This window comes from Bos mutus, chromosome 6 (assembly GCF_027580195.1).
Source record: "Bos mutus isolate GX-2022 chromosome 6, NWIPB_WYAK_1.1, whole genome shotgun sequence".
NCBI classification, from domain to species: Eukaryota; Metazoa; Chordata; class Mammalia; order Artiodactyla; family Bovidae; genus Bos; species Bos mutus.
Genome location: NC_091622.1, coordinates 108,309,447 through 108,453,625, shown reverse-complemented (window position 1 = coordinate 108,453,625; position 144,179 = coordinate 108,309,447). Strand labels below are relative to the sequence as shown.

General features: G+C 38.5%; 1 protein-coding gene across 2 annotated transcripts; it reads left to right on the top strand.

The window, feature by feature from the left end:
* The first annotated feature begins 40,870 nt into the window (after positions 1 to 40,870).
* On the top strand, positions 40,871 to 132,261 carry RAB28 (RAB28, member RAS oncogene family). 2 transcript variants are annotated; one of them, XM_005890074.3, is made up of 8 exons: positions 40,871 to 41,155; positions 45,638 to 45,734; positions 50,824 to 50,912; positions 64,441 to 64,570; positions 114,635 to 114,738; positions 121,414 to 121,491; positions 129,976 to 130,070; positions 131,325 to 132,261. In XM_005890074.3, exons 1-7 carry the CDS (start codon positions 41,081 to 41,083, stop codon positions 130,063 to 130,065), a joined length of 663 nt encoding a protein of 220 aa, XP_005890136.1. In that variant the 5' UTR covers positions 40,871 to 41,080; the 3' UTR covers positions 130,066 to 130,070; positions 131,325 to 132,261. The 2 variants fall into 2 exon arrangements, with proteins under 2 accessions (XP_005890136.1, XP_005890135.1); XM_005890073.2 differs by lacking the exon at positions 129,976 to 130,070 and having other exon boundaries at positions 40,874 to 41,155.
* Positions 132,262 to 144,179: the final 11,918 nt, after the last annotated feature.

Here is a 144,179-nt window from a genome sequence, read left to right as displayed (position 1 = left end):
ATTTTGAAAGGTCAAGGAGAGGGACGGCTCATGATTGTTGAGCTTTCCTTGTCATCATGACAAGCTATCTACTTCTGGCCGTTAAAACATTTGTCACATCTGTTCTGTGAGGTATGGATGGAACCTCATCATCCCGAATTTACAGTGAAGAGGACTGAGATACAAAGCAATGCATTTCTTTGCGGTGCTACAGGTAACCAAGTAATGGAACTCGGATTTTGAACCTTGACAACTCATGTCCCTAACCACGCCGCCTCTCTACTTTTTCCTGTGTCGCCGGGGGCCAGAATGGTGGCCGACGTCGGTAGGCTTCTCTGAATATTGGTGGGAAAGGAGCCATTGTTATTCTCGCCTAACCGATGATGCAAATAGAATTGCAGAGAAAAACCCGGCCGGGAACAGAGCCCAGGCCACTTTGTCGTGGTCTTCTCCCCTGCTGTCCACGTGGCCTCGGCGATGGTCAGAGGGCCATTAGCCTAATGCATCCTTCAATTACCCGAGTCCTTCCTTCCCCAGAGAAGCATGTGGGTCTGTGAGGCAGGTCTCTCGGCCTGGAGGGAAGAGGACGCTGAGTCAGTAGTATGTTTTGAGAACTCCCATCCAAAGGCTACCCCGGGACTCACCGCGGACTCACAGTTTCTTCAATCCGCGACCCCCAACCCTGGGCCGGTCCGGGGTGCTGGAGGCCAGCGGCGCGCTCAAATCGGGAGATTGGAGCGGGGATGAGATAATCCCATCATTTCCCCGGGCTCCGCGGACAGAAAGAATCAGGCCGAGAATCGGATCCTGGGCGGCTGGCCTGGGTGGCAGGCGTGGGGAGTGGCTGAGGCCGGGCGGGAAAGGAGTGGAACGGGGCTAGGGGCGGAGGCTGGACGCGGGTGGCATGCAATGGGGGCCGGGGCCGCAGGCGCAGCTGTGGTTTGGGAGGAGTTGGGTCGAGAGGTGCCGCCGACCCTTCGCGAGGTCACCTGGCCCAGAGGCGCAGGTACGGGCCAGCCAGTGGCCCCCTCTCCCCCGGGCTACCTCCCCCTTGGCGGGGGTCTCGGCAGGGCGAAGCTGGCTGTAATCTGCCTCTGCCCTGTCTGTGGGGCCCCTCCTTCCCCACCCCTCCTCCCCCACCCCGGCAACAGCAGCCGCGTTCGCAGGACCGCCGGCGGTCCAGGCCCCGGCTGGGGGTGCAGGTGGAGGGGGAAATCGGTTTAGGACTCGGAGCTCGAGGGGTCAGTCTCCCAAATCTCAGCAGCGCAGAGCCGACCCGACGCCGCCCGGATGCGGAGAGAGCCCCCCGCCCCTCCGTGCGGCTTCTTCCTGGGGCCTTGGGTACCAACAGGCCTCTTGGTGCAGCGGGTCCTTCTCTTAAGACAAACCTGGGAATGTCCCCTCGTCGAGAAGCTGGAGAAGGACACAGCTGTAACAAAAAAGCTGCAATCGGTGTCCGAGGCCCAACCTGCCTCCAACTTCAGCAGGCGTAAACATTTAGTGGGGAGTGTGCTTGGTTTTCCTGAGGGCCGGAACTGGCTGAAGGAGGGGGCGAGACAGGATCTGTTTTTACCCCTCGGGTGGTCCCAGTACACGCGGTTCAGGGACCTCACAGGGAGACGCCAGCCTTGCGGGGCGGAGAAGCGAGGGGGGTGAAGTCTGGCCTCGGCTGGATCGGCCTGTCCTCGGACCCTCGACTCCGAGGGCACTGGGGACACAGGGGCGGTCAAAGACCTGCGCTCGAGGAAGGAACAGCGAGCGCAGCAGTGAAGTCAGGCCTGGGACCAGAACTCTGCGTTTAAGCCTATTCCCCCAGCAAGGCCGCCGCGCTGCGGTGCGCGTGTAGCTCCGATGCGCCACGCGCGCCTCTGCCCCGAATCCTCGGTACCTCCAGGCCGCCTTGGTGCGGTTGGGGCTACGGGGCTGGGGACCCCACTGAGGCTTTGCGGGGTGGGGGTACCTCAGAGCACTTAGACGAGCATCTTTGCAGACCCAGTCCAGCGAGCGACGTGGCCTTTGCCAACTGGGAGGGTGATCAAGCGGCTGGGGAGCTTGGAGGGGGTCAAATTTTCCCTACTTTGGGTCTTGGCGCCGGTTTAGGCTCAGAGGGTAAGGCATCTGCCTGCCATGAGGGAGACCCGGGTTCGATCCCTGGGTCAGGAAGATCCCCTGGAGAAGGAAATAGCAACCCACTCCAGTATTCTTGCCTGGAGAATCCCATGGAGGGAGGAGCCTGATGGGCTCCAGTCCACGGGGTCACAAAGGGGCGGACAGGACTGAGCGAGTTCACTTTCTTTCTTTCTAACCTGAGGAACAGGAGCAAACTGGGCCCCGCTGTAGTCAAGTCGATGAGAACAGGAGCGTCGCTTCCTGCCCGCCTCGGCGAGGGTCACGTCAGGCTTTCCAGGCAGTCGGGTTTGCGCCCGGCCTTGCAGCCAAGGCGAGCCACCTGCGGAGGCCGCAGGCGAAGACTTGATCTGAGCCCACACCTGGAACGTCCCCCTCCGCAGTTCCCTCCTCAAAGCCCTTTCCGTGCCCGTCTGAAATGAAGCGAGAGGCTCTGCTCCTCCCTGGGGTTGAAGGCAATGAAGTTGTCACAGATTCGCAAGCAAACAGTGTTTCCTCCCCTTTACCTATCCAGGTGAATTATTTGCGGTGACTTCTAATTTCCTTCCTCCAAAGAAAACCATGTCTTCCACCTTGCCACCTTTTTTTTTTCCCCCCTTTAAGCTTAAATGCTTATGAAAAATTGATGGAAAAACATCTTCAGTGGCCTTTGGGTTCTCCTAGAAAAACAACCCAAACCCAGACCTCACTAGTAATAGTGAAAACTGTAAAATTCAGCTCTTTATCCCAGGCTTCCCCAGTTTCCAAACTGACAACTCAAACATGTTTGGACTTAAAAATGTCAAGCTTGATATCTGGCTCTTTTGCAAAGATGGCTTGGCTGATACATGACTGAAAATATAAAATGGTAATTTCAACAGATTTGGAACCCTTCTTTTTGTCTGGTTAATTCCACTATCAGCGGGCTGAGTGGCCATGCTAGAACTGAAAGTTTTGTCAATATATTGACAGTTTATAGAAAATTTTAAAAGTGTAGGCTATCGAGCTAATGACATTTAGCAAGAATACCATTAGAATTTTCCCTTATTTGCCATTGCCCCCTTGGTTCTTTTACATGGAATTCCGTATAAAATAGAAACTATTTATATGAAAGTTTGCAGAGTGCTACAGTAACCAAAAATACAGGGAACGAAACAATTAAGGAGCACATAGAGGCATATTAATTACCCCACCTCAGCACAGCCAGCTATATGTTCTACATGGAGTTTTTCATTGCTACATGAGCTGTTAAATGCATAAAGTAGGTACATTTGTGGGCACATTAACACACTATGAGAACTTGAACTTGTTCATTTCCTGGCTTTTATGGGCCTGGTTGGGCTGTATGGGCTTGCTTTGCACATGCTCACATGCCCTGAACTCACATTGACTTCTAGAGTCCCACCTTCATGGATAGAGGGAGACAAGAAGAAATGGCATACGTGGCATGGTTAAGTGTAAGCTTTCTTGTCATATGTGCTGTTTTCTATGCCTGTATGACACATTTCATAGTGTGTCTGGCCCAGGACAGAAGGAAGCCCTGGACTCATGAAACTGGGCCTGGGGCCTTTGTTCCACTCATTGTCTTTTCCCAGACCACATGATAAGTCCATCATTATCTTGGAGGTTTTTATGTTTTTGCCATTGGTTCACCTAGGCTGTTCTCCCAAGTTTACCTGTCAAATATGAAACCTGAAATGAAGCTGTCCTGCTCCTTCAGCAGAGTACCTGCCCTCTTTCTTTGTACAAATGAGTTTGAAATAATTCTCACCCCTTCTCTCTGCACAGTGAGCCACCTGTCACTCTCACCTGAGCTTCTGTATGCCTTTATTCTCAATCATAAAATTGAAAATAATGTTAATAGGATAATTGTGCTGCGTACTTACTCTCTCAGTTGTGTCCGACTCTTTACGGCCCCATGGACCATAGCTCACCAGGCTCTTCCGTCCACTGAGGTTCTCCCAGCAAGAATACTGGAGTGCGTTGCCATGCCCTCTTCCAGGGGATCTTCCCAACCCAGGGATCAAAGCCAGGTCTCCTGCATTGCAGGCAGATTCTTTACCATCTGAGTCACCAGGGAAGCCCGTTAGATTCCTAGAGATGGATTATTTAGTAAAGAACAAGTAGATTGGCATAGAAATAAATAGTCTTGGGTGTTGCAATACATGGAATTAATTTACATTATCTCTGTTGAAAAGCACTGCTTACGTATTCAGAACTGTGTAAAAGACTGCGTATCTCTATATTGCATATGTATATATTTAATTTTTATTGGAGAATAGTTGCTTTACAATGTTGCATTAGTTTCTGCTGTACAGCAAAATGAATGTTATACATATACGTAATTTCACTCTTGTTTTTAGAGTCCCTTCCCTCCATATATTTTTTTTCTTAGTTTTTTTAAGAAATAAGAATCTAGCAAAAATGTAGCTTGTTTGAATCTGAAATTAGGATAAAGAACAAGACTTTAGATTCTACTTGACAGTGTCTTATGTAAATAAAATTTAAAGTCAGCTTCAAGATAAGTCTTGAAATAAATATTTAAAATATGATTTGGCTTACATGTAAATGTCACATGAAGGAAAATACCACAATTGTTTTAACAATGGCAAATGGCTTTGAAGAAAAGTGAAAAATGTCATTTATCATTTTTATATCCTATTTACAGGAACAGATAGTCAGATATTTTGACAGGGAAAATATGGTGTTTTTTTGGTGTGTGAGAAAATGTTTTATGAACAGTCCACATTTTCATATTTTATCTGCTGGGTATTGGCAGTTTATAATGGATGATTGGGGTCTGAACTGAATATAGATAGTTTTAAAACACAGGACTTGTCATTTTTGTCTAAAACTATTCCATATAATTTTTTAAAGGGTCAAATCAAACGTGGAGGCAACAGTTATTATTTGAAAGCTTCTCATGTGCTAGACACCATGCTCCATATCTTATAAATATTATTTCATTTCCTCCTTATGAAAATCTATGATACTACCCCCCACTTAAGAGATAAGAAGATTGAGCCTTTGCGAGTGTACGGAACTTCTTTATGGTTAAATAGATAACGGTGGAACTGGGATCAACTAACTGTAAGATTCAAATTTTACTCACTACTCTAAGCTGCATCCCTCCGTTGACATGAATAACCATGTTTCACTGAACAGTCTTGAATTCACAGAACCTTCTATTTTTAAAAAAAAGTGTTTACTAAATTAAATGGTTCAAGTTGAAATGGTAGAATTGGCTATGAACTTAGACTTTGAGAAAAATTACCTGGCTTTCAAGAAGGTGGTCTTATTTGCTAGGCCTAAAATGTTTTACTTTACTGTTCTGTTTTGAAATGTTATGTTTTGGAGCAAAACCAGTGGTAAAGTTCAGAAATGGAGATGCCAATATAAAGGATGAAATGCTGGAGCTTTTTCAGCTGTAAACTGGAGGGAGCTGAATTGGGGGAGTTAATATGTATATCAGTTTTCATATCAGATAGTTTCATATGTCTGATAGATTTCATATAGCCTCTTTCTGCTGAAAACATTTTTATTTAACATTTGTTTGCTGAAAAGTGCAACTCCAAAGGCAAAATTCCCTGGCTTGTGTACTGAAGATATTCAGCGTTTTGAGTGTTAAGAAGAGCTACAAATTAATCCCCGGGAAAAATTCCTTCCATTTCCAAGTCTGCCAATACAGGATTTTCAGAAAGGATAGTTGACCAAGTAAATTAAACTCCCTTTGACTATGCAGATGTCAAGAAAGAGCATACTTTTCAGAGCAAAATTATGAAACAGAAGAATTTTTTTTTCTTCTCTTTGAAACACACTTTCTTCTTGCTCTCGGTATCTATGTAAGTTTGAGTTTCCTATGCAACTTTTAGTTTCTTTATTCTTTGTTTCTGTGTGGTACTGCTTTTTTTTTTAATAGCCTAGGAGCAATATTATATAAGGAAAAATGAAAAGTTCCATTACAATCTCCAACTCTCTAAATTGAAAATAAAGTAAACTGGAATGAACATACATGCCATTGAAGGTTGGAATTTTAAATTTGGTTTTAATAGTCTCAATACTTAGAAACAGCAGAATTATTTTGTGGTTGAAGATTCTTTATTTAATAATATTTATAGAATGTGGTGAACACTGGTTGAGCAGGTTAATATGCTGCCTTTTTAATAAGGAGCTATTGCTACTGGCTTCTCCTCCATGAGGCATGTACTTGGAGTTGTTTTTCAGTGCTGTGAGTGCTAATGAAGGCCAATTTAAAGCAATTTTCTTGAAGATTGCTGCTCAGCCCCGTCTGACTTCTAATTCCAAAACTTATGCCAGGCAGGAGGGTGTAGAGAGGGGTTAGTAAATACAATTATATTAATACTGGTCTTATTTTAGTTACTTAGAGCTCGGTTACCTTGAAGGCAACCAGTCAATGAATACAGACCTGATATATTCAGTGCATTCATTATATTAATAAGTCTCACATTGAAACGGACGTTGAAATTCAGTGTGTGAGAAAGGGTGTGTAAGTATTTACATTCGGCCTGAGCTTGCTCTGAGCTGAGAAGTGACGGCCAAAGCTTCTCTTTTAAAACTCTAAACTGCATTAGATGAGTCACTGGCTGTGTTATCTCAGCTATGTCACTGCTATGCTTGCCACAAATTATTCTATTGTCAGGGCATTTGAGAGGTAAAATTATTTCACTCTGCTGTAGATATTGTTTCTGTCTGTCTTTTCTGAGCAGGATGTGCTCTTTCCGGATGGATTTATTAACTTGAGATCGGCTTGAGTTGAAATGTTGTGAACGTACATCATTCAGACTGAGGCTAGTTCAGTGACCTTTGCACAGTGTAAATTCAGTAGGGTGACTTCATTATAAGGAAAATAAAAGAGAAAAAATGACTTTGACACAGTCTTCTGTCATTCCGTAGCCTCTCAGTCGTTTTCAGGTTTCACTTTTCATTTTAAAAACAAATTTTATAGGCTCCCATCCAAAGTATTTAATTTACTTCTGGCAACTAAAAAGAAATAAGTTGCTTTTGAAAACTTAGAAGGGTACCTCTAGGATTGAACATAATATTGCATGGGACTTAATTGGATATAATATTAATATTTTATACCTTAAATTCCCTTGAGACCAAAAAAAGAAACATCTTCTCTAAAGGACAAAAAATAAAAATGATTTTAAATGCAACTAAAAGGTAATTATATAAATAAGGTACTTATATTCTCTCTTAATTATGTCGCCTTGTCTAAGACAGGATGAAAATTTCCAAGGAGGAAAGTTTAAGGATACCTAATTTGCAATCAAAACTAGTAGGTTGATATTTGTAAATTCTTTTGTAAGTTTTGAGTTGTAAAATGGAAATCATTTGATTTATCAGTGACATTTTGTGGGACTTAAAAAGAAAATGGATGGCGAATGCTACATAAATTTTGGTATTTGAAGAAAATTACTTAACCTCTTTCTCCAAGTCTCTGTTTATATCTATAGGTTACAATGTACCCTTTTATATGAATGCTGCAATTATAGAGATAATGTAAATGAAATTTAAAATGAGGTAATTTAATTTTCAGGGTTAAGTCAGTAATTTGCATTTTGTTCAATAATGTAATATTTCATATTTGACTAATGATGAACTTTCCACATTGGGCCTTTTTTCTTCTAGTTTGTATTTTGACTTGCCTACAAAACAAATGCATTCCAAAAATTAAGACTTTGTGGTTGGCATTCAAAGCTTCTTTGAATATTAAGAAAAATGAGATATTTTATGAGTGTAGTGAGCACTTTTCTGGTGTTCATTTGAAAAGAGTATTGGATTCATATTGATACAAACACTTTAAAGAGATTTTATTAAAATGTCCTCTCTCTCTGAGTTACCCTTTGTCTTTCCATTTACGTGGAGAATAAGGAAGCATATATAATTTATTACTATTAAGGAACTTTATGAATGGCCTTTCTCATATTTCCCCCCTGGAAGCCATTAGATAATCTGTTTTTGTAATACTGAGTCAAACATTTGGTTTAGTATTCTTTTTTTCAGAACAGACCACATAATCATGGGATTATTAGGCATCTCATAATTTTTAGAGGTTGTCTTAAACCCATGCACCTTTATTCCAATGCTGAATTTCCTAAAGTTACAATCTTTAATTCTTGTTCTCAAAAGCAAACAAACAAAAAAATGTTACCCAAGATGCACATAAAACATGCATTAAAGGCGTTTCCTACTCTATGTTTTTTTATTATCCCTCTCCCTTACCACCCACCAGCCTTGTGGATTTAAGAGAGTCGACATAATTGAGTAAGTAAATTACCAAAAACCTAGGCAGCTGCTGCAGACACCTAGCAACTGCCTGTTCCTTGGTTCTAATGTTCTCGTATTAGCACATTAAAACAAGCAGAAAGGGGGCTCTTAATTACGCCTTGCTTTATGGGAGCACAATAAATTCCTTTTGTTGACCTTACTGCACACTCAATGGTGTTTTTGTGCAGTGTTGTATTAAGAGATATCAAAAGTCATAGATTGAAGGATTATTCTGAGTATTTAAGGAACGTGTAAGTAGGTAGTAATGAACCCCCAATACAACCAAATCTGCTCGTCTCAATGCTAAAGTACCAGTTATTCAACATTTCAAACTGACAGCTTGTAAATGTAAATTTTATTAAATGCACAGCAATAAAAATTTGTAGGTTTCTGTCACTTTGAATTTTAGTGGCTCAAAATGAGGCCTCTAGCCTTTTAAATCACAGCAGGTAAAAGCAGAGTTCTCAAGCATTCAGCATTTTGAACCTTTTTTAGGTTTCACTGTGTGCATTTGCTCACATAATATCCTTTGCAGGATTCAAGAATGGATGTGTTATGTCACTAACAGGCCCACATTTTCCATCTCCTTTATATCACAGTTCACAAAATGTTTCTCTTACAACCCAAGAGGAGAGAGAGTGACAGATTTGAAAGAAATAAGTCACAGAGATTTAAAAGAAAACATTAAAGCAATTATCCTCCAATTAAAAAGAAATTAAAAACAAAAATAAGAAAAATAAGAAAGTGTATCAAATAATATGAATGAACTGGTCAAGCTCATTCTCACAGAGATAATGGAAAATATAAACGCTCATGTAAAATAAGCATATAGTGAGACAATATAATGGGGAATAAAATCTTGGTTAAGATTTCCTAAAGATTTCTAAAACCTAGAAAGAAAGTGAAAAAACACACATATTTTAAGGCTCATTTTATTGGACAAAGTGATAACCGGTGTTTCACTTAAGGAAAGCCCGAAGCTAGATTTAAATAACAATTGTTTGCTATGTTCTAAATGTAATGACAGGAGCATTTCATTTCTCTGTTATTGTCCTATGGAGAAGTAGTCTCAATTGATACCTGACCAATATCAGAATTTAAACACAGTAATTGAATATGCAGTTTGTCAAGTAATATTACTTTACCTTAGTGAATATTATTGCTATAAATGACTTTTCTGATGAGACTTAGGAGAAAGCATTTGGCCACCTGTGGTTGTTAAATATCCCCCTGGCACTTTTTGTAAGAGTTGAAGTATTACCTTGTGTTTTGGCCACATTCCAGTTTGAGCTAATGGCATTCGTCCTTTCGAAGTTGCCTTTGCAGTTTTAATTGGGTCTGACTCTTTTCTTCACTCTAAGGAGCCTTCGCCCGTAAACATTCTCCTTCTGGCAGAAAGAGAGGAGACAGTCATCCTTCTTTGTCTAAATTTCTGGAGAGTATCACAATGTTCTCTGCATTATCAAAGTAGTTAAAGATGAATTTCAGCAGTGCCTGTGTACGTATTAGAGGGGTTTGTTGTTGATTACTCTCTCAATCGTGTCTGACTCTGCAACTTCACAGGACTGTAGCCCACCAGGCTCCTCTGTCCATGGGATTCTCCAGGCAAGAATACTAGAGTGGGTTGCCATTTCTTCCTCCTGGGGATCTTCCCAACCCAGGGATCCAGTCTGCGTCTTCTGCATTGGCAGGCGGGTTCTTCACTGCTTAACCCCAGGGGAAGCCCCCGTTAGTGGGCTTTAGCATTTATGGAATATAAATATTATTTGCTGCGTTCATAGAATCTTTCTTCAAAAGATTTTATTACTTTTAGAGTACTTTGACAGATGATGTAAAGCGGTTTTGTTAACTTGAGTTTCAACAGCTTATCTTTGAAATAGTGGAAATCAAGAATGCTTTATCATAGTTCATAATGTATGTAAAGATAGTATGGGGAGGGAGGTGGGAGGGGGGTTCAGGATGGGGAACACGTGTACACCCGTGGCGGCTGCATGTTGATGTATGGCAAAACCAATACAATATTGTAAAGTAAAAAATTAATTAATTTAAAAAATTATAATTACCAGTAATCACATTTTGTGGGGTTAGTTTTTCTTTCTATGTTAAAAGGCAAAGTCCTTTCTCAAAGACCTGTGTGGATCAGCTAACATGTCTTTGAAGCTGTTTCAGTTTTAATGCCTCTTTCCGCTGCTGTATTCACTGAATCACGAGAGCTGAGTATAGAGTACATAGTAGTTGAATGGTTCTTATGGCTTCCTTAGCTAATACGTTTAAATTTGAGAGGTAATCACTCTCAAGAATATTTCTATTTCTGTTTTCTTATCTTCCCCTTCTGCTGTTAAGGTCAACTCCCTCTCTATACACCTATACATTTTGGTGTATAGGTGGCTGTCCGAGGGAGGGAGAGGAAATAAAAATAGAGGTGTGGCCTTAAAATCATGGAATTTCAGAGTTTGGAATGTAGGAGCTCACATGTAGCCTGCTCACATCTTAGTCCACTTCATGGTTTTTTTCTTTTTATTTTACATATGGGATATGTGTCTATTTAAAATATATAGACTGGATAAAGTAAAAGAATTTACTATGTTTTCTCCTCTATCTTGTGTGCTGTGCTTGGTCGCTGAGTGGTTTCCGACTCTTTGTGACCCCATGGACTGTAGCCTGTCAGGCTACTCTGTCCATGGGGATTCTCCAGGCAAGAATACTGGAGTGGATTGGCATGCTGTCCTCAAGGGGATCTTCCCAACTCAGGGATCTAACCCGGTCTCCTTCATTGCAGGTGGATTCTTTACCAGCTGAGCTACCAGGGAAGCCCCACCTCTATTTTGCTTCCCCCAATCCTAGAACCCTCCCAGTGATAATTACTTATATTACTTTGGTATTGTTCCTTCCAAACACAAATGCATTTTCACACGTAATTTTGTTTTGTGTGATGTATTTCAAACATAATTGGAATCACACCACATCACTATACCATATGCTTTTTTTCACCTTGTAATATTATCTAAGGAGCTTTCCACATTTGTACATATAGATATACCTAATTCTTTTAAATTGGGGCTTGTAAATCCATACTATGAAGCACCTCCCAACTGTTGATTATTTCATTTTTATAACCAGGTCCCTTGACCCTTTTTATATAAATGGGGGAATTATTGCTCTAGAGTAAGTACCTGATTGACTGATTCAGAAATATTTGATGCTAAGACTTGACTCCCTTGTTTCAAGTTGAGAAAACTCTGAAGAGCACTTGGTAGGTTGGGCTGAAGCCTCAGTAGGAGCTGCATTCAGGGTCAGCTTCTCACTCCACCCAATCCAGAGTTTCTTACAGAAGTGTTCCACCAGAACACTTGCCAAGAAACCTGCATGCAGTTCTCTGGTTCAAAATCTATTTCCAGGGAACATGCAAATCACGTGTATCTTCCCTAAATGTGAATAATATGGCAACCAACTTTGGCAACTACTAATATGTATCAATGAGATCTGGTTTGTTTCTTTTTTTTTTTTTTTAGATTCCACCTATAAGGGATGTTGGGCTTCCCTTGTGGCTCAGCTGGTAAAGAATCCACCTGCAATGTGGGAGACCTGGGTTCGATCCCTGGGTTCGATCCCTGGGTTAGGAAGATCCTCTGGAGAAGAGAAAGGCTATCCACTCCAGTATTCTGGCCTGGAGAATTCCATGAACCATAGGGCCCATGGGGTCACAAAGAGTCAGACATGACTGAGCGACTTTGACTTCCACTTCCACCATAGGTGATATCATACAGTCTTTGCTCACTCTGTCTGACTTATTTCATTTAGCATAATGCCCTCAAGGTCCTTCCATGTTGTCACAACTGGCAAGATCTCCTTCTTTTTAATGGCTGAGCAATATTCCTTTATGTGCGTACATAGTGGAAGTTCAGAGGCAGAACAGGAAATGATTCAGAACTGAGGATTCAATTCTGAGATGATTCAGTTGTTTAGAACTGGGGATTATGTCAGTGGAATCCATAATTCCTATAGGCTCAAGGACTCAGTCTAAACATTCAGGGCTAAGCCCTGCATGCAGTTAATACAAGAAGAAAAGGCACAGAAAGGATGAAGGGGAAGGTGTAGAGAAGAGGAGAGCTGTTTCAGGTCGTTTGGGGGAAGAAGATAAATGTTGATAAATAAATAGATGAATAAGGATGCAGGAATTTTGTTCATCAGAATTAGTTTCAGGTATATGAGAGGACAATACAAAGATTAGTATGAAGCACTCATTTCCAAACCCCCCTCTTGCCCCACGCTCAATCTCAATATGCAGATGTAGGCTGGCACAAAGAGCATGAAGAGAAAGGAGGAGAAATCTGAAGTCCTAAGGGAAATTTGGAAGAAGGAAAAAGAAGCCAGGGTAGCTGGGGGCTGCCTAGAAGAAAGAGGTTAGAGGAGTGGCCTGGGTAGAAAGAAGGCTGAAACATAACATTTGAAGAACAAGAAGGTCTAAAGGGAGATCTGTTGTTTCCCATAAGGTACACAATTTTACCATCTTCCCCTCACCCTTTCTTAGATGAATGTCCTTCCCTCCCAAAGACCCTGCTGCGACCCTGCCCTCCAGCTCCTGTTGGTTAGACCTGGAATGGACCCCTGAACCGAACCAAAGCAGTCAGATGCTCTCAGTAATTTCGAATTGGGATTCAGAGACAGAGAATTCATCTCTGTGTGTAATTAGAATTACAGTCACGCAAGCCTGAAGGCTGAGGCATGGCTGTCTTCCAGGATGGGGCAAGAATGCAGAGAATACCAGGCTAAATGGAGTGGAATAAATTATATGCCAAGAGAGAAATAAATACAAGAGATAGTCTCTCTCTCTCCTCCTTATGGATTTTTGGTCTTGCTTAAGAGTCCTCCTGTGGAACTTAATTCCATTCTTGTCCTTTGGTTCTATAGGATACTCCTGTATCCCAATAACAAAAATGACTAAGCCTAGTTCAAGTTACTGTCTACTAGTTTAACCAAAAGAGTTTTCCACTTCTGAGAATTTATTCAAAGACAGCAAAAGCACTAACTTGAGAAGAAATGTACATTCCTGTGTTCACTGCAGCATTGTTTAACATAACAAGACATGGAAACCACCTGTGTCTAGTCCAAGGGATGAATAGGTAAAAAAGATGTGAGGTGGATATGTGTGTGTGTGTATATATCCATGTGTGTGTATATATATATATATATATATATGTATATGCACACATAATGGAATATTATTCAACCATACAAAAAAGGAAATTTTGCCACTTCTGACAACATGAATGGAAATTGAAAGCTTTATGATAAGTGAAACAAGTCTGAAAGAGTGAGTAAAGACTGAAGATATCACTTATATGTGGAATCTTAAAAAAATGAATAAATAAAAAAGAACAGAGCTCAAAGGTACAGATTGTTGTTTTTGTTGTTCTGTCGCTAAGTCGTGTCTGATTTTTTGTGACCCCATGGACTACAGCATGCCAAGCTTCCCTGTCCTTCACTATCTCCTGGAGTTTGCTCAAATTCATGTCTGCTTTGGCCCAGCCGCTTCACTTTTTCTGGAGCTATTAGTAATTGCCCTCTGCTCTTCTCCAGTAACATACTGGAGGGACCTGGGGGACTCATTTTTTGGTGTCGTATATTTTTGCCTTTTCATACTGTTCATGGTGTTCTCACAGCAATAATACTGCAGTGGTTTGCCATTCCCTCCTCCACTGGACCACGTTTTGTCAGAACTCTCCACTGTGACCCGTCCATCTTGGGTGGCCCTGCGCAACAATGCTCACAGTTTCATTATATTATGGAAGCTCGTTTGCCACACCAAGGTTGATGATCCATGAAGAAGAGATACAGATTGGCGGTTGCCAAAGTTGACAAGTGGGTGGATGAAATGAGTGAAGGGGGTCCAAAGGAACATATTTCCAGTTATAAACTCAATAAATCCTAGAGATGTAATACACAGTATGGTGACTACAGTTAATAATATTATGTTGTTTACCTGAAAATTGCTAAGATCACTGCAGATGGTGATGGCAGCCATGAACTTAAAAGATGCTTGCTCCTTAGAAGGAAAGCTATGACCAACCTAGACAGGATATTAAAAAGCAGAGACATTACTTTGCTGACAAAGGTCCGTCTAGTCATAGCTATGGTTTTCCCAGTAGTCATGTATGGATGTGAAAATTGAGTGCTAAAGAATCAATGCTTCTGAACTATGGTGTTGGATAAGACTCATGAGAGTCCCTTGAACTGCAAGGAGATCAAATCAGTCAATCTTAAAGGAAATCAGTCCTGAATATTAATTGGAAGAACTGTCGCTGAAGCTGAAGATCCAATACTTTGGCCACCTGATGCAAAAAACTGACTCGATGGAAAAGACCCTGATGCTGGGAAAGATTGAAGGCAGGAGGAGGAGGGGACGACAGAGGATGAGATGGTTGGGTGGCATCACCAACTTGATGGACGTGAGTCTGAGCAAGCTCTGGGAGTTGATGATGGACAGGGAAGCCTGGCTTGCTGCAGTCCATGGGATTGCAAAGAATCGGACACAGCTGAGCAACTGAACTGAACTGAAGAGAGTAGATCTAAAGCTTCTCATCGCAAGAAAAAAAAAATTTAACTGTGATGATGGATGTAAGCTAGACTTACCTGGGTGATCATTTCTTAATATGTACAATATTGAATCACTATGTGGTACACTTGAAATTAATTTGATGTTATATGCCAGTTATATCTCAATTAAAAGAGTTTTAACTAAGAACATTGGTGTCAGAAGTTGGATTGCAAATACTAGCCCTTTGGGGAAGAGAACTGTAGAATTGGCTCAGTTGAAGTGCTATAAAATGGGATGAATATCAAGTTTTCTTCAGAGTGGGACAGGAATATAGCTTGATTTTGTTACTTGCAACCTAATCACAGTTAGAGTGGGAAGATTAAAAATGCCAAGAGAAAACCATTCAACAAAATCCCATAGAGATCACTGGAGAAAAGAACTAGATATGGACAGGAAGATCCAGTGTTTGTCAGGAAAAAGTATTCAGGAGTGAACTGACAACAATTTTTGTCTTCAGATGAAGAAAATCCTAGGTAGAAGTAAAGCAAATTTTACATTCAAATATGATTAAGTATGAGCACTTATAAATGAAAAAAATAAAATGTAGCATGGTGTGTATAATATAAAAAATGGAAGCATTGTGTATTTTTTTCCCAGGGGTGCAATGACAAAGTACCACACACTGAGTGGCTTAAGACAACAGAAATTTATTCTTTCATGGTTCTGAAATTGGAAGTCCAAAATCAAGGTGTCTCCAGGGCCATGCTTCTAGTAAAGGCTCCAAAGGAGAATCTTTCTTTGTCTTTTTCATCTTTTGGTGGCTCTAGGCACTCCTTGGCTTGTGGCAGCATCACTGTAATCTCTGCCTTCTTCTTCACATGGCTTTCTTCTCTCTGTGTTTTCATAAGGTATTCCTCTCTGTGTTTGCTTCCTCTTCTAATAAGGATGGTGGTTTTACTGAATTCAAAGCTCATGAAAAAGACCTTGTCTTAACTCAGTTAAAACTGTAAAGGCTATTTCCAAGTCATATCACATTCATAAATGCTGGGGGATAGGATTTCCTCATATCTTTTTGGAGGGGGACAATTCAACACCAAACAGATTGTATACAAATATATCTTTTTTTTATTATTTGGCCACCTGATGCGAAGAACTGATTCAGCTTCGGTACATATACACAATGGAGTATTACTCAGCCATTAAAAAGAATACATTTGAATCAGTTCTAATGAGGTGGATGAAACTGGAGCCTATTATACAGAGTGAAGTAAGCCAGAAAGAAAAACACCAATACAGTATACTAACGCATATATATGGAATTTAGAAAGATGGTTACAATAACCCTGTGTACGAGACAGCAAAAGAGACACTGATGTATAGAACAGTCTTATGGACTCTGTGGGAGAGGGAGAGGGTGGGAAGATTTGGGAGAATGGCATTGAAACATGTATAATATCATGTATGAAACGAGTCGCCAGTCCAGGTTCGATGCACGATACTGGATGCTTGGGGCTGGTGCTCTGGGACTGACCCAGAGGGATGGTATGGGGAGGGAGGAGGGAGGAGGGTTCAGGATGGGGAACACATGTATACCTGTGGCGGATTCATTTCGATATTTGGCAAAACTAATACAATATTGTAAAGTTAAAAAAAAAAAAAGACCCTCATTCTGGGAAAGATTGAAGGCGGGAAGAGAAGGGGATGACAGAGGATGAGATGGTTGGATGGCATCACTGACTCAATGGACGTGAGTTTGGGTAAGCTCCGGGAGTTGGTGATGGACAGGGAGGCCTGGCGTGCTGCAGTGCATGGGGTCGAAAAGAGTCGAACATGACTGAGTGACTGAACTGAACTGAACTGAATTCAACACAAAACAGATAGTGTATAAATGTATCTTTTATTATTCAGTAGACAGTTTTTTTTCAGTCTGGGGCTATTGTAAATCATATCTTCAAAAAGAGGGCTACAACAATGTTTCCCATCCTAGGTACCCTTCTGCAGTATTCTTTACCACTCTCCCACTGGTAGATGGAGTGTAATTCCCCTCCCATGGAATCCAGCTAGCCTTGGTGAGTTGCAATAACCAAGATAACGAAGCAGAAGTGTCATCACATGACTACTGAGGCTCCATCAGGAAATATTTTTTGCAGCTTCTGCCTCGGACTTGGGAATGCATGTTTCTAGTCACACCTTTTTAGGGTAATCCCACTCGGAACACAGCCACGTCCTGTGGGAAGCCCAAGACATTGAGAGGCCACATATAGATGTTCCTGTTGACAGTCTCACCCAAGCCAAGTCTTCAAGCTGTCCTAGCACAAGATCCAGACATTGAGCGAAGAATGCTTCAGATCACTCCAGACCCAAGGAGTTTATGTCACTCCCAGTCATTTGAGTCTTCCCAGCCGTAGCTCCAGCTATTGTAAAACACAGACAAGACACTCCTGCTATGCCCTGTCCAAATTCCTGATAAACAGAATCCCCGAGCATAATAAAATGGTGATTGTTTTATATCCCTAGTATGTGGTAACTTGTTCTGCTGCAATAGTAATTGGAATAGTGGGTCACAACTCATTAGTGTGTTGTAAAATGAATTTAGTGGGGTACCAAAATTAAACTAAAAGTTAAAAATTTTATATTCTATACCTTGAGATTTTTATTTTAAAATGAAAATATAAAATTTCTGTTAAAAGTGACTGCATTTTGTCTCTGTGGTTTGGAAGGCTGTGTTAGAAAGATTATTGTTGTTTAGTCACCAAGTTGTGTCTGACTCTTTGTGACCCCATGTACTCTAGCCTGCCAGGCTCCTCTCTCTGTGGGATGTTCCAGACTTTTGAAGTGTCATGTTGGAGAAGACTCTTGAGAGTCCCTTGGACTGCAAGGAGATCAAAACTGTCAATCCTAAAGGAAATCGGTCCTGAATATTCATTCAGGAAAGACTGATGGTGAGCTGAAACTCCAATACTTTGGTCACCTGATGTGAAGAACTGACTCTTTGGAAAAGACCCTGATGGTAGGAGGAGAAGGGGATAACAGAGGATGAGATGGTTGGATGGCATTACCAACTTGATGGATATGAGTTTGAACAAGCTCAGGGAGTTGATGGTGGACAGGGAAGCCTGGCATGCTGCAGTCCATGGAATTGCAAAGAATTGGACACAACTGAGTGATTGAACTGAACTGAACTGAACTGAAGCAGGAATACAGGAGTGGGTTGCCATTTCCTTCCTGGGGGAATCTTCCTGACCCAGGGATTGAACCTGCATGTCCTGCATTGCAGGCAGACTCTTTACCACTGAGCCACAGTTATTCAAATGTAATAGCCAGCAGGAAAGATGTGCTGAAAAATCTACGAACTCAGGGATAAATGTGTGAAAGAGAACTTTTGACAATGGAAAAAAAAGAAAGAAAAATAAATGTTAGTTATACAAGCAAACCCATAACTCCAGTTTGCATGGGCAGCTAGAGGATAAGAGGAATGATTTCTTTTTCTTTTTAACTTTTCAAAAATTTTAAAATTTTAGTTTCAGGTGTACAGCACAGTAACATCTGAAACTGTGAAACTATGTATAAACACTTTTCCAGATTTTTTCCCCTTATAAGTTATTACGTAATATTGAGTATAATTCATTCCCTCTGCTAAAAGCATCTACCTGCCAATGCAGGAGATGAGACAGGGGTTCCATCCCTGAGTCTGGAAGATCCCCTGGAGGAAGAAATGGCAACTCATTCTAGTGTTCTTGCCTGGAGAATCCCATGGACAGAGGACCCTGGTGGGCTTTGGTCCATAGGGTTGCAAAGAGTCGGACACAACTGAAGCAACTTAGCATGCCTTCACCACTCTAGACGACTCGTTGGAAAAGACCCTGATGCTGGGAAAGATTGAAAACAAAAGGGGAATAGGGCATAGAGGATGAGGCAATTAGATAGCATCACTGACCCAGTGAACCTGAATTGGAGAAAACTCTGGGAGATAGTAGAGGACAGAGGAGATGGGCATGCTCAGTCCATGGAGTCACGAAGAGTCTGACAAAACCTAGTGACTGAACAATCCTAGGAAAATTATATCATGCATCTGGAATTCAGTCTTCTCATCTGTAAAATGGAGATTATATAATACCTACTTCACAGAGTTGTTAAGAAATTACATAAGTTAATGTGCATCACCTAACAAAGAGTCTAGTCCATAAAATGAGCTCAAATAGATAAATAAGAACCAGAAAATTCAATACTCTGGCTTAGCTCTGAGTAATTGAGGAGTTAGTTGGTATGGCAGACAGAATTCTAGGATGGTCCTCAAGATATCTACCTCCGGATGGATGCAGCTTGTATGTGTCTATGATGGGATAGTCAATCCCATGCCTGATTAGATTATGTGGCACAGGTGACTTCAGTTCAGTTCAGTCACTCAATTGTGTCCGACTCTGCGACCCCATGAACTGCAGCATGCCAGGCCTTCCTGTCCATCGCCAGCTCCCAGAGTTTACTCAAACGCATGTCCATTGAGTCAGTGATGCCATCCAACCGTCTCATCCTCTGCTGTCCCCTTCTCCTCCTGCCTTCAATCTTTCCCAACATCAGGGTCTTTTCAAATTAGTCAGTTCTTCGCATCAGGTGGCCAAAGTATTGGAGTCTCAGCTTCAGCATCAGTCTTTTCAATGAATATTCAGGACTGATTTCCTTTAGGATGGACTGGTTGGATCTCCTTGCAGTCCAAGGGACTCTCAAGAGTCTTCTCCAGGTGACTTAAAGAGCAGATTATCTTTTCTATTAAAGAATAGACAGGTGACTTAAAGAATATATTGTCCTGAGTTGGTCTGACCTAATCAGGTGAACACTCACAAGGGCTCTTCCTATAGCAAGAAATATGAAGCAAGAGATTTGATGCAAGGGAGGTTCCTAGTTGCGGGCTTTGGAGTGGAGGAAACCAAACAAGAGGGAATATAGATGGGCTCTGGGAACTAACAATTTATCTGTGATTCTTTCAGATTTTCGACTGTACGCAGTCGTATCAATGTCAGATAATGACTGTTGTTTCTTCATGTCTGATCACTATAATTACTTCCTAAGTTATGGTGCCAACTAGGATGGCCAGTACATCAGTAAGTAATATCCGTGACAGTGGGACTCCTCTTTCTAGGCTCACATGGAGCTTTGAATTATTTAACACAAAGTGTAGTGTTTCCTACAGCTGCTGGTGGTGAAAGTTGCTCAGTCATGTCTGACCCTTTGCAACCCCATGGACTGTAGCCCGCCAGGCTCCTCTGTCTATGGAATTCTCCAGGGAAGAATACTGGAGTGGGTAACCTTTCCCTTCCCCAGGGGATTTTCCCAACCCAGGGATCAAACCTAGGTCTTCCATGTTACAGGTGGATTCTTTACCATCGGAGCCATATTTCTTTATCAAAATAAGGGAGTTTCTTTCTATTTCCTATTTGTTAAAATAATTTTTTTTAAATCATGAAAGAATGCTGCATTCTACTGAATTATAATCTCTTCCTTTATTTCCTGAGTGGTCATAATTTTTATTCTTTAATCTTTAACTTATATTGTTAAATAAAATATAAATATAAATCTTTAATTTATATTGTTTAATTTTATAGTGTCAAACTATCCTTACATTCTTGGATAAGCCCTACTTCATCTTGACTTTAGACCATTTTGCTCCATTTATTCCTTTGTCTCCCAGATTTATTTGCTATTATTGTAGTGTATTTTAGTTCTACCCTTTTAAACAATATAGAATATTATTATTATTAATAACTTATAAACTCAGTATTCCTTTGTTTACCCACATGTTGATCACTTTCTTTCTTCTTACATGTTAGTCCTTATGAAATAGTTTTTCCTGCCTCATGTGCATCCTTTAAAATTTTCTTTAGAGTGAGTCTAATGGTGGTAAATCATTTTTGTTTGCCTAATTTATCTCTTTGTACTCTTTCTGTGTATAGAAATCTAGCATAACAGTTATTTTCTTGTAGAACATTCAAGGACCCATTTGTTAGTCTTTTGACTTCTATGGCTGTTGAGAAGTCAAGAGTCCATATGCCACTCTTTTAATGATAACCTCATTTTAACACACTTTTGGTCACACTGTTTTCGTGATTGAGAATTTGGGATTGGCATATACGCACTGCCGTATTTAAAATAGACTACCAACAAGAACCTATTGTACAGCATAGACAATTCTGCTCAGTATTCTGTAATAACCTAAAAAAAAAAAAAGACACTTTCTTTGTCTTTGAACTGCACATCCACAGGGTGTATCTGGATATGGATTTGTTTTTATTTAACTTGTTTGTGATTCATTGCAATTCTTGAAGCTGTGGATGAATGTCTTTCATAAATTTTTGGAAAACCTCATCCCTTATCAATAAAAACATTACACCTGCCCTGTGCTCTATTTCATTGTGTTCTGGAGTTCAAGCTGGATGGTTGATAAACCATCACTTTATCCTATGTTTCTCAATGTTTAGTTTATACTTTTCACCTTTTTTTCTTTCTGTTCTGCATTCTGGATACTATCATCGGGACTATTATTCACATTCTTTTTTCATTTGTGTCAAATGTGTTTGTCGTGTTTTTAATCTCAATTATTTTAAATTTCATTTAAGAAATATTACTGGATTTCTGAATGTATGCCTTGTTATTTTTTTAATAAATTCCTTTTACCTGCAAAAATATTCCAGTTTTCAGACTTACCTTTTATGTCTTTAAACATACTGAGCCTGTCTTTTCCTAATTTGTATTAAGAACTCCATTCTGTTAGTTATCTTGGGTCTGTCTATGCTGTCTGTTCTTTCTGGTGATTGTCATTCACAGTGCCTTATTTCCTTCTGTCCTAATTATCTTTGTGAACTGCTCATTTCATGCAAAATCAGTTGTGGTGATGCTTTGTAGCATAGGATAAGGGTGCTTTCTTCCAGGGATGATTCATTTTTGTTTTTTTCCCTGTGCCTAGGAGCACTAGGGCTTGAGACTCATTTTAAGCTAAATTCATGGTTTGAATTTTATCAGTTATATAAATGGTGTATGTTTTTTCTGATAGCTTGCCTTTTAACTTTGTTTACAGTGTTTTTCCTTTTTAAACTAAAGTTTTTTTTTTTATCTTAAGGGGATCATTATACACATTTTTTATAGTTTTGTTTTTATTCCTTAACAGCTCCTTTCCTACCCCAAGTTGTATGTTGTATATTTTTATCTAAAACAATACAAAGTTTTGATTTTCCCAACTATATATTATTTTTAAAATATTTATTTAAATTTACTTATTTGGCTGTGTTGAATCTTGGTTGTGTCATGGGGGATCTTTCACTGTGGCACCTGGACTCCGGAGCATGCAGGTTCAGTAGTCGTGACATCGGAGCTTAGTTGCTCTGTGGCATGTGGAATCTTAGCTCCCTAACCAGGGATTGAACCCATGTCCTCTGCATTGGAAGGCTACTGGACTACCAGGGAAGTCCCTAGATTATTTTTATTTATAGTGTAGGGTGTAAATTTTTTTTTCAAATGAATATCCAGTAGTCGAAGCATGATTTACCTAATAGTTCATCCTTTCTTCTCTGATTTAAAATACTACTTTTCCATTTATGTATAAGTCTGTTTCTGGATTCTCCATTCTATTCTAGTGCGCCTAAAGACACACTATTCTAGTAGTGTCTTTACCTCTACAATGTCTGCATGCCTTGTTCATCTTTTTCAAAAGTACTTGGAAATTCAGGATTATCTTGTCAAGTACCACATTAATACTTGTTTCAAATTTAATTGAAAAGTATTTGGGGGCTTATAGTCCATGGGGTTGCAAAAGAGTTGGATATGACTGAGTGACTAGGCACAGCACGGCACAGTATTTATGTAGACTTGGGGCTATTTTACAGTAATAACTTTAAAAATATTGCCTTTCACCTCTGAATATAGTGTGTGTGTATATATATATCTTCATTTATTTCTTCAATGATGTGTTACAATTTTCTCAACAAAATTTATGAATATTTTCCGTGTCTCATTACCTCATAGTTTTTGTGTTTCTTTGTGAATGGTTTTTTTCTTTATAATTTCTAGTTGATTTAGTTGGCTTAGAAATACCATTATTTTGTGTGTGTGTGTGTTAATGTTCCAGCAACCTTAATGAACTTTTTAGTATTATGAGTTTACTAGAAGATTAACTTTGCTTTTCTATCTAGTTGATCTTGTCATCTGCAAAGACAATTTTGTATTTCCTTTTTAAAATTTATAAAGATACCAAGTGATAAAAATGTTAATCAAAGTGGGTATCAAGGGAACATATATCAACATAATAATGGCCATTTGTGACAAACTCAAAGTAACATCATATTCAATGATGAAAAGCTGAAAGTCTTTCCTCTAAATTCAGGAAAAAGGACAAGGATTCCCACTTATACCACTTCTATGTTAACACAGTATCGGAAGCCTTAACCACAGTAATCAGAAAAGAAAAAGGTCATCCAAATTTGAAGAGAAGTAAAACTGTCACTAATTATGCTACAAAAGCTGCCATAATACTTTGTATTGGAACTCTCAAAGTCTCCACCCCAAAACTACTAGAAGTGAATTCAGCAAAGTTGCAGGATGCAGAATTATACAGAAAGATACAGAAATCTGTTGCTATTCTACACACTATCAGAAATAGAAAGTAAAAAAAAAAAAATTCCATTTAAAATCACATTTAAAAGAATAAAATACCTAGGAATAAACTTAATCAAAGATGTGAAAGACCTATACTCTGAACACCATAAAACACAAAAGACCACTAATTGCCAAAGCAATCTTGAGAAAAAAGAACGAAGCTGGAGGTATTGTGCTCCCAGACCTCAGACTATACTACAAAGTTACAGGAATCAATACAGCATGGTACTGGCACAAAATAGAGACACATGGACTCGTGGGGTCACAAAGAGTCAGACACAAATTAGTGAATGAACAACAACAAGACCAGCGGGACAGAACAGAGAGCCCAGAAATAAACCCACACATCTATAGTCAATTAAGACAAAGGAGGCAAGAACATACAGTGCAGAAAAGACAGTCTCTTTAACAAGTGATACTGGGAAAAATTAGACTGCTTCCTGCAAAACAATGAGGTTAGAACATTTTCTCACACCATATACTCAAAATAAACTTAAAATATACATAAAATAGACTTAAAGTGGATTAAAGACCTAAATTTAAGACTTGAAACTGTAAACTCCTTTAAGAAAACATAGGCAAAACATTCTTTGACATATGCTTCGACATATCATAGCAATATTTTTCTGGATCTGTCCCTTGAGGCAAAAGAAATAACAAAAATAACAAATGTAACATAATTAAAAGCTCTGGCACAGCAAAGGAAATCAATGACAAAATGAAAAGACAACACACGGAGTGGCAGAAAATATTAGCAAAGGATATGATCTATTAGGGGTTAATGTCCAAAATATATAAACAGCTCATACAACCCAACATCAAAAAACAAAGAATCAATCAAAAATGGGTGGAAGACCTGAATAGACATTTTTTCAAAGAAGGCATATGGATGACTAATGAGCACATTAAAAGCTGCTCAATAATGCAATTATCAGAGAAATCAAAACAACAGTGAGATGTCACCTCACACCTGTCAGAATGCTGCTGCTGCGGCTAAGTCACGTCAGTCATGTTTGACTCTATGCGACCCCATAGACAGCAGCCCACCAGGCTCCCCCGTCCCTGGGATTCTCCAGGCAAGAACACTGGAGTGGGTTGCCATTGCCTTTTCCAATGCATGAAAGTGAAAAGTGAAAGTGAAGTCGCTCAGTCATGTCCGACTCTCCGTGACCCCATGGACTGCAGCCTACCAGGCTCCTCCATCCATGAGACTTTCCAGGCAAGAGGACTGGAGTGGGGTGCCATTGCCTTCTCCGCCTGTCAGAATGGCTATCATCAAACATCTACGAGTAAAAAATACTGGAGAAGGTATGGAGAAAAGGGAACCCAAATATACTGTTGATAGGAATGTTGGTAGGACATGGGTTTGAGCAAGCTCCAGGAGTTGGTGATGGACAGGGAAGCCTGGCATACTGCAGTTCATGGGGTCACAAATAGTTGGACACGACTGAGTGACTGAATTGACTGACTGAGGAATGTAAATTGGTAAAGTCATCATGGGAAATGGTATGGAGCTTCCTCATAAAGTTGAAAATAGAACTACCATGTGATCCAGCGATGCCACTCCTGAGTATATATCCAGAAAAAAAAAAAACCCCACTAATTTGAAAAGATACATACACCCTAGTGTTCATGGCAGCATTATTTATAACAGGCAAGATATGGAAACAACCCAAGTGCCCATCAACTGATGAATGAATAAAGAAGATATACACAGTGGAATATTATTCAGCCATTAAAAGAATAAAATCCTGCCATTTGCAGCGTTGTAGATGGACCTAGAGAATAATATGTTTTGTGAAATAAGTCAGAAAAAGACAAATACTATATGATATCACTTATACATGGACTCAAACAGATAATACAAATGAAATACATGCAAAACAGGAACAAACTCACAGAAATAGGAAGCAAACTAGTGGCTACCAAAGAGGAAGACAGAAAGGGGCAGGAACAAATAGGGGCTTGGGATTAAGAGATGAAAACTACTATACTATGTATAAAATAAATTAGCAGCACAGGGAATTACAGCCTTTATGTTGTAATAACTTTTAATGGAGTATAATCTGTGAAAATACTGAATCACAAGGCTATATACCTGAAATTAATATATTATAAATTGACTGTAAATTTTTAATGTTATTGTAATGTTTCAGAGTAATTTTGCCTCAAAGTAAGAAAGTTCCCTTCTATTCCTCATTTTATAAGAGGGTTTATTTTTTTTTTCTAAATCATAAATAAATATGAACTCTTGGATTGTGCTTTTGTTCTCTGTAATCATAAAAGAGTTAACCTCTTTTGTCTTTTCAATACCTGAAGTCATTTATGCCCATATTTTGACTTCTACCTACTGCTTTAACCTTCTGATTCACCATGATTTATGTCTTCAATTCTATTTTATATGCTATCTATTCAGTCTTATATGTACATAGTAGAGGAACTTGCCTCCAATAAAAAGCTTATAGAACTATTTTAACTAGGAGCTTGATTGATAGATGTTGTGGGTTGAATGGTGGCCTCTAAAAAATATGTCTATGTCATAAGCTTAGGCATCTCAAGACAAGATCATCCTAGATTAACTAGAAAACTCTCATTTCAATGACAATAGTCCTTCTAAGAGACATACAGAGGTCTTCTCCTCCTTGTCTGTATCAGATAGTCACAAGTCCAGGAATGCTTAGAGCCACCAGAAGCTAGAAGAGGCAAAGAAGTGTTCTTCACTAGTCTTCAGAAAGAGTATAGCTCTATGGACACTCTGATTTTGGACTTCTGACCTCCAGAACTGTGAACTAATACATTTCTATTGGGCAATTTGTTATAACACCTCTAGAAAACTCATAGTATTCTGGTTATTAATTCTTTTTCTATTTTATTTTTTACAAACCTCTTCTATGAGCGTGTCTCTTGTCCTTTAGTGGAATATGGGTGATCATCATCTTTTTCCACACAGTGAATCTCGTTGTCTTCCAAAATGTCTCTGAGTTGGGTTTTTTTTTTTTTTTTCTGGAAAGATTTGAAAAATTTTTTCTGAAATTAAGGTAAAGGCATCACAGTGGTCACATGGAAAGGTCTGTTTCTTCTTATAGGCACTGACAGCAAGGAAGTTAAGTTGTGTCCTGACAAAAATACAAATCAGTTTCGTAGTTGATAGAACATTATCGACAGTTGTCGTTCAGTTGTTCGGTCATTTCCAACTTCTTGCAACCCGATGGATTGCATGCAGCACACCCTTCGCACTTCCCTTCACTTTCTCCTGGAGTTTGCTCAAACTCACGTCCATTGAGTTGATGAAACCATCCAACCACTTCATCCTCTGCCACCCGTTCATGCCTTCAATCTTTCCCAGCATCAGGGTCTTTTCCAGTGAGTTGGCTCTTCACATTAGGTGGCCAGAGTATTGGAGCTTCAGCTTCAGCATCAGTCCTTCCAATGAATATTCAGCATTGATTTTCTTTAGGATTGATTGGCTTGATCTCCTCGTTGTCCAAGGGACTCTTAAGAGTCTTCTCCAACACCACAGATCAAAAGCATCAATTCTTCAGTGCTCAGCTTTCTTTATGGTCCGACTCTCACGTCTGCACATGACTACTGAAAAAAACCATAGTTTTGACTACATGGGCCTTTGTTGGCAAAGTGATGTCTCTGCTTTTTAGTATGTCATCTAGGTTTCTCCTAGCTTTAATTCCAAGGAGCAATTGTCTTTCAATTTCATGGCTGCAATCACCATCCTCAGTGATTTTGGAGCCCTAGAAAATAAACTCTGTTACTCTTTCCATTTTCTCCCCATTTTTTGTCATGATCTTAGTTTTTTGAATGTTGAGTTTTAAGCCAGCTTTTTCACTCTTCTCTTTCACCTACATCCAGAGGCTCCTTAGTTATTTTTTGCTGTCTACCATTAGGATGGTGTTATCTGCATTTCTGAGGTTATTAATATTTGTCCCAGAAACCAAGACAAAGGACTGTACTTTCACATGGCATATGTGGGCAAAATTTTTATTAACCTAGAAGAATCAGAGAGGGAAAATAAATCTATAAAAGTAGCTGAAGTTTCTACATTGAGCATGGGCTCAGGTGAACAGTTCTGTGTGCGTTCATGTGTGTGTGTGTTTTAAAGTGTGATTGTTTATTCAGGATGTAGCCTTTTGTAATTTCCTGTACATTACCTTTTTAAGTCTGAGATATATCTTTGTTTTTTTTTTTAACGAATATTTCCCTTTAAAATGACTTACATCTGCAAAATCTCGGACAGATAATATGGTACCACTATTAACACGTGACTATTCATCAACTCAGAAATTAAGTACACTATGTGTAAGTAGAAAATTACTTTCAAGATTCCTAGGATGGTATTAAATTGTCATTACTCTCTGAAAGCATGGATCTTCTGCTACCTTAGATCACCAGTAGAGGACCTTCCCATGCATTCCCAACAATAAGTATTCTTCTCATTGACTAAGAAAATTGATATTTTGGGTGAGGGCTTTGGAGAGAAGAAGCTGGAGTCTTGTAGCTTTGCATATTATACAGTAGAGCTCAGAGACAGGTATGGTCCCCTCAAGTACTTCAGCTTGACCTGAACTACTGGAGTTCAGCTTCAACTTAATTGCAGCACAGCAAGGAGTCCCTTCTGGAAACCAGCTGCTTGATCAGGGATTCATTTATCAGGAGGATTATGACTCCAAACATTTTTCTAAACTGTTGTGGCCATTTAAAAAGGGAAAAAAAGAGGAGTCTGGGGAACTAATTAGGAAGGAGTGGCTCCCCTCTGAGTCTTGACCTTAACCCCACTGAGAAAGTGTGGGATTTACTTTACCTAAGTAAGGAAAGAATATAAATAGTTGGCAAAAACGCTTTGTGGTATGAGTTCCAGCAAGTCGTGAATTGGCCTGATACAGAGATGGAGAGAGGTAACAAAACACAAGAAAAACTCCAAAAGCTTTCAAAGTAACAATTAAATGTGTCATTGTAACACAGCATTATTTTGTACTTTCCTGATTACAGGAAAATAAACTAATTTGAGTCTGTGATTAGTATATAAAATATGAAAAAAATTCTTTTGGTTTTTGTCAGATTATGAAGTGTTATCACAATACGTCTAGGTGTCACTTTCTATTATTCCACTTAGTATATTGTGTTTTCCTATCTGCATTTTAAATGTTTTTTTATTAATTTGGAAAATGCTCAGGCTTAACTTTGTAGAATTCTTCCACATCTTCTCTTCTTTCTCTAACTCTGTATTACACCTTTTTTTTTTTTATCTTCTATGTTTCTTAATCCTTCTTTCATTAAAAAAAAATCTCCTGATATATTTGAGTTACATTCTGGGTAATTTCATTATATCTATCTTCCAGTTACTGAGCTGTTTCAACTGGACTTGAGTTTGGACCGCTACTACTAACATAATCCATTCACTAAGATTTTCTTTTTTTTTTTTTTAGTTTAAATTTGTTTATTTTAATTAGAGGCTAATTACTTCACAATATTGTATTGGTTTTGCCATTTCAGTGATTGTAATTTTAATTTCTTAAAGTTCCATTTTAAAGAAAAGCAATGTAATTTTTTGAAAGTTTTAGTTTTATGTTGTGAGGACTTTATGCACTTTGCAAAGCTGTTAGGAGCAAATATTTATGCCTTTTTTCAAGTCTATTTCTGCCATATTAAGTAAACTGTAGGAAAAATGAAGATATAATAGCTAGGAAGCTCAAACGAACAAAAATGAGTACCTCCTGGTATAGTATGAAGTGTTCTTCAGAATATCAGCATTTAATTTAGTCAAAGTACTCTTGTGAGGTGCTTATTCTTATTTCCATTTTATGGGTAACAAAACTGAGACTTACCCAAGGCCTCCAAGCTAGTAATAAGTAGAGCTGAAATTAAACTCATGTTTTATGACTCTCATTTTATTCTATATTTCTTCCAGTATTTATCCTTAAACTATTTTTACATTTATGCCACGGGTTATTAGAGTGTTGAGTAAGTAGGTAAAGGTGCATTATATTTCACTATGACACAATTAAACTTTCTCTGAAAAAAACCTACTTAAGCTCAGCCCAAGGTAACTCAAAATGTTTCCTGAGTAAATGACAATGAGTTTCAGAATAATTTTTTTCCCTTTTTTTTTTAAATTTCCTTACTTCCTACTTTGCTTTTCAATGTTTCTACCCCCTCTCTTAAGGGTCTTATATTCTATAAAGCAATTTATAATTTGCAATTTATAAAAATTTAAAGTGAAAGAAAGTGAAAGTCACTCAGCTATGTCTGACTCTTTGCAACCCCAGAGACTGTAGCCTGCCAGGCTTCTCTGTCCACGGGATTCTCCAGGCAAGAATACTGGAGTTGGTAGCCATCCCCTTCTCCAGGGGATCTTCCTGACCCAGGGATAGAACTGGGTCTCCCTGATTTCAAACAGACTGTTTACCACCTGAGCCACAAGGGGAAGCCCATAATAATTTAAGATCTACTATGTTTTAGCTTGCTAGATCATTATGAGGATGAAATTAGATCATGTATATTCACGTTCCTCATAAGGTATCTGGTTCATAACAGGCACTCAAAAAAAGAGAAATTCTTTTATATGCAAAGGTAGCATAAAGAGTAAACCATAGAGCCTATTATACAGAGTGATGTAAGTCAAAAAGAGAAAGATAAATATTATATACTTTTTAAAAAATATTATATACTAATGCATATATATGGACTCTAGAAAGATGGTTCTGATTAATTTATTTGCAGGGCAGCAATGGAGAAACAGACATAGAGAACACACCTATGGACATTTTGGGCGGGGGGACAAAGGAGAGGGTGAGATGCACGGAGAGAGTAACATGGAAACTTACAATACCATGTGTAAAATAGATAGCCAATGGGAATTTGCTGTATGACTCAGGGAACTCAAACAAGGTCTCTGTAACAACCTCTGGTGTGGGATGGGGAGGGAGATGGGAGGGAGGTTTAAGAGGGAGGGGACGTATGTATACCTATGGCTGATTCATGTTGATATTTGGCAGAAAGCAACAAAATTCTGTAAAGCAGTTATCCTTCAATTAAAAAATAAATTAAAAAATGAGTAATCCAATGAAGTCATAATTCCATCACATGTCAGGGTTTCTGCAGAAAAACAGAACCATTAGAGAGTGTGTATATGTGTATGTGTAAAGAGACAGAGAGACAGAGAGAGATGAACTTTATGGAACTGGTCCACCTGATTGTGTGAGACTGGCATGTCTGAAATTTTTCAGATGGGTTCCTTGAAAGAAAAGTTGTGACAAACCTAGACAGTGTATTAAAAAGCAGAGATATCACTTTGCCAACAAAGGTCTGTAAAGTCAAAGCTGGGGTTTTACAGTAGTCATGTATGGATTTGAGAGTTGGATCATAAAGAAGGCTGTGCATTGAAGAATTGATGCTTTCAAATTGTGGTGGTAGAGAAGATTCTTGAGAGTCCCTTGGACTGCAAGGAGATCAAACCAGTCAATCTGAAAGGAAATCACCCTGAATATTCATTGGAAGGACAGATGCTGAAGCTGAAGCTCCAATACTTTGGCCACCTGATGCGAAGAGCCGACTCATTGGAAAAGACTCTGATGCTGGGAAAGATTGAGGGTAGGAGGAGAAAGCAGTGACAGAGGACAAGATGGTTGGATGGCATCACCGACTCAATAGATAGGAGTCTGAGCAAACTCCGGGAGATGGTGGAGGACAGAGGAGCCAGGCATGCTGCAGTCCATGGGGTCACAAAGAGTCGGACATGATTTAGTGACTGAACAACAGCAACAACAAAGCAGACTGGACACTCAGGCAGGATTTCTACATTTCAAGCTTGAGGTAGAATCTCTTCTCCAGGAAACTAGTTTTTCAAAATTTGACAGTCACACAGCATGTAGTATTAACCCATGGCTTTTCACATATTAGGGACTCTATCACATTTTATTGAATTCATTTGTATTTTTAGAAACATGTTTCTCATGTATCACCCCAAACTTTAATTTATCCATATTTAGTCAGAAAGTTTATCCTCTGTTTACTCAGCTTCCTAAAAGGATATTTTAAAAATATTACCATCACTGGTTTAACCGTATAACTTAACTTTGATTTATCAGCAAAACTCATTTGAATATTTATATTCTAATGTGCTTAAAGTGAAACTGTTAGCTGCTCAGTCGTGTCCAGCTCTTTGCGACCCCAAGGATGGTAGCCTGCCAGGCTCCTGTGTCCATGGAATTCTCCAGGCAAGAAGACTGGAGTGGGTAACCATTCCCTTCTCCAGGGAATCTTCCGGACCCAGGGACTGAACCCAGGTCTCCTGCATTGCAGTCAGGTTCTTTACTGCCTGAGCCACCAGGGAAGCCCAGTAAATAAAAAATATCAAAATAAAAAACTTTAATAATAGGGTCTAACACAGATTTACTAACACAGTTGTACTAAGCATTGTTGTTCAGTCGCTAAGTCGTGTCCAACTCTTTGTGACCCCATGGACTGCAGTACCCCAGGCCTCCCTGTCCCTCACCATCTCCCAGAGTTCGCCCAATTTTAGGTCCATTGTATACATACATATATTGCATTGTATACCTACCTATAATGTATGTATATATAATATTGACAAACCCTGTAAAGAAAGAATATTACTATAATCTCTGTTTTATAGATGAGGAAACCGAAACTCATAGAATTTAAATTACTTGTTTAAGCCCGTAAACTTGACCACAAATGAAAATTAAATTTCTTTGACTCTAGGCAAGTCCTTTAACTACTCTGCTTGAGTAGATCTTCATGTTCTTACGATACGAATTTATCTGAGTTATAATTGCAAAGGCACTGAGAAAACTTTAAATACATTCTGAATCAAGACATTTATCAGTAAATTGAAGTCTTCACATACGTAAGGAGAAATTGAAATCTTTTTCATATGAATTTTGTATAATGGAGATTTAAGTATTGAAAATCACTTGCTTAACTGCTTTTAATATTTCTTTCTCTATTGGAATTTTTTAGTTTTGGATTTTGTTTGATCTGTACAGTTTTAAAAATCTTTATTGAATTCATTACAATATTGCTTCTGTTTTATGTTTTGGATTTTGGCCATGAGGCATGTGGGATCTTAGCTCTTCAACCAGGTATTGCGGAGAAGGCAATGGCAACCCACTCCAGTGCTCTTGCCTGGAAAATCCCATGGACGGAGGAGCCTGGCAGGCTGCAGTCCATGGGGTCGCTAAGAGTCAGACACGACTGAGCAACTTCACTTTCACTTTTCATTTTCATGCACTGGAGAAGGCAATGGCAACCCACTCCAGTGTTCTTGCCTGGAGAATCCCAGGGACGGGGGAGCCTGGTGGGCTGCCGTCTATGGGGTTACACAGAGTTGAACACGACTGAAGCGACTTAGCAGCAGCAGCAGCAGCCAGGTATTGAACCTGCACCACCTGCATTAGAAAGCGAAGTCTTAACCACTGGACCATCAGGGAAGTCCACAGTTGTAGAGTTTCTGAAATAATGTTGTATACAACATTAATTCTATGCCATCTCAGTACAATAGAACTTTGGTCAAATAAGTTTGGGAAATTTGGGTTAAAAAAGTCCAAAAGAGTGCTTTTTGCAATATTCTCAGAGTCTGTTAGGCTCAAGTGCATCATCGTGTTCCAACAGTGGGGTAGCTATAGCTGTTTGCAAACTTTATTTGAAAAGCAATTCATGGGACTAGTGTCCCAAAGAACTTGCCTTTGGAAAATGCTATCCTGAAGGCAAGATGGTGTTTCATAACACCATCTTACTTGTCTGAATGTCTGAAACCTAATTTTAAAAACATAGGTAAACTGGAAATCCAGATGATTCAGCTAAGGGATGATTACAGGTAAAGCAGTTATGCTATATAGAGGAGAGCTGCAGAAAACAAGGTTTCTGAAGGGATCAAAGCAAAGGATATTATGTCTTGGAGAATATCTGTAGTGCTGCCAGTGCATGGAATCTGGAAATTCAGATTTTCATTAATACTCACGGAGTTCTCTATGCTAGTTCTTGATGGCCGGGGAAATGCCCATCCCCAAAGCTCCCACGGACATGTTCCAGGTAGTATTTTGCATTTCTACTGCAACTTTTAATTTTGGGGGGATGTTTTGACACGTATTACCTTATTTAACTGTGTCAGACTCACTGGTAGGTTGTGATAGGTCTGGTTTTCACAGCTGTGGAGGTGATTTGAGAACTCTCCTGCTTTACAAATTTTGGGTTTTGTCTGGAGCTTTGCTTTAGCAATCAGTGAAGCACATCCCCAAGCAATGAGGCAGAACTGTGGACAGCTGGGAATCTGCAGCTCACACACCAGCCTGGGGTTCTCTTACAAACAAGATTTTTTTTTTTTCTTTTCAAACAAAGGCTCTTAGATGATTATGAAACCAACAGGTTTTGTATATTAGTGGAATCTTCTTGCCACACAATAAAGTTCTCATCTGCGCACTGTGAAAAGGGTTGTAGGTAACTAGTCTTTTGTTGTTATTGATGTATTTTTGCATGTTGTTTTTCTGACTGCAACATACATTCATGTTTACTATAAAAAATTCATAAAATACAGAAATATATAACATGGAAAATGATAGTTTTCTATAATCTTGCTACTATTAATGGCTATAAATAACTTGGCTTAGAGTCTTCCAGATTTAGTTTTACTGTGCATATGCTATCAACCATATATGTGTATCTTTATAATTTTTTTTCGCCTGGGCCATGCAGCTTATGAGAGTTTAGTGTCCTGACCAGGGATGGAACCTGGGCCCTAGGCAGTGAGAGTTTGAAGCCCTAACCTCTGGACCACTGGGGAATTCCCCAGTGTCTTTATCATTTTAGTTTCAGAATGACATACAAAAAATTGTAGTAATTTTTAAGAATATACCTAAGTGAAGTATGAGAAAGTGGACAAACCAGTAAGCAACCCACCAGCCAAGTAAAAAAGAAGAGAGTGATACCAGTACTCTAAATGCTTCTTTCATGCCTTGGTCTTCATCATTACCCACTTCTTTCTCCCCAGAGGTAACCATTATTTTGACTTTTAATACCACAGGGGTTTTCTTCAACTTTATGTAAATGGAACCATGGAGGATGTACTCATTTGTGTCTGGATTCTTTCATTCCACATTGTATTGATGAAATTCTTCCATATTGTAATGTAGCAATTTATTCATTTTCATTGCTGCATGATATCTCATTATGTGGATATGTCACAATTCAATGGCTGATGGACATCTGGATATCTTCCAGCTTTGGAGTACTGTGAATAATGAACATTCTTGTGCACGTCTTTAGATGCATTTTGACTGCATAGAGAAGGGGATGACAGAAGATGAGATGGTTGGATGGCATCACTGACTCACTGGACATGAGTCTGAGCAAGCTCCAGGAGTTGGTGATGGACAGGGAAGCCTGGTGTGCTGCAGTCCATGGAGTCACAAAGAATTGGACACAACTGACTGACTGAACTGAACTGATTGGACAGATACTAAGAAATGAAGTTACTGGACTATAAGTGAAGAGGAACTAAAGAGTCTCTTAGTGAGGATGAATGAGGAGAGTGAAAAAGCTGGCTTAAAACTCAACATTTGAAAAACTAAGATCATGGCATCCAGTCTGACCACTTCATGGCAAAAAGAAGGGGAGAAAGTTGAAACAGTGACAGATTTCATTTTCTTGGGCTTCAAAATCACTGCAGATGGTGACTGTAACCATGAAATCAAAAGACACTTACTCTTTGGAAGGAAAGCTATGACAAACCTAATTGTTGTTTGGTTGCTAAGTTGTGTCTGACTCTTTGAGAGCCCATGGACTGTAGCACACCAGGCTTCCTTGTCCTTCACTATCTCCTGGAGTTTGCTCAAACTCGTATCCATTGAGTCAGTGATGCTATCCAACCATCTTATCCTCTGTCACCCCAAACCTAGTCAGTGTATTAAAAAGCAGAGACATCACTTTGCCAACAAAGGTCCGTATAGTCAAAGCTATGGTTTTTCCAGTAGTCCTATATGAATGTGAGAGTTGGACAATAAAGAAGGTTGAGTGCCGAAGAAGTGATGTGTTGAATCATGGTGCTGGAGAAGACTCTTGAGAGTCTCTTGGGCTGCAAGGAGATCAAACCAATCAATCCTAAAGGAAATCAATCCCGAATATTCATCGGAAGGACTGATGCTCAATCTGAAGCTCCAGTACTTTGGCCACCTGATGCAAAGAGCTGACTCATTGGAAAAGACCCTGATGCTGGGAAAGATTTAAGTCAGGAGGAGAATGGGGCAACAGAGGATGAGATGGTTGGATGGCATCATCGACTAAATGGACAGAAGTTTAAGCAAATTCTGGGAGATACTGAAGGATATGAAGGCTGGCATGTTGCAGTCCATGGGGTCACAAAGAGTTGGACATGACTGAATGACTGAACATCAACAACCAGAAGGTCATATATGTCCAACTTTAGTACCTGATGCCTAACAAGTTGCTGAAGGAGTTACAGAAATTTATGCTTAAACCAGCAGTGCATAGAATGCTCCACATTTTCAACACTTGGCAATGTCAGTCTTTGCAATTTTATTCTGGTGAGGGTATAGTGGTAGCTCATTGTGGTTTTCCTTTACATTTATCTGATTATTAATGAAGTTAAGACTTTTTAAATGTTATTGGCTATTTTTTGAAATGTCTATTCAAGCCTCGTGTCTAATATTCTGTTGATTTACTTGTGTCTCTTTCTTTTTTAACTCATTTATTGTTGCTTAGTTCCTAAGTGATGATGTCTGACTCTTTTGTGTAAACATTTTCAATTCTAGATACAATTCCCTTATGAGTTATATGAAATGAAAATATCTTCTTCCACTGTAGGGTTTTAATTTTTCATTTCCTTAAAGATGTTTTTTGATGAGCAGAGTTTTAAAATTTTAGTATAACTCATTTAATCAGCCTTTCCCTTAACAGTTGATTGGTTTCTTTTGGATTTTCTTTAAGAAGTCTTTGCCTACCTCAAGATTATGAAAATAGTTTTTCTAAGTTATCTTTTAAAACCTTTCTTATTTTTAAACTTAGCTTTATAAAATGCCCGAAATTGCTATGTGAATATGGTGTAGAATACAAGCTAGGGTTCATTTTTGTTCTATATAAATATCCAGCTGACCCAAGATAATTCACTGAAAAGAGAGTCCATTTTTCATTGCTCTGGGGTGCCACCTTTGTGATGCAGCAAGGAAAAAAATGATCTCTTGGAACTCCAGTTATATATTTTAAAAATATTCTGTATATCTTCTATGGTCTTTTCTGTAATTTCTTCCCCACTGTGTTTGTGTCCTTCATTTATTTCTTCTGAGTTATCTTTTGCCTTATTATTTCTCTCTTCAACTGTGTCTAGCCTTCCCTGGTGGCTCAGATGGTAAAGCATCTGCCTACAATGCGGGAGACCCAGCTTCGATCCCTGGGTCGGGAAGATCCCCTGGAGAAGGAAATGGCAACCCACTCCAGTATTCTTGCCTGGAAAACCCCATGGACGGAGGAGCTTGGTTGGCTACTGTCCAGGGGGTCGAAAAGAGTCCGACAAGACTGAGCGACTTCACTATCACTATCACTAATCTTCTATTAAATTTACTCACTGGGATTATTTCTGTTATTATATTTTTTATTGCTACTTTCCACTTGGTTCTCCTTTACATTTTCAACTTCCCTGGCTGAATTCCCTATCTTGTTATATAAATCCTTTTACATTTCAGTTATTTAACAACCATTATGTCCATTATCTGGATGTCTGTGGGTTACTTCTGTTGTTCACAGTTTCTCTTGATTTTTGGTTACAAAATTTTGGACTGATTGCTAGATATTGATAGTGAGACATTGTAGAGATAATTTGACCCTCCTACAGAGCGAATGGAGAAGGAAATGGCAACCCACTCCAGTACTCTTGCCTGGAAAATTCCATGGATGGAGGAGCCTGGTAGACTACAGTCCATGGGATCGCAAAGAGTCAGACAAGACTGAGGGACTTCACTTTCTTTCTTTCTATAGTTCCTTTTGGAGAAGGAAATGGCAACTCACTCCAGTGTTCTTGCCTGGTGAATCCCATGGACAGAGGGGCCTGGTGGGGCTGCAGTCTATGGGGTTGCAGACTCAGACACGACTAAGCAACTAACACACACAGAGAGAATAGAGCTTTGTTTCTAATACTCAGCATCTCAGTTCAATGAGGAATTGCTGCTGCTGCTAAGTCACTTCAGTAGTATCTGATTCTATGCAACCCCATAGACAGAAGCCCACCAGGCTCCCCCGTCCCCAGGATTCTCCAGGCAAGAACACTGGAGTGGGTTGCTATTTCCTTCTCCAGTGCATGAAACTGAAAAATGAAAGTGAAGTGGCTCAGTCGTGTCTAACAGGTTGCCATTGCCTTCTCCAAATGAGGAATTGAGGTGACACAAAAATTGGCTTCAGTTTCTGTGGAGGTGATCTATTTCCACTTCATCCACCCTAACTCTTAAGATATAGCTTTTCAGGAACTTCTTAACTTGAAAAATTGGGACTGGTTTACAAATGTTCCTCCTTTTGATATGCCTTGAGCTTCACTGTTTCTATTTTATAATTTTAATTAATTTATTTAGTTTTGGTTGCACGGGGTCTTCATTGCTTTGTGAGGGCTTTCTCTATTTGTTGGTGAGTGGGGTCTACTCTTCTTGTCGTGCAAGGGCTTCTCACTGAGGTGGCTTCTCTTGTGGAGCACAGGCTCTGGGTGCTTGCACTTTAGTAGATGTAGCACTCGGGCTCGATAGTTGCGGCTCACTGACTATACGTGGTGGGCTTCAGTAGCTGTGGTGCACAGGCTTAGCTGCTCTGAGGCATGTGGAGTCTTCTTGCCCCAGGGACTGAACTCATGTCCCCTGCATTGGCAGGTAGATTCTTAATCAGTTTTGCCACGAGGGAAGTCCTCATTGTTTATTTTTTTAAAATTTGGCTGTGCTGAGTCTTCATCGCAGTGTGCTGTCTCTTTGTTACGGGCTTTTCTCTAGTTGTGGCATGCTGGCTTCTCTTGTGGAGCACAGGCTCTAGAGCATGCAGACTCAGTGGTTGTGGTACACTTAGTTGCACTGTGGCATGTGGGATCGTAGTTCCCTGACCAGGGATTGAACCCAGGTCCTCAGTATTGGAAGGTAGATTTTAACTCCTGGACCACCAGGGAAGTCCTGACCTTCATTGTCTGCCCCTTCTCCCAGCTCTATGAGACTGTTAAAGGGCTATTTATTCTCTCTCTTGACTCTAGTCTTGAATCAGCAGGTACCTCCTGGGGAGAGTGGGCCTCAATGCTTGTTTTTAATTTTTGAGCTTCCTTCCTCTGAGCTCCATAATTACCCATGTCATAACTTGGTAATTCTCTGATATTATCAAATAGATTTAAAATATGTATAACTTTTCTAATTTTCCTCATCTACTTTTTTTTGTGGAAGCTTATATGATCCTAATGGTATTTTTTGCCACATGAGTATTTAAAATTTTATGTACACCTAAGTATTTAATTTTTTGACTGAGCTTCATGCCATGCCTATATGGCATGGCACTTAACTTTTTCTCCTAATTTTTATGAACACATCTAGTGATGTAGACAGTTCGTAGTGATGGTGGTGGAGCAGAGAAGGGAAAGGCTTGGGGACTAATAGCAACTGGGTAGTGACTATTGTGGACGGCTCTATCTACAGGTGAAGGGACTGAGACTCTACACTGGAGCCCTGGGTTTCAGGTAACGTGAGTAGAAAGCAGTGACACATCAATACAGACCATATCTAATGATGTCCAGGAGGTGATACCCACTAGTACTGAGTGCTTATTATATGCAAGCCATTGTACTGTTTTACTTTGCAGTGGTTACTTTAATTCTCAACCCTATGAAAAAAGCGGTGCCTCTCTTTTATAGATAAGGAAATTGAGGCTCAAGGTCACACCTCTAGTGAGTGAGGGTCTGTAATTAGAACTTCAGTTCGGCTGCCAGCATGAGTACTTGCTTACTCTTTACTGCTTTCCCATTTGAATTCCCATATTCTTTGAGAACTACTGCCTCTGAGCTAAGCTTTTTGTGACTTAAGCTTCCTAATTTGTAAAATGAGATAATTCTACCCGATTTATAGGGCTCCCATGAGGAGTGAACCTGATAATCCATTAAAAGTAATTAACAAGGAGACATAGTAGGCCGGCATTAATATTGTGTAATTTATCTGACTATGTTGAAAAGTTCAATTATGTTTTTTACCTACCCTACTGGACTGAGATCATCCAGAATAGCAGTTCTCAAAATTTTAGGGTTCAAGGCCTCCCTTTACACTCTTAAGAATTATTGTGGACCCCCAAAGTTTTTATGTTGTTATAATTCTCATTATTCCATTGAAATGGGTACCAAGAAACGTTTGCCCCTTTAGCTCTCAGTGGTGATGCCATACAGATTATGCATCCTCTGGAAAACTTCTAGGTATATTTGTGAGCGCATGAACGTGAAAAAGGAAAGAAAAATGAATTATTAGGAAAGCACTTTCGTCTTTATTGGGACCCTGCAGGGTAACCCGGACCACACTTTGAGAACTGTGGCTCCAGCTTAAGCACTTCGTGAAGGAACCATGGGATTCCGCCGTTTGGCTAAGAAAACGCAGGATCTGAGAGGAGTAAAAAACGAGAAGGCTGCGCCAAGCCAACATTTCACTCTCGCGGCATCGCCCCGCGGCAGTTACACTTTCTTAGCCATCTCTTGCTCCTCGGCGGTACTGCAGTTCTTCCGGGCGCGCGACCCTCAGGACCCATCCAGCCGCGAGGCCCCTCCTCCCCTGCGCGCGCTCCTCCTGGCAACTGGCGTCCCGGGCGCCCAGAGACAGGCCCCGCCCCGCTGCCTCATCTCCGGGTCCGAACTCCCTGGGCAACCGCGGAGTGCAGCCTCGGTGTCACCCCGCCCACCCTCCTAGTCAGGCTAAACCATTCGCTTCAGGGATCTCCACAGGGGGAGATGATGGAAACAGGGGGATTTCACAGAACGTCTACGCGCTACTTTGCTCCTGTTTTTTCTACCTAGTTTAAATTATACTCTTTTTTTTCCCTCTTCATCTCGCTAACGGTCCGTGCGAGGGGTAGTGTCGCGTCTCGCCCGCTCGGTTCAAAGAGCCCCCTCGGCCCAGGCCGGGACTTGGGCCGGCCCGCCAGGGAGGCTCGCGGTCTGCGCGGGTTGGCGCAGAGGCGGGGCCGCGCGCCCGACGTAGCGCGCGGTGGAGGCGGGGCTGTGCGGCCGACTTAGCGCGCGGTGCTGTGGGGGCGGGGCCGGGCTCAAGGGGCGGGGCGGCGGGCAAGATGGCGGCCGGCGAGTGATTCTTCCCGGATACCTCCAGTGGCCTCTGAGACACCGGGGCCGGGGGTGGGGGGAGTCCTGTCCCCGCTGCCGGCGTTCCTCCTCTCCCCCGCCCCCGGAGATCCCCCTCCTTCCCTTCCTTCTTCTATTTCGCGGGGGTGGGGTCGGTGGGAGGGAGGGTAGGCGGGCCTCGTTCCTGGGACACCATGTCGGACTCTGAGGAGGAGAGCCTGGACCGGCAACTGAAAATCGTCGTGCTGGGGGACGGCACCTCCGGGAAGGTCAGTCCTCTGGTGCGCCCGCCGTGCCAGGCCTGCAAGGAATCCCGGCGCGGCCCCGGCGCCCTTCAAACCTCCTCCTCCTCCCCGTCCCCCCGGGCGTCGCCGTATTTCCGCGAGTGCCTGGGCGTCTGGGCTCAGGCCCGCCAGGAGGTGGCTTGGGGCCCGACACAAATTAGACACTTGAAGTCCGACGAGAGCTGTCCAGCTCCCTTAAAAAAAAAAAAAAAAAAAGTCATTTCCTAATCCCTGCCTGGATCGCGAACTCCTGCTTCTCTTCAAGACCTGAGCCAGCATCGCCTCCCTGGGAAGCTTTCCAGCTTCTCGCCTCTGAGGACTAGCAATGATTTGCCAAAACATCTTACCTGTTTTTCCTTTAGTCCAGGTCACACTTTGCGCCTTCCCCCAATTCAGTTTACCGTTTCTGATGCCTCCGCTGCACTGGGAGCTCCCAAGAGCTTGATTCTGGAATCAGGCTCCCTGGGTGAGACAGTTGGTGCTCCCATCACTTTACTGGTCGAGTCACTGGAGGGCAAATTGCTGTCCCTATTTGTGCTTCATCTGCAGGGTGGGTATGTTGATAGGGGTCGTTTCGGAGGGGTAAAGTGTGCGAATCCACAGTAAATGTAAACATCTACATGCAGCTTGCAGGACACCGAGTGGACGGACTAAACGTTAGTTTCTGTGTTAGAGCATCATACCTGTTCATCTCTGTTCCCCAGCACAGCACCTGTCAACGCAAACATTCATTCAATAAATATCTCTCGAGCTCCTCTTATAGCCTGGGTGCTGAGGGCAGGGCTGCCGGCATGACAGATGGCATCCTTGCCTTAAAATCTGTCCTGTGACGACAGTTGATTGAATGAAGCGAGTGCGTGAGAATATCTGGCCGCCAGTCCCCTTTACCTCCGAGGCAAGGGTCTTTAACCCAGGGTTGTGGAGCTCCTGAAATGGAGCAAACATTGCCCGGTCCTGGCTCTTTGAAGACCATTGGTAAGATCTTGAAGGATTCTGGATCCGCCCCGCCCCCCAAACAAGGAGCAGAGCCTCTGCCCAGGGAGCCTTCACACCTGTCGCTTCTGTCAGTGGCGCCAACGCTGTCTGGTCATACTGCTAAAGTTTGTCTCCTTGCTTCTCCCGTCCCTTTTCCCAACCAGAAGCTCCAGAAACGCGGGTTTATTATTGTTACCAGTGTTCTGTTTTCCACTCGATGTTTCCGTGTGCCTGGTGTAGTTTGGATGCTGGTTTCTGTGGTAACCATTGCTCGATACCTCTTCCCTTGGCAGTTGGCACTGCACAGCTGTTCGCTTCTTTCGTGCTGAGATTTCAGTTCCTAGGGAAAGGTGTCATTCATAGGCAGAGTTTGGAGAATTCTGTTCATTTCTTTCTTGCCATCCGTGATATTTTGTTACTGATTTTTACTGTTGAGGAGAAACAATTCAATATTCTCTGATTACTTTTAAACATTTTGAGGAAGAAAAGAACTTGGGATCACTTTTCTTAGTCAAGTATTAATTATATGACTTTTTGTACGTTTATAACAACTTTTTGAGTGGATGAATTATTTTAAATAAGTCAACATTGTTTCTAACACAATAAAAACTTTAAGTTCTATTTTTATAGTTTTTCTCATCATTCGTATTTTCTTTTGAATGCCTTCTGATTTTTCACTTTCTAAATCTTTTTATCCTCCACACATAAAAATTTATTTCCTGTTTAAAATGATAATGACTATAATACTAATACACCTCAAAAAAAAGATGAAAGTTGTCCATTATCCTATATTCTGTCATAATTCTTTAAATTTTTATTTATTTTTTCTCCCAGTACTCATTTGTTATCATGCATGTATTTCTCAGTTGAAATCTGTTCATAACTTTCTACCTAGGTTTTTCTTCTAGCCTGTCATGTATTGTCCTCTTTTTGCTAATTTAGTGTGAATAATTATGACTTTTCATATCTAAAATTCTGTCTAATATGTGACAAAGTGTATTTTTTTCATTCTATATTATGGAATTAGGGATACTATTCTGCTCCAAGGGATACTGGTGTTCTTTAAGTCTTTGTCATGTTGACTCATCTGTTTTAAAATTGTAAAGATGTTTTTTCTCCCAGAAATTTCTGGATGCCAGCATCAGACATCTTATCTTTTTTTCATTGTTCTTATGTCAAGCTGCTATTTTTTTCCGTGCCATATTCAGTTTTCAGATTATTGGCAGCTACTGATTCCCATTCTGTTTCTTTTACCATCATTTTCTTTTATGAATTCAGCCTCTCTTTCATTCTTACTTGTATCCTGATTTAACTCCAGTCCGTTTTTAGGCATCAGTTTTTTTTTTTTTTTTGCCTAGTTCTAATCAGGACATATTTATATATCCTTACAAAAGCAATAGAGTATTGCGATGACCACTAACAGTTTATGCAAGAGAAGTTTAGCACCTCCTTCCATTAACACATTTTTCTATTTCTTTCCTGTTTTGATTCCTTTGATTCATACTTTGAATTTTATTATATATTAAGATTTTTTTTTGAGGCAAAATATCCTTTTATGGTGTCTTTTCAGTATTAGTAAAGGTAGTATGGTTAAAAATTGTTAGCAAAAGTTCACCAAACAAACAAAAAAAAAACTATAAAGAATCAGATTTGATAGATGGTTGCTCACTTCATAATTGTTTAAGAAAGGTATTTCTACAATGACTTCTGAGAAATTATCAAATGAGACAGATAGCATAATATCTAGATAATTGGAGAGAAATTGCCTTTTTCCTGCTGATTCAGATGCTCCTCTTTAATTTTTGTAGTAAGATGTCTGGAGATGATGTAAGAACCCATTTTAATATTCGTTGTTCCTAATGAGCTATACTTTTGACAAGTCATACTTTATTCCAGTTGAAAATTCTAATTTTATATGTCTCAAAAGTGTGAGGGTAGGGCTTTCAAAATCCAGAAGTCCTATTTTTAGGAAAAGAAACACTCTGCTGAAGTTACATGTGCTTTGGATTTCTCTTAGACTTATGAAAGTGTTTCAACCATCCATATATTAAACATTTTGAAATATCTGTAATAGTATAAGTAGTGTTAATTATTTTTCTTTAGAACCCTTAGCCTCTTCATAGATAGTTTTGTGCTCTAAGTTAAATGAGTTCTCTGGCATAAACAAGGCTAAATAAAAAAAGGCTTTAAAAAGGAATGCTTACTTTTTTTTTCTTCTTATCTCTCAGTTTTTATGTTATCAAGGAAGCCAAATGAATTTTCATTTTGGTGTAGTGAGTTTATTTCTCAGAGTGTAGCAGAACATCTTTCTTATGGTGCTCAATATATATTTGACCAAATATTTTAGCAGTTTCTTACAAATGCTGATTATTTAAATATTAGATGAATTGGAATTAGTGTGTGCAAATTGTCATTTATCTGAAAAATATGATTCTTATGTCAAAGGAATTTTAGGGTTTTTTTGAAAGAAAGTTTGGCCCAGTTTTCTTTTGCACTTATGTCATAATTATAATAAGCTATCTTGCAAATTTTAGATTTCATTATTTTAGGAGTTGACATCTAATTTTACTTTTAAAATAAAAAAGTTATTCTTTGAGAATCTGTCTTGAGCAGAAAAGCTTAATGACGCTCCTTTCTCTTCTTTTAGGGGATGTTTATAAATAAATAGTGCATTACAAATGTTTAAGGAGCTTTTGAGTTATTTCACTAGAATGATTAATTATTTGTTTGCATTGGTAAGAAATGGTTCTGTAAAGAAACTAGAGTTTTGAGTGTAACTTTGAATTATTATTTTAAAAATGTAGATATATATTTGTTCTAGTTATAATATTCTTGTGACTGTTAAGCTTTCTACTTCTTGAATGGAATATATTTTTGCCTGCTTAATATTAATCTTAAAAATTTCAATTTCTTAATTTAAAAGATAAATACTATGAGTTCTATAGAATCATTTTCATTTACCATTTTTAATGCAGAGAAAAATTAGACACATTTCTTAGGGGGAAAGAAGAAATTGTATAAACAGGTTCTCCTTTCCTTAATTAGCTTTACTTCTTATTAGCTGAGGATACAAACTACTCAGATGTTTGACCTCAGAAATGAAACATCTGTGAAAGCTGTGTTGAGCTGATATATAGGGGCATATAAAATTCAGATCTGTACTCATGTTGTTTTAGTTTTTTCTGTTGATAAATAGAAATTCTAATTTCTAGCAAGGAATAGGAGGTTGACAGTCAGGAGATATAAGGAGATTTAAAGAGATTTAGCTGATTAGTGTGTTGTTGCCACTGATAGCTGGTTGGCAAGTGAAATGTACCTGGTGGAATGAAAAGTCCCTCTTCCCCTTGTAATTGATTAGAACTGCTTAAAGTTGCTTGTTGGTATAATTGGAGTATAAATATTAAGATTACTTAATAAGATATAGTAGTGATTTTGTTTACATTTCTAAAGCCAAAGACATTAATTTTGATATTCTGTGCATCAATTTTTTAGACCTCCTTAGCTACCTGTTTTGCTCAAGAAACTTTTGGGAAACAGTACAAACAAACTATAGGATTGGATTTCTTTTTGAGAAGAATAACATTGCCAGGTAAGAGACTAAAATGTCTTAACATAGAAAGTTGTTCGTTCACATCTGACGATAAGAGACATAAGCAGAAATGTGTAACATTTGGGTACTGTTTCTGTGTGAAAATATATGTAATCAGTAAATGTGTCTTAGGGAGGTTCTTTCATCAGCATCTATCGTGAAGACATACTGTTCATGTGTGTAAGGAAAAAGTTTATATACTCCCCACTCTACACTGTTTTTGACTGTTGCACGTTTTTTGAGGATAAACAATAGTTGCTTATAAAATTCTAACCTTAAAAACAAAATCAAATGCCATATAATTATCAACAGATATTGTACAAACTAAATGTGAGAAGACTGGAAAGGATTATTTTTTTAAATGTTATTTTGATTAGCCTCTGCTTCAGTTTTTTGTTTGAGAGAAAGTTGGAACAGAAGTATAATGTAGCTATGGAACTTCTGTGCTCTAATATGTGAATGCTGTTTTATGCAAGGCAGCATGAAATTGCTGGCATTTAATAGACCACTAAAATTTAGGGTCCCTAGGCACTCATAAAAATACAGTTTGAGCATTCAAGATGTTTCAGTTCACCATGCAAAGAAACTATTTAGATGCCAGTTGCAGCACATTTTGTGGGAAATACAGGGAAATAATAACAAAAAAGAGTGGTTTCTGTTTTAAGTTAGTTTCTGAACAATTGGGGCTTTAAAATGCTCTGTCCATTCACTTGTGCTTAAATTATGTGTTTAAAGTATTTTATTAAAAGCAGTTTGTCTTGATTGCATTCATAAACCAGTCCATCTCTCTCCTCTCTGAGGAAACACATGTGAATAAAAACAGTTGCAAGTGTAGTGTCAGATTCATATACTGGAACGTGAGTGATATAGTGGGAAGGGGTTTAATAAATTCTAATATTATTGAAATATATTAGTCTCTCAAATACTCCATCCATCAGACAACTCTCTATGAATGTTTTAGAACAGCTAATGAAAACTCTTGGTAATTGAACATATTCTGCATATCTCACTAGTAATATACTCTTGTATTTTGATGGTTGTTACTCGACTACCAATGAAAAATAAATAAGAAGAAGATATAGCTTCAGAAGCAAATTCCAATTATCCATTACTAAGTTATTGTTCAGAAAGGTTTAATGAGAAATGTGTGTATTTTGTTTCATTTGCATTTTTGTATGTATTAAAAACTGAAAATCTCCTTTTTATTATTAGCTTATGGATAGGTTAATGCTGATATAAATAGAATATTTACCCCAATCACTAGCAGAATACATGTAGAAATCAGGTAATATATTTACTGAAAACTTACTTTACAACAGTTTCTTCAGAGATGCCAGCTGTACACAGAGAACCTCAGTATGTATTTAATTACTGTTTTGTTTCAGTGCTAACTAGCAGAAGCAGTAACTTTCTGTATTATGAATATTGTTTAATTTTTCTGATTTTTGAGTTCAAAGACTTAAGTAAAGGAGCAAGCACCTATTCAGACATTAAAAACATTTTAATGCTGATTCTAAACATTTTATATGTGTAATACATGTTGATGATTTCTAGTTCTTTGCACAATACCAGCCATTTTTGAATTTTGATGACTTTGTAAAAAGTATTTGTTATTTTTGAAATCCAAATTTATAATATATTTTAGAGTAGAAAGTACTTACTCTTATTGAATATATGTTTTAATTTTCCTGATTTTAGCTTTTATTTTGATGGGCAGAGTTCCAGAAAAAAAAATTTTTTTATATAAAAGCAGTTGGTTTTATTCTATTTAGTGGATTTAAAATTATTGTATAAATATTAGTAGGAAAAAGTTTGGCTTGATTTGATATTATAGGTATATTAAGAAATAAGATGAATAAAGGTTTATAGTATACCCTTTGTATAGTTTAATTTTAATTCATTGTGCCCAGTGATTAATATTTGTATCATTTACTGAAACATTATAGGCAACATTATTAAATTTATGGTATAGCAGCACAGGAGGCAAATCTAGTATTTGTTAGTATTCTAGTGAGTCTTCTATCCATTCGGTTCGTTAGAGGTATAATGCCTCCTGTCCATCTATTGACATTCTCTTCATGCAAGTTTTCAAGGTCATTACTTTGCAAATACTCATCCGTGTTAGTATATTTCATGATCTGGTATGCTGTATAGTCTGGATGCAACCACTGTGCAGATTTTACTGCTTAAAATAGTGTATCTGTTAGTCAGAGATTCTGCTGATAGAGCTTCTTAAGAGCCTTAGTCAAAATACTTTCAGGAAGCTTGTGGGTACAGTCCAGTAAACAGCGTTCTACTGTGAAAAGGATTTCTAAGTCTTTAGTACAAGAAGTGGGCAGACTTGTGTTTTTAGTTCCATCTTGACTGTGCAGCACTTTAAGTAAGGTTAACCAAGGCACCAAGTGTACTTCTACAAGGTCACTGTTGAATCCTCTTGGTGGCTTTGATTCATACCAAAAGCAACTTACCTGTATTTTGTCACCTCATTTATTTATTTTTTTCCCTAGTTAAATGTCATTTCTTACAGAGGAGCAGGAGTAGCATTTTGCATTTAGGATTAGATTGCTGACAGTTTCCTCCTTAACATTCTTTATTAGTTAGAAATTTATTTTAATGGATTCTTGGTTTTTAAAAATTTTGCAATGCTGATTATTTGCAAATTCTTAAATAGTTTTATAGGCTTGTCACTTTGAAAGTATACTAGAAGACTTAATATGTTTTTGCTTGTTAGAACTAAAGGGAATATTAATTTGAATTCTGTATTATTTTGTTTCCCAAATAGGAGGAACTCTGATTTATTTTTATGTGTTAATAAGCCTAAAATTCAAATGTGGAAGTTGAAAATACATTTCTTGATACATGAAATAACCATGAAGTTAATATCATTTGTTGAAGCTGTAACAAGTAAAGTTGTTTGTTTTTTGGTTAACATTGTATATTAGTGGGTTATTAGTAATACACAGCTATTTTTATCTGAGGCACTAGAATATGTATATTAAAGAAAAACAAGCCAAGAACAACAAATAGTGTTTATTTGGAAAGGTATGGATTTAACAAATATTCCTTCAATACAGGAATATAAACCTCTCAGGTGGGAGAGAGTTGAATAAATGATTTTAAGTCTTGAAATTATGTTGTCAGAATTTTGAGTATGTAGTGAAGATGATACTTCTAAAGTTATAGATAGGATAGGGTCTAAATATCAGAATGTAAAGAAAAAAGCTTCATATTTCTTGATATGAAGTTAAGTTTATTGACCTTGAATAAAATGGTATTAAATGCCCTTTATTAAGTTTGCCTAAAATCTTTAAAAAGTTAACACTGTTTGAGGACTGGTTTTTGAAGTAAACATTTAACTAAAGAGTCTTGTTAGTAAAATGAATAGAGTACTGCCTGTTTATTTAGAGACTCCTGAAACTATATGACATTCTTCTGGTGTCAGCTAGCCCTTTCTCCCCTGCTTAATTTGAGACAGCATTGTAGGACAGTGAATTTTGAATTTAGATTTCTTAATTTTCTAGAATTTAATTTTCTCAATTAAATTTTCTTAAAATTTCTTAAAAATTTAGATTTTTAAGATACTGGCTTTATACAAGTTGTTGGGTGAGTCTTCGTCTGTAACGTTTGGTTTTTGTATTTGTAGAGCTCTAAGAACACTTCAGTCAGTACGCTGTGAGTGTTGGAAGTGTGTATATGTGGGAAGATGACGGGTGATAAACTTCAGTAGCTCTCATTAATGCTAGTGGAAGTTCCTCATGTAAATCCTGCAGGTTGGCAGATGGAACAGAACTACATCCAGATAATGGAAAGATTGTAATACAGACCCTACAAAACTTAGAGTTAGGGATAAAAGTTGACTGGTTAATCTAGTGTTGTACTTTCTTTCCAGTTGCTAAGTTGAATGGTGTGACTAACATTCTCCAATTTTAGTGTTTTGCATTGGTATAAAAATTCATATCTATATAACATTTTTTGGTTTGTTTTTGAAGTGAGACTAGTCTTTTAGTATCTAAGATTTTGAGTTTTCCTGATTGGCAAATCATTCAGAAAGATAGGTTTTTGGTGTGGGAGATGCTGATTAAAATTCTGTCCACCTTTGGAGAAAACAGCGTAATTTTATTAGGAGAAACAGTCTGAAATGTTAAAATACAAAGCATATTGAACTTGGTCTTTAAATTTTGTCTAGTCACTAATTGCATTGATAATAGAGAATAACGTCTTATAAATTTTTTATCCAGTAAATATTTTGCAAAATGGATGAAAGAATTTTAAAGATTGCCTTTTAGTAATTTAGAATGCTTTTATAATGTTTGTATGGGGAAGAGATTTGTGAAATCATCAAATAGATTTACTCTATTTTATGAGGGCTTTGAAGCACATATTATAATTAGTTTCAGTGTAATGCTTTGAACAGATATAAATGCATCATAATAATTTGTGATATCTTGGGTATGTATCCTACATCAGTACTGAATATGGCTGTCAAAATATTTATATTTTATAAGTTAAATTTGAAAACATGTAATTTTAAAATTATGTTCACTATCATATATAGTAACTGACATTCAAATTTAAAACTTCATTCGAATTGAAACCTTGAGACCATTTTTGTAGTGTGTTGGTAATTTGTGAGTTTTATTTAGAACCTGTAGAGTTTAGAAGTTACAGCAAAATTCATTATATGCAATAAGGTAAAGTTCAATTTTAATTTTTAAATTATATATCTTACTCCACACTCAAGTGCTTTATTGTTTTAGTCTCTGTATAAGAAAAAAAATTTAAGGTTTAAGATGTTTGTGAAAAAAGAAAAAAAAAGATGTTTGTGAATTAAAACTTTATTTATTTTCTTTTGTTTTGAAGGTGATTATAAATGTGGTTGCATGGAACTGGGGTAAAGTGTAAACCTAAATTCCCCACTGTTAATCTCTTTTGACAGCATTATTTCACAATCCCACTTATGTGAACATGCGGAATAAACATGCACATTAGGTTCAGAGTTTATCACTGTGACTTAATGTTCTGTGAAACTGTATTGAGTTGTTATATTGTTCCTGTTTTTCTTATTTTTATATTCCATTTTATATTCTAGGAAGCTTGAATGTTACTCTTCAAGTTTGGGACATAGGAGGGCAGACAATAGGAGGCAAGATGTTGGATAAATATATCTATGGAGCACAGGTATGAAATGAATTTTATGATTATTCCAATACTGAATATACTCAGCTTACAAGCGCATAGACAGGTACATACACAGACCACACACACATAGGCTCTTTCTACCTTGATTTTTATATCATATGTAGGGGGCCGGATTTTACATTTGTGCTAATCCTTTTATTTCATCCTCCCTCAAAGTTGTGTTTGGAATTATTTGGGTCAGGGAACTGGGTATATCTTAATAGCTTTCATATGCTACTTGTATTACTAATATTACTGTCAGAAGTTTAATACATGTAGTAATAAATGATATTTTGATACGTAGTAACTGATTTTGGTCACATTCACCACTTACAGAATATATAAATTGAATGAAAATTATTAGGAAAATTTAATTTCATTTTAAATTGTAAGGACAAAAACATATATGTATATATTTTTTATGCTATGAATTAATTTATTAAATATTTATAAGTGCTCAGATTTAATAGATATATCAGGAAACTAAGTATGACTATATATGAAGCACATACAGTTTTTTAACATGATAGTCATGTGTAGTGTGTTTTCAGAAGAAAGTCTATGTAGAGTAAGGAAAACTACTTGAATAATTATATAACAAAAAATCTTTGGCAACATGAGCTTATATAGATATATAGATTTTAAAATTAAATCATGCTAATAGAAATATGCATAGTAATTAATGTACTTAATTATTGGCATTCTGTTTTTCGCTCTTTCTCCACTTTGAGTTGGTGTGTATCTTTCATTTCATCGTGAGGGGTTGGGGGTAATATTCATGATCCTCATTTAGTTCCTTGTTGGAGTTTGATGCTTTACGTGGAGAATCATAACTTGGTTTTGAGGAACTGTGTTGCTCATAAAAAAATGAATCTAGAAAATGAAGGCAGAGTTTTAAGCACTCTTCTGTATGAAGTTGGTCCTTAACAAATACCATTGCCTTAATTTTGGGTGGAAAATAGATTCTGAGTTATTTTCTGAAATATGCAGAGAAGGCTGAGGCTCGCATGGTTCTTGACGATGTCTGAAGGCCCTCGAGCTGTGTGTTTGCGTTGTTGACATATAAATTAGGCTTTTAGGACTCCTCTTCACCTTCTCTTCTACATGTTCTTTGTCTCCTGGAAAAAATTTCGCCTGTGACCATGTGACTTAATATTTTATGCCTGTTCATTTTCCTCTTAAAAAATATGTCTCAAGTTTTTGTGTCTGGCTTTTTTTATTGTTGTTTCTTTCTATTTTAAACTGGTTATATTTAAAGTAGATAGTAAGGTAAAGAAAAATTATTGGGAAGAGGTTTGTGGAAAGCCACAGTCCTTGTTTCATTCACCTAGTTGGTAAACTAGGATTTGAAAAATGACAGTTTCTTTTCTCTTTGATCCATTAAAATCTATCTACATAGATACATATTTGATTTTAAAAAATGAGAACTAGATTAGTTAAGCTTCTAATGATATTTGAATGTAAAATAGAATAACTTTTTATGGTTCATAGATATATCCAGAATTAGTGGAGAATGGGAAGTTTTTATGCATCTCAGAGTAAATAATATAACATTCAATTAATAAATTTTTTTCATTTAAAAATTAGGGAATATAATGTGTGTGGATTAGACTCTCTTAATTTTACCTTACTCCAAATCATTAAAAAATTTGATATATTTAGTGTTGGTTAAAACAAAATTTATCAAATTTGTAATTTGATTTATAGGAATTTAAAGTTTATTAATATTATAAAATTATTATATAAAATCAATATTGGTATGAAATTCACGTAGTATAAAAACAAACATTTTCAAAGTGTATAACCAGTGATATTTAGTACATGTACGATGCTGTGTGACCATCCCCTCAAATCTTTATAGTTCTTTATAGTGTGTGTTTTATGCTATCAGGTAGCTGTTTAAAGTCAGCAGACATTAATGGGCAAATTTGTAGAAATTTTAAAAACTCCATCATCTTCGAGAATAGTTGAGTTTAATAAAATGTCTGTATTCATTTCTAATGTAATTCATATTTTGGGAGAAAAAGAATGTTACATGAGATTTCTATTTTGAAGGTACTTGTTGATTTTCTTTTTTGACAGTGCCTTACATTGTTTATATATTATAATCTCTGTAAAGCATATACCTTGGTTTATTAAAACAATGCAGTAAAGTATTTCTAGGAAGTCCATGAACATTTTCATGAAATCATTCCAGGAAAGTAGGAATTCTGAGATGATAAAATGAATTGTCATAAATTTTTTCTGCTTTCCAGAGATTCTAAGTTAAATGCTATATAAAAATACAATAAAGTACAGTAGTTTCTTTTGTTAAAATATATGTAAACTTTTTTACCCAGACCAGAGAAGCTCTGACTATAGTTCTTTACTATAAATTGGGGGAAATGTTACTTTTAAAAACAATGCTTTCATAAACATTTTAATAGTGTTTAATAATGTTATATAATTATATAACTAGTCTTCAAAGTAGATTTGTGTTTAGAATCATTGTGGATCCTGTATATTGTGCATCTAATGAATATTTCAGATTTTTGTGCACATGCTAAAGGGTAGAAATCTTTGAGAAATGTTTTGACAAGCTATTTTGAGGGCATCAGTATAATGTATTATTTAGGTTTATGTTCTAGGTTCTCTAACTTATGTGTATGAAAAGAATTAAACATAATTGGGTTATTAAGCTATGAATCTGTTTTTTTTAAAGCATTTTTTATCATCCAGGAAGAAGTTTATTTGTAGGCTAGGAACTAACTTAGATTCAAATCAAACCGATTGTTTTACCTTCTTCACTTTTTACCGTCTTCACTTTTTCTCAACCAGTAGCATTGAATTTTAGTGATAGTGTATTGAATAGTGTTGGTTAAAACAAAATCGAATTGACATCCAAGAAAGAACTCGTGAGGTGTTTTGTCAAAACTAGTTCTAAGAATTGTATGTCCCAGTTAAATTCCCTGATTTTAAATTAACTTAAAATTTTCTAGGAGTCTTCAGAAAGATGTTATAGGCTATTTTTCATAGTGGTTGCAAGCAAACACACAGCACATAGTGTTTAGTGCCGTGTAACCTGTGGCTAACAGAGGCTAATAACAAACCTCACAGGAGGACTGGATGTTTCGTTTTTGTAGCTCTTTCCGCCCTGGAATCTAAGTGGTTTGCAAACACTGCTCTACTGAGTATAAACTCAATGAAGTGTAGTCATTTGTGAGGTAGGAGAACATAACTCCTATTGTGTGCCACTGCCCCATGCAGATGAGCCACCTTGTTAACCACCAACAAAAGGATATGGTGCTCGTATGACAGCTGGGGAGACAGCAGATCTCGAACTTGGACTCCCTGAGACTCTGCTGTCTTTTACTTTGAATTTTTTTTCAGTTGGATATTTGCCAACTTGTAACTGATTATATTTACAGCCCTCTTTGCTGTTAGTGTTCCTTCTTAGAGGTTGTACGTTATGACTATTGTATAATCTATATGATTTAATTCATTTCTATATTTAAAATCTAAAGTAGATTATTTGTTGTACAAATAAGCAAGAAAAAAATGCCTGCATTTTGGAAGTGAGCAACCTTTCATTAAGTTGTTTGTATTGTATCTGTTAAATTTTAGAACTAAGTTTGGAAATACCTTATAATATTGTTAAGTGCTGCCACAGTGTTTGTTATTTCAAGATTGCTATTCATTATTCTTTTGAAAATGGTGTCCATTTGATTTACCAACTCATCATACTTATTTGGTATAGTGATAAGTGAAGCCCATGAAAACAAAGTGCTATCTAATATTATTGTAGTTATCTACCAGAAGTCTTAAGGTTTATAAAGGGAAGAGTTTTTTTTTTTTTTTTTTGACAATGGTGAAGTTAAGATGGAAAATAGAGGAAATTTTTATCAAGAGTTTGTTAAGATGTAGAAGGATTGTTTGTTTGTAGAAGGATTTTATCAAGAGTTTGTTAAGATGTAGAATCACTTAAGAGTGTGATTTCCAAAAGTCATGGCAGAAAGATTTGGAAAGAAGAGGAGCATTTGGAGGGTCAATTAGGAAGAGGAAGCACAGGGCAGGATAGAGATGAAGACGTAAATAGCAGAAGGATAAATGGTGGATAGATGTTTGATAGAAGAGGGTATCAGGGACATGAGACATGGTGGTGGGTTTAGATGGCTGCAAGGTTGCCAAGAGACAGTTACTTCCAGCAGTTCCCTGGAGATTCTTCTCAGACTTCAGTTGTTGCCAAAATGTGTTACATTTCTGAGGGAGTTGTGCTTTCTGATAGTTTTCTGGAAGAGGGCTGGATTGATTGATGTGGTGAGAGACTCAGGGCTTTGAGGTGCTTGTATTATAGGCTCCCAAAGAGGTGAGTACTTAGAGGTCTGGCTTTGGTGTGCTGAAGCTGGTGGGTAGAAGCTCTGGGAGTCAGTGGCAGCTTGTATGAGTTTTGGCAGTTTGTGTGTTTCAAAGGATTGGTTCGTTTCATCTGTGTTTTCAAATTTTTGGCTGTGAAGTTGTTCATATTATTCCTTCATTATTCTTTTAATGTCTATGGGAATCAGTAATGATCCCTCATTAATTTGTGTCTCTTTCTCAGTCTCTCTCTTTTTGGTTAGCCTGGCTAGAGGTTATCAGCTTTTGCTTTTGTTAATTTTCTCTATTGTTTTCATCTTTTCAGTTTCACTGATCTTTGCTCTAATTTTTATTATTTTTTCTTCTGTTTGAGCTAAGTTTAAATTCCTCTTTTCCCTTAGTTTCCTAAAGTGGAAGCTTAGATTTTTGATGTTTCTTCTTGTGATTATACATCACAAGAGATATATATGTCACAAGATATATGTATCACATTCAGTGCTCTATACTTTCTTCTAAGCACTGTTTTTGCTGTATCTTCAAGTTTTGATAGATTGTATTTTATGTAAGATGTTTTAAGTGTCTCCTGGGACTTCTTTTTTTGACCCATGTGTTATTTAGAAGTATGCTTAATTTCCAAATATTTTGAGTTTTCCCAGCTATCTTTCTATTATTGATTTCTAGTTTAATTCCATTGTAATCTAAGAACATGCTTGGTATGATTTCTATTCTTATAAATTTTGTTAAGTATGTTTTATGGCCCAGAATGTGAATGTTTGATGAATGTTTCATATAAACTTGAGAAGAGTGTACATTTTAATGCTGTTGGATGGACTGTTTTATAAATGACGCGATTAGATAAAGCTGATTGTTAGTGTTGTTCAGGTCAACTTTCTGCCTTTCTGCTTGCTTGGTGTATCAATTAATGAAAAAGAGGTATTGCTATCTCCAACTGTACTAATGGATCTGTGGGTTTTGAATTCCATACAGTTCTGTCAGTTTTGGCCTCCATATTTTGATATTCTGTTGTTAAGTGTATATACACAAAGGATTATTATGTTTTCTTGGAGAATTAACCCCTTTATCATTATGCTGATCTTTATAAAACCTCATGATTTCCCTTATTCTGAAGTCTGCTTTGTCTGAAGTTTATATAGCTGCTGCAGCTTTCTTTTTGCTTGTGTTACACAATATTTCTTTCTCCCTTAATTTTTAACCTGTATCTTTGTATTTAAAGTGTGCTTCCTATAGGCAACATACAGTTGAGTCTTGGTTTTTTGGAGTTTGTGTCTTGCAGCTCTTTCAAATGTAGCCTTCTACTCATACTGGAGGCCTTTTGGTGTGTGGTGAAGTATGGAGGAGGGGAAACATTCTGTACTCCTATGATTAAGTCACAGCCTTGTGTGACTTAAGCGTTTGTGTCCTTGAAAATGTCTTTTAATTAGTAGATTTAGACTGTTCACAGTTAAAGTGTTGATTGACATAGCTGGGTTCATAGCTTTCATGTTTGTTTTCTGGCCTTGTGCTTATTTCCCTCCCCTCCTTTCTGTCTTTTCTCATTTTAGTTGAACATTTTATCTCTTCTCTTAGCCTGTCAATTATATTTAAGCATTCTTTTTTAAGTAATTGCTCTGGCATTCACAATATACATTTTAAACTAATCTAAGTCCACTTTCATACAATATTACATTGCTTCTTGCACAGTTCATAAAATATTTCATAAAAGAATATTCTCAGTTCATCTCTGCTGTCCCTGACATCAGTGTCTTTCATTTCATATGCTATAATATAATCACTCAATACATTATTACTGTTACTAAATAGTTATATTTTAGATTAATTAAGAATAAGACAAATAAGTGATTTTATTTTACCTTTTCTTGTTGCTTCTCTGATATGCTTCCTTTCTTTATATGGAACTGAGTTTCTGATGTGTATCATTTCCTTCTTCTTGAAGAACCTCTTTTAACATTTCTTCCTAGGCAAGTCTTTTGGCTGTGAATTCTCTCAATTTTTGTCTGAGTAAGTCTTTTTTCTTCCTTACTTATGAAAGATAATCTTACATTTGAAATTTTAGATTGGTCCTTTTCTTCCTTTCTGTGCTTTAAATATTTCACTTCATTCTTCCCTTACTTGTGTGGTTTCAAATGAGAAATTCTGTATAATTCTTATCCTTGTTCTTCTACAGATAGGGTATTCCCTTGCTCCCCTCAGCTTCCGCCTTCTACCTTTTCTCAAGATTTTCCCTCTGTTTTTTGTTTTGTGGAGTCTTAAGTATATGATGTGCCTAGGTGTAGATGTTTTTGTATTTATCCAACTTGGTGTTTTCTGAGATTCTTCAATCTGTGGTTTCGTGTCTAATTAATTTTGGCAGTTTCTTGGCTATTATTACTTCACATATTTCTTAAGTTCCATCTTCTCTTTCTGATATTCTAGTCACACATATGATACACATTCAGAGTTGTCCCACAGTTCTTTGATATTCTATTTTATTCATTCTTTTTTCTCTTTTCATTTCAGTTTTGTAAGTTTCTGTTATGTTCAAATTTGCTGATTCTTTCCTGGGTTGTGTCTCGTCTACTGATGAGCCCATCAGTTGTCTTATTTCTGTTATAGTATTTTTGATATCTGCATTTCCTTTTAATTATTCTTTAGAGTTTCCATCTCTTTGTGTACTTTACTCACCTGTTCTTTCAGTTTTCTATCTTTTCCATTAGAGTCTTTAAAATATTATTCACAATTATTTTAAATTCCTGGTCTGATCATTCCAAAATCTGTCTAATGTTTGACTCTGGTTCTCATGCTTGCTTTTCTCTTCAAACTGCCCTTTAGTTTTCCTCCTAATTTTTTGTTGAAAACTAGACAAGATGTATGGACTATTCAGTTCAGTTCAGTCAATCATTTGTGTCCTACTCTTTGCGAACCCATGGACCGCAGCACGCCAAGCTTCCCTGTGCATCACCAACTCCTGGAGCTTGCTCAAACTCATGTCCATCAAGTCAGTGATGCCATCTAACCATCTCATCCTCTGTCATCCCCTTCTCCTCCTGCCTTCAATCTTTCCCAGCATCAGGGTCTTTTCCAGTGAGTCAGTTCTTTGTATCTGGTGGCCAAAGTATTGTAGTTTCAGCTTCAGCATCAGTCCTTTCAATGAATATTCAGGACCAATTTCTTCTAGGATGGACTGGTTGGATCTCCTTGCAGTCCAATGGACTCTAAAGAGTCTTCTCCAACACCACAGTTCAAAAGCATCAGTTCTTCGGCACTCAGCTTTCTTTATGTTCCAGCACTCACATTCATACATGACTACTGGAAAAACCATAGCTTTGACTAGACAGACCTCTGTTGATATAGTAATGTCTCTGCTTTTTAATATGCTGTCTAGCTTTGTTATACCTTTTCTTCCAAGGAGTAAGCGTCTTTTAATTTCATGGCTGCAGTCACCATCTGCAGTGATTTTGGAGCCCCCCAAAATAAAGTCTGTCACTGTTTCCATTGTCTCCCCATCTATTTGCCATGAAGTGATGGGACCAGATGCCATGATCTTAGTTTTTTTGAATGTTGAGTTTTAAGCCAGCTTTTTCACTCTCCTCTTTCACTTTCATCAAGAGGCTCTTTAGTTCCTCTTCATTTTCTGCCATAAGGGTGGTATCATCTGCATATCTGAGGTTATTGATACTTGACCTGGCAACCTTGATTCTAGCTTGTGCTTCCTCCAGCCCAAGATTTCACATGATGTACTCTGCATACAAGTTAAATAAGCAAGGTGATAATATATAGCCTTGATGTACTCCTTTCCCCATTTGGAACCAGTCTGTTGTTCCATGTTCAGTTCTAATTGTTGCTTCTTGACCTGCATACAGATTTCTGAGGAGGCAGGTAAGGTGGTCTGGTATTCCCATCTCTTTAATAATTTTCCACAGTTTATTGTGATCCACACAGTCAAAGGCTTTGGCATAGTCAATAAAGCAGAAGTAGATGTTTTTCTGGACTTCTCTTGCTTTTTTTGTGATCTGACAGATGTTGGCAATTTGATTTCTGGTTCCTCTGCCTTTTCTAAATCCAGCTTGAACATCTGGAAGTTGTCAATTCACGTACTGTTGAAGCCGATCTTGGAGAATTTTGATCATTTCTTTGCTAGCATGTGAGATGACTATAATTGTGTGGTAGTTTGAAAATTCTTTGGCATTGCCTTTCTTTAGGATAAGAGCAGAAATAAATAGCCTTTTAATTAACTTAAGGTTTTATCTTAATTTGGCCAGGAGTTGGTCTGTGTTTAATGCTTACTGAAGCTTTAAATGCCAGAGACATGCAATTCTTTTAGTGTCCTTGTTTTTTTCCCTCCCCTGTCTTTTTGTGCATCTTGAACTCTTCCTTAGTTGCAGTGTGTGTCTTGCAGCTCTTTCAAATGTAATCTTCCACTCTTATCCTGGAACCCTATTGATGTGTGGTAATGGCACCCCACTCCAGTACTCTTGCCTGGAAAATCCCATGGACGGAGGAGCCTGGTAGGCTGCAGTCCATGGAGTCGCTAAGAGTCAGACATGACTAAGCGACTTCACTTTCACTTTTCACTTTCATGCATTGGAGGAGGAAATGGCAACCCACTCCAGTGTTCTTGCCTGGAGAATCCCAGGGACGGCGGGGCCTGGTGGGCTGCTGTCTGTGTGGTCGCACAAAGTCGGACATGGCTGAAGCGACTTAGCAGCAGCAGCAGCAAAGTATAGAGGGAGGGAAACATTCTGTACTCTTATGATTAAGTCACAGCCTTGTATGACTTCAGGATTTGTGTCCTTGGGCTATGACTTTAATAGGTATCTTTTAGCTTTTCTCATTTATGTGAGATAGGTGGGCTAGAAGGGGCTGAAGTTGGAAAATGCATGTGATAGAAGACTCTGATTAAGGTTTTTTCCTGGAGAGTATGCCTTTTTTTGGACAATGCTCTGGGCATATTTTACAGTGGTTACTTTCTCTTTCCTCCTACCAGAGCTATGAGGGTGTTTTTCTTGATTCTTCACCATAGGTAAAACCCATGAAAGTATGAGGGTATCCCAAAAGTATGAGGGTATCCCCAGGAGTTTCTGATCCTCAGGCTAGACCATGCTCAGCCTTCAGCAGTTTGCCAACATTACCATATAAGTATTTCTACTATTTACTGGTTCTAGTGACTTTTGTTCCAGGTAAGCAGGTTTTTGATGGTGACTTTCTGGATTCACTCCTCTTTCTCCGGATTTCAGGATGTCATTTTGCCCTACAAACTCAGGTCTCTGTTTTGTCTAAAAAAAAGTCTTTGATTTTCCGTTTGTCCAGCTTTTTTCTTAATGTAAGGACAAATGTGATGACTTTCAAACTCTTTACATGTCTGAGCTGAAACCAAAAGTCCTAGAACTTCTTTTGCTTTAATGTCTTTGGCTTTCTCATTTTTCTTTCTCAGTTTTTCACCACATTGATGTAATTCAAAACTGGTGCAAAGTTGTCATGTTAGGAGCAAAGATAAAAATCATAATTTTTCATTGAATGATATTGAAAAAGGAATATATGAACCGATAGATATTTGGGTTGCTAGATTAATGGAAAAGTGTTTACGCTTCTATCTTTCTTTTTTTTTTTTAATTTTTATTTTATTTTTAAACTTTACATAATTGTATTAGTTTTGCCAAATATCAAAATGAATCCATCACAGGTATACATGTGCTCCCCATGCTTCTATCTTTCTTATGAGTCCTGGACCAATTCATAGGTATTGCTGATTGGAAAATATTAGGATACATCAGTTTAGATGAGAAATTGGCAAACTTCCTTAAGGAACTAGATAGAAAATATTTTAGGTTTTACAGATCAGACTCTCTTTGTTGTGGCTACACAACTCTGCCATCATAGTGCGAAAGCAGCCATTGATAAAACTTAAACAAGTGAGTGTGACTATGCTTCAATAAAACTTATTTGCAAATATAGGCTATGAGCTGAATTTGACCTTGGGGCCATAGTTTAGCAATTCCTAGTCTAGATCAGTTATAGTTTTTATTCTTTGACTCTGGTCTAGTACTGATTATCAAAAGATGCTGGCCATGTTTTATTTGCATATATTCTATTATGTTCAGATGTTGACCCATGTTGTGATGACTATTTTAATATGTTACTTCGAAGAGTTCTAAAAATTTTCAGGTTGAAGAGGCACCATAGGTCAAAATTACTGCAGATGGTGACTGCAGCCATGAAATTAAAAGATGCTTGCTCCCGGAAGGAAAGCTGACAAACGTAGACAGTGTGTTAAAAAGCAGAGGCATCACTTTGCTGACAAAGGTCCATACAGTCAAAGCTGTGGTTTTTCCAGTAGTCATGTACACATGTGAGAGTTGGACCGTAAAGAAGGCTGAGCACCAAAGAATTGATGCTTTCGAAATGTGGTGTTGGAGAAGACTCTTGAGAGTCCCTTGGACTGCATGTATATCAAACCAGTCAATTGTAAAGGAAATCAACCCTGAATATTCATTGGAAGGACTGATGCTGAAGCTGAAGCTCCCCACCTAAGGTGAAGAGCATTTCATTGGAAAAGACCCTGACACTGGGAAAGGTTGAGGACAAGAGGAGAAGGGGGCCACAGAGTATGAGATGGTTAGATAGCATCACCTACTCAATACACATGAATTTGAGAAAACTCTGGGAGATAGTGAAGGGCAGGGAAGCCTGGTGTACTTCAGTTCATGGGGTCACAAAGAGTTGGACTTAGTGACTGTACAACAAACAGGTCAAAGCTCAATTTATGAGAGTGAAAGCTAGCTCAGAGTTACCTTGAAAATGATTCATATTCATTCAGAATAATAATAAAAAAGTTCCCAGTGATTGTATAGTATCTTATTTTTAAAATAAGTCTGTTTTTATTACTTCACTTAATCATGACAGGTATTATAAAGGTGGACAACAGAAGCATTCCCCAAGATCAGTAGATGGTAGGGCCAGGACTATAATCCAAAATTGATTTGACTTCCAGGGCAGAGCTCTTTAAGCATAATACATTGTATCACTCCTGTCAGCTGAAGGTGGAGTCAATGGATTGAGTAGTAACTTTGTTCAGAGGCTGTTTGTAGGACGTTATTTTTAGTAAGAAAAGTGGGATTATGCTTATTATTTCAAATAATTCTGTGCTGAGCATTATTTCAAAGCATTTAGGAATATAGAAATAGGTTTGTAAGTTGCTAAAGTAAATCAGACACATGATTTTGCATAAAGATTATAGAGTCATTAAACTGAAAAGGATCATAGAGAGTGTTTAGGCAAATAACCTGAGACCCAGAGAAGCTAAATGACTTGGGGGAGCCAATGTAGTTTAACGAATGACTGTGCAATATATGTAAGTTCAGACTTCATGCTGTACGCCTTCAACTTGTACAGTGATATATGTCAACCATTTCGTGATAAAACTGTGGGGAAAAAGAGTATAGGACCGAAAGGTCATAACAGTAGTGAGCTAGATCTGGATAGGGAGAGTCAATTGTTAAATTTTTAGGAATTTTTTTTCAGCCAATTGTTGAATATATTTGGGATTACAAATATATATGTATGTATAAACTCATAAATTATATTAAAAACAAAGATTTATATGATCAAAATGTATCACTTACTGATTATTTTACTGTATATTTCTGTTGTTTGTGCCCTCAAGGTTTTTTGTATCTAGTGTATCAAGTGTGTCTGTATAGTGGAAATGCTGTGTGGTGATGTCCTACCCAGCTCTGTTTCGTGAAGTGACACTGATAGATTTTAAATGACCACAGGAGAGTATTTACATTACAGAAATTGGCAAATGCTACAAATAACCCTGTCTCATCCTTTCCTCTCCTTACCATGCCTTAAGCTGGTTAATTAATATTTACCAGCATACCGTTGCTGATGAGTTTTGTGTTATATACTTGTCTGTTTGTGTGCCTGTCTTTGTTGCAGGGCTCTGAGTTCCTTGAAGCTGGAATTTATGTCCCTAGTACCCAGCACAGTGCCTGGCATATAGCTGACTGACAAATGTTTATAGAGTAAATGAGTGGACTTTATATTCAGTCCTTGATTCAAATTCTGGGTCCCTGTGACCTTGTGTTTATTAGTGAAGATGAGGATAATACCAGTCTTGCATGATATTTTGTGAGGAGGAATGAAAAGATCCAGATATCTCTCTGGTACATAATAGGTGTAAGAAGTTGTCAACATTTGTGATTATAACTTAAGAAGAAGGAGACATAAATGCCGTTAGGGTCCAGACTTATATATGTAGAGCTTTGTATTAAGTGTTTGACCACAAATTGGATGAGAATCAAGAATGTAGCAGTGTTATTTTTGTGTGTGTACATACTTTTCCTTCCCACACAAAATAATGGGATGTATTAAAAGGAATATGATATATAAGAGACAGGAAGCAATCCCTCTGTTATATTTGGCTTTGTTCAGACTCTTATTACAGTATCATGTCCAGTTTTACATTGCTCATTTTAAAGAGGATGTCAAAAAACTATATGTATCATGCCTTGGGAAGAACCAACAACTGTGATTAGAAGGATAGAAAATAGGTCCTTTGAGGCAAGTTTAAGGAATTGAGTTTGTTTATACTGGAAAGGATACTTAACTATCTTCAAGTGAAAGAGTGACTTAACTATCTGCAAGTACATGAAGGGTTATTATAAGGAGGATACTCTCATGTTGTTCTCCTAATGCACAGAGGACCGAAAGAGGAAATCGACTTATTTCATTTAAAGAAAATTGTGTTAAACGCTGAAATTGACTATCAAGGGATGTCACAGTATCTCCATTTTTGAAAATATTTTAAAAGAGCAGCAGCAGATGGTTATTTATTAAAAGGTTTAAATTTTTGACCTCATGAAAGTGACAGGCAGAATTGTAGACCTTGCAGCTTTTTTCCACCTCTATAATAAGATTTTTCTTACATTTATTGAAACTTATCAAGCATATCCCAGATATCTTATTGGGAACTCACTCACAATTTGATATAATCATTCTTTATCTTGCTTTGTATCTTCACATCTTGAATGAAAACATTCAGTATTATCTGTCTGCTAATAACAGAATTAAAGGCAGATACAAACAGGCCTTGCTTGTATTTTTTATACTCAACGTATCTATTACTTATGAGTATTTAGTATTAATATTTTTTAAAGCAGTATATTACAAATGTTGTGTAACTCTTTTGTGACAGGGAGTCCTCTTGGTATATGATGTTACAAATTATCAAAGCTTTGAGAATTTAGAAGATTGGTATTCCGTGGTGAAGAAAGTGAGTGAGGAGTCAGAAACTCAGCCCCTGGTTGCCTTGGTGGGCAATAAAAGTAAGTTATAAATGTTTATTTATATGTAGTAAATTTATTTGCCTATCTTATAGTTTTTATCCTTAAAAGAAATGATGTTTGGAAACGTAAGTAGCTTTTTTGGAAAAACAGCTTTTCTGGAGTGAGCAAGTTGAGAAAATTCATAAAGATGTGTACAGTCTTTTCAGTAACAATTTTGATGCTTGACCTGTCGTAACTGCTCTGCTGCTTTGGCTGGTTCCTTGTTAAGGTAAGTTGTGTTCTGACAGTGTGTGTGTTTTGGCTTCCTGTGGTCTAAGGATGCAGCGTGGACTATTAAGAATGGCAGCACAGCTGCACATTTTTATGATATTGCACTGCAGCCTTAGCTCTGCCCCAGAGATTTTGAGAGATACATTTCATTAAATGGTACCCTGTTCCGGGGAAGGAAGCAGTGTCTGCATGGAATTCTGTGTGTATTATTCCTTGCCCTCATCGCTCATTGACTTTCTTTTTCTAAATTTTTGAGGTTTGCTTTTACATTATAATTTTTTTTTCTTGAGAAAGTATATTATTGTGGGGAAGGAGTGGTGCTTTGTAGAAATGATGGATAATTTTTCAAATCTGTCTCTTGGGCTATGATACACAGCATGTAAAAATTATAAGATTGATTTCAATACAGGATTGTTACTTGGTTTGTAGTCCTGCAATGCATTTACCCGGAAAAAGGGACCTTAATAAGAGTTTTCAAATAGATATGATATGACCCAATCTTCTACAACTTATTTGAGGTCAGAGAAAGAGAAATGAATTTAAATTATACCATGGAGGATTCAGGTCAGAAACTGTTTCCTAACTATAAGCGTTGTTAAATCAATACCCAAGTTTACTACCAAGAGAATTATCTCTTCCAGAAGTCTTTAAAAATATAGTGAATTTTTGGGGGGGTTTATAATTGTTTAGGAAATAGTACTTCCTGAAGGACCAAACCATGGTTTCTTCATTATGTGGTTTTACACACTTAGATGAACATTTAATAAATCCAAGCCTTGCTTTAAAACCATTACAAAACAGGTGTGAATATAATTTCTCTGAAGAGTTAAAAATATAAATTTTTTTACTACTTTCTAGAAAACAGTATAACGTATCACAGAATGGATGAAAACAATTTCTATTAAGCTTTAATTAAATTTTGCTTATCTGTTTTATAGATGTAACTAAGTGAATCCGATGCTTTTCAACTCATTGAAAACTCATTTTACAAATCATAAGTTTTGATGAGCTTAGGTTCTATTTCTGAGTATAGTTTTTCATTTTAGAAGATCATTTGTTAGTCATTTGTCATGTCACCAAAGCATTGGCATATATTATAGTTAAATTTGTGCTTTATTGGAGGTTTCCCATCACCTTTTGGGAAATTACAGAGTACGGAAGTGATGGGAGTTGGGATTTGTTTTCATTTCTTTCAGGATATAATCTAACTACATCTGGAGTAATGGTGTGGTGGTGCACAATTATATACATTATGTTATGTGTTTATGCTATCCTGTGAGGCCTCCATCATTGGTCACTGTCAGGATGTCAGACTAGATGGGCTATTGGACTGTGCTGGTGATGCCATTCTGAGTTTTAAAAACAAACATTTACATAAGTTATATGAACTTATGCCAAAAATTGTTACAGTGTTTTGTTTGAGATTTAATAGCATGAAAATTGAAAGAATTTTTTTACTTTTGGAGTAATCCTTTTCTTGTATTTATATTACTAATACTCTGTTTCAGAATGAGATCATGTAATAGAGTATGTGATCACACAGAATATTATATCTATGTAAAATTAAGTGATTAGAGATGAACATGTATCTGGATATTGTTTACTATTATCTGTCACTGGCCCAGTTTCATATGATCAATATGTTCATGTAGTGAATGATCTTACAATTTGTTTCTAAGAGAGAGTGGTTCAGTTGCTAAGTCGTGTCCGACTCTTGCGACCCCATGGACTGTAGCCTGTCAGGCTCCTCTGTCCGTGGGATTTTCCAGGCAAGAATGCTGGAGTGGATTGCCATTTCCTTCTCCAGGGGATCTTCCCAACTCAGGAATCGAACCCGGGTCTCCTGCACTGCAGGCAGATTCTTTACCAACTGAGCTATAAAGGAAGCCCTTCTAAGAGATAAGGCATTACATTATAGTAGTATTTTCTTTTTGGGGAGGTATAATTATATTAAAAAGCAAAGATTTTTTTTTTTCTTTTTTTTTGCTCAAACGACTGAGCGACTTCACTTTCACTGTTCACTTTAATGCATTGGAGAAGGAAATGGCAGCCCATTCCAGTGTTCTTGCCTGGAGAATCCCAGGGACGGCAGAGCCTTGTGGGCTGCCGTCTATGGGGTCGCACAGAGTCGGACACAACTGAAGTGACTTAGTAGCAATAGCAGCAGCAAGCTAGTTAAAGAGATTTTATTAAGAGTTTCTATATCAAGGGCCTCATGACATTGGAAAGTCTTCCAAGTCAAGGAAGCAGCTCTCAGATTCAGAGAATGTTCCAGATGGAAAGATGCTCAGAATTGTTCTCTCCCACCTTTTTCATTCATCACGAGTGTCATATTTGTTCAGTCTGTTGCTTCTTTTTTCTCCTCTTTTTCTTCCTTGCTTAATTGATTATTATTCCATTTTATCTCACTTATTAACTTATACATATTATATATTCATGTATTATGTTTTTAGTTGTTTCTTTAGAATTTTGGAGTGGGTGGCCTATCCCTTCTCCAGCGGATCTTCCTGACCCAGGAATCAAACTGGGGTCTCCTGCACTGCAGGCAAATTCTTTACCAACTGAGCTATCAGGGAAGCCCAGAATTTTCAGTATATATCCTTAATTACTCTACCTTCAAATAATAGTATCACTTTTCATGTGTAGTATTTTTTAACACCCCCTCAATTCTTTGTGTTATTATTGTCAGACATATTTTTAAATATTCTGTAAACAACTTTTGCTTTAAATAGTCATTTAGCTTTCAAAACAATTACAGATAAGAAAAAGGTGCACTTTATTTTGGCGTCTCAGGCAGTGCTAGTGGTAAGGAACCCGCCTGGCAATGCAAAAGATGAAAAGAGATACAGGTTCCATCCTTGGGTAGGGAGATCCCCTGGAGAAGGGCAGTGCAACCTGCCACAGTATCCTTGCTTGGAGAATCCCATGGACAGAGGAGCCTGGTAGCACAGAGTCAGACACAACTGACACAGCCTAGCACACATAGCACACACACATTTCATTTTACCTTTACTTATTACGTTGCCGACACTTTTATTCATCTGTATACATCCAAGAGTCTGATAGTAGATTCTTTCTCTTTGAAGAACTTCCTTTAACATTTCTTTTAAAGTAGATCTGTTGACAATGAATTTAGGAAGACATTTGAAGCTGAATTATGATGATTATTATCTAGAGTCATTGTCTGCCTAACTGTGCTTTTAAAAATTCATCATTGTGTCCTATTCTGTGCTATTCTGTGTTTGAATGGAAAACATATGTTGAAAAGAAGCATGTGTAGACTAGGAAAATACTGACAGCAGAGCCAACTTTTAGCCAAAGTTGAGCAAAAAGATGAGATACAGAGAAAATTTCCGTGCACAGAGTGTGTGTGTGAATTTGCTCCATAGTAAGAACTTATATTACTAAGTTATAAAGTCATTTGCTTTTTATTAAAATATGGTAAATTCTCAGAAATTTGGGCTGAGGATTGAGGATAGTCTTAGCTAAAGGTGAATTACAGGTTTATTTTTGTAAAAATTGTGTTTTATTATGGTTAAATATAGAGAGTAACTAGAGTAGGTTGATGATATAGCCAGCAGAGGAAGGGACTTGCTTTAATGAAATAGAGTGTTAATTAGTAAGTTAATTATTTCAGTACATACTAAAAAGTATATAATACATTTGACCCTTGAACAACATCACAGGGTTTATAGACATAGTTCCTTCCTGCAGTCAAAAATTCACGTTTCACTTTTAGCCAGCCCTCTGTAAAAATGGTTCCTCTGTATCTGTGGTTCTGCATCCATGGATTGAACCAATCTCAGATCATGAGGTACTGTAGTATTTACTACCGAGAAAAAAATCTGTGTGTTAGTGGATCTGCACAGTTCAAACCAGTGTTGATCAATGGTCAACTGTACATAAAATAAAATTTTTTATTTTATATTCAATTCTAAAAGGCTATGAAATACTAGTTAATGTTCTTTCTTTGTACTGTTTAAGACAGAAAATGAAGTATTGAGTCATGGTTAAGATCAGATGGTTTTAAATTGAGACAGACTTTCCTTACAAGCCCAGTTTTTTCCCCTACTAGCAGTGTAATATCATACAAGTTACTTTATGTCTTTAATTTCTTCATCTGGAAATAAGGATCATAGTTTCTGTGTGATAAAGTCGATTTAATGATTAAATGGGCTATTACATAAAAATACTTTTCCTATATACGTAAGTGTTGATAACTGTTAATTATTATTATTAATCATGTAGCCTTTTAAAAGCATGGACTATAACTTCAACTTGAAAGACCATAATTACAGATTGAAGTGAAGTGAAGTTGCTCAGTCGTGTCTGACTCTTTGCGATCCCATGGACTGTAGCCTACCAGGGTCCTCTGTCCCTGGGATTCTCCAGGCAGGAATACTGGAGTGGGTTGCCATTTCCTTCTCCAGGAGATCTTCCCAACCCGGGGATCGAATCTGGTTCTCCTGTATTGCAGGCAGACGCTTTACCATCTGAGCCACAAGCTGAAATAGAAATTTTACAAAAGTAGCCTGAAGGAAATGGTTCTTAAAGAATTCTTTTGTCACCATTTTTTCTTGTTTTTTACCGTGATAGTTCTCATACTGTGTATTGGGTAGGGCAGTTCATTCAGCAGACATTCTCGAGTGCCACCTATGTGTATTCAGGTAGCCATTATTATTTTACACAAAAGTAGAACCCAAGAGAATGCTTAAGCAGTGTTTGGGACCTGCTAACCTGGGTCTTAATTTTACTCTTTTTCTATACCATCCTCAAGTTTTCTAGAAATTTGACCTTTTGCTTTGTTTGGTTGTTGGGATTAATAAGTAGTTATGTTCAAATTTCCATGGAAGCCCTTACTTTTCCCTAATGAGATTAAAAAACTTCGTTTGGAAGTAGTAACTTTCAGAATGGGGAAGAGGGTAAGCCATCTACTTATTCTGTGTGTTTTATGTTCGGTTGAAGTTTGATGATGTTTGCAGCTGCAAGTGCAGTGAGATGCCTCATAGGCTACAATGACTATAGCCACATAAGCACCTGGAAGCAATTATATTACCATCTAGGATAGCTTCTACAATTTGGGGAGCCAAATGCACCAGGCCTAGACCCTGGTTTCCTGGCCTTGAAGGTCTTGCTGTCCCAACATCGGGGCATTCTCAGTTGACCAGAGCCTGTACTGCAGAGCCTAGGGATTTTTAGTTTATCTCCACTTACTACAGGCTTGTTACAAGTGGACCTGACCATCTTTCATGTGAACTATGGCACTAGCTTCCTAACTGTTCTTCCTGCTCCTCGCTTTGTTCTCCTACAATTCAGCTCCCAAACGGCAAATCATGTTATATGACTTTTCTGCTTAGAATCCTCTAGTGCCTTCTCATCACACTTAGACTGAAATCCAAACTCCTTATCCAGTTTCTCAAGCACAAGGTAATCTGGCTCCTACTTACCTCTCAGACTCATTTTCTACTAAATGCTCCCTTGTCCACTGTGTGTGTAAGGCACATTTGTCTTTTTTTCTGTTCCTATAACCTTCCAAGTTAATTTGTACTTTAGGGTTTCTTCTGCTTGATAGACTTTTCCTTCTGGCCTCCGCTTGGCTGGCTCCATTTTGTCATTTGTAACTCATCTTAAATGTCATCACTTCAGAGTTGCCTTCCTCGACCAATGAAATCTAAAGAAATCTAAAGTCTGTCAGGATGTTCTGTTTCAGTTATCTGCCTAGTCTCATTGTCATCTGGTATCATTTCTTGTTTGTTTCTTGTCTGCCTAAACTCTGTGAAAGCTGAGGATCTCATCACTTACAACAGTGCCTGAATGAATGAATACTGAATGAATGAATAAAAGCCTTTTCATGAAGACTCTGTTGAAATTAGAAGTGTTTATGGCCCGGGATATGTTATTCAGGGAAAATGGTTTCTTAATGAGGAAAAATACATATGTAGATACAGGGAATCTGTTAGATGGCCTTCAGACCCAACTGCCCTAGTGAATTCCACTCTGGTTAATAATGTCAGAGTTTCTTAGGAAACACATCGGGGTTATATTATGCTGGATCATGTTTGAGATAAAATGTCATAGATTTTCTGTCATGATTTTAGAGTAAATAAATGTTAAAAAAATTCAGATTTTTCTTCATATTTTAAACTTTTACATATTGGTAGAACTGTACACTTTCAACTTTTAATTTACAGATTAAAAATTTGTGTGTTTAATTTAAAAATCATAATCTGCACTCAAATACAATTTTAGTTTTAGTGTTTCAGTGAAAGTTCAAATTGAAATGAACATCAGGAATATTAATTTAAGATTAATTTTATATTCAATCCATGTTATAACCAAATGACAGTTTAATTTGTCATTTTGTTATTTTCTATCTTTAAGCTGTTATGTTTTCCTACTATCTGATCCATCACCTAGTTTCTCCCCTGACTAGCTAACATTCTCGGTTGGATAGATTGTAAACAGAAATTAACAGGGTTGCATAGGAGCTGCCCCCTTCCTGATTTATAGCTTCTTAGTTAGTGGAGGGGTGGTGGCTATCAGTAACTTGTATTGGTAGTAGGAATTATCACGCTCCAGTATAGAGTGAATGGATGAATGATTTCTACTCTTAAAGATATTAAACAGATCCTTTCCCAAATAAAGACTAATAACTCAGATTTTTAAACAATCTTCATGACAGATGAGGGCATAGAGAAGAGTGCATCTACACTAATTAACAATGTTGAGTGTATATTCTTCTTAACAGTGATTGATTGTTCTTGGAGTACTATCTCTGCCCAGGAAGTGATGTTTTACACTGTGAGGTTCAAAGGTTACATTTTAATGTACCCTGTAAGTTGTGTTCCCTGAACTCCATGGAAATGTATTAGTAAAACAAGTAAATTTTAAGTTGAAAATTTTACTGATCTTCTCAATAAAATTATCACAAGGCTTTTAGAGACTATTCCTTATTCTTAGTAATAGAGGAGTGTAAGAGAAGGTTATAAGTTCAGCTTTAAGAACTTCATGGGAATTTACATGAAAATACTTGCCTATACTGTGATTTTTTTGAGTCTTCAGAAATTCTTATTTTATCTGGAGAGTGGAAATGTGAAACTATGAAGTAAGTAACATTTACTTTGATTCCTGTTTTGAAGAATTAATATCAACTTCTATAAAAATTGTCATCTATAATATTATGACAGTGAACAAATGAGTCATTACAAATTTGTGTAAGAGTTTACAATTTATAAAGCATAAACAAAAGCTCTTTTGAGGATTTGAAAAGTTCATTCTGTTTATACAGTCTAAATTAAAAGTCTGCTCCTTATCCATTTATTTTAATACTTTGGTTCTTTTTGTTCCAGTAATAGTAATCCCAAGGTATCAAATCCAAGTGTCTTTTTCAGATGGATCTAACATTTCTGTTTCTGTGGCTTTATATGTATATTGCTTTCTCCTCTGTTTACATGTAAATTTTTAAAATAGAGCTATGATTATGTACTTACTGGAGGATGATGATAGCATCTTATTCTGACACTGGTAGCATCAGTATTCTGTATATTGAGTGAGAGTATTTTAATATAAACACTTATACCTATTCCTTTATGTGCTATTTCACCCTACTACTGTACTTTTAAGAACATTATGATAATATTTCAAGTTTAATTGATTGAGTAGTTTCCTCAAATAAACGCATAAGCTTAAATTCAGACTGGTATTGTGACTGATATATTGGGGGGGAGAAAATGTCATATGAGTGCTTTTTCATAATACTCATCGAGAAACATTTTTCACTTGACAGTTGTTACAGTTATTATGTCATTTCATAGTTACTTTTTTTTTTTTTTAAGATGGCCTGCTTTAAACCATTTTGGCAGTATTATGGTTTACTTAGCTTGGGAAGTTTAAGGACTTTGTGGTTTTGTTTTTTCTTTTTTTTTTTAATTGGAGGCTAATTGCTTTACAGTATTGGGTTGGCTTCTGCCTTATGTGGTTTTGTTTTGTTTGGGAGGAGCTGTGTAAGGATTTTGGGCATAGCAATCTGTTTATATAATTTCTATCTTTCATTGTCATGATATAGAAAGTTTATTAAATGCTAAAGAAAGCATAATCCATCTTTTGTTTCTTTTATGATGAATTTCTTTGAATTTAATTTTTAGAAGAAAATTTAATTACTAAAAATTAAATTAAGTATTAAAGAATGCAGCTATAAAAACATTTTTTGTGTGTGAAAAGGAGATTTGAGATTTTCATCAATGTAATTTAAGCCCCTTTAATAGTGTGCTTTATATTTGCAGTGATTATGTAATAAATCCAAAATGCATTAAAAGAATACTAGAGTGGGGATCAGAAAACTTTGTACTGCTATTGTCATTTTTTCCTAACTTCATTACCTTGGCAATTTATTCACTTAAGATGATCCTCATGTATAAGATGAGGGGATTTTACCGGACAGTCATAAGCACCTTCTATTCCTAAAATATGATGACCCTAACCATATTTGTTGCTGTACAATTTTAAGAGAGTTTAACTTTATATGTAATTGAAATATCCTTGCAGAGATGATTTTTTAGGCTCATTTTATCATTCAGTTATTAAATATCCATTTTCCATATACATGAATAGATGCATTTACCTAAAATAACAGTAACGATAAATCTTAGTATTGAATTCTGTCTCTTTTGTTCCATTGATCTGTGTGTCTCTTTTTATGCCTGTACCATGCTGTTTTGATTACTGTAGCTTTGTAGTATAATCTGAAGCCAGGGAGCTTGATTTTAAAAAGCATTTCTTTTTAATTGAAATTTGTTCTTGAGTTTAGAATTTAGTTTTCATTTTCTGTCATGTTTTTTAAAATTTCATATGAATGTCTAGTTTCTGCAGTAAGTAAAGCAATTCAGCAGTTATTTTCTTTGTGTGCTTTCTTACATCTTTTCTTATTCATTTATTTCATTCATTCAGCAAATTTTCATTGAGCCCATACCTGTCTAGGTGTTCCAGTAGAGGAAGATGCTGCTAAGTCACTTCAGTCGTGTCTGACTCTGTGCGACCCCAGAGACGGCAGCCCACCAGGCTCCCCCGTCCCTGGGATTCTCCAGGCAAGAACACTGGAGTGGGTTGCCATTTCCTTCTCCAATGCATGAAAGTGAAAAGTGAAAGTGAAGTCGCTCAGTCGTGTCCGACCCTCAGCGACCCCATGGACTGCAGCCTACCAGGCTTCTCCGTCCATGGGATTTTCCAGGCAAGAGTACTGGAGTGGGGTGCCATTGCCTTCTCCGTAGAGGAAGATAGGCAATAAATAAATAAGTATAATACATAATGTATTAAATGGCATTGTGTTGTGTAGATAGATAGAGCAGGAAAGGAGAAAAAGGAATTCTTAGAAGAGAGTGTTAAGATTTTAAATATGGTCGTCAGGGAAAGTCTGAGAAGATGACATTTGAGCAGAGGCATAAAGGAGATGAGAGAGAGTGCCACATAGATACCTGGCAGAAGAGTTATCCAGGTAAAGGGAAGGAGTAGGTGAAAAGGCCTCCTGAAGTATTTGGATGTTGTTTTTTCTCTTAGAAATTGTGAGGAGGCACACATGTGTCTGTGTGTACATGAGGGAGAGAAAGAGAAGGAGACAGGAGAGTGGGGAGAGTTGGTAGCTGTGTGTATAGCTGTGTATGGGGAACAGTAACTGAAAGACTAGCATAGGATTGAAGCACGATGATAGAGAAGGGGAGGACAGGTCAGGAAGGACTGTTGGCTATTGTAAGGACTCTGACTTTTATTTGCACGAGATGAAGAGCCACTGAGGGGTTTGAGGAGAGTGAAATGATTTAACTTGAAAGGATTACTACAGTTCCTATTTGAGAATATACCATAGTGGGTAAAAGTGGAAGCAAGGTAAATAGAAACTTTTTCACAATCCAGGTGAGAACTACAGGTGGCCCTTGCGGTAAAGAACCCACTTGCCAATGCAGGAGACCTCAAGGGCACAGGTTCAATCTCTGGGTCAGGAAGATCCCCTAGGGGAGGGCATGGCAACCTACTTCATTATTCTTGCCTGGAGAATCCTATGGACAGAAGAGCCTGACAGGCTATAGTCCATAGGGTCACAAAGAGTTGGACACGATTAAAGTCCCTTGGACTGCAAGGAGATCCAACCAGTCCATTCTAAAGGAGATCAGTCCTGGGTGTTCTTTGGAAGCAGTGATGCTAAAGCTGAAACTCCAGTACTTTGGCCACCTCATGCGAAGAGTTGACTCATTGGAAAAGACTCTGATGCTGGGAGGGATTGGGGGCAGGAGGAGAAGGGGACGACAGAGGATGAGATGGCTGGATGGCATCACCAACTCAATGGACGTGAGTCTGAGTGAACTCAGGGAGTTGGTGATGGACAGGGAGGCCTGGCGTGTTGGAATTCATGGGGTCTCAAAGAGTCAGACACAACTGAGCGACTGAACTGAACTGAAAGTGACTTTAACATCCATGAGAAGTGGTTGGCTTCTGGATATATTTGGAAGGTATTGATGGATATTTTCGTAGATTGGTTATGGATAGAGGGGAGAAGAGGCCGTATAATGCCAAGATTTTTGGTCTTCGCATCTGGAAGGTTAAACTTTAGTTTACTGAGATGAGGAAGAGTGTTGGTGGAGCAGATTTGGATAAGATTGGTCTTGGACATGTTCAGTTCAGTCGCTCAGTCGTGTCCGACTCTGTGACCCTAGGTGTACTTAGTAAGCCTCTACGTAGAGATGTTTAGTAGTTGGATGTATGAGTCTATCATTCAGTGACAAGATGAAGACTAGAGATGAAAGTCTGGGAGTCAACACCATATTCTGTAAGTTCAGTTCAGTCACACAGTCATGTCCGACTCTTTGCAACCCCATGAATTGCAGTACGCCAGGCCTCCCTGTCCATCACCAGCTCCCGGAGTCTACCCAAACCCATGTCCATTGAGTCGGTGATGCCATCCAGCCATCTTATCCTCTGTTGTCCTCTTTTCCTCCTGCCCCCAATCCTTGCCAGCATTAGGGTCTTTTCCAATGAGTCAATTCTTCGCATGAGGTGGCCAAAGTATTGGAGTTTCAGCTTCAACATCAGTCCTTCCAGTGAACACCCAGGACTGATCTCCTTTAGGATGGACTGGTTGGATCTCCTTGCAGTCCAAGGGACTCTCAAGAGTCTTCTCCAACACCACAGTTCAAAACCATCAATTCTTTGGCACTCAGCCTTCTTCACAGTCCAACTCTCACATCCATACATGACCACAGGAAAAACCATAGCCTTGACTAGACGGACCTTTGTTGGCAAAGTAATGTCTCTGCTTTTGAATATGCTATCTAGGTTGGTCATAACTTTCCTTCCAAGGAGTAAGCGTCTTTTAATTTCCTGGCTGCAATCACCATCTGTAGTGATTTTGGAGCCCCCCAAAATAAAGTCTGACACTGTTTCCACTGTTTCCCCATCTATTTGCCATGAAATAATGGGACCAGATGCCATGATCTTAGTTTTCTGAATGTTGAGCTTTAAGCCAACTTTTCCACTCTCCTCCTTCACTTTAATCAAGAGGCTGTTTAGTTCCTCTTCACTTTCTTCCATAAAGGTGGTGGTATCTGCATATCTGAGCTTATTGATGTTTCTCCCGGCAATCTTGATGCCAGCTTGTGCTTCCTCCAGCCCAGTGTTTCTCATCATATACTCTGCATATAAGTTAAATAAGCAGGGTGACAATATACAGCCTTGACGTACTCCTTTTCCTATTTGGAACCAGTCTTTTGTTCCATGTCTAGTTCTAACTGTTGCTTCAGGTTTCTCAAGAGACAGATCAGATGGTCTGGTATTCCCATCTCTTTCAGAATTTTCCACAGTTTATTGTGATCCACACAGTCAAAGGCTTTGGCATAGTCAATAAAGCAGAAATAGATGTTTTTCTGGAACTCTCTTGCTTTTTCAACGATCCAGCAGATGTTGGCAATTTGATCTCTGGTTCCTCTGCCGTCTCTAAAACCAGCTTGAACATGTGGAAGTTCACGGTTCACGTATTGCTGAAGCCTGGCTTGGAGAATTTTGAGCATTACTTTACTAGCGTGTGAGATGAGTGCAATTGTGTGGTAGTTTGAGCATTCTTTGGTATTGCCTTTCTTTGGGATTGGAATGAAAACTCACCTTTTCCAGTCCTGTGGCCACTGCTGAGTTTTCTAAATTGCTGGCATATTGAGTGCAGCACTTTCACAGCATCATCTTTCAGGATTTGAAATAGCTCTGGAATTCCATCACCTCCATTAGCTTTGTTCATAAATCCTTGAGACTGGATGAACTTTACATAGAATGAGTATAAAAAGAAAAGAGGTCAAAAGATTAGTCCTTAAGTTAAGTCATATTTTAAAGTTGGGAAAGTGAAGAGAGATTAGCAAGGGAATTAAAGTGTGGCCAGTAAAGGTAGGAGGAAAATCAGGAGAGTGAAGTGTCCTGGGAGCCAGATGTACAGGATTTTTAAGGAGAAAGGAGTGATCAACAGAGCAGGTCTGAGGATGATTAGATTAAGCAGTACAGAGGCAGTTGGTGGTGACCTTGGTAAGCAGGTTCACTGGAGTTGTGGGACTGAAAGCTGAGCAGAGTGAGTTCCAGAGAGAAGGGAAGGAAATGAATTGTAGACAGAGAATGGAGGCAACATGTATATGTAATGCCACTGAGTGATGAGTGGGGAAGCAGCGGGAGGGGACGTGAGTGAGGGCTCACATTAACGGAGGGAAGGTAGTACTGTATGCTTTATGTTCCTTGGAAAAGAGAGAGACAGACATGGAGGGGAAGGAGTTGTGCAAACACCTGATGATATAAAATGAATGTTTCAATTTTTTTAAAAACTTGTTCTGATTTTAGATATAGTTTTAAATGTCATCTTTACTCTTCAGTTTGTTGTATTGATTCTCATTAAGTGAAAAGGTAGAACGTGAAGGGTGTGTGTGAGAACTTTCCCAATTCTTTTTATAGAGGGTTGAGGGGAATAAATAGAAAAGGACTAGGTAGGACAGAATACTAGATAGTTTCTCCCTTGATTTTAATACTTATTAGCTGTTTTATGCTTTTTAAGCTGTGCCATTTTTCTGAAAAAGTATCACCTTTTTTTAGAGCAAAGTTTGTTTAGTTTTTCCCTTTGGAATCATGCAGGTGTTCTGTGACTAAAGCTCCATGAAGGCAGAGACTGTCCTATTCACTGCTGTCTCTCTAGGATCCAGTTCAATCCCTGGCCACAGGAAGTGCTCAATAAATACTAACACTTGTTATGAATGACTACAAAATTATTAATTCTCAATCTCAGTAAAGGATGGAATTATGGAACTTTTTGAGATGATAAAGAGAAAAAATAATACTTTTTTATTCCCCCTAGCTTTTGTAAAACTCTAGGCTAGGTTTTTCATTTGGAAGAGGCATTTAGTAACAGCTTCACTTGGTGCTTATGACTTACTGTAACACAAGATCATGTAAAAATTCTTTTATATTACACACATAGTTCTTTTGAAAACTAAACTCTTGAGCCCTAATCGCTTAATTTACATTCAAAATTTTAATTTTAAAAGATGAGAAGTTGTATTTATTTCCCCTTATTGATATTTGTTTTGTAGTGTGTTCTAGCACTTTAATATCTTTATTATAAAGGCAGTATGAGTAGTGGTCAAGGACAAAGACTTCTAAGTAAGATCACTTAGGTCAGATATGGGCTCACTTATTTAAACCTGTGACCATGGGGAGCTATTCACCCTCTTGTACCTCAGTTTTGTCATCTGTAAAACAGAAATGACAATACCACCTACCTTATAAGGAGGTTGTTAAAAGAATTAAATACATACAAAACTCCTGGAATCATGCCTGGTATTTAATAGGTGCTATATGTATTAGTTGTTGTTTTATTCCCACTGTCTCTCAGAATCCTGTCTTCTAGTTTATGGGTAATGGGAAGAGATACTGCTCAGTCCATGTAGATTTTTAACTTAAGGATTTAAAAATCAAAAATACCAAAATTTTTGTGAAATGTCTTTGAATGTATTTCAAATGATTATTAAAGTTTTGGTTATAATTATTGTTTGAAAGCCACCCTTCACTTGTAGTTTAGAAGTACATTTTTTTCTGCAAAAATATTTAAATTCAGTTGATGGAGATGTTATAATTTTGGTGTTCAATCTGAATGGTGAAAGCTGGTGTACAGTTGCCATGATTTTTTATCTCAAGTTTATTTTGCTTTGTAGACATGTGTCTAAAAAAAAAAGATGCTACATAAACCATCGTTTGAGTTTGAATGTTCTTCTGTTTTTGGTTGAGGTATAAATGTTATTTCTGGCTGTGTCCTTCATACTTAGCTCTTCTTACAACAAATGGAAAGGCTCTAATTGTGCCTAAGGGAATAGTTAATCCACAGTGGACATATGGTGGACAAAAGCCGAGTCTAGTAAATGAAATAAAATTATAAATGGTAAACATTTGAATGCTTACAAAGTCTGGCAGCTATAAAAGATAGTGTATTGTTTGAGATTAGCAAATTTTGCGTGCAGCATAACAATTCTTTTCCTGGTGTGTTTGTGTTATGTAGGTGTATGTAAATTCAGTTGAAAGACATACTGTTAATTTATGTATAAAGCATATTTGTCTCCTTTTAGCTTTGTGACTTTGACGTCAGCAATAAAGGCTGATGATCTCACAATTTTGGAAAGTTACTGCTCTTTTGGTTGGGGGCAGTTAATTAGCATTAACCCAGAACAGCTCTTGGACTTCATGGATCTGAGTATTATATGGGGTTGCACTGCTCCAGCAAAAGGTTAAGTATTAATGGAAAATGGTCACAGCCCTTTTACTTAAAGAAAACATGTTACTTGTAAGTTTTCTTTTGATTTTACTTTTACAGTTGCATTGAATGTCTTCATTCATTTAGCCATCCATAAAGCAAATATTGTTGCACATGAGGTGGATAATAAGTCTTTTTAGGACTACTTGTGTGGCATGTCACAGATCATTAACTGCAAGTAACCACCTGACTTGAGGGAAGCCTGGAAGCATCATTATAGTGAAATAAGCTTTTATTTAGGTATCACTGCAGCACATTGATTTATTGAAATGTCACCAATTGCTACTGTGAAAATACATTCTCATTATCATTTAGGGAATGGTTAAGATTAGCCACTGTATACTGTAAAAGATGTATTTTGCTAACAGTGGAAAAAATAAGAATAAATATTGTGGTCTGTATGGCTCTAATAGTTACTTTAAATGATTAATTAGATGGTTAATTAGGCTAAATTAAGTAATTCTTGTGGGGCTTCCTTGGTGGCTCAGTGGTGAAGAATCTACCTGCCAATGCAGAAAATGAGTTTGATCCCTGGGTCAGGAAGATCCCCTGGAGAAGGAAATGGCAGCCCGCTCCAGTATTCTTGTCTGGGAAATCCCATGGATAGAGGAACAGAGGACTGCAGTCCACGAGGTCAGAAAAGAATTGGACATGATTTAGCAACTAAACAACAACAACAACAAAGTAATTCTTGTAGGATACTTTAAAATCTGTGTGATTCTATATATGTGTTGAAGACATGTTCTGAGTTCTTTCTAATTTGAAATACCTGGAAATTAAGCAGCATTGAAAGATAATAGCAAACTTAATGAAACTATTTTGTACAGTCAGTTTATAAAGTAACAAGTTCTTTTTGTGAGCACAGGGCTGCTTCCTGGGCACATATATCATGAATCCAGCCTTCAGGAAACTTGTCTTGTTGTGGAAGTAAGATTAACATAATGGGCAAAAAGTACAAAAGAAAAACAATGTATTACTTAGCTCTACTTTATCAGTGGGCAGGAAAGGATTAAGAGGAATCTGGAACTGGAATTGAATCTTTGCAAAACTGTTAGGTTTGGATACATCTTGTTATGGTTAAGTCTTGAGCCAATTCAAGGATATCTCTCCATTTGGAATTTAATGTTGGCTTAAAATTTTTTTTTAATTTATTTTTAATGGAATATAGTTGATTTACAATGTGTTATTTTCAGGTATATAGCAAAGTGAATCAGTTATATATATGTATATATATGTACCCACACATATATAAAATAAAATAGTGTACACACTATTTTTAAAGATTCTTTTCTCATATAGGTCATGGCAGAGTGTTGAGTAGAGTTCCCTGAGCTATACAGTAGGTCCTTGTTAGTTATCTGTTTTATATGTAGTAGTGTGTATATGTCAGACCTAGTCTCCCAGTTTATCCCTAGCCCCCCTTTCTCCCCTGGTGAACATAGGTTTGTTTTCTACATCTGTGATTCTATTTTCCGTTTTTTTAAGATTCCATATATAAGCAGTATCATAAGATATTTGTCTTTGTTTGACTTAATTCACTCAGTATGTCAACTCCAGGTCCATTTGTGTTGCTGCAAATGGCATTATTTCCCTCTTTTTTATTGCTGAGTAATACTCCATTTTTTATACTACTGTATGTACTATATCTTTATCCACTCCTCTGTTGATGGACATTTAGATTGCTTCATGTCTTGGCTATTGTAAATAATGGTGCAGTGAACGTTGTGGTGTATGTATCTTTTTGAATTAATATTTTCTCTGGATATATGCCCAGTAGTGGGATCGCTGGATCATATGATAGTTCTATTTTTAGTTTTTAAGAAACCTCCATGCTGTTCTCCATAGTGGCTGTACCAATTTACATTCCCATTTACAGTTTAGGAGAGTTCCCTTTCTCCACACCCTCTCCAGCATTTATTGTATGTAGATTTTTTGATGATGGCCATTCTGACCAGTGTGAGGTGATACCTCATTGTAGTTTTGATATGCATTTTTCTAATAATTAGTGATGTTGAGCATCTTGTGCTTTTTGGCCCTCTGCATGTCTTTTTTGGAGACCTCCTGGACTAATGGAAATAAAAACAAAAAGAAACAAATAGGGCCTAATTAAACTTAAAAGTTTTTGCATGGCAAACAAAACCATGAACAAAACAAAATGACAACCCACAGAATGGGAGAAAATATCTGCAAATGAAGCTACTGACGAAGGATTAATCTCTAAAAATACAGAGAGCTCATGCAGCTCAATGTAAAAGGAAAAAACAACCCATTCAGAAAATGGACATAAGATCTAAATGTTGGCTTTAAAATAAAATAAAAAAAAATCTATGAACTCATTTTCGAGTGTCTTGCAGTATGAGTTCCATGTCCATATTTGGTGTTTGTTCCCATGCTGCTGCTGCTGCTAAGTCACTTCAGTCGTGTCCGACTCTGTGCGACCCCGTAGACACCAGCCCACCAGGCTCACTCGTCCCTGGGATACTCCAGGCAAGAACACTGGAGTGGGTTGCCATTTCCTTCTGCAGTGCATGGAAATGAAAAGTGAAAGTGAAGTCGCTCAGTCGCGTCCGACTCCTAGCAACCCCATGGACTGCAGCCTACCAGGCTCCTCTGTCCATGGGATTTTCCAGGCAAGAGTACTGGAGTGGGTTGCCATTGCCTTCTCTGGTTCCCATGCTGCTGCTGCTGCTAAGTCACTTCAGTCGTGTCCGACTCTGTGCGACCCCATAGACGGCAGCCCAACAGGCTCCACCGTCCCTGGGATTCTCCAGGCAAGAACACTGGAGTGGGTTGCCATTTCCTTCTCCAATGCATGAAAGTGAAAAGTGAAAGTGAAGTCGCTCAGTCGTGTCCGACCCTCAGCGACCCCCATGGACTGCAGCCCACCAGGCTCCTCTGTCCATGGGATTTTCCAGGCAAGAGTACTGAGTGACGTGCCATTGCCTTCTCCGGGTTCCCATGCTAGGAGGATCTAAATTACTGAACAGTATTAGAGCCTGTATTAGCTTGCCAGGGCTGCCATAACAAAGTACTTCAATCTGGGTGGTTTAAACAACAGAAATTAATTTTCTCAATTCTAGAGGCTCTAAGTCTGAGATCAAGGTGTCTGCAGGGTTGGTTTGTAAATGGCTTTGTCTTCACATGGTCTTTACTTTGTGCATGTCTGTATTTGAGTCTCCTCTTATGAGGTCACTGGTCAAATTGGATTGTTTAGTGTAGCCACCTTCACCAGTTAACGTAGCTCCATCTTCTTCTCGGAACTTCCCACAACTTCTCTATGAGCACTTGCTGGTTCACCTTGTGCTTTCATGTTGATGGAGCATGGCTCCATCTCCATGGAGACGGCTTCTTTCCCTGGACCTTATTCATCAACTTTTGTTAGCTCCAAACATTTCTTCTGCAGGTTCCTCACCTCTCTCAGCCTTTGTTAGTTGAAGAGAGTGCCTTGCTTTGGATTTTGCTTTGACTTACAGGAATGTTATGGCTGGATCACTTTCTATATTGACCTCTAAAACTTTCTCTGCATCAGGAAAATGTTTGCAAATGATGTGACTGACAAGGGCTTAATTTCCAAAATATACAAGCAACTCCTACAATTCAGTAACAACAACAACAAAAAAACCCAATTGAGAAATAGGCAGAAGACCTAAATAGACATTTTTCCAAAGAAGACTTAGAGATGGCCAGTAGGCATGTGAAAAGATGCCCATTATTGCTAATTACTAAAGTAATGCAAATCGAAACTACAGTGAGTTACAGATGTACAGTGGAATACTTCAGCCATAAAAAAGAATGAAATAATGCTATTCATAAAAAGGAGTGACATAATGCAGCAACACTGGTGGGCCTAGAGATGATTATACTGAGTGAAGTAAGTCACACAGAGAGAGACAAATATCATATAATGTCACTTATATGTGGACTCTGAAAATATGACACAAATGAACTTACTTAGAAAACAGAAACAGACTCAAAGACTTAGAAAACAAACTTACGGTTATGAAACGGGAAAAACGGGGTGGGGGGCAGATAAATTAGGAGTTTAGATTTAGCATATATGTGTGTGTTTGTGTGTGTGTGTGTGTGTGTGTGTGTATATATATACGTGTGTGTGTGTGTGTATATATAGCAACCCACTCCAGTACTCTTGCCTGGAAAATCCCATGGATGGAGGAGCCTGATAGGCTGCAGTCCATGGTGTCGCTGAGGATCGGACATGACTGAGCGACTTCACTTTCACTTTCATGCATTGGAGAAGGAAATGGCAACCCACTCCAGTGTTCTTGCCTGGAGAATCCCAGGGATGGGGGAGCCTGGTGGGCTGCCATCTATGGGGTCGCACAGAGTCGGACACAACTGAAGTGACTTTGCAGCATATATATGTATACACAAAATAGATAAAGACATACTGTATAGCACAGGAAGTTCTACTCTGTATTCTGTAATAACCTAAATGGGAAGAGAATCTAAAAAAAATTTATATGTTTATGTATGACAGAATCAGTTTGTTGTACACCTGAAACTAACATAACATTGTAAATCAAGTATATAAAATAAGAATTTTAAAAAGTAGTAAAATATTTTAAAAAGCTACCTTGAGGTACTATGTTTGTCAGTTAGAATGGTCGTTACTAAAAGGTCTACAAATAATAAATGCTGAACAGGGTGTAGAGAAAAGGGAACCCTCTTACACTGTTGGTGGGAATGTAAATTGGTGCAGCCATCATAGAATACAGTATGGAGGTTCCTCAGAAAACTAATAATAGTGTTACTATATGATCCATCAGTCTCACTCCTAAGCATATATTCAGAATTATAGTTTGAAAGGATACATGTACACCTGTGCTCATAGCAGCACTGTTTACAGTAGCCCAGACATGATCAATGCAAAGAAATAGAGGAAAATAATACAATGGGAAAGACCAGAGATCTCTTCAAGAAAATTAGAGATACCAAGGGAACATTTCATGCAAAGACGGACACAATAAAGGGCAGAAACGGCATGGACCTAACAGAAGCAAAAGATAGTAAGAAGAGGTGGCAAGAATACACAAAAGACCTATACAAAAAAGATCTTCATGACCCAGATTACCACGATGGTGTGATCACTCACCTAGAGCTAGACATCCTGGAGTGTGAAGTCAAGTGGGCCTTAGGAAGCATCACTATGAACAAAGTGAGGTGAGTTGATGGAATTCCAACTGAGCTATATCAAATCCTAAAAAATGATGCTGTGAAAGTGCTGCACTCAATATGCTAGCAAATATGGAAAACTCAGCAGTGGCCACAGAACTGGAAAGACCAGTTTTCATTCCAATGAGAGGCAATGCCAAATAATGTTCAAACTATCACATAACTGTACTCGTCTCACACACTAGCAAAGTAATGTTCAAAAATCCCCGAGCTAGGCTTCTAGAGTACATGAACCGAGAACTTCCAGATGTTCAAGCTGGTTTTAGAAAAGGCAGAGGAACCAGAGATCAAATTGCCAACATCCACTGGATCATAGAAAAAGCAAGAGAATTCCAGAAAAGCATCTGTTTTATTGACTACACCAAAGCCTTTGACTGTGTGGATCACAACACACTGGAAGATTCTTCCAGAAATGGGCATACTGATAGCTTACAGTGAATGGTGTCAGATTCATGATCTTTGAAGAAGAAGATTTAGCTTTGGGATCAGGGACTAGGCTAGATCACTCAAGAGCTTTTGTGTAGCAGAGTTTTACTAAAGTATGAAAAGGGCCAGAGAAAGCTTCTGACATAGACATCAGAGAGGGGGATGGAGAATGCCCCACTCTCTAGTCTAAGTAAGGGAGTTATATACTTTTTAAATTAGTTATTACAGTAAATCAAATGACTGTCTCAAGGTTGTAAAGATCTTACTAGACCCACTCCAAGAATTTACATTTTAAGATAACAGGATTAGCCAGAAGGTTTTCAGGAAGGAGAAACTATCCTCAAGCAGGATACATTGTTGTTATATAATTTAATCTAATCTAAGCAACAATTAGAACCAGACATGGAACAAAGGACTGGTTCCAAATTGGGAAAGGAGTATGACAAAACTGTATATTGTCACCCTGCTTGTTTTAACTTATATGCAGAGTAGATCATGCAAAATGCCAGACTAGATAAAGCACAAACTAGAATCAAGATTGCCTGGAGAAATATCAATAACCTCAGATATGCAGATGACACCACCCTTATGGCAGAAAGTGAAGAGGAACTAAAGAGCCTCTTGATGAAAGTGAAAGAGGAGAGTGAAAAAGCTGGCTTAAAACTCAATATTCAAAAACTAAGATCATGGCATTTAGTCCCATCACTTCATGGCAAACAGATGGGGAAACAGTGACAGACTTTATTTTCTTGGGCTCCAAAATCACTGCAGATGGTGACTGCAGCCATAAAACTAAAAGAAGCTTGCTCCTTGGAAGAAAAACAATGATCAACCTAGACAGCATATTAAAACGCAGAGACCTTACTTTGCCGACAGAGGTCCATATAGTCCAAACTGTGGTTTTTCCAGTAGTCATGTATGGATGTGAGAGTTGGACCATAAAGAAAGTTGAGCACTGAAGAATTGATACTTTTGAACTGTGGTGTTGGAGAAGACTCTTGAGACTTCAAGAAGACCCTTGGACTTCAAGGAGATCAAACCAGTCAATCCTAAAGGAAATCAGCCTTGAATATTCATTGGAAGGACTGATGTTGAAGCTGAAGCTCCAATACTTTGGTTACCTGATGTGGAGAACTGAGTCATTGGAAAAGACCCTGATACTGGGAAAGATTGAAGGCAGGAGGAGAAGGGGATGACAGAATGCAATGGTTGGATGGCATCACCAACTCAATGGACATGAGTTTGAGCAAGTTCCAGGAGTTGTTGATGGACAGGAAAGCCTGGTGTGCTGCATCCATGGGGCTACAAAGAGTCAGACATGACTGAGTGACTGAACTGAACTGTGACATGGACACAAGCTAAATGTCCATTGACAGATGAATGGATAAAGAAGATGTGCTATGCATGTGGGTATATATGTGTATATTCTACACACACAATAGAATATTACTCAGCCATTAAAAAGAATGGAATAATGCCATTTGAAACAACATGGATGGACCTAGAGATTATCATGCTAACTGAAATAAATCAGAAAGACATACCATAAATGATATCTCTTATATATGGAATCTAAAATGTGGCACAAGTGAACATATCTACAAAATAAAAACAGACTTACAGATATGGAGAACAGACTTATGGTTGCCATGGGAGGAAAGAATTGGGAATTTGGGGTTCAGTTCATTTCAGTTCAGTCGCTCAATTGTGTCCGACTCTTTGTGACCCCATGAATCGCAGCATGCCAGGCCTCCCTGTCCATCACCATCTCCCGGAGTTCACTCAAACTCACATCCATCGAGTCAGTGATGCCATCCAGCCATCTCATCCTCTGTTGTCCCCTTCTCCTCCTGCCCCCAATCCCTCCCAGCATCAGAGTCTTTTCCAAGGAGTCAACTCTTCGCATGAGGTGGCCAAAGTACTGGAGTTTCAGCTTTAGCATCATTCCTTCCAAAGAACACCCAGGACTGATCTCCTTTAGAATGGACTGGTTGGATCTCCTTGCAGTCCAAGGGACTCTCGAGAGTCTTATGCAACACCACAGTTCAAAAGCATCAATTCTTCGGTGCTCAGCTTTCTTCACAGTCCAACTCTCACATCCATACATGACCACTGGAAAAACCATAGCCTTGACTAGACAGATCTTTTGCAAACTATTATTTATAGGATGGATAAACAACAAAGTTCTACTGTATAGCACAGAGAACTATATTTAATATCCTGTGATAGACCATAATGGGAAACAATATGAAAAAGAATATGTGTATATAACTGAGTCACTTTGTTGTGCAGTAGAAATTAAACACAGTATTGTAAATCAATTATACTTTAATGAAATTAAAAAAAAAAAAACTTTGTTCATGTTAGCAGTGAGGCTGTTTTGGTTTTTTATCATTTGTATATTCACCAGAGTAATTTGCAATCTTATATGGGCTCAATTTGTGATACTGATACTGTTGTTCAGTCGTGTCTGTCTCTTTGCGACCCCATGGATGGTAGCCTGCCAGGCTCTTCTGTCCATGGCATTCTACAGGCAAGAGTACTGGATGGGTTGCCGTTCTCTTCTCCAGGAGATCTTCCAAACCCAGGGATTGAACCCGGGTCTCCTGCACTGAGGCAGATTATTTATCATCTGAACCAGCAGTGATACTCCAAAACAATTACAATAGTGACATCGAAGATTGCTGATTATGGGTCATCATAACGAGCTTCCCTGATAGCTCAGTTGGTAAAAAAATCTGCCTGCGATGCAGGAGACCCCAGTTCAATAACTGGGTTGGGAAGATCCCCTGAAGAAGGGAAAGGCTACCCACTCCAGTATTCTGGCCTGGAGAATTCCATGGACTGTATAGCCCATAGGGTCGCAAAGAGTCTGACACAACTGAGCAACTTTGACTTTCACTTTTCACTAACATAAGAAAAATGAAAAAGTTTGAAATATTGTGAGAATTGCCAAAATGTGACACAAAATCCAAAGTGAACAAATACTGTTGGATAAATGGTACCAATAGACTTGCTCAATGCACTTGTTGGGGATTTTTTCTTCAGGATTTGGAAGCAACAAACCTGAAAGAATAACACTCGGACCGTCTTTTGCAAGGACTGATAAGTTTATTTCTGCAGTCAAGCCTTTTTATAGAAGCAGGAACAAAAAGCTTAGAGTATATGGCCAGCAGAGCGCATACGGGGTTAACACATAATCAGTAAAAACATTTCAAGGACAGTGCACTCTAAGTGACTCATGTGCTTATCTCACCACCTGTTTTCTCAAATAACATCCCTATTTATTATTAAATCTTGGCGCCGAGCATAACCAAAGGCAGGAGATGTTTTTCTGTCCGCAGTACACAAAGCCGGGGTACTTCTGGCCCTTCGCCATTTTCCCAAGGACTTTCTCCTAATACGGCTATTTTGTACTACGCTTCCCAACAGCAGTTTTCCCACAACTTTCATTTTTTAGAAAATGCAGTACCTCAAAGCACAGTAAAGTGAAATGCAGTGAAATGAGGTTTGCCTGTATCTAACATTCAAGTGAATTGACTTTAAAACAAAAACAAAAACAATATATTTGGCTTAATTCCAAAAGATTGGCTGTTTCACCTCTTTTTGAGCTAATGTTTTCTGTTGACTTTTTTTCAAGTTTAATGAATATAGGAATGTTAAGAGGGGTTCTCTAGACTGAAACTAAGCAATCAGCTGCACTGTTTGAACTGTTTAGGTTGAACATTATCTCAAGATAATCCCCAGAGATAATAAATTGGTAATATGATAGTCATAAAATTTAAAATTGTCAATGTGAGATTTTAAATCAAATCTTAAGTTTAACTTAAGCTTTTATTTTTCTTCGTTATTTCACTGCTATAGTATTAATACAAGCAAGTGTTGAAAGGGAATGGAAGGGGAATAGTACCTCAAAGTGATAATCCTACGAGGATAATCACTTGTGTGTTGTTTAGAACTGATGCCGCTCCATAGTATAACTACTCTACTGTCTTTCTTGCCACAGAACTCCATGTGCATGTGTTTTTTTTTTTTTTTTTTTTTAAAAAGAACAGTTGAACAGAATTCCTGAAATTGCTAGAACCTATAAAAGCCAAGAACTTTGTCAGAGGTTAAAAGTTTCTATTAATTCTCCACTAATGCTGAATTTATCAAGATCTTAAAACAATATATATGGACCAAATTTGGCTTTTTCTCAGAATTCCTCCTGGTCTTTTCCATACACACACACAGGCATGGGTGCACACACATACACGCAGAACACTATAAAGTAGAATCTTGAGTGCTTTTCATGATGCTGGAGATTGACTTTGCTAGTGTTGAGGTTTCTGAGATAGAAAAATCTGCATTAAATTACCATGAAGGATTAAAGTATTGACGAAAACAGATTTGTTGACATTGTTTTATATGAGGTTCAGTCCTTAATTTTAGTAGTAGCCAAGGGAGCTTAATTCCAAAACTGACTGCCTGCTTGCTGATATTTAAAAATTAAAAAAAAAAAGTATTGGGACTTTTATTTTTTTGAAGTAGCTTAAGTTTCACAACAAAATTGAGGGGAAGGTACAGAGATTTCTCATATTCTCCTTACCCCCACATGTGCATAGTCCTGCCTCATTAATAAGCCCCTGGAAGTGGTTCTTTTGTTACCGTTGATGAACATGTAATGGTACATCATAATCATCCAGAGTTCACAGTTTACATTGTGATTCACTCTTGTTACACATTCTGAAGGTTTGAACAAGTATATGACGGCATATATATCCATCATTATGGTAGCATAACGAGTATTTTTACTGTACTAGAAATCCTCTGTGCTCCCCACGTGTCTGTCCCCTCCCTGCGACTCCTGGCAGGCACTGGTCTTTTTACTGTCTCCATAGTTTGCCTTTTCTGTAATATTATATATTAGTAGTTTGAATCATGTGGTCCTTTCCCATAATATTATATATTAATAGTTTGAATCATGTAGTGTGTAGCTTTTTCAGATTGTCTTCTGAAGGCAATGGCACCCCACTCCAGTACTCTTGCCTGGAAAATCCCATGGATGGAGGAGCCTGGTAGGCTGCAGTCCATGGGGTCGCTAAGAGTCAGACACGACTGAGCAACTTCACTTTCACTTTTCACTTTCATGCATCAGAGAAGGAAATGGCAACCTGCTCCAGTGTTCTTGCTTGGAGAATCCCAGGGACCATGGAGCCTGATGGGCTGCCATCTATGGGGTCGCACAGAGTCGGACATGACTGAAGCGACTTTACCATCAGTGTGTAGCTTTTTCAGATTGTCTTCTTTCACTTAGTATATGTATTTATAGCTCCTTCATGGCTTTTTCGTGGCTTAATAGCTCATTTCTTTTTAGTGCAGTTTATTTATTCATTCACCTACTAAAGGACATCTTGGTTTCTTCTAAGTTTTGGCAGTTATAAATAAAACTACACCAATGTTTACAAACATTTACAAACATTCCTCAGCGATCAATGCAAAGAAATAGAGGAAAACAACAGAATGGGAAAGACTAGAGATCTCTTCAAGAAAATTAGAGATACCAAGGGGACATTTCATGCAAAGATGGGCTCGATTAAGGACAGAAATGGTAATGGACCTAACAGAAGCAGAAGATATTAAGAAGAGGTGGCAAGAATACACAGAAGAACTGTACAAAAAAGATCTTGACAACCCAGATAATCACGAGGGTGTGATCACTGACCTAGAGCCAGACATCCTGGAATGTGAAGTCAAGTGGACCTTAGAAAGCATCACTACGAACAAAGCTAGTGGAGGTGATGGAATTCCAGTTGAGCTATTTCAAATCCTGAAAGGTGATACTGTGAAAGTGCTGCACTCAATATGCCAGCAAATTTGGAAAACTCAGCAGTGGCCACAGGACTGGAAAAGGTCAGTTTTCATTCCAATCCAAAAGAAAGGTAATGCCAAAGAATGCTCAAACTACCGCACAATTGCACTCATTTCACACGATAGTAAAGTAATGCTCAAAATTCTCCAAGCCAGGCTTCAGCAATACGTGGACCGTGAACTTCCAGATGTTCAAGCTGGTTTTAGAGAAGGCAGAGGAACCAGAGATCAAATTGCCAACATCCGCTGGATCATGGAAAAAGCAAGAGAGTTCCAGAAAAATATCTATTTCTGCTTTATTGACTATGCCAAAGCCTTTGACTGTGTGGATCACAATAAACTGTGGAAAATTCTGAAAGAGACGGGAATACCAGACTACCTGATCTGCCTCTTGAGAAACCTGTATGCAGGAAGCAACAGTTAGAACTGGACATGGAACAACAGACTGGTTCCAAATAGGAAAAGGAGTGTGTCAAGGCTGTATATTATCGCCCTCCTTATTTAACTTCTATGCAGAGTACATCATGAGAAACGCTGGACTGGAAGAAATACAAGCTGGAATCAAGATTGCCGGGAGAAATATCAGTAGCCTCAGATATGCAGATGACACCACCCTTCTGGCAGAAAATGAAGAGGAACTCAAAAGCCTCTTGATGAAAGTGAAAGTGAAGAATGAAAAAGTTGGCTTAAAGCTCAACATTCAGAAAACTAAGATCATGGCATCTGGTCCCATCACTTTATGGGAAATAGATGGGGAAACAGTGGAAACAATGTCAGACTTTATTTTTGGGGGCTCCAAAGTAAATGCAGACTGTGACTGCAGCCATGAAATTAAAAGACGCTGGCAACCCATTCCAGTGTTCTTGCCTGGAGAATCCCAGGGATGGCGGAGCCTGGTGGGCTGCCGTCTGTGGGGTCGCACAGAGTCGGATACGACTGAAGCGACTTAGCAGCAGCAGTACCTGATCTGGGCTTCCCTGGTGGCTCAGACGGTAAAGAATCTGCCTGCAGTGCGGGAGACCTGGGTTCAATCTTAGAGTTGAGAAGTTCCCCTGGAGGAGGAAATGGCAGCCCACTCCAGTATTCTTGCCTGGAGAATCCCATGGACAGAGGAGCCTGGCGGGCTACAGTCCTTGGGGTTGCAAAGAATCGGACATGACTGAGCAACTAAGCACACACACAGTAGCTGATCTAGGTTTTAAAATTTATGATGAAGGTCATTTTTGGATTTTCTTAGTAGTTCTTACCTTGAAGGTGAGGACAGCGTTCAGGGTTTGTACCCTGACTTTAGAGTATTGGTAGTATATTGACAATCAGGCTTCTAACGTGTGTATAGACAGGTAATATTGGAGACCCCTGTCCATTGTAGATGTTAGAAAGGAATTATTTTGGACTGACTTAGGGGAGTTTACCACTCTTTACAACTGTTTTTCCTTTCTCTCTTTATACCTTATGGCAGTTTAAGGAGAAGTGGGTTTACTGCTGTTTCTCTGGTGGCATTGTACTAGGTCAGCTTGGCTAAACTGGAAATATATTTCCAGAATTTCCTTTCCTGTACTGGTCATTTAGCACTGGTTACAAAAGACATTTTGTGGAAAAGCTGAAAGAGAGAAGTGAAGTGGCAGGCATCTTTCTGGCTCTCTGAGGGTCAGTGCTGTGTTCCAGGTGCTGTGGCAGCTCTCACACTGTAGCGCTCATTTGCTAGCTCACCTTGTAGGTGTGGGATGGCAGGTGGACCTGCAGTCCTTCAGCACCTGTCAGATTTCCCCCTTCAGCATCTCTGAGTATTTGCCCTGCATGTGCAGCTCCCTAGAGAAGCTGTGTGTTTCTCCTTTTGGTCACCCTTGGCGTCAGGCTTGGGTTGGTGAGAGACAGATGCGAGTTCAGTTTGTCATTACTGTCATCCTCACAGGTTCCAGTTAGTTCTTGCAGACTTCATTTCTCCTTATCAGTTCCAGCTTATCCTGACAGGTTCCAGTTTGTCCTTGCTCTTTATCCAGTTCCCTTCCTGACTGCTGGTCTGGCTGAACTACAGCATGATTTCAGGCTCAAGACCAGATGCAGGGGCAACAGCCTGTACCTGTTGCTCAGCAGCTCCCACAGTGTTGCAGTCTGACCACTGTAATAAATCTTTCTTCTTATCATCTATACTGTTCTGCCTCATTGATTGAACCCTAATTGATACACCTTGGATATTCTAGGGTTCACAAATTTATAACATTAGATCCCATATTTGGAGAGTTATTTCTACCAGTTTATTTTATCCCAGAAATTTTTCTGTTTCTCTTCTATTCTTGGCACCTTTTCTTTATTTTTTGTTTCCAATGCTACTGTGTATTCTCATTTATAATACTTCTTATCAGTGGCATTTCAAACCTTTAATAGTTTGGATTTAAAAATCCTTATTGTGCTTAAGTATTAGTTTTAAAAACATTTAAACAGTTGTAATCGGAGAAGCCATGAAATTAAAAGACGCTTACTCCTTGGAAGGAAAGTTATGACCAACCTAGATAGTATATTGAAAAGCAGAGATATTACTTTGCCAACAAAGGTCCATCTAGTCAAGGCTATGTTTTTCCTGTGGTCATGTATGGATGTGAGGGTTGGACTGTGAAGAAAGCTGAGTGCCGAAGAATTGATGCTTTTGAACTGTGGTGTTGGAGAAGACTCTTGAGAGTCCCTTGGACTGCAAGGAGATCCAACCAGTCCATCCTTTCTAAAGGAGATCAGTCCTGGGTGTTCATTGGAAGGACTGATGCTGAAGCTGAAACTCCAGTACTTTGGCCACCTCATGTGAAGAGTTGACTCATTGGAAAAGACCCTGATGCTGGGAGGGATTGGGGGCAGGAGGAGAAGGGGGTGACAGAAGATGAGATGGCTGGATTGCATCACCAACTCGATGGACATGAGTTTGAGTGAACTCTGGGAGTTAGTGATGGACACGGAGGCCTGGCGTGCTGCGATTCATGGGGTCGCAGAGTCGGACATGACTGAGCGACTAAACTGAACTGGAGAAGGCAGTGGCACCCCACTCCAGTACTCTTGCCTGGAAAATCCCATGGATGGAGGAGCCTGGTGGGCTGCAGTCCATGGGGTCGCTAAGAGTCGGACACAACTAAGTGACTTCACTTTCACTTTTCACTTTCATGCATTGGAGAAGGAAATGGCAACCCAGTCCAGTGTTCTTGCCTGGAGAACCCCAGGGATGGGGGAGCCTGGTGGGTTGCCGTCTATGGGGTCACACAGAGTCAGACACGACTGAAGTGACTTAGCTGCAGCAGCAGCAAACTGTTGTTAACAGTCTTTTAAAAACAGCTGAAATCTTTTTACCGTAAAGACCCACTTAAAACAGTGAGCTGGGAATATACCAAAAACCCAAAGAAGTTTTTGGATATAAATGGCCTAGAGTGAGACAGCAGTGTCAGTTTAAATCAGCACTATGGCAGAGGCACAGTGAGAGGTGTTTGACACCCAACCTTGAGACCTATTTTCACATTATGCTCTAGACATGTAATATTATGTGATCAATTATGAAGTAAGGTCTTACACTTTTCTTTTTGGCAACTTTAAAGTTTGATCACCTGTTTCAGTGACATGATTCTCCATTGGAGTCGATTTGTGTATCATTTGTTTTCAACATGTTTGTTTATTATCAGTATATTTTTTATTTCTGAGGTTGACGTTTTTTGTTGGCAGTGAAGTGAAGTGAAGTGAAGTCGCTCAGTTGTGTCCGACTCTTTGCGACCCCATGGACTGTAGCCCACCAGGCTCCTCTGTCCATGGGATTTTCCAGCCAAGAGTACTGGAGTGGACTGCTGTTTCCTTCTCCGGGGATCTTCCCAACCCAGGGATCAAACCCCGGTCTCCTGCATTGCAGACAGACACTTTACCGTCTGAGCCACCAGGGAGACAGAATTATTTAACCATTCAGGTTAATTGATGCCACTTCGCCCCAAATGAGATTTTATTATAATGCTTTATTTTTTTCTGAGACATATATAAAGGACTATGAAATAAATAATTGTTGAAAAAATTATGCCAAATGGAGACATTAAAAATATTATTATTTTTAGAAATATATTATTAAATATTGGTGAAATAATTTTGTAAAGTATAAGATTATCCTTGATATGGTTTTTAAAAAACACTTATTTCCATGTATTTGTATCTCATATTCAAGTATTAGCATACTGAATTATTTAAAATTTATCACTTGTATAATATAAGACATTGGCTTAAAACTGAATACCAAAAATGGTTGTATAGTTTTAGTTTCTTCTTTATTCCTACTTCTTCCCTACCCCTGCCATTTATATAGAGAGTTATAATTGGATATGCTAATATATAGAAACTGTGAACTGAATTCTTAATCAGTGGAGATGAATGTTTTCTGGGCTTGCACCCAAGCTCACTCTTTCCTTCAGATCTTTTTTTTTAACCTTTGAAGATTACTGACAGCTATTCTATATTTTAATAAGAAGTGGTGAAAATTGATGAAGTTTTTTTATGTTTAGTCTTAGGTTCAGAAATGATGTTTTCCTGTTTTGAAACGTTTTTTGTTAGGAATTATCTGTATTTGTGATTTTTCTTAAATAGTTCCTTTTTTTTTAAGAGGAAGCATTTTTTAAAATCCGTTGTCTTATTATTTATTGGCTTATTGATGTATCAGGCTAGCACCATCTTCTGAGAGTTTGTTACATTACAGTTTAATACTGAAGTCTAAGAGATATTTTATAATTAAGAAAATGCTTTAAGTTTTTGTGAGAATTTAAGAATTTTCTTCTATAATCAGTTTGGTTAAAATATGTTTTGATGATCATGAAAACATAACTACCTGTTTGAATTGGACTTTGTTCTTACTATTGTGAGCAATTCAGTTTCCTCTTACAATATTTTAAAGTATTCATTCGGTCATTCATTCATTAATGAGTGCCTTTAACATTCTAAGTACAGTGGTAGTGCAGTTGGTGTGATAGTGCTGTCCTAGCATAGTGCACTTGGTGTACAGGAGGACTTGATGTACAGGTGCAGAAGCAGACTCTTAAGGGATATGCAGGAGTGTGCCATACGGAGAAGGACAAGAAACACCAGACAGTTCAGGAACAAGTAAAAGAATGAATAAAGCCTCAGAAGCTAGGATATAGCCTGAGATATTAAGGGAAATTTAGCTTCCCTGGTGGCTCAGACGGTAAAAGCGTCTGCCTGCAATGTGGGAGACCTGGTTCGATTCCTGGGTCGGGAAGATCCCCTGGAGAAGGAAATGGCAACCCACTCCAGCACTCTTGCCTGGAAAATCCCATGGACGGAGGAACCTGATAGGCTACAGTCCGTGGGGTCACAAAGAGTCAGACATGACTGAGCGACTTCACTTTTCTTTCTTTCACATTTTGTTGTAGCTGTAGCATAGGGTGTAAGGCAGGAAGAGTTGAGAAACGGAGACTATATTTTAAGGAGTTTGGATTTTCTCCTAAGAGCTGTAGAAAGCCCCTGAGGGATTTTAAGCAGAAGAATGATTTGAGCAGTGGTGTAGAGCAAGGGTCAGGAAACTGCAGCTTATGCCGCTTTTTTGTATGGCCAACTACCTGAGAATGGTTTTTACATCTTTAAATGGTTGGAAGAAAATCAAAAGAAGGATAATATTTTCTGACACCTGAAAATTATATGAAAATCAAATTTTAGTGTCCATAAATAGTTTTATTGGAACAGAGCCACACTCATCTGTTTACATCTTGTCTGTGCCTGCTTTTTCACTACAACGGCAGAGTTGAGTAGCTGCTGTAAAGAACATATGACCTGCAAAGCCTGAAATATTTACTGTCTGGCCCTTTACAGAGAATGTTTGCCAGCACCTGGTCTAAATACACCAATTAAATTATAGAGATAGTCAGAATGGGTAGAAAAGCAAGACCCACCCATATCCTGTCTATAAGAAACCCACTTTAAATATGAAGATTCAGATAGGATAAAAGTAAAAGGATGAGAAAAGATAAGTTCTATAAACCCTAATCAAAAGAAAGTTGAAGTAGTTTTGTTAATACCAGAAACAAGGAACTTAGCAGGGATAAAGAAGGCTATTACAGTAATGATCAAAGGGTCAATTCAATAAAAAGCCATCACAGTCCTAAACATATATAAAGCCACCAACAGAAAGAAACTGATAGAACAGAGAAGAGTGATAGACAGATCTACCATTGCAGTTGAGACTTCAACGCTCCTCTCATTACTGATAGGGTAAGTAGAAAATAATTAGTTAAGGATGTAGAGACGTGAGCAACATCAACCAGCTAGATCTAACTGACATTTACAGTACATTTACTCTGACAACAGCAGAATACATGTTGCTTTCAGGTGTGTATGAAACAAGGCCGTATTCTGACCAATAAAAACAAATTGAAAAGAATTGAATATATTCTCTGACAGTAATGGAATTAAATTAGGAACCAATCACATAAAGATATTTGTAATATCTTTAGTTATTTGGAAATTAAACAACTCACTTCTAAATAACCTAAGAATCAATAGAAAATTAAACATTTTGAACTGAATAAAAATGAAAGCACTGCATATAAAAATTTGTGGGATGCAGCTAAAGTAGTTATTTAGAGAGAAATGTTTAGTGTTACTGAATGCTTACATTTGAAAAAAAGAAAAATCCCTATAGTCCGTAACCCAAGTGTTCATCTCAAGAAAATAGAAAATGAAGGGCAAATTAAATCTAAAGCAAACAGAAGAAGAAAATGTAAAGCTAAAACCAGAAATAAAAGACAGTAGAGAAATTAATGAAATCAAAAGCTGATCCTCTGAAAAGATTGATAAAACTGGATAAACCTCTAGCCAAACTGACCGTAAAAAAAGAGAGGAGATACAAATTATAGTATCAGGAATGAAAGAGGATAATTTGTCATAAATCCTGTGGATATTAAAAGGAGAATGGGGAATATACTGAGAAGTTTTATTTCCATAAACGACAATTTAAATTAAATGAGCAAATCCCTTTAAAGATATAAACTACCTGAGTTTACTCAAGAAGAAATAGATAACCTGAATACTGTGATATTTATGGAAAACAAAACAAAACTGAATCCATAATTTAAAATGTTCCTACAAAGAAAACTACAGGCCCAGATGGTTTTACTGGTGAATTCTGCCAAACATGCAAGAAATAATATCAATTGTATGTAAATCCTTCCAGAATCCCAAAGAGGATGGATCGCTTCTGAACTCATTTTGTTGTGACAGCAGTGTTAATCTGATACTAAGCCCAGGAAAAGACAAAGTGACTACAGACTAATATCCCTCATGAATATAGACATAAAAAATTCTTAATAAAATATTAATGAATTGAATTTAGCAGTATATAAAAAGGATACTACATCATGACTGAGTGGTGTTTATCATAGAAATGCAAGGCTGTTTTAGCATTCAGAATCAATTAATATAATTTACTATATCAATAGGCTTAAGAAGAAAAGGCATATGATGATCTCAATAAATACATAAAAAGCATTTGATAAAATTTAATATCCATTCATGGTATTAAAAAAAAAACTGAACAAACTAGGCATGAGGATTGACTTCTTCAACCTGATAAATGGCATCTATGAAAAACCTACAGTTAACATCATACTTGATAGCAAATGAGTGAGAATGCTTTCCTACCAAGACCAGGTACAAGGCAAGGATGTTCACTTTCACTGTTCACCATATTCAACATCATTCTTGAAGTCCTAGCTATTGTAAAACAGTAAGAAGAAAGATACATGACATACAGATTAAAAAGGAAGAAATAAAACTGCAAAATTCTCAGATGATGTGAATAACTACTTCAGAAATCCCTGTGTTGAGAAAAGTGTACAGTTTAATATAAGGTGTAAATATAAGACCCAAATAAAAGATAACTCCCATTTTCAAGGATACAAAGACTCAATATTATAAAACTAACATTTCATCTCAAATTGGTTTACTGATTCAGCATAATTTTAAAACCCAATGCTATTTACGTGTGGTATTTAAACTAACTGACTCTAATATGTGTATGGATGGAAAAAAGGGCCAAGGATAGTTAATATGTTCCTGAATTACATAGCAAATGGTGAGGACCATTTGCTATGCTAGTGATAAAAATTTTTATAAACAGCTTGTAGTAAATACATTGAGGAATTCACTAAAGAAAATAGAGTGGAAATGCTAGAAACAAACCCTCATATAAAGGGAACTTTGATGTTATAATGGAAGTGATATTGAAGATCTTCTAAAAGGATTGTTATAGTTCAGTCGATAAGTCATGTCCAACTCTTTGCAACCCCGTGGACTGTAGCCTGCCAGGCTCCTCTGTCCATGGGATTCTCTAGACAAGAATACTGGAGTGGGTTGTCATTCCCTTCTCCAGGGGATCTTCCTGAACCAGGGATTGAACCTGGGTTTCCCACATTGCAGCCAAAAGATTTTTTTTAAAAAAGAAATTTTTTTTACCTTTTGTGCCACCAGGGAACCCCCGTAAGTAATAATGTACACATCAAAAAGCCTAAGAAGTAACAGAGATATAGTATGAATCTACAGGAATTTATGTTCATTGCTGGGTGAATTGTAAATTGATATAATGACTTTGAAAATAATTTGCCATTATTCTGTAAGGTTTAACATTCATAGACCGTAGGATTCAGCAGTTTTATATCTTAAACAGACTGCTGTACGTATGTATCAGGTGACCTGTACTAAGAGTAGTCATGCTGCTTCATTGTTGATAATAGCTAACAATTGGAAGCAATTTAAGTGTCCACTTGGAGGAAAGATATATAAATTGTGGTATATTCATACAAAGATGTGTTATATGGAAATGAAAGTGAATGAAGTATTCCACTCGGGCTAACATGAATGAAACAGCATCATGGGGAAAATGACAGTTGTAGAAGATTGTACTGCCTGAGGAGAAAGCTGAGTGAGTTAAGAACGCAGACTCTGGAGATGGACTACGAGGGCCTTGAGTTCTGGCTCCTCTCCTTACTAGAAATGTGTCCTTATATGTTATTTATCCTCTCTATGCTTTATTTTCTCATCTGTCAGCTAGTGGTTATTGTGAGGATTAAATAATTTAATATGTATAATGTGCCTGTAAAACACTTTCAGTTCAGTTCAGTTGCTCAGTCGTGTCCGACTCTTTGCGACCCCATGAATCGCAGCACACCAGGCCTCCCTGTCCAACACCAACTCCCAGAGTTCACTTAGACTCACGTCCATCGAGTCAGTGATGCCATCCAGCCATCTCATCCTCTGTCATCCCCTTCTCCTCCCACCCCCAATCCCTCCCAGCATCAGAGTCTTTTCCAATGAGTCAAGTCTTCACATGAGGTGGCCAAAGTACTGGAGTTTCAGCTTTAGCCTCATTTCCTTCCAAAGAAATCCCAGGGCTGATCTCCTTCAGAATGGGCTGGTTGGATCTCCTTGCAGTCCAAGGGACTTTCAAGAGTCTTCTCCAACACCACAGTTCAAAAGCATCAATTCTTTGGCGCTCAGCATTCTTCACAGTAAATGTTAACTATTCTTATTACTCTGGATTCTGTTGCTATTGGGCAGTTTTGTATTTACTGTTTACTTTTTGTTGTGATTTTAAATCATATTTTATCATTCCCCCTCTCCCAGTGGATCTAATATATGGTCATTGAGGGCAATTAGAAAAGAGAGGAAAATATAAGAAATAATTAAATAACCATAGTATAATTGCCAGTTGAAGCAGTTCTTAACTATTGCCTCTGGTCCTTGCCAGATCCTAGTCTATACTGGTATCTAGGAAAGACAAATACACTTCTTTTTTTTTTCATGCAAAAAAAAGAGGTGCTTTTTTTTTAATGAAAGACATAAGTGAACTGGGACCTTGTTATACTATGTAGCTATCATGCTGATCTTTGCAAATAAACCTATGTAATACTGGCCAGTATGAGATTCTCCAGTAAGAATTCCTATGGAGACTGCCTGAAACATGAGTTGCTTACTCCATGGTATTACGTTGCAATTTAGATCTATTATTACATTTTAACGTGAAGTTACAGGAGAGGTGGTTATCCATTACCTACCACCAGAGAGAATTTAGATAATTGAGTTAATGGTACTAAATAAGTTGAAATAATATGAATTTTTACATACTCTCCTTCCTGCCCTCTCGATTCTGCCTGCTGTTAATGTTATTCTGGTGACTCTACAGAGTAAATGGTATTTATCATTATCCCCTAAGAATCCTTGTAGGTCTGGTTTTAGATACGTATGTGATTATACAATAGAAAGAGGAGAGTGAAAAAGTTGGCTTAAAGCTCAACATTCAGAAAACTAAGATCATGGTATCTGGTCCCATCACTTCATGGGAAATAGATGGGGAAACAGTGGAAACAGTGTTAGACTTTATTTTTTTTTTTTTTGGCTCCAAAATCACTGCAGATGGTGGTGATTGCAGCCATGAAATTAAAAGATGCTTACTCCTTGGAAGGAAAGTTATGACCAACCTAGATAGTATATTGAAAAGCAGAGATATTACCTTGCCAACAAAGGTCTGTCTACTCAAGGCTGTGGTTTTTCCAGTGGTCATGTATGGATGTGAGAGTTGGACTGTAAAGAACGCTGAGCGCTGAAGAATTGATGCTTTTGAACTGTGGTGTTGGAGAAGACTCTTGAGAGTCCCTTGGACTGCAAGGAGATCCAACCAGTCCATCCTTTCTAAAGGAGATCAGTCCTGGGTGTTCATTGGAAGGACTGATGCTAAAGCTGAAACTCTAATACTTTGGCCACCTCATGTGAAGAGTTGACTCATTGGAAAGGACCCTGATGCTGGGAGGGATTGGGGGCAGGAGGAGAAGGGGACAACAGAGGATGAGATGGCTGGATGACATCACCAACTCGACGGACGTGAGTTTGAGTGAACTCTGGGAGTTGGTGATGGACAAGGAGGCCTGGCGTGCTGCGATTCATGGGGTCGCAAAGAGTCAGACACGACTGAGCGACTGAACTGAACTGAACTGATGCAATAGAAATACAGTGCAAAGTAATTATGCAAATCTTACAGCAATATAGAGAATCTATAAAAATATTAGAGAATTACTAGAATCAAAAGTAATTAAGAACTGAAGGATCTGGAGGAGTCAGGTAATAAATAATTGAAGAGAAAATCCACAAGATTCATAATGTATATGGAGAAGTTGAAAGAGTGTGATTTGATAATTAAGGGACTAAAGAAGTCCTTGGTAAAATTGTGAAAACTATGAATATGTTTGCAGCAGTGACCTTCTTTATGATAATATGAAAAACTCAGTTTGAAGAGAAGATTGTCATATTAGTGTAATTTTATTAGACTTTTTAATATAATGATATATACATACAGAAAAGTACATAAAATATATGTGTAGTTTAAAGAATAGCTGTTCCTGTGTCATGAAGTAGAGCATTGCCAAGCACCCCAGAGGCCAGCCAGGTGCCTTTATCAGTCCTTTCTCTTCCTTCAGAGTTAACTGCTATCTTTTGTCCTAACATTTTCCTTGCTGTTCTTCTTAGTTTCATCATCTGTGTATTCTTCACTGATAGTTAATTTTGTCGTTTTAAAATTTCACATATTTCATTAAGAAATGAATGTCTTTCTGTTTTGCTCAACAGGTTTGTGATACTCATTCTTAATTGTGGTGTGAGACTCTAGCTCAGTTTTTCAGTCCTGTATAGTATTCCTGTAAAATGAAAGAATACATATTAGTTTAGACACCTTTGATATTTTGTATTTAAGACCCTAAAAATGTTTTTCTTTCTTTTTTAAAAAACATTTGTTTATTTTCTGTTGTGCTGGGTCTTTGTTGCTGTGCAGACTTGTCTCCAGGTATGGCAAGCGGGGACTTCTCCCTGGTTCAGCGCACGAGCTTCTTGCTGTGGTGGCTTCTCTTGTTGTGGAGCATGCGCTCGAGGGCACACAGGCTCCGTGGTGGTGGCGTGTGGACTCAGTAGTCGCAGCTCCTGGACTCCGGAGCACAGGCTCAGCAGTTGTGGTGCATGGGCTTAGTTGCATGCAGGATCTTCCTGGATCAGGGATGGGATTTGTGTCTCCTGCCTTGGCAGGCAGATTCTTTACCACTGAACCACCAGGGGAGCCCCCCAAATATTTATCTTTATTCAACAAATATTTTTGAGTGGCTATTGAGTTTTGTGCTTTTTAAAAAAATTTGTTTTTTGTTTTTAGCTGCTTATAAAAGAACCAAGAAACGTAGCTTAAGTAATAATGAGCTTATTTTCTCGGCGTATTTGATTTCATAAAATCTTAATTTCTGTGAATCTAATACATCGTGAAAAGGAGAATCCTAACCTGAGGGAAACGAACACTGGAAGAAATATGGCAGGTGTCCTTCTTATAGAAAACACACATTAATAGGATAAACATTAAAAACAGTAGAAATGGGGAAAGGAGGGAAAAAGCATTTCACAAAGAAATTATAAAAAGTAACATATAAGAAAAATGTTAAACTGCATTGAGGTCTTTTTTTAAGATTTATAGTAGAAATCAGTTTCTTTGATGACACCTTTTTTCTTTATGTATTTGTGGAATCCAGTTTCAGGCAGTTGCATTTTTTAAGAAGTTTGGTTTAAGAATCTCCAAAGTCAAATTCTGATAATTTTTTATTTTCTTGTGTTAGCAATTCTTCTAATACAGTATGATTTACTATGTCATCACAGAAAGACAGCATTAGAGAGTGTGCATGGCAGGGTAAAATTAAACATATGCTCACAATCAAATTAATGTATTTCATCTGTCTTCAACTAATAACAATCTGTCATGTTATCTATCTGAGTAGGGGCATAAACAGTTTATTTTGTGTTTGGAGTAACTTCCTGGAGGTAGTTAATGTGACAAGTAGTTTGTTTGAATTGAGTATAACCAGATCAACACTCTAGATGTTTCCTTGATAACCTAAAAATTACTGTGAAAATCCATACAAGTGCTATATCTGTATTTTGCTTCTTTAAGTTAGACAGCGACATATTTTGCAATAACTTCACAGAGACTATTGTTTTTGCCATTATATATGGACTAAGAAGCATAAATAGTTTATACTTTTAATGCTTTCTTTCTATTAACAGGGAACAGACAATAATGTAATAAGTTAGCATCGTATGGTACTTTCGCTTTTTTAAAAAACATGAAGTAATACATTCTGGTTTGAATGAAAAAGTCATATTCATTATAGAATATGTTCTTAATGGATGTCGAAAAGTGAATATTTAGGAAAATAGAAATATCTTAGGCCAATATAAAGCAATATAGAAACTATTGTGATTTAAAAATTTTGCTTAAAGTTTTATATTTAGTTTGATTAGTAGCTCTGATTATTATATATTTGATACATAGTTTTTAGGCTATTTATTACATTTGGGACTGTATCTTGGGAGGCTGTTCTGTTCATTGCATCAACGATCCTGTAAGTAGCTGCAGTGGAGATCCTGAACATGGATGCCCGGATGCCAGTAAACAAATAGGACTAAAAAAGAGAAGTTGTCATATACTTGGCTTATTAGCATTAGTGTGTGTATATTAGAAGTCAAAATATATACATAATTTTAAGCACATGTAAATCAAATTTAATAAATTATTAAGGGTATTTTACTTGTCATGTGTGGGCTAATCATGATGGATCATTTTTAAACATTATGTAATTTCACAATTTGTATGTACAGCTGCAAGTACTTTGTAAAGGACTTTATATAATCAAGTGCTAAGGCAGAGTGTCTTATTTTGTAATGCTGATGGGATCAGTTTTATGATTTACTGTTATTAATGAATGTTTTTAAAGTACTAGTAAGCAATAACCAGGTATATAATAGTTCACGTTTTTACAGTAATGAGCATTTAAAGTTTGATATCTTTATTCTTTTAATTAAAACTCTGAATAAAAGACTGTTACGTGATCATCCCCAAAACTAAGGTTCCTTCTTCTTTGTGAGACACTGGCTGGATTTGGAGCAGGATGGTTTGGTTCTCTCTCGTGCTGCAGGTGACTAGCAATGGAACTTTGGTTCAGTCACTCTGAACCTCAGTGTCTTGTGTGTGAAGTTAGCTAATGCTTTACCTGTCTGTCAAGATTGTTATGGGGCCCCTAGGCGTTCTGTAAATTTTGAAATGGATTTGAGGTTCTTCAGAAGTCTCTTGAAGTGGTTTGTCTGCATCTGTTCTGCCCTTCCAGCTCCCTTCTCCTCTTAGTAGCCAGAGTAAATTTTCCCAAAAGGCAAAGATCACATTGTGTCCTTGCGTACAGCCCTCCAGGGACTTTGCTTTGCCATGTTTGAGTGATATCTTTGTGTTTTACCACACATGCTCAGTATGCTTCTTTGTTTTCCTCAGTTGTACTCAGTCATTTTCCCTTTTACATTGTGTCCTAGTGACAGAAACATTTTTCTCTTCCAACTTCCTCCTATCCTGGTTGGCTTATTCTCATCTCTCAGATCTCAGACCAAAGAGGTCTTTCATGGCTACCTTATAAAATTGCCATAGTTGCCATGGCAGATTCAAGTCAATGTATGGCAAAACCAATACACTATTGTAAAGTAAAATAAATAAACAAATTAAAAAAAATATTGTCATAGTTGCTATCTTGCTTCTGGTCACTCTGTTACTCTCTATCTGCTCAACAACTCCCCCACACACAATTTCTGATTATAATTGTTACATTGACTTGTTCATGTATTTGTTTACTTGTTTCAGTCTTTAATGTGAGAATAAGGATAGTATCTATTTTGTTCTCTAATTTATTGCTTACACTTAGCATAATACTTGACATAATAGGTGTTTATTTAATAAACTAATTTTAAGGTGGTGTTTTCTTTTAAAGAAGTACGTGAACTATTTTCTTGGTAGCCTGTGATTTTTGCAACTGCATAGTTAATCTGAATCATCTTAGGTTGACTACTATGCAGTGTAATGACTAATGACTTTGTGTATAAGTATAAACCTTGCCATCTTGTATTTTTAAAATTATAACATGACAGTGGCAACTATTTATGTATACAAGATGCCTGAACAGAAAGAAATGTGTCATATTCCTGAAATCTGTAGGAGTGTAACATTTATCATTTACAGTTTTCTTTTGAATAGTCTCTGAAATTAGAAACAAAAGTTGTCACTGTGTAGTTAATAGAAATATTTTGAGTCCAGCAAGGGAAAGTTGAAGGTTTTCCAGTGTATATCATCACCTGTAGGATTTCCTTTCAGTGCTTATATTTTGGCTCAGGTCGACTGGAATATATGAGGTAAGATAAATGAAAGTGTAGTGGTGTATTTGTTATCTACATGTATATGAACCTCTTAGTATCCTATAGAAGACCCTTATGCACCAGCCCTGCTGATTTTACCATCTCTTGGAAGCCAGGTTCTTCAGATGCTTTTGCACACATTCCTTGGTAAAGAATGTGTGTCTCCTCTGTTTCTAAGGTTGTCTGGATAATTTTTCCTCATCCTTCAGGAGTTAGCTGAAGCATCATCTTCTCTTGTGAGATCTTTCTTGTCCCCCTGTGGAGTCTTAGAAGTTTTCTGTATTGCTCCTGTTGTACCTTATCTTATACAGACCACTGTTGTTCTCTTGGTCTTAGAATTTCATTGTATAATATCTTTCCACATGTGTTCCTCTCAGCCTTCTTAGCAGTTAGCACTTAGAAGACCCTGGATAAATAGTTCATGAATAAATAGATTAATGACAGTAATACTTATTATATGCCAGTCACATACTATGTACCTTGCTATGTACCATTGTTCTGTGTGCTTTATATGTATTTAGTCATTTTATCTATTACATATTAATATTATGTGGTAGGTACTATTGTTGTTCCCATTGCATGAGCAAACTGAGAGAGGTTGGTTGTTCAAGGTTCCACAAACAGAAACCACAAGGCATCAAGCCCAGGCAGTTTGGCTCTGCAGACTGTATTCTTTACTACATCTCCTACATCCTTTCCAAATAAATAGTGAATGATTGAAGAACCATAGTTTCTTCTATTTTTGCCATAATGCAAACATTTGAGAAGTTCAGAAAAGTTATTTCTTTTATTGAGACTAGTGTTTATATATAATCTACCACTCCAGATAGTAAAATGGTAACAAAGATCATCTATTGGGATATGAAAAATATTGTTGTAATGACACTTACTTTATGATGATATTTGACATAATGTCATTTTTATCAAGATTGTGTATTGTTTATTAAACACCATTCACTTTCTGTTACTCATCAAAATCTGTTTCTATATCCTGATATAAAGGCCACTTTATCCTGAAAGTTATCAAGATAAGTAAAGTTTGAACCATCACATCAGTTTAGGGGATTAGTGTCCCATTGGAATCAGCAGGACCAAATGAAGGATGAAAGTGACAGCTTTAGATTCAGAATTCTCATGTGTTGCTTCTAAATCAAAGCTTTGTTCTTCATTAAAACCAAAAAAAAGCATCTTAAGAATATATCATAAAATATTTATGGTTGAAATGACATGGCTTTGATTTGCTTTAAAATAAGAACGTGGATATGGATGAAACAAGGTTTGTCATGACTTTATAATTTTTCACATATTTTGTATCTTCCAGCAAAATGAATTAACAAAAGGAGAATGCACTTTTGTTTTCATACTGTTTTCCATGTACATATTACTTGAACTGTTTAATGGCAGAAGAAAGAACATTTCTCCAGTAGTTTACATTTGGTTTGTATTTGTTTCCCTGGTAACTAAAAATGTAACTGCCTTTCAATTTATAATTAAGTTTGATGTAATTTTTAAACTGTTCTGTTGAATATGACATAACCAGAATCTAAGAGATGGTTGTAATGCTGGATTTTATGATCTGACTAATTATAACTTCAAGTTTTCATTAGTTAATAACTCAAGACCCTATATAGGCTCAGGAAGAGGTTTATTGTTAACAAGAGTGATGAAAATCTATATTTTATGTTAGTTAAGGTAATTAGTGGTAAAGAATCTGTTCAATCCCTGAGTCGGGAAGATCCCCTGGAGAAGGAAATGGCAACCCACTCCAGTATTCTTGCCTGGGAAATTCCATGGACAGAAGAGCCTGGAGGGCTACAGTCCATGGGGTCACAAAAGAGTTGGATATGACTCAGCAACTAAACACCACCACCAACAGTCTGTATTAGTTAAGGCAATGCTAAATGCTATAAACAGACAGTCCCTGAAGTTTCACTATCTTAACACAATAACAATTTATTTCTTACTTATATAAAGACCAAACCCTGTTACTGCTTATCAGTGTCTCATCTCCCTTTCAGAAACCCAGACTCCTTCCATTTTTCTGGAACTGCCATTTTCAACAGATGGCTTCATAGGTTACTGTGAAAAAGGAAAGTAAGGACTGTCACACCAGAGTTCAAGCCTAGTAGTGATCAGTTCAGTTGAGTCACTCAGTCCATGTCCAACTCTTTGCGACCCCATGGACTGCAGCACGCCAGGCCCCCGTCCATCCCCAACTCCCGGAGCCCACGCAAACTCATGTCCATTGAGTCCGTAATGCCATCCAACCATCTCATCCTCCATCGTCCCCTTCTCCTCCTGCCCTCAATCTTTCCTAGCATCGGGGTCTTTTCTAAGGAGTCAGCTCTTCGCATCAGGTAGCCAAAGTATTCGAGTTTCAGCTTCAACGTCAGTCCTTCCAATGAACACCCAGGACTGATCTCCTTGAGGATGGACTGGTTGGATCTCCTTGCAGTCCAAGGGACTCTCCAAGAGTTTTCTCTAACACCACAGTTCAAAAGCATCAATTCTTCAGCGCTCAGCTTTCTTTATAGTCCAACTCTCACATCCATACATGACTACTGGAAAAATCGTAGCCTTGACTAGACGGACCTTTGTTGGCAAAGTAATGTCTCTGCTTTTTAATATGCTATCTAGGTTGGTCATAACTTTCCTTCCAAGGAGTAAGCGTCTTTTAATTTCATGGCTGCATTCATCATCTGCAGTGATGTTGGAGCCCCAAAAAATAAAGTCTGACACTGTTTCCACTGTTTCCCCATCTATTTGCCATGAATTATAGTAAAAATTGTACATATTAATTTTTCAAACAGCTTTCCTACTTCTTATCCAAATTATTCTTGTTAGCCAAAGTTAATTGGCTTCTAAGACTTCCATCTCATGTACCATGTGAGTTTTAAGAATATGGCGGATAGATTTAGTATCTTGATAACTTATTTTCTTTTGTTCCATTTTAATTTCCAGGTTAAGGTGAGTGAGCTAAGGGATTTTTTGGGGGGCTGAGCGCAGTTGGTTTTGACAGTGAAAAATTTGGGTTTTCTTGTCTGTCCAACACCATCTTAGAATTTTTTCATCTCGTGTTTTTTTAATCTCCGTTTATGTCAGCTACACAAGAAAGCCTTTGACATTGTTATTATTGATTTACTTCCTGCATTCTTATCCTATACAGTTCTGACCTTCACTTTTCAGACCCCTGTTCCTGCCCTTTCTTAACTTCTGAGATTCTTCTATTGGGTCTTCAGGAACTTACAAATAAGATATCAGTAAAATTCCTATACTCTCAACATCTTCCTTGAACCAAAGTTTTTACACTACTTCTGTCACTTAGCTCTCCTGTAAGGACAGTACTGCTGTCTCCTGAAGCTCTTTCAAATATTGACGTCCCCTCCTGTATCTGCCTTATCACTAGTACTGGAGGGTGGGTAGTGACCTTCTTGTTATTGCTCTTTCCAGATCTTTCTTCTTTATCTTGCCTAAAAACCCTTAGATTTGACTATCAAGCTGTATGATTATACATGAGCCAACCCCTGAATCACTCACTGCCTTGAATTTCTTAAAGATTTTGGTTCCTGGGTCAGTCACTGCATTACTATTAGCTTTCTTGATTAGCAATTTTAGTTGCATACCGATTCTCCTTTTAATACTTTGGTCTCTCAGTTCCTTGAATTCATCGTCTGCTATAATGTTGCCACCCATCAACACTAACATAGTGTTTGTTGTTGTTGTTGTTGAAGGATAATTGCTTTACCGAATTTTGTTGTTTTCTGTCACACCTCAACATGAATCAGCCATAGGTATACGTGGTTATTCTGAAGACTTACTCTCTCCATAATATCAATTATCACTTTCTTGTGTCCCAGTTTGTCTGTTATCTCTCATCTTTGGTAACCCAATTTCAGTAATTTTTAAACCCACTTAAGACTTTGACATTGCTTAATCTTACCAATTTTTCATTTTCCGAATTCCTCTTCTTATCTAACTTAAATTCCATGCTTTTTTCAATATAATCTACTCCTTAACATTTTTTATCTTCAATTACCTGCCCTTCTTTTCAGTAATTGTACATGATTGGGAAAACTCCAGCACTACTTAACTGTAAATCTTTATCTGCTCAGCAGCTGCATCCATGCAGCTGTGTGTACCTGGAACAACACCTACGATACACTGTTTCACTTAAAGTCCAGGTTAAACTATCTTCAAGTGATTCTCTTTATCTTCTACATGCATGGCAAATCTATTAGTATTTCTTACTCACTTTTTAGTCCCAAAATATATTGAGAATCTACCCTACTTTTTATCATCTCTCTTGCTCCCACCTTTGTCCAAACTACGGTCTTCTCTTTCCTAGAGTTTTACTGTAATCTAACTCAGTGTCTTCTCTGCTTTACATTTAATTACAGTTTATTTCCCAGTAGCTCAGCAGTAAAGAATCCACCTGCAATGCAGGAGATGCAGGTTGAGAAGATCCCCTGGAGAAGGAAATGGCAACCCACTCCAGATTTTAGCCTGAGAAATCCCATGGACAGAGGAGCCTGATGGGCAGTCCATGGGGTCGTGAAAGAGTCAGACAGGACTTGGTGACTAAAACAACAAACAGTGGTTTATTTAGCAGCCCCAGCCTTTTAAACTGTAAGATGACATCTTAAAATTTTTTTTTTTTCCTTACAAACCTCCCAGTAGCTTTGCATCTCTCTTTCAGTGACCTATATAGTTCCTGGCTTTTAAAACTTCATTTCCTGCTGTTTCCCTCTCTTGCTAACTCATCAGCCACTCTGGCCTCCTGGCTTTTCTTTGAGTGTGGTGAGTGTGGTCTTCACCTTGAAGGGTCTTTGACCTACGTGTTTGAAAGAGTAGTTCCTCTCATGTATATTTTATTTTTTTTCAATAAGATATATCAACATTTGCAATACTTTGTAATTTACTTGTTGGTCTGTTTCTCTGAATTAAAATGTAAGGTCATTGTTACATATGCAGCTCTTAGGACAGTGCCTAGCCATGTCTGTGTTTGTGTTAGTTGCTTAGTTGTGTCCGACTCTTTGCGACCCCATAGACTGTAGCCCACCAGGCTCTTCTGTCCATGGAATTCTCCAAGCAAGAATACTGGAGTGGCCATTTCCTTCTCTTTGCCTAGCCATAGTAGGCACTCAAATATTCGCTGAATGAGTAGAGTGAGTGATCAGTAAACTGGTTATACATTGAAATTGTTAAGCATACTTTAAGCAGGGTATAGTATAGTAGAGCTGAAAGAAAGTTGCATATTACAATGTTAATGCCCATGTCTTTCAGTTGTTTAGGTATTGGAAGGATATACACCAAAATTTTAACAGTAGTTGTTTCTAGTTAGTGACATTTTTTATATCCTTTTGATAATTGTTTTTCTGAATATTTGGGAAATGTTTATGTATTAATGCTGTTGGGAGATTTTAATTCCGTTTTCAAAAATAAAATACAGGAACTAGCTGTATTAAAATAAGAAAATAATAAGAGTAAGTATTTTATTAAAAAAAATAAAATACTGGTTCACTGAAGTAGGGTCCCTAGCCCCTGGGCCATGGACTGGTACCAGTGTTTGGCCTGTTAGCTACTGGGCCGTACAGCAGGAGATGAGTAGCAAGCCGGTGAGCGAGCGAAGCTTCATCTGTCTTTACAGCCATTCCCCTTTGCTCACATTGCCTCCTGTCAGATGTGCGACAGGCATTCTCAAAGGAGTGAGAACCCTACTGCGCTTGAATTGGTCATGGAAAAATTGTCTTCAAGAAACTGGTCCCTAGTGCCAAAATGGTTGGGGACCCCTGCACTGAAGGATATAAGGGAAATTAAATCATATCAGTAAGATGGTTACCACATGTATGCTAGATGAATACTGGATAATAATTTTAAGGATGCTTTCAGAAATCGAAGAAATGAAAGAATTTATCAGTATCTCACTGTAGTTTCATTGTCAGAATTTATTTCTGGATTATTTAGAATGCAGTATTCTAGTAACTAGGGCTTTCCTGGTGGCTTAGCAATAAAGAATCCATCTGCCTATGCAGGAGACATGGGTTTGATCCCTGGGTCAGGAAGATCCCCTGGAGAAGGAAATGGCAACCCACTCCAGTATAGTTGCCTGGGTAATCCCATGGACAGAGGAGCCTGGTGGCTATAGTCCTTGGGGTTGCAAGAGTCACAGCTTAGTGACTGAACAACAACAGACTCTAGTAATTAAGGCCTTTTAAATTTTGCTCACTAAATTCTAACACAACAGAGGAAAACAATGGTCAAATTCTGCCAGGGCCTTTTCTATATCTGCTGTGTCATTCTCAAAATCTCGGTTATTTAAGATAACTTTTATGTTTCTTAATGGTCTTTTATATTCCTAATACTGGTGGTAATTTTTTTAGGACCTGGATTGTATCTCTTTGGGTTCTCACTGCCTACCATAGAGCTTGGTATATAATAAATACTTACTGAATAATTTTGTATCAATTGATTAGTGATAGTTATTAGTCTCTAATGATTATCTTTGTTAGGGAAAAAACTTTTGCCTAGTAAATCCCCCAGTGCTATATAGATAAATTTATAGTAGTTTATCTGTGTAAGTAGTTGAGGAGTTATCTGGTAGGCAAGTGGAGAAGGGAGAGAAGAAAGAAAGGAAGAAAGACACAACCGTGGCAGACTGTGTTCCATTAGAAAAGACAAACGTACATACATGTTGAATGACAGACTTTATTTTTTTAATTTGACAGTGATTTCACTGGGGAATTTTCCTAGTGACATGATTTGTTCTTACTCTTGTTGAATTAGGAAAGTATTCTAACTTCAATATTATGGTAAACTAGATGTACAAATGTCAGTGCTAATAGCTTAGTATTTTAGTCGTCAACAAATTGATGCCTGTGGTATCTGGACATTTTTTGGCCTCTTCTTGTAAATAAAGTCTCAGTGATATTTAAGGAACAGCAAGTTGTGGCCAGAAAAGAAAAAAGGTGCATATTATCCTAGTTAAGCAGTATAAATGGGGCTCAGGAATCCCCCAGTAGATCAAAAATCTCCTAGAGAAAGATCTCTTGAGCTTACAAACTAAAGACCTTCAATGTAATTTCAAATAAAGACTTTTACGTATTATGAGAGCATTTTTTAGTTGATAATCAATTGCCACTATTATGTAAGCTTACTAGATTTGCAAATTTACAAGTTTTTACAAGTCAGTTGGGTCCCTTCCTCAGGAAATCAGTTTAAGTTTTTTTTTCCTATATTGACTCAAAGAGCCTAGTTGTCCTTAAATCCTGTGAATATATTTGCCTTATAATTTGACAGCATTGAATCAACACCCTTATAGGGTTTGTAGTGTTGTAAAAAGAGAAACTGTTCAATAAAAGATCACATTTGAAAAAATTAGACTGTGTTGGATAAAACCAGTATTGGATATGAGTACTATGCTTTGCTTTAAAGCACCTACCACTATTCAAGAAAATATATTCTGGCCCATTACTGCTTTGAGAATGGACACTTTTAGAATTGGAAAGCAAATGAGCTATGTCTTTGTGAAATTAAGCCATAACTGTAAATAAAGTAAGTAGACAATGAAATATTGATATCTTTTGGCAGAAAATTAATAATGTGCTTGTGTTAACATTAAAGTTTATAGAGATTACAGAACTATTGTAATTAATATATTAAGGTAATTAAACTTTCAAACCAAATATGCTGTGGAAAGTATATGTTACAATTAATCACTATGTTTAAATGCGTTATACTAATGCATATTTTTTGAGTATCATCAATTGTGCCTCAAACTATATAGATAATAGGAATGATAGCTTTTAGTTTTCTGGGCACTTAACATGTGCTGGTCATTGTGCATAAAAGTGAAAGTCACTCAGTTGTGTCTGACTCTTTGCGACCCCGTTGACTATACAGTCCGTGGAATTCTCCAGGCCAGGATACTGGAGTGGGTAGCCTTTCCCTTCTCCAGGGGACCTTCCCAAGCCAGGGATCGGATCGAACCCAGGTCTCCTGCATTGCAAGCGGATTCTTTACCAGCTGAACCACCAGGGAAGCCCCATTGTACACTAAACATGGATTAATTCTCAAAGAACTTTGTATATAATAGATCGATTTGTTTTTCCCAGGTTTTAGATTTAGAGACTGAAGCATAAAGAGATTAAAAGAATTGCCCCAAATTATACCGCTAGTGTCTAAGCTGGGGTATAATCTTGGAAAAGAAGTCACATTTAAACTTATTAAATATTTATTGATTGACTTTATTACTGAATTTTGTTCTCTGTTTTTGTTTACCTTTCTAGTTGATTTGGAGCATATGCGAACAGTAAAACCTGAAAAACACTTAAGATTTTGCCAGGAAAATGGTTTTAGTAGCCACTTTGTCTCAGCAAAGACAGGAGACTCTGTAAGTAAGATAATGAATGCTAAATATTATAAATGATGTTTTACTTTTATTTACTAATACTCATAGGAAGTATACTTCCATTACTTAACTTTTAGATTAATTCCTATTGAAGACATAAAATACCATTAGGTTATATACAACATGCTTATTCTATTGATACTCCTCTTATAATTTATTTAACATAATTTCATGGTTCTTTTAGGGAATTAAAAATACAAAAGTTAAAAAGAATATAAATCACTCATAATCTCACCCTCCAGAGATGATCATTCATAACCTCATATGATAGTCTCATTTTCTGATGCTGCTGCTACCACGGCTAGTGGACTGCGTTTACTGAGTGCCTACTTTGTGATGGACATGTACTGCTTTGATTATCTCTATTTAGTTGTTAATTAATTAATTGTATTTGAATGGATGCTTATTCTGTAAATCACCATAACCATTTAAATAAGAAGTTTAGAATGATGTTAAAATATTTTTGAATTAGTCTAAAATATCTTCACATGTAAGTCAGATTTATTTTCTAGAAATCATAAGTAATTATCTTTGTTTTATAGAATAGTCTTATGTTGTGGGGGTTCAGGGTACACAGAATAAGTGGTGGAGATAGGATTTGTAAACCTAAGGATTGACATTCCAGGGTTCACCATATTAACCATGCTAAATGTTTATTTTTTAAAAAATTGAGATCATAATATAGAAATAATTTTGTATTTTTTAATTTAATATGTTTATCTGTAGAAAATTTTCTTGTGTCACTTAATATTACTAAATAGATTAAAATCTCACTAGATTTAATAATCCATTAAATAAATGTTCAGATTTATTCAACCAGGTCCCTATTGTTAGATATATAGATTGTTTCCAAGTTCAGGACATTGTAAAATTTTGTCTGTAAGTTTTGATTATTTCCTTGGAAGAGAATTGAAACCTTTTGCCAAATTACCACCAGAAAGCCTAAGTTAATTTATCCTACCATCAGCATTGTATGAGTGCCATATCTCTGTAATCTTTTTTAACATTCAGAATTTATTTATTTTTAAAACTTTGTCAGTTTGGCAGACAAGGGATTAAAAGGTATTTTACTATTTAAATTTCTTTGACTGCTATTGAGCTTGAAATTTTTAAAATTTTATTGCCTACTTTCTGCTTATTATCTGTTTATAATATTATGTACTTATTATAAATTTATTTATTGTTGATTTTCTGCTTATTACCTGTTTATTATATTTTTGTTGCTTTTTAAAATTTTCTATGACCTTTTTGTGTTAGGGATAACATAACAGCCATTTGTCATAATTTTTGCAAATATTCTCTTTCCGCTGCCCAGATTTTTGTTTGATCGTTAATTTTCTTGACATTTTCAACCAAAGGACGTTTGAATTTTTCTGTGGTTTAATCTTCTTCATGTTTTCCCTGTATGATTTCACTGATGGTTTATATGCTCAGGGTAAATATTAAATAATATAAAAGTTATTTAATCTTTTGAGGGATCAAACTCATTTAAAAATGTGATGTGTTAGAACCCTTTACCCAGGATAATGCTAACGTGAGACACCTACCTACTTTAAAAATGTATACAGTATCAATATTCCTTGATAAACCCATCCATGAATTGGGCTTTTACCCTCACTTATCTTCCTGGGGGTCTCTTGTCATTTTAGAATTATTTTAACTTCCAGTATTTTAGCTTGTGTTTAACGACTTAGTATTTTTTGTGTACTTTTAAAAATCCTCATTGTTTTCTTTTTAAAGGCAACTTTGAAATGGTTTGTTCTTGTGAAGTCACTTTACGTCATCTCCAATCATGGGTTACTTCCCTTCATTGCTTGAGAAGTTGATCTCTGGTCTTACTGTACTTTCTCTGATACTACCTTTGTCATAATTCTTAGTGGTGTCAGTATCTTTGTTCACCACCCCACCTCATCCATGCACCCCCATGCTCTGTCATTACAGATTACTGTAGCCCTTCTGTTATCTCATATCTCAGTATCAGGCATGCTAATCACTGACCAGCTTGAATGCCCTAGTCCAGTCAGTCTGCAGCCGCAGCAGGGCCTACATGACATTGATCCTAACACTTGCCCCTGACCTTTCATGTCCTCATTTTCCTTTCTTCCTTACTCATGGTCAGTCAAAATCATTACCATGCAATACTCTGTCAGTTTCCTTTCCCGTCAGTCACTTTATCTGACTTATTTGACTAAACCTTGACTACGCCCCTTTATATGATTGCACTCATGTATTTGAACATGACGAGAGAAAAAAGCTTAGAGGCATGTTGGAGGTTTCACTTACAGTCCACAGTCAGCTCACCTCAAGTGGACCTTAATGCTGCTTAGTACTTATGTCCTTAGGCCATTGTCTCTCTCCTTCACCTAGATGAGTGTTTCATAGCTTCTCTTCTCAAATCTTCAAACCTTCATCATCCATTCTGTTAGCCGATTCCCTTGTTTCTTATTTTATAAAAAAAATATTGAAACAAAGGGAAGACAACTTTGACATACTCTTGCCACCTCGTCTCCCCCAACTCTCCTTCCCACCCACTGTCCATTCCCACCTCTCTGTCTCCTCTGAGATTCCTGTGGGTTGGGCTGTCTCTGCTCGTAGCTAGGCTCAACTCCTCCCTTGTGCATTAGTCCCATGTGTCTTTGCCTCGTAACAAACATGGCTTAAAATTCTCACTCCTGCATCGTTTTTTTTCCCGTCTACTGGATTATTCTATCAGCACACGAAATGTTATGACTTCTCTTACCTTAAATATAAGAAAATGCTTGATCACCCACATTGTTAGCTGTTTCTTACTCTTTGCTACTTACCAGTAGAATGTTTTCAAAAGAGTTATCTCCAGTTCTCTCCTCCCGGTTTGTCTTCAACAGTTCCAGTCAGACTTTTGCCCCTAATATTTACCCCAAAATGCTCTTATTAAGGTCATCAGTGACCTCCTTTTTGCTCAATTCAATGGCCAGTTCTTAGTCCTCATCTTACTTGATTTAGTTGTAGCATATAAAATAGTTGATCACTCGCTCCTCTTTGAAATACTTTGTTCACTTAGTTTCCAGAATACTACATCTTCTGGTTTCCCTCCTACCTTGACAACTACTCTCTTATCACCTTTGCAGATTCCTTCATTGAATTGCCCTAGGCACAGTTCTTGGATATCTCTCTTTTTTAAACTTATTCCCTTTGTGACCTCATCTAGTCTCATGGCTTTGGCCAAACCTCTTTAAACTCCAGACTCATACACCCCAGCACTCCTGCTTAAGTGTCTTAAGAGTCAGTCCAGTTTAATGCAGGATTCAGGTCCAGAACTGAGCTCTTGATATTTCTTCGTCAGATCTTTTCCAGTCTTCCCCACTTCAGTAAATAGTAGATCTCCTATCTGTTGCTAAGACCACGAAGATTTTGGAGTCATCCTTGACTCCTGTCTTTGACATACCACAACTCTCACCAAGTCCTGTTTTTGCTTTCAAAATGTGCCCATAATCTGGTGACTTTTCTTGCCATTGCCACTGCTGCCACTTTGTTTCAGGCCTCCATCATCTCTTACATTAGTGTTCTTGCCAGGTTCTCTTTTTGACCCTTGATCTTCTATAGTGAATATTCAGTACAACAACCAGATTGACCTTGTTAAAACAGAAGTCACATCAAGCCACCCTCCATTTCATTCAGAGTGAATGAAAGCCAAAGTCCTCCCCATAATAGCCCAACAGATTTTACCTGATTTGTTAGGCGTACCTGATGCTCTTAGTCACTCTGCTGTTTTTCTTTTACAGTCCTCCTTTTCTCTCCATTTCACCACACTAGCTTTCCTGTTTCTCCTTGAACTTTGACCATCAGTGAACTATAATATGTAATGCTCTTTGGGGTACAAATGACATAAGCCTTTTGGGAACATCATCTCTTTTTGATTAGAAGTTAAAATTAAGTTGTTGAAAGTGAAAGTCGTTCAGTCGTGTCTGACTCTTTGCAACGCCATGGACTGTACAGTCTGTGAAATTCTCCAGGCCAGAATACTGGAGTGGATAGCCTTATTGAAGTTGTGATAAATATTCAGTAAGTAGTCATGAGTACAAAAAAGTTCTTCATGACCCAGATAATCATGATGGTGTGACACACTCACCTAGAGCCAGACATCTTGGAATGTGAAGTCAAGTGGGCCTTAGGAAGCATCACTACGAACAAAGCTAGTGGAGGTGATGGAATTCCAGTTGAGCTTTTTCAAATCCTAAAAGGTGATGCTGTGAATGTGCTACACTCAGTATGTCAGCAAATTTGGGAAACTCAGCAGTGGCCACTGGACTGGAAAAGGTCAGTTTTCATTCCAGTTCCAAAGAAAGGGAGTGCCAAAGAACGCTCAAACTACTGCGCAATTGCACTCATCTCACACGCTAGTAATGCTCAAAATTCTCCAAGCCAGGCTTCATTCAGCAATATGTGAACCGTGAACTTCTAGATGTTCAAGCTGGTTTTAGAAAAGGTGGAGGAACCAGAGATCAAATTGCCAACATCCGCTGGATCTTGGAAAAAGCAAGAGAGTTCTAGAAAAACATCTATTTCTGCTTTACTGACTATGCCAAAGCCTTTGACTGTGTGGATCACAATAAACTGTGGAAAATTCTGAAAGAGATGAGAATACCAGACCGCCTGACCTGCCTCTTGAGAAACCTATATGCATGTCAGGAAGCAACAGTTAGGACTGGACATGGAATAACAGACTGGTCCCAAATAGGAAAAGGAGTAGGTCAAGGCTGTATATTGTCACCCTGCTTATTTAATTTATATGCAGAGTACATCATGAGAAATGCTGGGCTGGAAGAAACACAAGCTGGAATCAAGATTGCAGGGAGACATATCAGTAACCTCAGATATGCAGATGACACCACTCTTATGGCAGAAAGTGAAGAGGAACTAAAAAGCCTCTTGATGAAAGTGAAAGTGGAGAGTGAAAAAGTTGGCTTAAAGCCCAGCATTCAGGAAACTAAGATCATTTCATCTGGTCCCATCACTTCATAGCAAATAGATGGGGAAACAATGGAAACAGTGTCAGACTTTAATTTTGGGGGGCTCCAAGTTCACTGCAAATGGTGATTGCAGCCATGAAATTAAAAGACGCTTACTCCTTGGAAGGAAAGTTATCACCAACCTGGACAGCATATTGAAGAGCAGAGACATTACTTTGTCAACAAAGATCCGTCTAGTCAAGGCTATGGTTTTTCCAGTAGTCATGTATGGATGTGAGAATTGGAATATAAAGAAAGCTGAGTAGTGAAGAATTGATGCTTTTGAACTGTGGTGTTCGAGAAGACTCTTGAAGAGTCCCTTGGACTGCAAGGAGATCCAACCAGTCCATCCTCAAGGAGATCAGTCCTGGGTGTTCATTGGAAGGACTGACGTTGAAGCTGAAACTCGAATACTTTGGCCACCTGATGCGAAGAGCTGACTCTTTAGAAAAGAACCTGATGATGGGAAAGATTGAGGGCAGGAGGAGAAGGGGACGACAGAGGAGGAGATGGTGGGATGGCATCACCGACTCAATGGACATGAGTTTGGGTAGACTCTGGCAGTTGGTGATTACTGGGAGGGCTGCTGTTCTGCAGTTCATGGGGTTGCAAAGAGTCGGACACGACTGAGCGACAACTGAACTGAACTGAGTCGTGAGTAAGTAGGGGTCAGAATAAACTCGGATAGTTAGGGGGTAAAGACAAGATATGCAGACAAGCAAAGACTATTGGAGCTCCAGGAATCATAGTGGACCCCATATAAGCTATCTATGTACGAAAGGATGTTTATAGAAGTCTTTGCAGATTTTTGTTTCATGATACTGGATTGTGAAAGTGAAAGTCACTCAGTGGTGTCCGACTCTGCGACCCCGTGGACTATACAGTCCATGGAATTCTCCAGGCCAGAATACTGGAGTGGGTAGCCTCTCCCTTCTCCAGGGGATCTTCCCAACTGAGGGATCGCACTCAGGTCTCCTGTATTGCAGGCAGATTCTTTACCAGCTGAGCCACAAGGGAAGCCCAGGAATACTGGAGTGGGTAGCCTATCCCTTCTCCAGTGGATCTTCCTGACCCAGGAATCAAACCGGGGTCTTCTGCATTGCAGGCTATCAGGGAAGTCATATACTGCTACTTTTCTGTTTGACAAAATACAGTAAAGTTTACTAAGTTTTTTGCTCCAGAGAGAATTTATTAAAATTGATTAGAATCTTAGAGATTATGAAAGAGTGGAAAGTAAGACCTTTCAAGGCAGGCTAATGCCATATCAAAGATCAGTGTAAAATTGGCAGTGAAAAACTTTACCCTACTTTCATTTTCTTCAGGACTTACAGCAGTTTATTATTTGGCTAGTAGTCTTTTTTTTTTTTTTTATGTCATAGCTGTAATTAATTATGTTAACTCTTTAAAAGTGTAAGTTTTTCAGGATAAGTGTGTAAATTTAGACCAGTTCAGTGAAGTGTATGAATTTTCAAATTATGGTTTAATCATTTAAAAAATTATTATACTTTAAATGTTGCTGTATTTGACAAATAAAGGTATTTTTGGAACAACCTGGTACATCATATTTTTGCAGCTCTTGCTGTTTATCATTTTTTAGAAAGTTCAATTTGTTTGAAGGTAACTTAGACATGCCTGTTTTAAATCATTTAAACCTGTTTTTGTTATGCAGGTCTTCCTGTGTTTTCAGAAAGTTGCTGCTGAAATCCTTGGAATCAAGTTAAACAAAGCAGAAATAGAACAGTCACAGGTGATTATATTGAACTGTATACTTAAAAAAAATAATTTATTTCTTAAAAGACATTAATTTTCTCTCTGAATCCTTTTACATTTGTGCATTCTATGTACATATCCCTAACAGCCTTAAAAATAGATTGTGTGTATGAGTCATTGTTTATTGCAGAAGATGGAGGATGTTAAGTTTTTGCCAAATGATGATACCTTGAAACCTCATTTTGTCTTTTTTTGGTTGGAAAAATGAGATTAATGTAATAAAAATTTCATCAGCAGTTAAATAATGGCTAAGGAACTGACCATATTATTTTGTACTTCTTTATTTAAGTTCTTCTTCCATGATTACTGTATAATATCCTTTTTATGTTTTATATAAAATCCCAACTATTTATTAAAGTTTAGCCTTAAGTAGTAAGAGTTTACCCTATTTGGCATCTTCTATGTTTGGTTTGGTGAAACACTATAAAAAATAGTGTTGCTCTCTGTTCTTCTGTAAAATATCCTGCATTGTAATATTAATTCTTGATGTTATTTTATTGTTAATTTAATAATGGTATTAATTATTGAGGATTTCTGAATTCTTCCACTCTTCCTAGACAGTTCTCTTAGACTAAGAAATAAACATGAATACCAAGTCAGCTGCTTAAAGATACAGTAGCACACTACTTTACATGTTTGATTGAATAAAAAAATCAGAGCCTGTAGTTTAAAATTAGACTTCAGAAGTGGTTTGCTTAGAAGCAACATATATTGATAAATAACATTTTCCCTCAACCCTCTCTACTTTTTCCCTGCTTTGTGAAGCTACAAAGGTATAATGATCTTTCTCCATCCTTAAATTTTTCTTTAATTCTTTTTGAGTTAATTCTGTGTCTTCTTTTCATGGTTAGTCTTTGTGTGTGCATGTTTTTAGACAGTTTAAGCAAATATCAATTGAAAATTGTTATGCTGATATGGCTGTTTCTAGAGCTTCATTTAAATATTTGGAACTCTGGAAATCTACCTTTACTTCTCACTATTCAAAAGACATTTCAACACTTACTGTGGCCAGACACAGTGTTTAGCTATTTGTGCCTTATAAATTGTTCCCAGACCAAAGTAGTTACTTGATTTTGGCCTAGGAGGATGGATACAAGAAGAGAAATCAGTGATTTGCTTGACTATACAGACCTTGGCAGATCCAAGAAGTCACGTGATGCCTCTGCTTTGTAGCTTCACTTTCTAAATGATGTTTGTGCCTGGTTAACTAGGTAGTCCATCAGTGATTTTCAGGCGATCATAAATGATTAATTGATCATATAAGTGTGGTTTACTGCTGGATCCAGAGGAGATTTAAGAGTTTAAGATGCAGTGAAGAAAATTAATAAATGTGCCAGCTACTGTTACATCATTTAATCCTTACAATAACTCTGGGGCAGGTGGCACTTCATCATTTTATGGTTGGAAAACTGAGACTGCAGAAAGGTTAAGTAACTCGATGTGCTTATCCACAGCTGGGCAGTGGTGGACCCAGGACTTGAACTCGTGTCTTTCTGATGGCAGTGCCCCTAATGTTTCCACGCTACCGTACTGGGGGAAGATTCACTGGGTGGTTTGGAGTGGGGAGTTGAAAAGAAGCTGGAACAAGCAAGTTGAAAAGTTTAGATGGTATTTTGGAAAGAGAAGAGCTGTTTGGTTAAAATAAATGACCATTTGTGTTGGAGTGTGAAGGAAATTTGAAGAAAGATTATGGAGATTTATGAATGCCAAGTTGATAATCTTAATCTCACATATTGACAGTGGAAAATAATTTTAAGCAGGGAAATAAACGAAAGCAGTTTTTAGATGGGATTAATCTAATGGAATTTGTGTGTGTGTGTGGATGGGTGCCAGAGAGGTTGAAGCAAGGAGACTGGGTTACTGCCTTCGTTTGATAAGGACCGGAATTGGGTGGAAGGGGAGGGATGGATGTAAGAGACATTTCACAGAAGAATCAGTAGGACTTGTGGAATGACTGGATAAAAGGGAGAAGTCATCCCAGATCACTGGAGGAATGGAAAACGGGAGAGCCAGTGATGAGCCCCTCTAGAGGAGAAGGTGTGCTGGTGCAGCGCTGATGGCCCCCCGGACAAGGGGTCTGTACTCGCCCGAGCCCCCAGCAATGCTCAGGTTCTAGGGTATCTCCAGAGAGGTGGAGTGACTGGGGTACTGCTAAAAGGCAGAATTCTAGGGACGCTTGATTTGTATTTTTAGCTCACTCTTGGTCACAAGAGACAGAAAGTTACTCTTTGGACTTTTAGAGATCGACTTAATAGCTAGGCACGTTTTAGCTAAACCCGTGTCAGATGTGTTCACTACAGAGCTCCTCACCCTCCCTGTACACTCCACCTTGTTTGTAAGTGCACCCCGGCTTCTTAGGCCATGAAGTTTAGTTCTGTTTTCGACTTGTTGGTGTTTACTTTGAATGCATTCATTTGAAGATGAATTCAAGCTACTAAGCCCTCCTTCACTGGGTCTGTCAGAGCCTTTGTGTAGGGAAACCTCATTCTCCATTCCTTAGACCAGTGAATTTGGTGCCTTTGCCAGTTAAATTATGTATTTCACAGTTAAGTTTTCTCAGTGGAAGGAAACATTTTTGAAAGTTCATTATTTTTAAAAGATGTTTCTAAGAACATACTTGCGAGCTATCTTGAGCACAGTATTATTTTTTATTGATATATACTTGGCACAAAATATTATGTAAATTTAAAGTATATAACATGTTAACTTGATATCTTTATCTATTATAATATGATTTTGCCATTATAGTAGTAATTAGTACCTCTATCATGTTACATGAATATCTTTGTTGGTAGTTGGAATAATTAAATTCTAATCCCTTAGCAAGTTTGATGATTATAAAACAATATTGCTTTCTGTATTGACTGTACTGTGCATTATTTCTAGGACTTATTTACTAATAATGGTAAGTTTGTACCCTTTAGAGGACAGCTTTCCTATCCCCTCATCCTCCGGGAACAACCATTTTATTCTTTTCTTTTTTTTGCAATTTTGCTTTTTAAAATTTCATGTGTAAGTAGTATCATACAATTCTTGCCATTTTCTGTCTGATTTATCTCCTTTTGCACAATGTACTCGAAGTCCATCCAAGTTTTTACAAATGGCAGACTGTTATTTCTCATGGCTAAATAATATTACATTGTGTGTATATGTACATATATTTATATTCCACATTTTCTTTATTCACCTATCAACAGGCACTTTGCTGTTTCCATATTTTGCTTATTGTAAATAACACTGTAATGAACATGGGAGTCGATATATCTTCAGATAAATACTCAGACATGGAATTGCTGGATGGTATGGTAGTTCTGTTTTTAACTTTTTGAGGAGACTCCATACTGTTTTCCAGGGGCTGTACCAGTTTACAGTCTTCATTCAGGGTTTCCTTTTTTTCCACATCCTCTCTGCACTTATCTCTTATATTTTGAGGACAGCCATTTTAACAGGTGGGAGGTGATATCTCATTGTAGTTTTAATTTGTTGATTAGTGATATTGAGCCTCTTTTTATGTACCTATTGGCCATTTGATGTCTCTGAAAGTTCATTTAAAAGCAAAGAAGTTCAGATAATCTGAACTTCATTTCTATATATAATTTATATACAGAAAGTGGAGGAGTAGGGCAGAAAGGAAGGGAGAGAGCAAGAGCTTGTGCACCTGCGTTCTGTGGTTTTATGTCATTCGAAAGAGTCCTGAAGGAACTCAGTGTCACAGAATGATAAAGTGTTTTGTATTATTTTATACAGAAGAATTTAGATTGTAGACTCACCAGTCACATGGAAATTGATGCTATAGTAATTTTGTTTGTGTCAAATATTTATAATAAGGCCTCAGTCTTAATTCCATTCACTGATTATTTAAAGAGATTCTGCTATTTTAGTTTTAACCTAGATTATTCCCATTTGACAGTCATATAAAATGAGTTATATATGAGTTATAAACACACTTTACAAGCTGTTCAAGGAAGAGAAGATGGAGAAAAGAAGGAATGAAGTTTACTAAGACAGCAGATGTTTTTTGAGGGTCTTTATGCAAGAACACTGAAATCTGGGGATACAGAGATGAATAAGTCACAGTCCTTATCCTCAGGAGCTCCCAGATTACATGAGGGCAGACAGATATGTCAAGTATGCTCTAGATCCATTTTTTATTTCTCTATTAGTGACATTTTCACTGGCCAGTTAATAAATTATGACTTTGTTTGCTTTGAACTAGGTATGCATTAGTTTTAGTGATCCTATATTTTTATAGATAATACTTCATATAAAGTTATTGAAAATAGTAACTGTACATTATTTCCATGTATTTTATTTATTTTTATCCCTAGTAGGTTGTGCCTCTTAATCCCTGTCCCCTATCTTTCCCCTTTCCTCTTCTCTCTACCTACTGGAAACCACTAGTTTGTTCTCCATATCTGTGAAGCTATTTCTGTTTTGTTATATATAATTAGTTTGTTTGTTTTATTTTTTAGATTCTGCATGTAACTGAAGACACACAGTATTTATTTTTCCTCTGTCTGACTTATTTCCCTACACATAATAACCGCTAAGTCCATCCCTGTAGTTGCAAATGGCAACATTTCATTCTTTTTATGGCTGAGTATATTCCATTGTGTGTGTGTGTGTGTGTGTGTGTGTGTATCACATATTTCTTACCCATTTTGGGCTGATGAACACACGTGACTTCCATATCTTGTTTATTATAATTAATGCTGCTGTGGACATTGGGGTGCATATATCTTTTCAGATTAGTGTTTTTGTTTTCCTCAGATATATACTCAGGAATGGGATTACTGGGTTATATAGTATTTCTATTTTCAGTGTTTTGGGGAGCCTCCATAGTGCTCTCCATAGTGGCTGTGCCAGTTTGCATTCCCACAGCAGTATGGAAGGGCTCCCTTCTCTATACATTCTTGCCAACACATGTTATTTCTTGTCTTTTTGACAGTACTTATTCTAACAAGTGTGAAGTGATACCTCATTGTGGTTGTGATTTGTATTTTCTTAACTGTTAGAAGTGTTGAGCATCTTTTTCATGTGTTTTTTGGCTATCTGTATGTCTTGTATGGGGAAAAATGCCTATTTCAGTCCTCTGAACATTTTTAATTCTGTTTTTCTGTTGTTTTGTTTTTTGATATTGAGTTGTATGAATTCTTTATATATTTTGTATATTAACTCTTCATGGTATCATTTGCAAATGTCTTCTCTCATTTAGTAAGTGGCCTTTTCATTATTTAATGATTATTTAATGTGGCCTTTCATTGATGGTTTCATAATCATCACCCATTTTGTTGATGGTTGGTTCCCTTGCCTGAGGAGAAAGTTCCAAAAAAATATTGTTAAGCCCTATGTCAGATCAAGGCTATGGTTTTTCCTGTGGTCATACATGTTTTTTGTATGGTTTTTCCATGTATGATTGTGAGAGTTGGACTGTGAAGAAGGCTGAGCGCCGAAGAATTGATGCTTTTGAACTGTGGTGTTGGAGAAGACTCTTGAGAGTCCCTTGGACTGCAAGGAGATCCAACCAGTCCATTCTGAAGGAGATCAGCCCTGGGATTTCTTTGGAAGGAATGATGCTAAAGCTGAAACTCCAGTACTTTGGCCACCTCATGCGAAGAGTTGACTCATTGGAAAAGACTCTGATGCTGGGAGGGATTGGGGGCAGGAGGAGAAGGGGACGACAGAGGATGAGATGGCTGGATGGCATCACTGACTCGATGGACATGAGTCTGAGTGAACTCCGGGAGTTGGTGATGGACAGGGAGGCCTGGTGTGCTGTGACTCATGGGATCGCAAAGAGTCAGACACGACTGAGCGACTGATCTGATCTGATCTGATGTCAGATCATATTCCATTTTTTTTCTTTTTCTATTCACTTAAAAAAATTTTTTTTTCCATATAGTTTCAAAACCAAATGGGATCTTAGCGGCCACATAGATAAACCTTGTGTTTTATAGATTAGGAGAGTGTGAAGACCAAAGAGGTAAAGTAGCTTGCCCAGAGTTGTGACTGTTACTGACAGCCTGTGATGACATATTATGCAGTGTATGCGTATGCCATTACATGGAAGGAAAAGGAGAGTCGCTTTCTTTAAGCTCCTACTGTGTGCACAGTACCCTGCTTTTAAAAAATGCTATATCTGTGCTTTGAGTGGTAACCTATAACTTTTTGCCTGTTGAATTTGTATCAATCATGGTATTCTTTAATAATTTATGCATTTGTTTTCCTTGCTAGACTCAATGCATCTCAAAAAAAAAGAGAGATCATGATTGCTTGCAGGAATGTTTCCAGTACCTGGAACCGTGGTTTGCTTTGAATGAGTGATAGTGACAGGTGTTTTAGCTGTTAGAGTATGTTTCCTCTCTATCCTGAGGGTGACCAACTATGACTTTTGTAAGGTAAATATGTTTCTACTCTCTGGATTAGAGCACAGTTCCAGAATTGACCAGATTTATCTTTCCCGAGTCCATCTCTACTGCTTATACCTTACCACTTCAACTCCTAAGTTGCTTTCTTGCTTACCCTAATGGAGAGCTCCCACTTCCAGTTCTAGGACCTGACTCTGACAACCCTGACAAAACAGGGGTTAAGCTGGTGTTCAGCCACACAGCTCCCTTTCTCTTAGGGCCACTGCATTGTTTTCCTTCACTTGACTAATAGCAGAGAACAGAGTTTATAGCAGAGTTGAGTTTACTCTGTAGCTCCAAACATAAAGACTGGTGTTTTGTAGGTAACACTTTTCTCTGAAAACATCAATGATTGAATGATTTGTAAACAAGAAACTACTGTGAAGTCCCCTACCATAAAGTTTACATCATAGAAATTATGCTTTATTTACTCAGAGAAAGCAAAGTCCTGAATATGTAGAACTTTGATTCTGGCTTCCAGTTCAGAAATTTTGTATAGAGCTTTATGTCAAACAACCAAGGCCCTCAAGAAAGATGTTGCCTTGTTAGTTCTTAATTAATTTGACGAGAATTAGTGGTGAAAATCCAAGTCGTTTATGTTAGTCAATACTTTGACCAGAATGTCTTGACCATAGGTCAGTGACCTGGTTGTGTTTATAAGATAGGATTTAAACCATCATTTTGGAGGATTAATGAGTTGCTTGCTGATTATGAAAATCCCTTCTCTTTATTGTAACCCATAGTTTGGCATGAAGCAGTTAGGTTTGGGGAGGCCAGATGATGATGTTCAACGGGTCACTGATGCGCCCCCCTCATATGTCATGTGGCAGTTGGCAATGCTCCTGTGATAGCATCAGGCTGAGTGCCTAGTAAATCATGAGTCTTGTCCAGAAGTTAATACTGCTTGCTGGAGAACTGGAGCAGAGCCTGTGCAAGGCTAATACACCTTAGTGTCCTGTTCATTTACTCTCGGTTGTTTATCCAGGCTTTATAAACATTAGCACAAGCAGCAGCCTGATTAATATGTTTTTCTCTATGTGCTAATTAATAGATGCTATGATGAAGGAAGATCTTTCCAAAATAAAATATTGGAACTCATTAAAAGTGGGTATAGTTCCAAGTCTAAAAAATTTGGGGAGTGTGTTATCTCTGTCATATTTGTCTTATGTGGTCTTCTCATCTTAAGGGTTATAGTAATCAAAAAATCTGACTAGTTTTGATTTGTTACTTAGCAAAATTCATTTGAAAACATCAGCTGTCATGCTTAAAATATGGTATGTTTTTTAACTATAAAAAATGTATTTTGATCTTACTTATTTCTGTATGAAATTTCAAAACTTGGAGGTTAGGGCTGTGAGAGCCGGGGAAGTGACCATCAAAAGGAGGTCTTTGACAATAACGAATATGATTAAATGTAAAAACCGTAAATGACATGCAGTTTCCTCTGATGTATGCATCCTCTACCTTCAAAGAAAATGAACCACTCTTTGTTCCCTCCACACATGTTATAAATCCACTAGTAAATTTCTTATCTGGTATGACAGTTAGCTGTGTGCCTGTTCCCTTCCCACAGCAGCTTATGAACAAATCCTGTGCAGTTCACCATTTGTTCCCAGTGTAGAGGGACTGGCCCACGGTAGATCCTCAGTAATGTTTGTAAAAAGAAATTGAATGAGTACCTCAGCTGCACTTTAGTAGAGAAAAGCCCCCAAATTCTTTGTTGTCTTCTGAAATACTGGGCATTATATGCATTACATGTAATTGTGATATCAAAAATAGAGCCCACAGCTTTTCTGGGAGGCTCAGTAGACATGTCCATTTCAATAATTAAATAGAATTGTAATGTTTCTTGTATCTTTGTTCATTTTCTTTCCTTTTATATGCATATATTCTGCTATTTCTTTTGTGGCTTGTTTAAATTTATGTGCGTATTTCTTTTTCTACTTTGGTGTTCCCATCTATTTTCAGTCATTGAACACACTTTCCATTTTTTTCTTTCTTTCTTTTTTTCCCCCTTTCTTCTGCATCTTGTTTCTGTTATACGGAATTGACAGCGTATTGTCAGGGCAGAAATAGTGAAGTACTCGGAAGAAGATAACCAACATACCAGCTCTGCTCAGAGCAGAATCTGTTCAGTACAGTAGTGCAGGTATTAATCGATAAACTATTGCAATTTGTGGGAGGAGGGTGGGGAGAACTGGTGAATGTTATCTTGTTCTTTATGAATAAAAAATTCAAAGATTTATTGTACATTCTTGGGAATTAATATTGCATAAGTCCTGTTCTGGAACTTTGAAAAATTGATCCTTTGCCAGACTTATGACTTAAGGAATTGGGAACAAATTAAAATACCATTTCATTTACTTTCAAATGTATTTGTCTTTATGGTCATGTTTATTACATGTGCAGTGAAATGGAGAATTGAAGCAGTTATTTCATTATTCTCTCCTTACTGTTTTTCCTGAAATAGCGTAGTAATTGAAAGAGTATTTTTAAAGTTTGCCTTGAATTACCCTTCTTTGTCTGCTTATGTGTGCAGACTTAGTAGGAGTTGAAAACAGTTCAGGATTTGTTTTTCCTTAAATTATTACTTAAAGAAGAATGTTAGGGCATGTCGCTAAATTCATTGTTTAAAATATTCCTTGAAGTTGTGTTAGAGGAAAAGAAGGAAGAGTTAAAAGTGTCTTTTGATTTAAATTGTTTTAAACACATGAATGTGAGGTAATATAAATTTCTCATTATTCTATATTTTGTTAGAGTCATTATTCATGACCCAGTAGTGGAGCCATTTGGAAGTAAGTCAGGGATTTAGGAGAAAAGTTTTAAAAATTGGAAAAGTTCTGCTCAAAACATTTCTTCTTTATATGTGACTTCTCTTTAACATTTTTATTTCCTCTCACTAACTCACAAATTGATAAACATTTTTAAAAGAGTTATGCCTGAGTATAATAGTATATGGAAATATTAATAAATAATATTTTTTACTTTGAAATGATGAGGCCTTATCTATGAATCAAAACTTGTAATGATTAATTTTAAATCCTTTGCTTTAAATTATAACCGGGGTTTAGTTTTTCATATTGATTTGCCAGTTTTTTATTAGACTTGTGATAACCTCATAGATGTCATAAAACCAGAGACGACTGAATTAAAAAATTGCTATTATATCCTTAACAAAACCAACCCCCTCCCCACCCCCCCTTAGCCCCCTACCCCCCCAAAAAAAGAAAATCCCAGCTTGACATGAGTTGGTTCTGGCTGATTCTTTTAATATCAGCTTCTGCTTCATTTATGATGTCTGTCATCAGGAGTTCACGAAGTTCAGAAAATAAAAATATACTTTAAGGAGCTCTTTCTAAATGTTCTGATGTCCTGATAATAACTCTGTTTTCTTTTATGACAGAGAGTGGTGAAGGCAGATATTGTAAACTACAACCAGGAACCCATGTCAAGAACTGTTAACCCTCCTAGAAGCTCTATGTGTGCAGTTCAGTGAGCACATTTTTCTTTTGTACTGATAGTTCTGACTGCCCTTCGCCTCTGTGTGGGCCCCGAGGACCTCTAGGAACTTGTTTTATCAGTGACCATCTCTGTAGTTCAGTTAACACTTTCCGCTCAACTCGCTTCATCATTGCCTGTTGCCTCAGCCGCAGGCAGCTCCTCCGACTGGAAAGAATTCAACTTCGGGACCACACACTTTGAATTCGGCTTGGAAAGCCCATTCTCTGGAATCAGACTGCTCCATTGAGAAAGAATAATGTTGGCTCTCTTATGGCCTCACTTCTTTTTTCCGTGATGTAAATTTTTGTTTAAACAAATATGAAAACTATCCAGGTCTTGATTATCAGCCAGGATTTTGCTGCAGCACAGTTTCATTCTCTTATCTGAACTCATACCTGGCAAAGTACGCTTCAGAGTGCAAACATCCGAACGAGTAATATATTTTATCTACTGATACTTAAGAAAGGATTCTTTTGCTATCTCTTGTGAGTAAAAATATATAAAGCGGTATCTAACTGAAAATGCTTGAAATAAAGCTGTAATAGAAATATTTTCTTCATTTTTTTTAAGAAAGAGCCTAACTTGTTTATATTTTAGCTGTAGCTCACAAAGTAGTGAGTATTTGATAGTGTATTTTTATTATTGTATCATGGTCATTATGTCTTGTGTAATACTCTGGTTAGATGGTTTTGTGATTCTGATGCTCCGTGCGGACTTGCTCCTACAGCCTGTGTGAGAGTCCTCCCAGAATGAGCTGTGACTATTATTGGATCATTGTGGATCAGACTGTACCTGACGGGCAGATATTTTTCTCCTGCAAATAAATTTATTTAAATTACCTTTGGGGGAGAATTTTCTTTCAGCCACATCCCTTTTCATTACAGAAAAGGTATATTTGGATACAAATCAATGGTTGTGTGAAGTTTAATAAACATTCAGTCACTTAGAGTTGTTAGGACTTCCCAGTGGCTCAGCGAGTAAAGAATCTGGCTGCATCACAGGAGACACAGGAGACACAGGAGACAGGGGTTCAGTCTCTGGGCCAGGGAGGATCCCCATGGCAACCCGCTCCAGTGCTCTTGCCTGGAGAGTCCCACGGACAGACGAGTCGCAGAGCGTCGGATATGACTGAGCACACGACCCACGTTCAGTTGGTAGGTACGTAGAGCTGTTAGGGAGCTTAGTTGAAGTGATGAAAATCCAGACCCCAAAGCCTGACATTCAGGGGCTCCATGTCAGTCGCATCCTGCCCCCTGCCTTTCCTCAGGCTGCTCTTCTGGACACAGCCTCCCGCTGTGCTGGCGGAGTCACGGCCGTGTCTGGGTGCTTTGTGACACGCTGCCTTCCTGTCTGCGCTGCACAAGTCCCTCTGCCTGGAATTCCTGCCCCCTCTCTGTCTCCCTCCTGCCATCAGCCTTCAGGCACTGTGAAGGCAGGTGGCTTGGTAACAGTTTTGTTTTTTTGTGCTCGGGCACAGTGCCTGGCATGTGTGTGCTCTGTGTTGGCCACATCGAAACAGGATGAATGCTGCCCCTCTGCAAAACCTCTGCTGTGCCCACAGCTGCGGATTCCACATGAGCACTTCCTGGCTGGCCATTACCCCCTTCCTGCCTGGGATCACGGTTATTTGTGTCCTTTGTTTTATTGTTCATAGACCATACGTTTATTGGAGAACATATCTCTCTTTTGGTCTCACATCCTTCAGGAGTGCCTGTCAGGGCACCTTACTCATAGGAGACCTGCCAGAGGTGTGTGGAGAAATTTTGGCATCTGATTTTACAACTAAAAGATTTTAGAAAGCTTGTTACTTCAATCTTGTGTGGCTAAAGAAACTGAAGTCTGAAAAGAAAAAGGAACTTGACAGAGATGGGGAAGCCCCTAGGGGTTCTGGCTCTGGGCGAGCAGGACTGCTTCTGATTCTTCTTGCCGTCCCAGCCCTCTGTGTAGGGGCTGCTCCAGTATAATCATATTTAAGAAGAAGAAAAGGAATTTGCCAGAAGTCATGGAATCACAGAGGTAGATCCCATAGGAGATCTTCTGTCTCTCAGCTGGGGAGACACTTTTTCAAGAGTGGTTGGAAATTTATGAAATGTAAAAATTGTGACTGCTGTATTTATTAGGCAGTGAGTTCACTTTTTCCCTAATTTCTGTATTCATTTTATAGCAACTAAGCAATCTTTTAAGCTCTTTTCCAAGGTGGCATGCCCTTCAAGATAGTTCAATGTATCCTTCCTTTCAACATCTAATATATCCCAGTCAGTCTGCTAGGACCTTTAGGAGAATATAAAGTGGGATAAAAGATTTCAACCCTCAGGGACCTTACAATCTAGTACGAGAGATGTTTGTTGTCGTTACTACTATTTTAAAGCTACGACTGATTGAAGTCTACTATTGAACTAAACTTGCCCAAGGCTTTACATTCAATAAGGGGTTAGGACATGCCCTTTTGATCATTTCATGTTATTTATATACCTATGTGAAAATTTTGAGGATTTACAAAAGTGAGTTTTTTTGTTTTTTCAGTCTCATTATTGTAGTACTAAAATGTATGACTTACCACTCATATGTGATGGTACAGGCATCTGGAGGAAACAGAAAAGACAAAAAGATCTGTGATCAGACCAAAATACTTGAGTTGTGTGTTTTAAAGTCAGAGCACTGAATGGGACTGAATGGCCTTCACGGGCTTGCTCTGTCTGGTACACATCCAAGAACTTGTCACAGGAGCTATTTTATGTGCACACCAGTCACGAGAAGGCATATCACAGTTCCTTTCGTGCACGTGGGGATGTGGAAGCAGGGAGTAAGTGATTATACCAAGCCCCTCCTCCAGTAAGTGGTAGGGTCAGGACCCACATAAACCATTTCTGAGGTAGGTTGGACCAGGCCGAGTACCGAACTAGGTTACCTTCCATTAGAAAAGATCACTCAGCTGGCCTTCCTGGGGCTTGACTAGGCCTGGGTGTTACGTTGCTCGTTTGAAAAGTGGTGATGGCTAACGCGGGTCCACCCACTTTCTCACACTGACCATCTAGACCTGCAAGCAGTGTGTGTCGAGAGAGGCTGATAATCAGTTGCTAAGTCGTGTCCAACTCTGCCACCCCATGGACAGCAGCATGCCAGGCTTCCTCGTACTCCACCAGCTCCTGAAGTTTGCTCTCAAGTTCACGTCCATCGAGTCGGTGATGTCATCTAACCGTATTATCCTCTGCCTCCCTCTTCTTTTGCCTTCAATCTTTCCCAGCATCACGGTCTTTTCCAATGAGTTGGCTCTCTGTATCCGTGGCCAGATTATTGGCACTTCAGCTTTAGCATCAACCCTTCCAATGAATAGTCAAGGTTGATTTCCTTTAGGATTGACTGGTTTGAGGCTAATGGGTATATTTGCCCTCTGATCACTGAGGTGAGGATGGAAAAATGCCTTCCCTGCATTTGATCTCCTTGGTCTTCTGTCTCTCCCCTCTAAGCCTGACCAGTCAGTGAGAGCCGTTTGGCTCAAGGAGAGCAGGCACAGTGAACATGCCATAGCGGACAGGGCCAAAGCAGATTTCTGAATTCCATATTACAATTTTCCCCATACCTCGGGTGTTATTTTTGAAACAGAAACATTTGATTGATGCTTATTTTACTTTGACTGTTACCTCTCCTGTCCACACTTTTTAATTTAAAAAATTCCAAGTCTTTGCATCTGGTTTTAGGACTTTGTCTCCTGAAGACGCATGCTATAAAGTTTCAAACACATTGTGGCCACTTGTGGTGCTTATTGAACTTTCTGAGAACACAAGTTTTCAGCCAGAACCGGTCATTGGGTGCTGCCTTTCAAGTGCACCCTCTATTATGTGTGGCAAACCACTCTGGAGTGGTTTTTGGAGTGGCCCAGAGAACCCCTCCTGTGACTGCTTTATTATTCCAGGAGGAGGTAAGCCAGGGCCCTTTAAAGTTGATCACTGAAACAATGTGATGGGGCATAATAATGTGTGTGTGTCGTTTAAAAATAGAGAAGTTTTCTGGCCATAGCCCATGCTGGTGATTGCCGCAGTGCTGGACATCCTGAGAAAACGCTCGCAGGATTCAGAGGAAATGGAAATGCAGACCCACGGAGCATCGAGGCCGACATCTGTTGGCCTCCTCCCCAGCGTCGCGTTGCCACTTCTTCCAGCAACAGTCGTCTCCCTGGTGGAGCCCTCCTCCATTTTCAGCTCCGAGGGCTCTCGGGAGTGCATTCTCATTGGCTTAAAACCCTATTAGGATATTCATTTCTCTTGGCCTCAGGGATTGGCTAAGAAGTGAGTGGTTAATTCCATCAGAGCTAATGAAACTGGAGAGGACTTTGCTGAAGTTTCTGAAAAAGAGAAACAAGAAGGCTCTCATTGCCTGAAGTTTGCAGATGACGCTCTGCCCGCTGGGCTTGAATGAGAAAGCTGTAGCCCCTGAGGGTAACCCTGCCCAAGTACAGGGTTGACGCTGAGGGAGCGAGGTGAGAAGTGGGGAGAGCCCCTGTCCCCGACACGGCTCCAGGTCATGCATGCCATGAATCGTTTCCTTTATCCTTCCTGGGGCAATGTTAGTTCATTTTTTCTGTTACTTCTTACATAAAAGTGTTAGGTGGTTAGAATAGGAAACTGGAGTCCAAAATGGCGGTGGCTAAAAGACAAGGAAGGGAAAAGTCCGTGAAAATAGAACAAAGGAAGGTCAAAGGAAGGTCCGAGGACCGGAGTGAGGACCTCAGGTAGAACAAACAGCACTCCTGGCTAGCCCAATTTACACAGGGCAGGCCCAGGGGGAGGAAAAAACATAGAAGAGGCAAAGGGCCAGGGGTCTCTCTCTCTCCCCCGCGTGCGTGCTCGCTCTCTCCTCTTTGCATCTTTTGGGTTGGCATGCCCTCATGCCTCAAGGGTGTATTTTCCTTTATTTTCTAAATAAAACTGAGGGAGCTATAACACTGTCCCAGAGCTTTGATGCGCCGAGAGCTTTATTATCTGTCGCTTCAAATTTTTGTTGAGATGAGACACAACCGAGGAGAATACACTTTTCTGACAAAAACAACAAAGATGAACATGATCTGTGTTTGGTCCTTAAGGTCCTCCTCTAGGCACATGTATAACTCATCAAAATGTAATTGGACTGTTAAATGCTTCCATAAAACTCAATACATAGGAAGGTATGGCTTGCTGCTGCTGCTGCTAAGTTGCTTCAGTCGTGTCTGACTCTGTGCGACCCCACAGATGGCAGCCCACCTGGCTCCCCCGTCCCTGGGATTCTCCAGGCAAGAACACGAGTGGGTTGCCATTTCCTTCTCCAATGAATGAAAGTGAAAAGTGAAAGTGAAGACTCTCAGTCGTATCTGACTCTTAGCAACCCCAGGGACTGCAGCCTACCAGGCTTCTCCATCCATGGGATTTTCCAGGCAAGAGTACTGGAGTGGGTTGCCATCGCCTTCTCCAAGGCATGGTTTAGTGAGTGAAAAAATGGATTTCAGATAATAGGACTCAGGGTCAACAATATAACTGCCTCTTAAAAGATTGAATCATGTAATCTTTTTCAGTTCAGTTCAGTTGCTCAGTCGTGTCCGACTCTTTGCGACCCCATAAACCGCAGCATGCCAGGCCTCCCTGTCCATCACCAACTCCCGGAGCCTACCCAAACTCATATCTATTGAGTCAGTGATGCCATCCAATCATCTCATCCTCTGTTGTCCCCTTCTCCTCAATCATTCCCAGCATCAGGTAGCCTTTTCAAATGAGTTAGCTCTTCGCATCAAGTGGCCAAAGTATTGGAGTTTCAGCTTCAACATCAGTCCTTCCAATGAACACTCAGGACTGATCTTTTTACTAATTTTTATTGCAGTAGAGTTGCTTTACGATGTTGTGTTGCTCTCCTCTGTACAGCAAAGTGAATCAGCTGTCTGTATACATATATCCCCTTGTTTTTGGATTTCGTTCCCATTCAGGCCTCCACAGAGCATTGAGCAGATAGAGTTCCCTGTGCTGTACAGTAGGTTCTCATTAGTTTCCTGTTTTATACACAGCAGTGAGTATATGTCAGTCCCAATCTCCAACTTCATCCCACCCTTCCTTCCCCTCTTGGTGTCCATACGTTGACTCATGTAATCTTAGGCTATGTCAATACAGAAAGAGGCTCTGTTCTCTGAGTTGGTTTGTGCGAATCAGCTGAAGAATATTGATTCAGTAAGTCTAGGGTGGAATTTGAGGCTCTGCATCTGTAACAAGCTGCCAAGTGATCCTAGTGCTGATGCTGGCTTTTGGATTGCACTTTGAATTGCAAGAGATTAGAGCCTGCCTGCATTATTTGTTTTCCTCTTATGAGTGCTCCTCTTTTCAGATGTGTGCATGCTCAGTTGTGTCTGACTTTGCAACCCCATGGACTGTAGCCCACCAGGCTCCTCTGTCCACAGAATTTTCCAGGCAAGAATACTAGAGTGGGTTGCCATTTCCTTCTCCAGGGGCTCTCTCCAACCCAGGGATAGAACCCATGTCTCCTGCATCATCTTGCATTGATTGGCAGGTGGATTCTTTACCACTGTGCCACTGGGAAGCCCCTTTTTAAGAAGGTGCTTTCTGATTATGGTGTCCTAAGAAACAGTGTCCTAAGAAACAGATGAAGACAGACAGTGAGCTTAACATGGAAAAGAGAAGGCCTCAGTCTCTGATGATGGTTTCCAAATTGATGAAAGAACTGCTTTAGAAAAAGGTTCAACTTCCAATATGGAACCTATAGAACTCTAGATATAGGATAGATAGATAGAAGCTTTAGAAAGGATTTTGATCCAGCCCAAGAAAGAACCTTGCAAACATCCATTTTACGCGTTATGAAATGTTGTGTCATATTGCAGGGCTGCAAACGCATATGGCATCAGGGGCTAGGAGGTAAGTAATACAAAGCAGGTAAGAATAGAAGACAGCAGGGAGTGGGCTGCAATTTGGAGAGCATGTGCCCGTCTCAGTTCAATTCAGTTCAGTTGCTCAGTCATGTTCAACTCTTTGTGACCCCATGAATTGCATCATGCCAGGCCTCCCTGTCCGTCACCAACTCCTGGAGTTCAACCACCCCAATCCCATTTTTAAAGTTCCACTGGCGAAATGAAACCTCTGTATGGATAAGGCCACTGCCAGTGGGTATAGAATCATTGGATCAACTAGAAAAAAATCTTCCTTTCTCACACCACTTTATTTCCCTCTTTTAGAAGACTGCCACACTGTTTTGTTAGAACAGATCACTTTATTATCCTGGAAAATGGGTGATTGAATCTACAAGACCTGTGATGTGAATGGCAGCCCTATTGATGGGGGGATTCTGCCCTTGGGATCACACCCTCAGTGTCTGGATGTGAAGCCTATGAAACTGGGAGAGAAAATTACTTGTCAAGGTCTTTCAGAGAGCAGAAGCGGTGTTCAGGCCCTAGGGACTGAGATGCCTAGGGACATGGTCTCTGCCCTCAGCTTAGCAGGGCACCCTCCCTGGTCTCAGGAGAGGGTCCATCGTGGTAAATGGTGGACAGGGTGCTGAGAGCAGCTCCATTCCTCCAGGCAGGCTGGGGTGATGGGGTGGTCAGACAGATTGCACAGGGAGGTGATGCTCAGCCTCATGGCCTTGAGGGAGACAACTCTATCAGCACCTCCATCCCTGGGAAGCCAGCCTTTCAGTGGAGCAGGGCCTTGGGGCTGAATCGGAACCACATTCATCCCATCCTGCCTGACCCTTCATTTCATCAGTTTGCCACATTGGAGAGCCGGAAATGAGAGGAAAGACTCTTTGCTTTAAAACCCTGCTTCCAAGTGGGTTGGAAGCACTGAATGTTTTTAGGCCTCTGACACTGTAGATTGAAGCAGACACAGGGCTGGTGATGAGGGAGAGAGGCGTTTATTGTTGCCACTGTGCACGCACTGGCTTGGCAAGCCACTCTCACCTCAGCCTTGCCAGCCGGCCTCCTTCATCCTTCCTTAACCTGCATCCACAGGTGGCATGTGGATAGGACACCTGGACACGGTGTCTCGTGGGCATCCTTTTCCACCACTGCCTTCATTCCCCGATCCGGGAATGTTCCAAAAGCCTGCTGAACTTTGACTCATGGGTTTGAATCAAGTCACTCTTGTTCCAAACTCCCCATGGCTCCTCATGACCTTTTCCATCAAAGGAAAATGACTTCCTCAGCTAGATACTCAGAATCCTCTCACAGCTTCCCTATCCTTCCTTCTGAGACGTCTGTTCATCTTCAACCCTGGTAACCGACTTTGTTCTGTTATAGCAAGTGGTTGCTCACTGCTGTGGCTCCACTGGGATTTCCTGTAGGGAAAGAGTTATAAACCCTAGCAGAGACAAGTTAGAAAACGTGCTGCTTCTCTCGGCTCAGAAACCCACTGGCTGTATGACTGGTCAAACCGCTTAACGTCTCTGAGCTGGTTCATGGGGCTCCTTTGTGAGTAGTTATATGTCTGTGTTATCGTCGCTCTGGCTTATAAAGAATGCAGTGCAGATACACTGAGCCCTTTATAAACATCTCCTCCTTTGATGAATGGGTTACTCAGCCTTCAAGACGGCCCCCATGATCTTTGCCATCAATTTGCCAGCCCTTGGATGCAGTCGAACCCTCTGGCTTTATCTGACTGCAACTTTGGCAGATACCTCCAGCTAGAAGCACCCAGCCGAGGTCCCCCCAAATTCCTGGTCTGCAGAAACTGTGAGATAATAAATCATTATTGTTGTTTTAAGCCATTAAGTCTTGGAGTAGTTTGCTTTATAGTAATAGGTGACTAATACCATGGGTACTGGTGTTACCTTTGATAGGGAAACCGAGACTCAGGGCAGTTTAATATCCTAAGGTGGTGTACCTGGGGAGTTATGGAACAGCGATGCAAACCCAGGTCTGCCTGGCTCAGCAGCCTGACTTCTTAGCCATCATGTTGTCCCCCTCACTTAGTACTACACCATCCCTGTGCCCCCATTCATAGTAGTGCTTATTAAACAGTTTCAAGTGAATGAACAAACTGTTTTCATGACTGAATATATAAATGAATTACATGAATGTATATTAATGGAGAGGAGCCTATAAAAATAAAGAATGAATGAATATTTGCAATCTCTATTAAATCAAGTTGGAATTAGCCTCGTTTCTTCAAACGTTTTAATCTCCAAATGAAAATAGCTCTATCGGTTGTTCTTACTGTAGAAGCACTATAAAATACTTACTGTAGGGAAAAATAAATAAACTAAAATCACCCCCACCCTGCTCATTATTGTTGACATTTTGATGAAAAATAGTCTTCCAAATATGCCTGAATACACATGTCCAGGAGCTATATTTAAAATGCACTATATTAAATAACTCACTTTGAAATTTGCTTTTCTCAATGAAAGTGATAACAGACATTTTCCAAATTCATAAACAAATGCACATCGTCATTTTTAATGGCTTCAGAGTTTTCAAGTGTAGAAGAGAAGAAAATGGAACTTGTTCAGTCGTGTCTGATTCTTTGCAACCCTATGTACTGTAGCCCACCAGGCTTCTCTGTCCATGGGATTTCCCAGGCAAGAATACTGAAGTGGGTAGCCATTCTCTTCTCCAGGGGATCTTCCCAACCTAGGGGTTAAACCCAGGTCTCCCACGTTGCAGGCAGATTCTTTACCATTTGAGCCTTAAACCCAGGTCTCTCACGTTGCAGGCAGATTCTTAACTATCTGAGCCACCAGGGAAGCCTTAATAATAGTGAAAACATGGGGTAGGGGAAATAGCCATAGATTGTGGATATTAGACTAAATTATCTAGTCCTTCTGCAATCTATGGGCATTTTCCCCAAAAATTTTCACTATTTTTATAATGTATGCTTTGTTGAACATCCTTTTCTATGTTTTCCTTTATACATTTATCCTTGAGATAAATTCCTAGAAGTAGAATAGCTGGTTCAAAGGGTAGTTTGAAAGTATTTTATGTATATTTTTTAAAAATTTGCCAAGCCGCACTTCAGAAATATTGTACAACTTATCCTGCTGATGGCGACTGAAAGTGTTCACTTCCCTATGACCTTGGCAATGACCCTCATGACCCTCATGCAGATGTAGGGACCTCGCTGACCTGTTCAGCCCTCTCCCTGGCCCTGGTGTGGACCGATTTTCACCAACAATCGTGAGCCAAGGCAGATGTGGTCTCTCTGTGGTCGTGAAGACTTGTCCTACAGGGCTGTTTTCCTGGTGCCTCTATTTTGGTCTTAACATATTTCAGTCACGTCACATGGTTTCTTATAAGCCCAGTAAATAGCCTTAGAAATCTTGAGTTCACCATCGTTTATTCTAACTTGAATAAAGTCACAGCACACAAGTAGCTTATTAAAACAAAAGTAACCCACCTTCCATAAAAGGAGCCTTTGTTTTCCTTATTTTTCTCTCCCTTCCTCTGTCTGAAGCCTCATGCCTTCCCCATGCAACTCCCTCCGCCCTCCTAGCCCCCAGCCAAGCAGCAGTTACCAAGCCGTCTTGTGCCTTTTGCTCAGACGTGGACATGAACCCTCCAGCTCTCTGTCTGACCGCAGCGACACCGGAGGCCCTGAGATAGAAGCACCAGCTCTGAGCTCATGGCACCCCCAGGCCACCCAGGATTCTAAGGCCAAGATCCCTGTTGTTTGTATCTCCCTGGCGCCTGGCGCTGAAGAAGCACTCAATAAAGGTTTATTGAATGAATGAAACCTCTCTCTGTTGTAGGTTGTCATGAGCAATGAAACAAGCCAGGGGATGAGCTGGGAGGAGCTCTGTCCTGGAGACTGCCGGCCCAGAGACTGACTTTGTCTCTGCAACCGACCGGCTGTGTGACCATGGGCTAATTCCTCTCCTCTGTCAGGCTCCATTTCTTTATCTGAAGTTAATTTGTTAGATGCGATCAGTGGTTTCCAAACCTGTTGTCATCAGAGTCACCTGGAAAGCTTTTAAAAAAAAATACTGATTTGGGGGCTCCATCCCCCCCCAATGCAGAGTCCTGGAAGAGAAAATGGCAACCCATTCCAGTAATCTTGCTTGGAAAATCCCATGGACAGAGGAGCCTGGTGGGCTACAGTCCATGGGGTCGCAACAAGCAACTGAGCATGGACACACACTTCTCTCTGTGTATCTGCTTCTCCCTTATGTGACCAAGAACATGTTGCCAGCTTTGAGGCTTCTGTTTACAGATCTGTAAAGTGGGGATGATAACCACGGAAAGTGCCCTGACAACTAACTCCATGGGGCTGAAAAGAGACTCTAATTATGGAGGAGGGGGACGGACCTCAGAAACTTATAAGAATGCCAAACATGTGCGTGAACTATTGGCCTCTTCTGTCTGTTTTTCTCAGTGTGACTTGGGGTCCGGTTTTGGATAGCCAAACCTGGGGCTTCTGTAGTGGCTCAGATGGTAAAAGAATTTGCGTGCTACGCAGGAGACCCAGGTTTGATCCCTGGGTTGGGAAGATGCCCTGGAGAAGGAAATGGAAACCCATTCCAGTATTCTTGCCTGGGAAATCCCATGGACAGAGAAGCCTGCTGGGCTACAGTCCATGAGGTTGCAAAGAGTTGGACACGACTTACCAACTAAACAACAATAAAAACCCCCATGTTAGGTAATGCCTTGCTGAGGCCCCTGTGTTGCTTGTCCCACTGGGAGTCCAGATTCTCTTGAAATCTCCCCACCACCCCCCCCCCCAACTCCATTTGTTTCTCACTTTAGAGCAGGGGATAGTCTGTTTCCAGCTTCCCCCAAAGCCTTGGCTCTGAGCTAACTAACCCATTCCCTCTCATCCCGCCTCTATCCCCTGTTCTGTCCCTTATCCCAATCCTCTGACACTTTCTCAGATTTGTCTTCCAAGTTGGCAGGTGGCCCACTCCCAGATTGGCTGGCTGCCCTGTGTTGGGGTCAGGGTATAGGGATGATGCTGTAAATGTTGACAAGAACCTGAGTAAACCAAGATGTGGGTACCATCTCATTACCTCTCCCATGACCAGGCACGGAGGGGACCGGGTATAGTTTTTCTCATGCTCTCTCTGAAGGCCTGCCCCCTGAAGACTGTTGTTGATGAGAAGCGAGAGAAGGAAGATAGAGCGAAGGCATCAAAGATTCACTCAGGAGCTACTCTGTCCCGGGTCCCATCCTCGGCCACTCTGTGCATGGTTTTCATGACAGCCGAGCTTTACAGCGCATCTCCTTTATGCACAGTCTCCTTCAGCTCAGCACAGTCGCTCAGTCGAGTCTGACTCTTTGCGACCCCATGGACCGCGGCATGCCAGGTCTCCCTGTCCATCACCAACTCCTGGAGTTTAACTCAAACTCAGGTCCATTGAGTTGGTGATGCCATCCAACCATCTCATCCTCTGTCGTCCCCTTCTCCTCCCGCCTTCAATCTTTTCCAGCATCAGGGGCTTTAGGGTGTCTAATTTAGCCCTCGTCTCATGCCTGCAGTGGGAGTTGTGATCTTCACCTTCCTGGTGAGAAAGCTGAGATGGAAAAGTGACGAGTCTAGTCCAACCTCACCCATCAGCAGGAGGCAGAACTGGGGTTTGAACCCTGTGCAGGGGACTGACTCCAGGGTCTGCCCTGCCTGACGGGATTGGGTGCTTATTCACGCTCCATGTTTAGCGTTTAAATTTCCAGGGAAATGCTTGAACCTAGAATGGGATTTCGTCTTAAGTTTTTGGAGCCAAAATTATTTTAATTTTATGGCTAGGAAAAATGTAAACTTACATTTTCAGCAGACCAGAGATGATAAAGTGTGCATTTGTC

Bases quoted from the DNA above. Each gene is read 5' to 3' on its own strand.
- RAB28 (XM_005890073.2), top strand. From the start codon at position 41,081: ATGTCGGACTCTGAGGAGGAGAGCCTGGACCGGCAACTGAAAATCGTC. The intron at 45,735-50,823 runs GTAAGAGACTAA...TTTATATTCTAG, and splicing joins GAGAAGAATAACATTGCCAG to GAAGCTTGAATGTTACTCTT. The intron at 121,492-131,324 runs GTGATTATATTG...CTTTTATGACAG, and splicing joins CAGAAATAGAACAGTCACAG to AGAGTGGTGAAGGCAGATAT.